Genomic DNA, 144,179 nt, shown 5'->3' with positions numbered 1-144,179 from the left:
GTATTCAAGTGAACGCCTATCGCAGGATTTTGTTTACTGGGCGGATATTATGGTTGTTCTGAATAGATTGCAATTCTTGGCAGGGATAATAGAAAGACCTTCTACTTATGCTGAGTGACGTTGATAAAATTACTAAGGAAGTGTTAATCCAGTATTATTGCTGTGTTAGTTGTTATTGAACACTGCATAATTAATTTTTTTCTATTTTAAATAATCTCAGAATATTGTGAGAGACAAAAGCGTTACAAGATGATAAAGTATGTTTAACCTCGTCCCCACAGCTCTTTTTCCCTTTCTCAGACGGCGAGAAGAAACAGCCCAGGCACTGCATACTGAAAATGCCCACTACATGTATGGGCATTTGAATTTCTCTTGCTTAACCGCAAAATTACTACAGCCATCAAGAGGATATCGAGATCACAGAAAATCAATGCGCAAATTACAACATCTTCTAGTAGACCTTCCATGTGCTATCTAGCTATGGAGAAACAAAACGTAACGATAAGAAGAGCCCTGAGGACGAGGTTGGTAGGTTTTTCACGAGGTTTTTAAAACACGACTTGGACTTTTTAACATCTGAAACTGAAGTTTAGCAGGGTTTTTTAACCGACGCTGGAAAAATTAAGTTATACCTGTTTTGTCATTAAGAAAAACAATATTTCTTAACACAAGGCTGTGTTAACTTGTTGCAAAATGTCGAGGAAGTTGAAAAAGTTAATAAACTAAAAGAAATTTTTAGCTGTAGCTATAAATAATTTTCAACGTTATAAAACAGGGGTCTGCTTAACCTCATCCGAGGGATGAAGTTTCACTAAATTGGAGAGCGCTACACCTATCTGCATTTTATTCATCCTCTTCACTCAGATAAAAAGAAACCATTACATAACAAAAAAGTCTTGTTAAACACCCTCGTTCCCATGAATTTTTGTCTTTTTTAATATAAAACCCTTGGCACGAGGGTGCTAGTTAAGCGCCCAAAGCGAGGTAGTTAAGCAACTTTCCCTTGAATTATGTCTGGACATTATTAAAGGCTACTGCACCTAGGAGCACTACGTTTACATCCTTGGCCCTGGGTCTCTTGGCCCCTGGGTCGTTATTACGGAGCGCGGTTAAATTTCTTTTTGCCTCTATGAGATTATAGTTGTGCAAGCCCAACCTAGATGCCAGGGATTTTTTTCTCTTTTTGATGTAAGGGAACGGCTATTTCGTTTCGTCTTCCAGTTATAATAAAAATGAGACAAAAAGTCCGGGGGTTAGTCCAAGGTTAGGGCAAGGCCTACTAAAAAACATTCTATTACACTAAAAACCTTACTCACAGGGTCTTTTTCGCATTTAAATTCAAAGTTACACTTATTGCATTATATTCCAAATTTGTCCCCAAGACTTTTTAGGTGCTTTACAGCATGGGGGAGGAGAAAATCTAAAAAACCATGGGGCGCGATGTTGACAAAAAATGGCAAGGAATATAATCTGTTTCTTTTGGATGAATAAAAAGCAATTGGCTACATTCTCTCGTAGAACATAATTTTCCTTTAAATTTTTTTTTTTTAATGCTTCTGATGTCCCCTCCTCCTAAGATAATTTAATTTTTCCTTTTTTGCTGCACTGGGGGCATACCAAGCTTATTTTATTCTTTTTTTTATTTTGTATTTTTAGGCCAGAGAATTTTGCTGCTGCGAGGGGGTGACGGAAACACAGGGACAACCTCTCATCACAAAGCCTCTCTGTCACAACGGCTCAGCCAGGGTCCACAAGACCCTGTGTTTTGGAACTAGACCAGCTTACCAAACCTCATTCCCAACCGCATAAAAAATATGGGAGCCTGGACACAAACAATATAACCAGGGTGCAACGCGAACCTAGTCGAAGCCGGCAAAACAAATTTTCTCTTCCATTTTTACATTCACTGTGTTGTGGTGTGGTGCAGAATTTTGTGCCAAATCATTTAATTTAGTATACACAATACCTTTTGGACTTGTCGAATAAAATATGTATGATTCTCTGCCAAACTCTTTTGGAGGAAGATCGCGTGGATACAATGATCGTGACCGACGTGGTGGCGGTGGAAGGTTTGATTATATAAAATTCATTACTTTGTTTATGACGGATCGAGAGTTTCTGTTATATTATTATGTCTTATTATTTAGCTATGGTCGTGGTGGTGGCGGCGGTAGAGGGGGTAGCAGAGGTGGTGGCAGAGGTGGTTTTAAAAAAGAATATAATGGCCCTGGATCTACCCTGCGTAAGCCGAGATGGGATATGAACTCGCTACCAAGATTTGAGAAGAACTTTTACAGAGAACATCCTATGGTGCAAGCACGTTCACAGGTATAATTTCTATAGCAACTTTGAAATGTTGAACAAAATTCTGTGTATAATGTACATGCATGCATGGAAAAAGGAGAAAGGCAGAAAAATTATGACCATACAATTCCCTGTTAAACATCTGTGACTACACACAAATGCAGTGGCTTCATTTTGAAAATGAAGAAATAGTAAACAAAGTAATTGCATTGATCCATAGACCTTTTTCAGTAAGGGATAACCGCAAATTAGGCAATGTTAGCCTAATTAGTCTACGATAGCCTATTTAGGCGATTTATCTCCTAATTAGGCCATCAACATGGTTTTTGCTGCCTATCGCTGTTCTATTGCATAGTCGCAATGATTTTATTAGCTAAAACATTCTATAGAATCTCCTTTTGATGGTCCACATAAATTTTTTTTTTGTTATTTGCGCTGTCATAGTGCTTAGTTTGTTTTAATGAAGAACGCATGCGGTCTGTTACAGCTTCTTTATTTTACGGCCACGGTTGCGTCTGGAAAAAGGCTAAATTTCCTGTGCGCATATTTTCAACATGGTTGCGCATAGCCTAAAGAGACTATTTCTCGTCTGAAGACTTGACGTATAATTTTTAGTCCCGTAAAACAAATTATAAACAATTTTGCTCGAACAAGATGAAACTACGTAAAAAGATGGCGCGAACCAGACTTGGTTGTCCAGATAATCGTAAAAGAAAACACATATCACATAAATAGGAGAGGATCTTCTAACTAGTGTATGGAAAATCTCCTAAGCTACTATCCTAATTTGGTTTGATAGCCTAATTTTTAATTATTCCTGACTGTAAGTCGCTCTGGCTCTAACAACTGCAACAGGCAGAAATGCGGAACCAGGCTGAAAAAAGGTCTTCTTTAGCTCATTTCTTTCTATGGAAACATTTTTGAGGCATCAAACTATTATCAAGTGTAGATGCATAAATTCTGATGATTGACATATTCATATAAAGTCGTAATGATACCTTTATGCATCACTTCACCTAACCTACCTATAAAATTTTAATTTTAGGAAGAAGCAGAAAATTTCCGTCAGGCAAAGGAGATTGCAGTAAGTGGCAGAAATTGTCCAAAACCATGTCAATCATTTGAAGAAGTAAATCTTCCAGGTAGGTTTTTAAGTTCTTCACATTACTTAAATCCTTATCTATATATAAAAGATAGATAGGGACGACGAACTTATGAAAATGGGTTCGTAGAAAATGTATAAATTGTGGTATTTTATAGTTGGTTTGACTTCCCTAAAATTTCCCATTATAAAGGTGGGGTTGAGGCAAGTAGGTGGATTTGCTCTAATTATGAATTTTAGTGATTCCTAGATTACCTACTTCAAGTAACGTCAATTGCTCATTTTTACATATATGCTTACTGATGTCTTTGAATATGAGTTCAAATTAATTAGGATGTTTTATTATACGCTACAGAATAAAGATAATGCCTTGGCCTCTAAAAAAATCTGAGGCTTACTCTAAAAATAAGAATGGTACTGTTCTGACCCCTTCACCATGTGACTATTATTTTGTTGTAAAAGTAACGATCACATGGTTTTATGACTGTATTTTAAATTATTATTCATTGTTCTAATTTAGAATATCTTGCTGGTGTTATTCAACGCATGAACTTTAAAGAACCAACTGCAATTCAGGCACAAGGCTTTTCTGTGGCATTGTCTGGCCGTGATCTTGTTGGGATTGCACGTACTGGTAGTGGAAAAACAATATCAGTAAGTTTATTCAAGCTAGTCACATCAGAGATTGTGCTTGCTTGTGTAAAGGCCATTTGCAATTCGAACAAATTTAGTGTACATAAAAACAAAAGAAAAAAAGTCAATATTTCAGGTTCTTATGCTGTAAGCCTTAAAATCTGACCTTGGTTACATTTGCATTGTGTAATAACTCATATTGCTTTAATAGATTTTCTGGCTAAAAGCATCTTGTCTCAATTTTAGTTCATGCTGCCTGCTTGCCTACACATAAATAATCAACCAGAACTGCACCATGGTGAAGGACCTATTGTAAGTGCATATATGATTCAGCAGATTTTAATACAAAAATCTTTGACACTGAACAAAACTGGATAAGAGACATTATTGTTTTAGGTTCTTGTTTTATGTCCTACCAGAGAACTTGCGATTCAAGTACAGGTTAGTTAAATTTTGTAGATTATCAAATTTTTTAACCCTGTCACTGCAATAAAAAGTGTAATCAGCATTTTTGGTTTCTGCTATTTTTAAATAGAGGAAAGTAAAGCTTCAGGGACATGCAAGCAAATTTTCATGCGATTAAAAATGCGATTTGTTGCAACTGTGTTTCAAATGTTTCTGGATGTCTCCATATTTAATTACTAGAACTTGCAACATTTTTGTTGCTGAAACAAAACAAAAAATCATATCGATTTGATTTTTCTTTGTTTCAGAATCAAAATTATGTTTCACAGTAAAATAAATTCTTTTTTAAAAAAACTTGTCCCTGGACACTGCTGCGTGCAATTTTTACAACATTTTTGTGTTTAACCAATCAATTTCGTTTATACAAATTAAAGCATACCAAAGCCTTATTATTTTTTATAAAGATCTCAAGGAGCTACTGAATCTTTTTTTTGTTAGCTTTTACATATTGTAACTTCCATCCAATTTGTCCTGAAGCTTAAGCATTACCTATAAAAATAGCCTTTATTTATGTTCTTGTCAATCTTTGTATTTTTTTGATTGACTGTTAGTAATGTAAATGGATTATCACATCTTTCAATTTTTGCACATAAAAATCAACATGTACTGGAAAATATCTGGCACACTTCGTATATCAATTTAGAATTTTAAAAATCAAAGGATAGACACGTAGCATAGTCAAAATATATGAATTAAGGATCAGAAATTTCTAAGAATAAAAAAAAAATCTAAACTATAAAATACTCTTCTTCACGCTTTCACCAAAAGCATTCAATTCAAATAAGACAAAAGGTTTAAAACTTTATAATAGTTAATAACTTGCTTTTAATTTCTTTCAAAAGTTAGCTTCTCTTAATAAATAATCTGTGAACACAATCAGCAATATTTAGAAGAAATAAAATGTTTTCCTTGTGTTATCCTGCTCCATGAATTGTATTTTTATTTCAAAAGGTTATACAAAACATTCTACGGAATAACATTGTGATTAATTTTTTGGTAAAAAAATGGATTAAACAGGGTTACCTTATCCTTAAAACAATCTGTTTGTTATGGTGGCTTGGAGGAATTTCTAGTATAATAATAATAAGTTGTGACGTCAATAGGTGAAGCCAAATTTTCAGAAAAAATTTCAGTGTAAAAATAGTAATAGTCACAAAGTTTCATCATAATTATTCAAGTAGTTCAGAAGAAAATTTGAATTTGCAACAAGATTAAAAAGTAATATTTTATGTTTTCCAATGTAGGCTGTGGCTTCACAGTTTGGACAGCCAACCAAACTGAGAAGTACATGTGTATATGGCGGAGCTTCCAAAGGTCCTCAAATACGTGATTTAGAAAGGGGTAAGTAGACTAAGTTTTTAATTGCTAGAGGCTTTAAGCATTGCAAAACATAAAATTAATATTTTTTTATCTGCAGGTTCCGAAATAGTTGTTGCCACTCCTGGTCGTTTAATTGATCTCATTGAATTACGTAAATTAAACTTGAAGCGTGTTACATATTTGGTATTGGATGAAGCAGATAGGATGTTGGATATGGGTTTTGAACCCCAGATTCGTAAAATCATTGAACAAATCCGTCCAGATCGTCAAGTACTCATGTGGTCTGCTACCTGGCCCAAGGAAGTTAGAAAATTAGCAGAAGACTTTTTAACAGACTATATTCAAATTAATATTGGCTCTTCACAAATTCATGCTAACCATAACATATTACAAATTGTTGACGTGTGTCAAGAACATGAAAAAGAAAGGAAACTTATACAGCTGCTTGAAGAAATTATGGGAGAAAAGCAAAACAAAACAATCATATTTTTTGAAACAAAAAGAAAAACTGATGATATCACTAGAAGATTGAGGAAGGATGGGTCAGTATGTTTTTAGTTAAATATATCTTACTTAATAAATGGCAGAGAGCTTATTGCACGATTTGTTTATGTGGAATCTATAAAATAACTAACAAATTATTTATTTTCGCAGTTGTGTTTGTGTAAAATAATTTAATCAATGAATATCATGTACAGGTGGCCAGCAATGTGCATCCATGGTGATAAATCACAACCGGAAAGAGAATGGGTTTTAAAGGAATTCCGCAGTGGAAAAGCTCCAATTCTTATGGCTACCGATGTTGCTTCTCGTGGACTAGGTAATTGTGTGAGAGAGAGTTTTGGCATTAGAACTTCATTTTTGTTACCTATTATTTGTTTTCATTTTTTGTAAAATAATTAACAGAATTTTTTTCTTTTTTGATAGGTTCGATGCGGCTGGAACCAAGTTGCTAGACATTGAAAATATTGTATAATTCGATTTGAGGGAAGAGCTGAAGTCACTCTTGTCGGCCAGGCTAATTTTTCTAAATATCTAAAAAGATCTTCAATAAATAACAAAAAACAAAACAGGTAGGGGCAAGAAAAAGCAAAAGCCTGTTCGCTAATTTGTTATTTCCTATAACCTGGCCGATATGCGCAAAACTGATCCAGTATTGGAGTACCATTTGTTGTGGGTGACAGCACTGCTCCCTCATTGCAAGCAATTATGATGATTCAATGTCTTGATAACTCTTGGTGTAGCCCGTCACAAAATAAATGGATCATGGTATCCTAAATGTATAATAATCATTTGCTAAGCTAAGATGCTTATTCCAGCATGCTGGAACAATATGTAACTTATCTTAGTGCTATCTGTCTGAAGTTCATGTAAAACTTTCAGTATCGGTTGTTTATGTTTAATAGGTTTGGTTGTATAATGATACTTGACATTGGCTGTTTCTTTTTAGATATCCCTGACATCAATTTTGTTGTAAATTTCGACTACCCGAACAGTGGTGAAGACTATATTCATCGTATCGGTCGAACTGCCCGTGCTGAAAACACTGGTACCGCCTACACGTTTTTCACTGAGGCAAACGGTAAAAATGCTGCAGAATTAGTTCAAGTTATGGAAGAGGCTGGTCAAACAGTACCTCCGAAATTGGCACAAATGGCCGGTAGATCATATGGTGGTCGCAGAAGAGGTAAGATAAAGTTACTTCGTAAGTTAAAATTATTTATGTATAATAAAATTTATAAAAATTAAATCTTGTTTTACAGTTCGTTATAGCTCGGAGAGTGACGATAGAAAAGGTGGTTATAGTTCTGGATCCAAGCGACCCGCATCTTCAAGCTATTCTGGTTCATCCGCTAAACGACCCCCTCCCCCTCCTGGTCCCCCGCGTGGAAATCCACAGCCTTTGATGTCTGGTCGTGGTGGAAGCGGTGCCATGGGTGGACACAGTAGTAGTCGTAGTAGTGGTGGTGGCGGAGGCGGATCTAGTGGAAGCCGATACGAAAGTAACTCGAACTACAATAATCATTCGCAAAGTCAGAACGGTAAGTTTTTAAAGATAAAAAATGTTCAGTAATATTAATTGATTAATTACGTGTGACTCTATTGAACAACACACTTAAAATTACATTTTAGTCCCTGTGCTTTCCCTGTTGGGACATTTAATGAATATATATATGACCTAAAATTAAGGTTGGAATCAGCAATCCCAGCAGCAAAGTAATTGGAGTCAACCGCAACAACAATCGAACGGCTGGAATCAAAGCACGAGTCAAAGTAGTAATGCTCAACAATGGGCTCAGTACCAACAGCAAATGGTAGAGTGGCAAACAAAGAACCAACAATGGCAGCAGTGGCAACAAAGCCAACAAGGTGGAGCTGCAGCACAATCCACCCACAATTCATATTAAAAGCGGGCGTTTGTTTTACTAGGTGTATATATAATATGTTCATGACTATGCTCAGCGATATATATGCTCTCTGTTGCTCTACTCGGCATCAGTCACCAAGGATTTTAATTGAAACTTTATATCGACACGTTATGTTATAAATCTTTTTATTAATATAACATTTTACTGATTATAATGTATTGTTTTCGTTTGTTTGGCCCATGTGTTTTATTTGTCTTCTTGGTCACTAAATACTTTGAAGATATTGTACGACACGTACACTAACCTTGCTTGATGTCTAAAAGAGTTTCTATCCATATGCAGAGAAACTTGTAGACTTGAGCTGACACTCATTTTTTGTTGTGCATTTGCAAAGGGTCTCTAATCACTCTAAAATTAATTTTAACATGTTTCCGAATTTTTCCATCACGAAAAATTTTCGAGTTCTCGCAGACAAACTAGAGTGGAACATTTTGTTCCGCACACAAAATTAAGTTAGTGAGCCGTGAATGGAGATGTTTGTTTCTAAATATACACAAGGGAAAAAAAATACAGCGGAGTAAACAGATTTAGACAATCTCATGGACAGTTGTGTTCGCTTGGAAACAATTTAATTCGGCGCCCTAGCGAATATAGATTTTAATTTTTTCCTCGGTGCAAACACAAATGTTTTCCCTAAAGAATAATTTAGGACTATTGCCCGGATTTCCACTAAGCTGATCATGAATGCGCAGATTGTAGCGAGAGTGCTTATATTAAAAAGAGTTTTTAGCGGTAAAAGGAGTAGTTCGTACAGTAAACGTTCCAGACTGCTTAAGCCTTGGGCGGAAAATGAAAAGGAAAATATCAACCCTCCTTCCCCAAGTTAAACGCCATTCTAATATCAAACGGAGAAAAGAGGTTGCATAGACATATAAAGAAGACTCAAGATAAAAACAGTGTTTAATGCAGACTGGAAAGAAGTCCACTACATGTATGAAAAATTTTGAATGAAAGAACAATACCCACTCCGCATGGATTAATCCGCCAAATTGAAAATCGGCTTACGTTTTCACAGTAAAGGTTCCTCTAATTTCAGAGTTAAAAATTTATTGATAAAAATACATTCGCAAAATTGTACTTTCCCGAAGACAATCTCTTCAAACGAAGAACTCTATGTGTTTATGTTGCGCAGTGCATATATAAGTTATACTCTTAAAGGCCTCTTGTAAACTTCGGAAAATATCAGAATACAAAATTAGATTGTATAATGTTTTGCCGCTAAGTAATTTGTAAATATAAGTTTGGAATAATTTCCTACAGCGGCCTCGTCCCCAGGAGGGCTCTTCTACGCCTATGTTTTTTTAAGGAGACGACTATTTCGTGTAGGCGTAATCCTGAGGACGAGTTTGTTCCTCCAAAATTTCTTCCATTAAGGTATTATTTTTATTACATGCTAAAAACATTTTTTCATCACCATGACAGAAAACAAATCACTACATTTATACTGTAATTTTTTGAAAAAAAACTTATCCCTGTAATCACATCATACTATAAAATACCATTAGAAAAGAGCCATGGTACAGAAGATGCTTTTCTTAACTTGTTTTTTTTAGCAATATCTTTAACAACAACACACACGAGGCTTCATACCTTCGAAAAACGAGGCTTGCATATAACAGGAGTTAAAAATAGCAACTATTCTGAAACTGTCTTAAAAGTCAAGTATCTTTCCACACAATATCCAACCGGATTAATTATTAAGACTTATTTTCTTTAAATCGATTCTCACTACCGTTTAACCAACCAAGCAGACACAATTTTTTTTTTAAAAAAGTGACCATGTATTTGCTAGGTGACTTATTTTTTGCCGACCAACAATTTTTGCTATTTTTGTTTCTTTTACTCATTTTAGTTTTGTATACAATAGAAAAACAGGTGGTTCCAGAATCAAAGTGAAAAATGCTCATTTCAACATTCGACAACGCAAAACGCTGCGTCATTTAGCGGCTACCAGATATGGTGAAAACGAGCCGCGACGCATAATTTGTTGTCAGTGTGAATTTAGCATAACGCTAGAAGAGAGCACAGCAGAGGAGAAAGAGAGTCAAGGGTGAAAAGAACGAAAACGAAGTTGAAGACCACAGCAGAGAAAATGTTCAAATGAAAGCAAAAGAAAGAATATTGAAATTGACTGATTTATATAGTTTTCATTGTCCTCTTGTGAAAGGATTAAATATTCAAACTTTTTGGTCATTTTAGATACCGTCATGCTTCGAATAAACGCCCCCTTCTATTAAACGCCCCCTCGAATAGACGCCCCTCCTTTTCAGTCATTTTTTAAATAAACGCCCCCTCGAATAGACGCCCCTCCCTCATAAGGGGAGTTTATGCGAGGCGATAGTAAAAGTAAACTTACTTACTTACTTTTTTCCTAAATCTTAGGTTTAGTGTTGGAAATTTACCTTTTCGCTTTTGAAGTTCATTCTCTAAAACATGTGAATATCTTTTATTTACTGTTGTGAAGATATAATTATAGGTATCCTTAGAAACTGTAAAAGAGACAAAGTGTAAAAAATTTAATAAATGCCCCCTCTTTTAAACGCCCCCCTCGAATAGAAGCCCCCACAAAAATGTCAAAAAAATTAATAAACGCCCCGGGCGTTTATTCGAAGCATTACGGTATGGAAATTAGTCGGCAAGAAGTACCCAGATTGTCAAAAGTTAGGACTTTTTTACCAATAAGGTAGTAAATACGGTCTTATAAGAGCCAGTAGAATCTAGCCTGAGTTTGTCTTATTTTTAATTCTGTTTTGCCGTGATTTTTTTCTTTACACTAACAGTAAGAACACGGCTTCAAAATTTGCAGTTATTGGAATTGTGTTCCAGTGTCTCCAATAGCAATATGAATATTATTTCGCGGCATTGAATTTTTTTTTCAAGTGAAAACAATTATCCGAAGTTTGGGAGAGGATTGTAAGATATCTCATAACATATCATATCTCATAGTTTTTAAGGTAAGCAACAACACCGGCCACAACCCTCAACCATCGCAGTTTTTCAAAGAACATGATGTTTCTGGCCCGCAAGTCCTTTTTAGCGTAAGCTTGACCCGCTCCAGGTGTAGCATTTCAAAATAGAATATGGAGGCGAGAAAGAAGCTGTTGTTACATTTTACAAAAGTTTTTACCAATTTGTTATCAGTCCAAAGCGTGACATTCTTTTATCATTCAATTATATTTCTCTACCCTAAGTCATTCTTGCAAAATTAATAAATGCGTGAGCTCCCCTCCACGCGTCTAGGGATTTAAATTGAAAGATCACACTGATAGTATTTAGATATATATAGCTAAGCATTAAAAAATATATCTGTGGAAAAAAATCGTTTGAAAAAGGCAGGTCTAGAAGGCATTTTCTATGGTAGTTTTCTGGCTTGGTTTTCACTTTCAGTACAGAAGTTCCTTGGTTCGAGATGGAGCTAAATGAATATTTAGCTCATGTTAATTGTGGTGACTTCAGTATACCTTCTAGCTGTCCCGTATAATGATACATACCACTCTGGCTCTGACCTAGTATTGTACCTCAAATAAGGTTAAGAATAAGGCACTTCTGATTCAGTTAATAAGTAGCCATGTTGGATTATATCTGCTTAGAGCATTGTCTCAGTTGCCCCAGGTCAGGTCCGATTTCCATCAACTCCCAGGGTGTGCTGGCGGTTCAATAGAGGCATGTCATGTTCCAATACATGTCCCTTTCCACACAAGTGCCCCCATTGCTCTAAAAACCACCCAGGGCACCGTTGCTCATTTAGGCCCTCTCAACCAAGTACCAAATAATTTTTTTCCAATTTAGTCCTTTGTTTTCACTCCTGTGAATGTCTTATTATTGGGCAAATTATTAGTTTCACATCCCAATCGGGTCTTAGTCAACTTTATCCTTTCTGGCTTTAGCCATGGGTTTAAACTTGGGTACCAACATGGACAACTTTTCCCATCAACTTCCAACAACAAATCCTCTATGGAACATGCAAGCAAAGTCGATGAGGCTATTTTAAAAGAGTTGAATAGAGGGCATACAGTTGGCCCTTTTGATTGCCTTCCTCTTCCTAGTTTTCATTGCTCCTCATTGGGTGCAGCGCCTAAAAAAGATGGTTCCATCCAGGTAATTTTCTCATCACCACAAGGATTCTCGGTTAACAATTGCATTTCTAAGGACTCTTATTCAGTTACATATTCATCATTTGACGATGCCATTGATATGGTACGTAAACTTGGCCGAGACTGCTTTCTAGCCAAACTGGATATCAAACTTCCGGTTATGCCCAGTTCACACGGATGACTGGTACCTCCTTGGTTACAAATGGCAGGGAAGATATTTTTTTGATGTTGTTCTTCCCTTCGGTGGATGGTCGTCACCGTTTACTTTTAATCACTTTGCGGACCTACTTCACTGGATTCTTCAGTACCTTGCTGCCATTCGGCAGCTACTTCATTATCTAGATGACTTTATTACAGGTAATTCTTCAAAAGCCGCCTGCCAAAATATCATCAATTTAATTCAGCAGGTCTTTAACTGCCTGGGAGTTCCTTTAGCCCCGGAAAAAATTATTGGTCCATCCCGCGTCCTGACCTATTTAGGCATTGAAATTGATACCACTGAATTCGTTATGCAATTACCTCAGGACAAATTTGATGCTATTTTGTCCTTGCTAAGAGTGTGGAAAGGAAAGAAAAAATGCACAAAAAAGGAGCTACTATCACTCATAGGATTGTTGTCTTTTGCATGGAAAGTTGTCAAATGTGGTCGCATTTTTTTGCGCAGGTTAATTGACCTTTCTACTACTGTAAGTAGCCTTTACCATCACATCTCCGTTACATCGGAATCCCGCAAGGACCTTGAGTGGTGGCTGAATTTTTTACCCAGTTGGAACAGGATGGCGGTCATCCAAACATCATTCCTCACATCAGAAAGTTAAAACATGTTTACGGATGCTTCCATGAGTGGTTTAGGCGGTTTTTACAATGGGAAATGGTTTTCCATCCCTTTTTACAACACCAACAATTACAGCATTACCCTTCTTGAATGGCTTGCGGTTGTTATAGCGGTACATTCATGGGGTGAAAAGTGGTCTGATACCCAGGTTATCATTTTTTCAGACAACGAGGCCATTGTCCGCATATGGAGTACTGGTTCCTGCAAATGTGAGCACATCATGAAACTTGTTCGCTTGTTGTTTTATTTTACAGCAAATCACAACATAAATTTGCTGATGCGCCACATTTGGGGCACTTCTAATATTTATGCAGACCTACTTTCGCGTTTACAGGTTGAAAAGTTCAAAGAGCAATGCCCATACGCGGAAGAGCTTCCTACTCCTATCCCCTCGTCAATCTCCGAATGCTTAGTGTGACAATGAATTACCTCTTCGATGCTGCTTTATCGCCAAACACATCAGAGTGATCTTTGTTATTTATTGTATTATAATTGCTAGACTAGGTCCTGTGGTTACGTACACAATTCAACATATAAGCCGGTACTCTTAATGACTGACTTTTTCCTCCAATACCTACACTAATTTGGGAAAATTTAGGAATGTCGGGCTTCCTACGTCAGCCATATAACATTTGGACAGATGCGTGTGTGAGGCTTGTGTATCTTATTATTACTTGCTATTATTATCACTTATTATCATTACGGTGAGGCACACCCTTTTATGAATCCTGATATTATTATTATGTGGTAACACACGCTGGGCCAATACTGGACCAGCTTGCGCATTCCACCTTTAGCTCATGATTATTGATAACACATGTTTATTGGGTGCAGAAGACACCATATGTGATTATCGGTTTATAGTGAAGTGCAGTGTACCTTCATGATTGAAGTGGAAGAGAAACAATATCCTTCATGCATAAGAATAAATTATTAAATAAGTATATAATTAATAAACTAAATAATTAATCATTAAAACAAGTGATAGGTAAATGTATAATTAGTTGTGAAATGTACCTCATGAATAGAGGATATAAGTATGGAATTCATGCATGAAGAGATCTGGGTCATGCCTTGGAAACCATTCACAATATTATGATCCATGAGGACATAAACTTGTGAGGGGCAACCGAAATGTGCATACTCTTAGGAAATTACCTTTTTTGCCTTGGGCAAGCATTTTGGTGTGATTGCCTTGTTTAGCAGCATGCGTTATCTGTCCTGCCTTACTTAATTATTTTCTTACCGGGCATCCCGATCCATTCCCCAAATTTACAAATTGCGTTCCATGCGTATGATGTTGTATACCAAAAATGTGCCATAATACAATATTCTTGATTAATAAGTGTGTTTTTACTGAGTAACCAAGACAATCCTTCCTGCTTTGTTCAGGATGATAAACAGGATTAATCTTAGTGGTTGTCTTGTTAAGTGATTGCTATGCTGGTACATCTTTCGACCTTTCGTAGCTTAAAAATTTGACCTAGGTATTTTTAATAATGCAAATGGATTTCCACTAGTTTTCTACTATTTCCTGGTTTTACTGTTGCTTCTGATGTATAGCCAGCTATACCTAGCAGGCTACCTGTGTAACAGAGTAAAAATAACAAAAAAACCCTCGATTTTTAAAGCACTGCAGTTGAACAAATTAACCTTACAAGGCTATCTGGATCAGAGGTATATATATATTTTATGTATACACGTTTCTTACACAGAAATAATTTTCTCGCATGATTTATATGTTGGCACTTGTAGTTGTCAACGCAAATGCTGATGTGTTAACAAAACAAGTAGGAAAACATATATCACGTTGCCATTTTTTTTGTTGCTAAAACATTTTTACCTTACTTCTGCGTTTAGATGCTTAACAATGACTCATAAACCGGTGACAAAAACATTGTCAGTAGCTGCGGAGGAATTTGTTCCTAGTTATAAAATACCCCTCTCAAGTACCTTATCAGCAGATGTACCAGAATTTGTACCCTTGTGGAAGTCCTCTGCTGAATTAAAAAACAGGGGAAGGTTTGCACAAAACAAGAAGAAGAAGAATATATCAGCTCAACCAAGTGGTGAATCAGATGGGATTGTGAAACCTAGCCCAATCAACACAACATTGTCACATCCTGTAAAATCATCTGGTGTTGATTCACAAAAAGTAAAAAAGCAATTAATACATAGTTTCTCTAAAGAATCTGATCAAGCTTGGACTAAGAAGGTAGGATGTAAAATATGCTCCTATTTTCAAGAAGTTTTGTTATATATATGTATTCTTTATTTCAAGCTACAAATATGTATTTGTAGCTTGAAATAAAGAAGCAGGATGAGGTGGATATTATGTGAATATTTTGCAAAAAATTAAGTTTTTATTTCTTTATTCTAAACGCAAATAACCTAAAAAGGGAGCCCCTCTCAAAACCTCTCAAATAACCGATAGACTATCCTCCTAAAATTGCTTAATGCTGGTGTCCATTATTTTTGAGTGTTATGGGTTTTTTTGCATAAGGATATTTAAATAATAGCTCAATTCAAAAACAAAAAGCTTCTTTGACATTGAAATAAGGAAAGGCTTGATATAAGTAACTTCATATCCTCCTAAAATTTTATCAAAATCTCCCAAAATATGACATCACTTTTCTTCAGAGAGACCATGACATCATCTTTTGATAACTTTATATTGTTTTTACTATTTACATAAAGATTGCGATTGAATCTAAAATTGTCTTTTTTTCCCCGTGTGAATAATTTTTACATTTTTAGTGTTTTCTCCTAAATTCTACTAAAATGTCCTTAAATTTTGAAGTTTTTAATCTGCAGCCACCCTGCTTATCTTTTGTTGTATTGGCCTTATTGGGCTTGATTTCTTCAGTTGTTGACTGCAAACTCAACTTCTGCAACATGAAAGTGAAAATTAACATTTTTTTAACAAGAGAGTTTTACTGAAGCAAAACGTGGCAATATTTCTGGCAAAATCCTAAACAGGGTGGTAGACAATGAACAAACTTTTAAATGTTTGAACTAAAATATTTTTTTAGGCTTTCAACACCAGTAGCAATAACCAGAGTATTAGGAATCAAAGTATGTACCTATAAAGTTAATGTATTTTTTTGAAAGTCATTATCTGAATGAGGCAGACAGAATCGTCCCGATGCTGCCTGCCTCATTCAGATTCTTTTTTTGTTTTATTTAGTCAATAGATTATAACTTGGCAAATATATTTGCACTTTTAAATTCCAATATATAATATATATATATATATATATATATATATATATATATATATATATATATATATATATATATATATATATATATATATATATATATATATATATATATATATATATATATATATATATATATATATATATATATATATATATATATATATATATATATATATATATATATATATATATATATATATATATATATATATATATATATATATATATATATATATATATATATATATATATATATATATATATATATATATATATATATATATATATATATATATATATATATATATATATATATATATATATATATATATATATATATATATATATATATATATATATATATATATATATATATATATATATATATATATATATATATATATATATATATATATATATATATATATATATATATATATATATATATATATATATATATATATATATATATATATATATATATATATATATATATATATATATATATATATATATATATATATATATATATATATATATATATACCATAAGAAGATTAATTAATTCTGGATAGATCTATAGTTATTTTTGTCTTTCAATGGAAAAGTACTTTATGTTTTGCAGGATTTATTATTGTGAATCTGGTATCGCACAAATCCCAGTTTTCAGGAATAACTTTTAAAAAGAATAAAGTAATCAATTTTTTTGTGATTATTTTTTTTGCAAAATGGATCTCAAAATTTTTTTTGAAAGACTTACACTTTGTAAATAATGGTCAGTTTTGAAGAATAAGTCCTGCAAAAATGAATCCTGAAGGTTTGATCGAGCATTATTTCATCCTATAAGGTATTAGGCTTAATATTGTCTCAACAACTTCTTTATTACCATATATTCTTGATTTGACAAACCTTTTGATTTGTACTGCCTCCCCTTGCAAGATAATGTTGTATCCTCTGTTATAAGTACCCCAGGAGAGTATTTAAAGGCAAGAAAACCTACTCAACCAGAAAACCAGCTCAATTCTGTTAAAAAAGCAGGTAGATGCGTAAATTATTTTTGTACTCCTCCCCTTTTAGTGAGTAATAAATACTTTTTGTTATTGTTTTTTTCTTTACATTCACTTAATGTTTTCAGTATAATATATTTTTGTTGGTTTTTCATTATGTATAAGTAAGTGTTCTCATTTAATCAAAAGACCTTGCAGATTAAGCCTTTCTTTTAAATTTTATTTCTTCGCTCAGCTGTAAGAATACCTTGTTAGTAAGCTAATTAATAATGTTTTTTTTGTTGCCAGCTCACAAGAAGAAGTCCGAGACTGTCAAAGATAGCAATGTTGATAGTAAGAAGCCAACGCTATCTTGGAGTGCAATTGTGCAACAGCCTGTCATAGGAAGTAATAAAACTCAAAATGTCAGAGGGGTAAATCGTAATCAATGCATGGAAGAGGCAAAAACAAAAATAAATCAAGTCAAAGCAAAATCTACCCATGATTTAGATGAAAAACAAAGTATTGAAAAAGGGAAAAAACAACCTAAAGTGGATTGGTTCAGTGTTAGTGAAAAAAAACAATCCGAGATTAAACAAATTCCCTTGTCATTCAAGAAAGGTATATCTATGGGTAATAAAGAAATCAGTGGGAAGTCTCAAAAAGAAGATTCTGTTTTATTAAAAAGTTTAAGTACTGAAAATTCTAGCGTAGCTGCTGTCAGAAATAATCACAGGGTTAAAACAAAGGAATCAGCAAAAGATGGGGAAAACAAAAAAGAACTGGAAAGTAATATAGAGAAGAAATACGAAAAGAAAAAACTCACTCGTACATTTAAATCATTTTCTACTAGTTCAATTGAAACAGAGAATGAGAAAAAATCAACAAAGGATCTTTTTTATCTGAATCGTTTTAAAAACACTCAAGGAGACTTTCTAACCAAGGAGTTTTTAAATTCATACAAACAAGCTATCCAACAGGATAAAGAACCATATAAAATTATAAAAATTAAAAACAGAGTCCAAAAACATGATGATGCTGATAATGTGGACAATGATGTTTTTGAATCCCCACCAAAGCAAGATATTGATGACTCTGCATTTCCAACATTGATCGGAGGTAGAGTTTCCACGCCCATGTCAAAAATGTCGTACAGTAATGCATTGAAAAAAGCTGCTACACAGGTAGGCTTATTTTAGTTGCTGTCATAAAACATCTATAAAAACAGTGGTTTATTACTTTGTCTTTTGAACAATGAAATCTCATAGAATCTTTGCTTGCTAACTTTTGCCTTTAGTTATATAAAGCAACCTCTACTTCTGGACCCAGCTTTGTCAAGGGAGAGTGTGTTTTTTACTTTGAAGTAGCTGAAATAGTATGTCTCATTTTATGAACTTATGCATTAGATGGACATCAATAGTCTTGTCATTATAGGGTGCAAGAAAGCACTGGAACACCTCCATATACATACCTGAAACAGAATTGGGTGTGCCGTTTTTTAAGAATCACAAATGTAAAAGTCAATATCACTACAAGTTTGTACTTCCCACAATTTCCAGAGAAAATACACTAACTATTAATTAAGAGTTGAAAATACAAAAATATTGATGGCCCTGTAGATTAGTATTTATAGCTCTCGTACTCTGTCCGGGAGACCGAGCTTCAATTCCTCTTGACGGCGATTTAACATGGGCGAGTGAATGTTACCATAGCCCTGGGTTAACCCAAGCCATGTGAGGGAAATTGGGGAGATGGCTGAGTGTGGGCTGTTGGATGTTGCCGGGAGTTGTCTAGCCCTAATTGGGTCTGCATAGCTCAAAATGAGCATTAAGTACTCTAGGACTCTCCATCTAAGCCATGGCCCCTCCTGGAAATAATAGACAGGGTATATTCCTCTATATTTGTGAGGCTAGCCATGTAAAATATGCACATCTATCTATCTGTACACACTTGGATACAGTGGAAACAATTTTGGGCATGTGGTGTGCTGCATGCCTACACCTTTTCTTTGTTGACAAAACTGATCAATAATTAAATAAGATTAGTAGAGTAATGCAATGTCTAATTAAGATTAGACATTGCATTACTCTTATAACTAAGAGATACAATAATTTCGGAACAGGGGCTAAAATTAAAAAGTTTTACAAACCTTAGCCAACCTACTTGTTTCAGAACTGGCGAGTTGATGACATCATTAAAAAAATATTTTATATTTTCTCAATGCTTGAATAACTTTTGGAAATCGTTTCGGTTTATTGCTGATGTCATCAAAATATTTCATGACCATAGCTTTTTAACAAAATAAAATGAAAAAATGTTTTAACACTGTCAATCAGATGCAAAAATAAAAATATAGATATTTTTTCGCTTGAAACTTGTTTCTCTGTTTAGAAACCATACATTTATTGTACAAATTGTGCAAAATATATTTTACATAGAGGACAATTGTAATTAAAAAAAGGGATGATGATGTTATCCAATCAAAATGATGTTATTATGTATTTCCAAACACGAAAACAGACTGGAACAGTAAAAATATTGGCATAGAAGAAACTGTTTCAAAGGATATTTAAAAAAATTTTGGTTGGCCATGATAAAAAGTGACAATACACTAAATATTTTTGACTGTCCCGAAGCTAACTTAAACTAATTTAAACTTAATAATACCAGATCTTGCTAAGTGGATCTTGTAAAAATAAGTATTGTTTTGTCTTTAGTCAAACTCCCAGAAGTTTAATTCCAAGCAGCTGTCTGAGGAAGAGATTAGAGCTATCCGCAAAAAACGAAAGACTGAAAAACGGAAAGAAAAAGTTAAGCTGAAGAAAGAGCAAAAACGAAAAGAGCGCGAAGAGTTGAAATTGACTTCTCCATCTCAGGGGTCATCAGAAAAAAAGTCCGAGCAAGAAATAAAACTTGACATTAGTGACATGTTTGATCAATTACTGTTGAGTGTGAGTGCTTTTCAATTTTTGACCTGCTTAATTATTCTGGTTAATAGGGTTTGCCATATTCTGATGTGAAATTCTTTTCCAAAGGTTAGTAATTTTAGTAAACTTTATTCGGTCTTTGAGTCAACATAGTAAATGCCTAAGATTTTATAAGTGGGTAAAATTAGTAATTTAAAAGTCAATTATTAATAACTTTTAACTTGGGAATGGAAGAAATAACCAACGTCATTTCCCACACGGGTAACAAGAGACCATCTTGAACCAAAATTGGGCGGTTTACCAAGGCTTCGCTAACACAACCGTTTTGAGATTGATAATGTTGATGATGTAACAAAAACTTTAAATCACAATATCTTGTTAACCATTTTTAAAAAGATTTAAGCAATAGAGATGGCTTAACACATGTCTTAAACATTTTTGATAAGACGGTTGAAACATATTGTAACATATTATGATATTAATGGGTCATTAGTGACATATACATTTTGAAGTTGACTAGCCCATGAAAAAATCCACTTGAAGCTTGTCTGATTTTTACAATCTGATCTAAACATTGCTGCCTGCCTTTTGGAGCAAGATTGTGAAAACTTTGTTTAAGTGTATAAATATACTGTGTTTACTCCAATTATCCACATCGCAGGATTAGTGCGCCAACCTTTAAAATAAAGTTGGGTTAACTAGAGAAATGGTAGTATTAGAGAGGCTAGATTATACTTTCAGAGCATCAAAATTGGGTTAAAACTATTTTCAATTAAAAAAATTTAGAATTTTTTTTAAAAACTCATAGAAATATGATCGTAAAAAGCAATCAAAAATAAATATAAGGGGAAATCTTGAGAAAAGTAACTTGCACTACTTTTAGATGAAACTTTCACTTGTATGCATTTAAAATTGTAATTGTTGTAAAACGCTTACTTAAATTGCTGTGCGACAGAAATATATTATGTAGATATGATACAGACCTTATTGATTTTTTTCAACCCGTACCAAAAAGCGGATTTACTAGAGGGACAGGAATAGTAGAGATGTGGAAATAATAGAGAAAATACAGTACTTCAGTTTTAGGTCCTAAGGTGGAGCTTAGGCTTCATCTGCTCTATGGCTTATTTAGGTCATTTTCAACTTACTGTTATCATATGGCCTGGATTATTTTTTGAATTAGTGAGATAGATCATGAATTTGCTTCCCTTTAAAATTACATTATACTGAAGTTGAAGAACATTCCTATACAATTTTAAGGCCTTATTGTTACATGCTTGTTGTTTTAGCCTAACAAATCTAAAAAAGCAAAGAATCAAAAACAGAAAAGAACTATTATTTCTACTGGTGTTATATCTGTTGTGAGCGGGCTGGCAAAGAAAAACACACCTGATGGAAGAAGAAAAAAGGTAGAATTTTTTCTTTTATGCATCTCATGTATTTTTGCTTGAAATGCTTTGAAAAATCACAAAAGCTAAATGGGTTTGAGCATTAAATTTGATAGTATTGCGGAAATAGAGTCAGTAGATGCGGTTTTATTTTTTGCGGTTTCTTTTGTGCCAAAGCCTGTCTTTGTGGTAGCTAACTCATTGGTATTTTTACTTTCTATGGCTCATTTATCCATATATATTTTTATTTTCACCTGTTAACTGACCATTTCCCTTCTTTCAAAATTTGTAATGTTTTTTTATGTATGCAAGTATTGTCGTCTATTTAGACTGCTAGTGTACCTACAATTTTGGATGGTTCAACATTGATACGAAAACGTGGCAAAGAAAGAGAAACACCGAAGAGAAAGAAACCTACGCTTTTAAAGAAGGTGTGTTTTCATTTGTTTTGAAATGAATGCAAGCGTGCTGTAGTTGTTCTGCATTTCCACAAACATGTTGTATCACGATAAAACTTTTAATAAACGCTGAAAACGTTAATTTTCTGTTCCAGTATTTAAGCGGCCGTTTGTTTGTTTGTTTGTTTGTTTGTTTGTTTGTTTGAGGAGTTTTAAGTACTGTGATCGTGAATTAATTCCATTCAGTCAACCACTCACCCTACCCCCACATGTATGTGGAAACTAATTGCGACATTTTCTTCAATTCTTGAAACTTAACATAGCTTCCCAGTAAAGTTCTCAAGTTAGAAGAATATGAGCAATATAAAAGTAAATATTTGAAAAGAAATATACGTATGGTATTTATTACTTTTAATATCCATGTTCTTAAACATTGGCATTCTATCATCTTCGAACACAAACCACTAAGAATACTAAGAATTCTCTTTTTAAAATGCTTGTCATGCACAAAGGCAGTTCTCTCAAAAGACAAACTAAATGAACAAGAAATATACAACATTTTCTCTGTAAAGAAGGTCTGCCTACGTCTGAACGCCCAACCTCCCCTTGTCCTCTTTTGTCTTCCCTTCTGCTACCCCCTATATAGGTATTACTTTACTTGTTTTCATTTTTTTTAAAATCACTTTTTGTGGGCAGGCCAATGTGGGCTAGAAGAAGCGGGATTTTTTTAAAAAAGTCAGAAGGCGAACGTGGTATAATCATTTCGAATTAGGAGTACTGGAAATACTCAATACTTATTGTTTGTGATAAAATGTTGCCGTAATTACTACTTTGACACATATTCATTGATTGAAAACATGGTAATGGCAATGTTCAGTTGTTTAGCGGACCTTTACCATACTTCTTTAACTCCATGAATATCAAAACTACAAAATTCTAAATTTGATAATTTATTATCTTTTACGGCTCCTACGGTTTATGCCAGTTTTATGCAAGATATTTTGTTTAGATAATAAAAGCAGAAAGAGAAAGAAAAAAAAGATTGAATGAAAAAAATAATGTCACAAATGAGGAAAAGCATAGCGATGAAAAAGTAGCAACCGACGCGTGAGTTTTGGATTTTATTTTTATAAAAAAAAAACACGCTTTTTATTTTACAAGAACAAATTAAGAACACCGATCTGTCTCAGGTTTTGTCAACAATAAGAATAAAATGAGAACGGATGAGGCTTAAACATTTGTTTAAAACTAAGAACATTCTCTCTCTCAATAAAGTAATCCTTCATTGGAATTTTCTTACAACTTCTTTTCAAGCTACCAATATTTGTTTTCGCTTGCGATTATTTGTTTTCTCATAAACATTATCTGCGAAATAATATTCATAATTGAGATCAAAGAATAAATATCTAGTTGTCAAGAACACAGTAAGGAAAAAGCAGGGTACAAAAGGCTCAAAAATAAGTCGAGATTACTACATTTTTGTTCAAAATGGCGTGAGATATTGTAGTATAAACCCATGCCACAAGATTTTTATGTTTATTTTATGTTAATCTTTTTGTAGTGTGCCGTTTGAAGAACAACCAACAGTAGATGATAAAACTGAAAACCAGAAGTGCAATGGTATGTTTGTTTTTGTGTTTTGTTGCTTATAATAAAAGTAAAAAATATCGTAAGGATTTTTTCGGAAGGTAGAGTTAAAACATCGAATCAGACATTGGTGTTATGAATATATTCTTGCAACAAAACTTTGAGCTGTACACATACTACCGAACAAGAGACGAGCGACGAAAAAAAAAACAGGTCTGTGACATCGACACTAAAAAATTGACGTGTCACGGTATGTTGACACAACGTGGTGATCTCAAATTTTTTTGAAACTTTTTTTTTATTAGAACCCCAAGTTTTGAAAAATAAAAAAAAACTGTGGCATTATTATTAAACCTGAAACCTTAAAAAATTATACTCTTTTGAAACGGTGATTTTCTTTATGCTGATATAGCCTGTGTATCTAATCCACCTCATTCGTAATAATTATCGCGCAGTAAATAAGTAAGTAAGCGCAGTAAATAACTGTAGTACAGGCTATTTTATAGGATATTCTTCATAAGAATACAGGCTAAGATTTAGATTAAGAACAATAGCTTCATTGTTTGAGAAAATAGAGAAATAGGAATAATGACCAGCCTGATAAAAACTTTGGCACTCTTATAAAAAATATTTTTTGTATATTTGTAGGTATTAATTTACGAGCAAAATATTTTGCGCGTAATTTCTGTACTAAATTTCGCGCACTTACAAGTTCTTGTGCGAATGCGCCAAAATAAGTAAGCACGAATTTTTAATACAAATACGTCATATGTAGATGGTTAACAACTCCTCATAACTTGTAAAAGTCAATAAAAACTTGTCTCATATTTTGTTTCCTTTTCCATCGCTCCTTTAGGTGTTTAGACAGTAGTTCTAGAATTATTATGAACGTGGCCTTTGTTAAGTTTTGATAAAAAAAAATTCATGCATCAAATTTGAGGTGAATGTTTTTTTTGTTTTAGACAGCCATGAAGAAAAACGCATTCCAACATTGAACAACCTGCCAGAACATATTTCGAAAAAATTGCATTCAAGAAAATTTCGAGAGTATGTTTAGTTTTAACATAATGTTGTATGATACACTATCCTTTGAACTGGTAATGCGGTAAGGCTTCATATACTAGAGCCTGCAAATCGATTCTTGAAGAGAGGCGTTGAGAGGCATAACTTCAAAATAAGCCCCACTCCGTCGATCGCTCTTGTCATTGTTTTAAAGAAAAATTTAGATTGCATATCACAAACTAATGAAGTTTAAGGTTGTTGCTTAACGATTGGTTGGATGGGTTAAAATTTCAGCCAATTAAAATTGGTGTTGTTTAGAAAAGTGTTGCTAATAACAAAAGCGTAACGTTTTATAGCTTGAGATATTTTTTGTCTTAGGTAGTGCGATCACATACTTACAAAGGATATGTTTTTATTTTAGGTACTGTAACCACGTACTTTCTAAAGAAATCAATAGAATCACTGGAAATTTATTAATGACGTTGCAAAAGTTTCAAGATCGTGTATATCATGAGACTCCACACAAAGTAAGTGCTTGGTCGAACTAAAATTTGCCGTGTTGAATTTTAGTAAAAAAATTATGGTGAATTTGACAGTGAATTTGTTACAATAGGATCTAGCGACTAAGTTTGTTTTGTTGTAATCATGTAAAATTAATCTAAGTTTTTCCTCTTTTTTAGTTTAAGCAAAAGCGAAGATTCGTGTTGGGTTTGCGCGAAGTCTTAAAACATTTAAAGTTGAAGAGACTAAAAGCTATTGTCATAGCGCCGAATTTGGAAAGAATCGCATCCGAAGGTATTACAGTACCAGAGATTGTGTGTTCATTTGTTTCTATGATGCGCCCTTTGGTGTTATAGGTCCTTCGATATGATTCTCCCTTCGATATGTTACGCCCTTTTTATTCTCGATACGCCCTTTTTATTCTCGATACGCCCTTTTGTTTATTAAACAAGTCCAAAAAGTTTGTAGTATGTGGCGAATAATTGTTAGTGTTTTTTTGACCCAAAGTTTTACTATTGATACGCCTAGAAAGTAATTTAAAGGTGCGAATTCTTACAACTTACCTTCCTTTTTTAAAGTAAACATATCTAAGTATATAAAATATAAAATGCAAAATCAAAAAAAATGGTGAGAGAAAAAGAACATTTTTACAAAGGATTTGAAATAATAAGCAGATTGAAGCCGCATTTACATCAATGTTTTTTTTATACGTAAGAGTTTATGTAATTGATTTTGTTGGCCAAATTTCTGTAATGTTTCAGCAAACCATAGGAGAATAAATAAACTCTCAGTCCACAAATCACACAGGTCTAAATGTGTGGTTATAAAAATTTGGGACATCGAGCCTCAACCTAAATTTCCAAGCACCTGGAAAAAAGAAGCTATATAGCTTATATTTTGTTTACTGACCTTTGGTATGATCCGTTCTTTGTATTCTCGATACGCCCTTTTGTTTGCCAAACATGTAATTTTTTTTCTTTGTGAGACTGGCCAATCATACTGCATTAACCAATTATAACTTAGACTAACCATTTTTTACAGGCGGATTAGATGACTATCTGACGTCAATTCTCTCTCTATGTAATGTTCATGGTATCCCACAGATCTTTGCAATGAACCGTCATACACTAGGGCGGACGGTGAAAAAAAAAGCGCCTGTTAGCGTGATTGGAATATTTAATTATGATGGTGCCCAAGTAAGTATTACGTGTCCATGTAGATATCTTTATGGTACCTTTATTCATCGTAATTTTTTATTTTTTCCCTCAACGTAGGTTTGTAGATCCTACTTTGTGGTTAATAAAAATATTTATGCAATAAAATCGGTAGTGTTTTAAAATTGGCCCAAATTTTCTTTCGACCGTAAGTGGCAAAATTTTAAGGATTTCACAAAACTTTAAGGTAATAATTAAAAATAGTTCTTGATTTCTACCGTATCTTTTAGGATATTTTTAAAGAGTTAATGGAGCATGTTCACACTGCTCAAGAGACATATAATAAGAAAGTTAATGAACTAATGGAGAGTGAGTTTGGCCAGATACCGAACATATCGTTGACAACTGAAAATGATTTGGAAGTTGAAGATATTGAAAATACGCAACCTCGTATTGAAACTGAGACTGAAAGAATAAAGAATCAAATATTAAGAAACTTTAGTGCCGACGAATTCAGGATAGTGACGAACCAACATTGGGCGAACAGTCCTGAGGGATACCAGCGGTAGCAGTGGTAGTGTTTTTATGTAGTAATTTTATATAGATTTCTGTTTAAAGAAAACTTGGTGTAGGGTCTTATATAGTATCTGTAAGTCTTATATCATGTCTATAATTCTTATATAGTATTGAGTCTTCTATAGGATCTATTATTCTTATATAGTATTGAGTCTTCTATAGGATCTATAATTCTTATATAGTATTAAGTCTTCTATAGTATCTGTAAATCTTTTATCGTGTCTATAATTCTTATATAATATTAAGTCTTATATAAGATCTACAAGTCTTATAATCGTGTCTATAATTCTTATATAGTATTGAGTCTTCTATAGTATCTATTCGTTGTGTTACGTATCCACCGATCTGTTGTTGTGTTATTACGTATTTGTTGAACCTTGGGAGGTAAAAATATCCTAGGTTGTACCGTCGTGCTCTTTCACGGATGACAGCTTGTTACAGATGGACTCGCACCTTATACATGTGTTATAAACAGAGTTTGGTGTAGCTTAATATTATTTTTCTTGTAGATATATTTTTTTTAATTAGATTTATTGTAATGAATAATTTAATAGAATATTGGTGGCATTTCATTTGAAGGTTTTTGAATTTTTTTTTCTAACACGTATTCTTAGTAACCCTGTTGCACGAGGGGCGAGAGAGAGAGGGGGCACCGAATTTCGCAAATATACGACAAAAATTAATACTTTGTAAAATGATTCCTATTGAAGAAATAAAGTTGCGTTGTGAGTTTCAAGTTCTATTTCGATTCATAAAACATTTACGGGGATGCTTCGAGCAACAGCCAATATCTTAGGTTATGGGAGGTATGGCTGTAGGTACCATGTGTCCAATAGATGAATATAAAAATTGAACAAGTTTTATAGCCGCATTGTTAACTTCGGGAATGTACGGACCAAAAAATTTGGAACATTAAATTTTCGGACACCATTTCAACGATTTTGGTCAAATGTTAGACAAAATGCTTCAACAAAATGCTTCAACAAAATTAATTTTATGATGGAATCAAAATAACATCGGTTTTTTTCAAGAGTATCATAACTTTAAAATATCTAATAAAATACAAGATTCTTAGCCCAAATCTGAAAATGAGTTTTCTGTTTCAAACTTATGATCAGTTCATTGATTATGAGCTACTGCAATCCATTGAGCATGAATTAGTTTCATCACAGATAAGGTTGATAACAACATTTATTAAAAATATATAAAAACACACTATCAATTTGGGTGATTAGAGCAATAAAAAAGTTCGTACATTAGGAAAATAAAACACAAAATTCGGACAAATAAATTTTCGTACACATTTTGTCCGAAGAAATTTAAAGTTGGCCAAAATTGAAATCCACCCTTCAGGCCCAATAGGGTTGTACCAAAAATGTACTTGTGATGACAATTTACATGTTGTTTGCTCTGGTAAGGTAGTTTATTGATCGAAATCAAACTTCCGTTTTAATTAGATCTTTCGTGTGAAACTTACATTACTTTTTAAAGAATTCAAGTCTAAGTTGCTTATAAAAATCGTGTGTAGATGACTTTCCAATGTTTATAAAAGTTTACGGATTTTCGATAATCATCAACTACAATAACATTTTGTGTTTTATTCTTTTTTGGTGCTACAAACAATTCTCGGATATCCCAATTCCTTAAAACAGTAATGGATGCAGATTTTTGATCACTAATAATTAGAGAAAGAAAAATTGTTGGCATTAGCAAAAGATTTTCCCTTTTAAACGAAGTTTTTGTCGCAAAATTAAGCTATTTTTTTACGTCGCGAAACTTTCTGTCCATAAAGTAGGCAAAAATGCAACACCGTAAAATAGGTATCATTGAAGTTCATATAGATGGAGGCACAAGGTCCAATGTTTTTTAAAAAAGTTTTACGGTTTTTAGGCGACTATTTTAACTTCTTTGGTCTGTTGTTTGCATAACGAACTCAGGTTGTATTGTTTTAAAGGTTTTAATTTCATTCACAAGTTACATCCTTGAAATCATTGTTATCATAAATCCAACTTAGATTTTGAAGTTGTATTTTGCACCTTTTGCACTCTTTATTTCTGCCACTAAACCAGGGAACTCGTCTTCATGGGCCCGAAAAACAAGATTGGAACTGGTATATCATGGTACAGCTATATTTGCAAAAACAATGGCAAAAATTTTTTATATTCAAATGTTTGCTATACCTAACAGTTACAAAAGGCAGTTACTACTTTCAAGCTCGCGCCAGTATATGAAAAACATTTTCTCCTTTTATAATAACCCCCTAAAAACGGAAAGTGTAAGGACATATCGTGGCCAGAATTGTAATGTGCACACCCGTTCTTTGATTAAAACATAACAGGAAATATATAGCCGAGAATATACATAATTGGAAACCTACAATCGTTGCCAAAAGTGTTGAGACACTTTTTAAAATAGCAAAAATACACAGATCCCCACCCCCGCACCCCCAGTACAATGTTGTTTTCCGAGTTTTGTCACACTCGTGGTATCCTACAACATTGTGTAAAGGGGGGAGGGGGCAAAATGTAGTAAGTCTGGTTTTATCATCTTTTCTGTCATTTATTGTCATTTTTAGCATTTGTCTCAACTACTTTTGGCAACGATTGTAGCTAGTGAAATATTAGGGAAAGTCACAGTAAATTTTAAATATAACCCTAACAAAAATATAGAGATGTATGGTATTACATATTTTGAATTTCACGGCATGCTTTTTCTGGGTGTGTCATCCATTAGAAAAAATATATTCTATGTATCAAAATTTTTTTTATTTTTTCATAATTTGTATAACATCTTCATCATCTAACACATGTTGTATCCCAACCCTTTGAGGACTATACTTGGTACTCGTTCCCTAAAATAATAAAAAATGACAATTTATTCGTATTAATTTTAGTTTCTGCAATTAATTTGGCACAATAATTTTGTTCGCGCGAAAATTAGTAAGAATAAATGCTGAGTTACGCAATCGCTTAAAACCTATTCGGGTAAGACTTTTGTGAGGGAGGGTGTGGTCTAAAAACGGCTTCTTACAACGAATAGCCACAAAACTTAGTACAAAAAATTGTTTTAGAGGTTATCATATATTCCAGAATCTGAAAAAAGGCAATGGTGGAAAAAGGGTTGTGATTTAGGGGTGGAAAAAGGGTTGTGATTTAGAGGTGCAAAATTACTTGATAAAACCAAAACAAGGCTAAAATATGAATTGATAAGGACTGTTAATAATGATATTTAAAAAAACATTTTTTTATGTGTTTTTTTTCGATCAACTGTTAACCAAGACGTTACCATAATAACAGACGTGACGTCATACCAAAATCATTTTGACTACTCTAAATCTAACAAAAAAGATGTAAAGCCGCCAACTTTTAGACCTTAAAACGACATGCTTCAGAAGCTATTGCAGAGAAATTGAACAGAAGTCAGATTTGACTTACTTACCCAAACTAAAGCATATTTAAACTGGTCGACCAATGTACGATGGACTCGATGACACTAGGTAAAAAAAAAATTATTTTTAAAACTTCCATGAATTGCCAAATTTCCAATTGCCAATCTTTTCCACAGAGCGTGAATAGATCGACTAGAATGTAAAAAGTTTGTTATGCCATAAAACGTTGATAACAGGATTTTCAAAACTTAACAACAGGATAAAATCAGCAAAATTTTTAACAAGTGTTAAGTGCCTGCCCAATTAGCCTGGAACTATTTTGTCTCCTTTTTGAAGCTTTCTCAGCCAAAGAGGTCTTCTTCAGACTCACCACGTGTTCAACAGAAGCACCTTTTCTCATTATAATAGCTTCGGTAAAATCTGGAGGATCTATAAAATAAAAATTCAAAAGGATCACTTCCATATACACGTGAAATATTCTTGCCTTCCAATTAGACTCAAGAAATGACTTCAAAAAAGTTGGAAAACATGTTATAAGTGATAGAAGCACATCGTAAATGCTCTAATAAACACTTAATCTTCAAGATTCTATAAATCTTGGCGCGCTTTTTGAAGACAGGCGTTTCTTAAAAACTAAAAAAATTCGAATATTCATTTTCAACATATACCTCATTTTCATCATTATCTCTATAATAATAATGGCCGTATTTTGTTCAAAATGGTAGCGGTGTTAAGAATGCACGAAACAACGATGACTAAAATATGCATGGCAGGCGATAATCTGAGGATTGGAAGGAACATGTAGGACGAGTGAAAAATGGATTATTCACAGGACTAAAGACTAGTTCAAATGAAATGAATTGTTTGAAGGAGTGAAACTCTAATAATCTCGCATTTTTGACTCCAGAAGAGGCCTTGAAAGACTAGGTGTTATCAAATTTTTCAACACTTTAGGGTGGCGCTTATTAAAGACGGGCGTTAAATGGATATTGGGCGTTTAATAAAGACGGGCGTTAAATGGATATTGGACGTTTATAAGAGACGGGCTTTAAATGGATATTGGGCGTTAATTAGAGCATTTACGGTAAAAACTGTCAGCTCCAATATTCAGAATGATGACAATAAGGTAGCTAGAAATGAATTTAAAACAAATTCTCAAATTCTCTGTGTGTGGCAGTACAATATAATATCGTGCAAGTGTGAACAGATTACCAACAAGAGCAATGCATCGACGATCGTAGTTGGTCACTAAACTAAAAATCTACCTCCTCTTTTCTTTGTATATATTCTTCGTAATGATAAATGTTCCCACACCATTTCCAGTAAATAATCCAAATTTAATCGGAAGTTACAACTGAAAAATAAATAAGTAAATAAATAAATACACGCTTTTTTGGTTAAATATTTGCGGAATAAAAGATGGCAGAATTGAACAGTGTGGTCAGAAATATTTTATAATTTTCTATAATTTTCTGTAACTAAAACGAGAATTTCCCTAATGTAAAATGACTTATCACAAAAACAGCTATTGAACACTCGAACTGTTGAAGACTAAAAATTGTTACAGCAAAAGACTTTGACTTTTTGACTCAGTTGTGAAATTTCTTGACTTTTTTATGTTTGACAAATTCCTGTTCACACTGTTAAAGTTTGATTAGTGAAAATTGGAGGAATTTTAGGATAAAAGATTGCGTAAGAGATTAAAGAAATTAAAGAACGCAAATCAACCTTTCAGGGAGCCGCTTTTGTACATCTACTACTGCCTACAGTGTAGAATTACGTAGATTTATTTGTAAAGAAAAGATTGCAAATTGTCCGTGGTGGTATTTTTTGAAGCCCTATGTTCTCAAAAAGTTATTTTCTATTTTATAGATATAGTTTCCTCAAAAAATTATTTTCATTCAAGAACGGTAGAGTATCAGAACAGAAAGTGGTTATTTCTGTAATTTCTGTAAAAGTTATAGTTTCGTTCTATTTTGATCTAAGTTAAAATCATTTTAACTTTTTTTGTGGACAGAAACGAAAAAGTTATTTAACAAACAAAAATGATAATAATAATGGACAAAATTCTACGACGACGACAGTGCCAACATCGACGACAACGACAACAACAACAACAACAACAAGCGTGTAAATAGTTAAACTAACTAACTATATTCTTGTTCTGTTCCATTTTGTTTTGGGTGATTATCTAGCCTTAGTTATTAGCTCTTACATCTTAATAATTCATAAGCTAGCATTTTAACTGATCATAAAACAGTTGAGCTCACCTGATAACAACAGTATGATCAATTCTTGCGAGGCGATCAACTTCTTCCAAAGATATACAATCTATTTTATTATATACCTATTAAATGATAGGAAAAAAAATAAACAAACACATACGAAAATATATTTTGGACAATAATTTTAAAAGGCTTAATTCTCAACTGCAATTTCACTAAATCAGTACAATAAATTTCGCGTGAAGGATTTACGTTTTTTTTTAAACTTGGTTAATAAAGCCAACATTATGGGAGTAAACAAGTTTATCTCGTACTTACATATAAACATGGTAGGTAGACTCGATTATCTTGGATGACATCAATAAATTCATCTAAAAACAAACATTGATACTTACATAATAAATCAGCAGTAAAAAAAATATAAGGCAGTGTCTATTTCATACCAAACCTTCTGTAGCATTTGTCTGAGGACGTATAAAGACACATACATTACTGTCTGCTTAGTCAGAAAAACTTTGATGTGTGTGGCAAAAAAACACACTTTCAGGCGTGCTACATTGGTCAACTTCTCATAAAGTTTGGTATTCTACAGATGCTATCAAGAGCACGCATAAGTCTTTACGGGGGCTAGAAACCATATATAGTCGACTCTAGAAAATTAATTTAATTTCAGGTGGCATAGAGTTTATTGACATTGCAATTTTAGTTTTTCCAACCCTGTGAAGGAGAACAACATGTGTGCGAGAATAGTACTTTAAACTATCCGCAACTGCTTTGACAGAGTAAAAGTGTAAAGAATTACCTGCTGTGCAATCCTCTCTAAATAAGACTTCTGCATTAAATATTTCTATAGAGTTGGTCAAGGACTCTAAACTTACAAATGACGTGACTCACAAATCGATCACTTAACACAGATAACTAATGCTAACTTGGTTTCACAGAATTTACCCTGAGTGATGAATCTTTGCGGTAAATAAAATGTCATGGAATACTGTACAACGTTAAAGGATACTGTATTCGTGTAAAATTAACTGCACCATTTTTTCATTCATTTTTGTCAGGGTAAGAGTTGAATTGAAACCTATGCCACCTCCTTTTTTGATCTAGATTAGAAAAACTAGAACTATAATTAACCTAATATTTTAAACAAAAATAACTAAAAAAACAATTTTGGTCTTTTTTATCTCTAGTAACAATTGCATAGTGAGAGTGCCCAAGGTGTTATAGAACTCTAATTGGGGTGTTTTATCAATTGAGCACCTTCAGGGATTTTAATTACACCTATAAAGGTGTTCTGCAGCTTCGTAGAAAACAAGACACCCAGGGGCGCCTTGGAGAGTCCTGAGTATTTAAAACCCTTATGAAAGGTGTTTTGTCACTAGGACACTACGCCGTAGTTCTATCACATTCTTGAGAGTGTTTTGGACCTTTCTTAAAACCGTTAAACTTGAGGGCTTTTTTTGAAAAACTTAAAAAGTGTTTCTGAATGCCACAATATGTGAATGAGGTGTTTCATGGTGTTTATTCAAATGCACATCCTGTATAACGTTTTGGGAAGATTTTTGAATATGAGGTTGTCTTAAAAAATAGAATATCTTAATTGAGAACTCGAAACCTTAATTGAAGTAACAACCTATAAACAAACATAAAATCATTGCGCTACGGAAAGTTTATTACTAAAAACTTTCTGTATCCATATTACAGCTCTGTAAATCACGTCGGCACTAGCATTGGTGACCTGACAGCAGAGCTACATTGATTCAAGGACAAGCTTTGTTAAGAAAACTTCTTTATAACTTATATTTTCGACAAAGGAAAACCATTAAAATCCATTTAATCTGTTACGTAGAATTAAAAACTTTTGTGTCGACTTCCAGTATATCATTTTTTTTGTATTTGAAGACAAGAACACTTAAGTATGATGATAGATAGCCCTCTTGTGCAACTTCGTCACCAGGGTTACTTATTCTATAAAATCAAATATGTGATTTAACTATACTTACTTTAAAATAAATATTCGGTCTTTTACAATTTAATCGTATACCACAGGTTTCTAACTCTTTCGCCAGCAACTCTCTAAACAAAAATAACAATAAAAACATTCAATCACCAAAAATTGGAAAAAAAATGAACAGAAAAAACAGGATTATTTTTTGCAAAATGGTAAAAATAAATCTAAAGATATTTTAAATAATTATTGAACGCGAATAGTCTAGTGGTTACCAATTAAAAGTCAGTTCACAGTATTATTCCAGGTCCCTGCAGAATACTTCATGATACAGATACATGAAACCAAAAATTTTATTCAGTCTTTTCAACTTATTAGATTCCTTTCAGTCAGCTACACAATGTTCACAGAAAAGGAGTATTCAAAAAATCCATTAAATAAATTCTCTCAAAATGTACAAACTTTGCGAAAAGTACAATTTGCAAAAAAAGTTCTGATCATATATCTTTCTGACACTGATGTCATATATCTTTTTAATGAATGTTAACTTTCATTGTTACAAAAAATTAATTATATTTTAATCTCCAGAACGTTTTTTGAAGTAGTTATCTTTAAAAAGTCTGAACAAATGTATTGCAGATTACGCATGATGAAAAGCTGCGTGATAGCCAGAACAAAATCTCCTAACAATTGCTTACTTTTGTATATCACCTTTCCCAGCATCTAACATCATAATAACAAGATCTGACGTTCTTGCAACAGCTATGACTTGCTTACCACGACCCTTGCCTAAACATTGCAAAACATTACCTTTGATTATTTTGTCACAAACTTTTACTGACCATTATAATTTTTATATACCACTTTAATGTCTATATTGATACATTTTGTATTATTTTTATTGTAGAACATTCTTTAACTTAACTTTACACCAATAAATTTATACATTAGAATCAAATAATGCATTGAAGCTGATATTAGGGAAACCTTTCGACCTTGTCCCTCCTGTCACAATATAAAGCCCAGTGAAAAGATATTTCATATTTTAAACAAATCTGTTGAAATTTGGAAAGTGGCTAAAAATCTTTCTTTGCTGAAGTTTTTCAGCTGAAATTTTATAGGTTAAAATAAAGTCAGGCTTATTTCTTACTGGATCACAGAACAGGACAAATCATACCTTGTGCAGCACCCTCAATGATTCCAGGCAAATCTAGAAGTTGAATGTTGGCCCCTTTGTACTAAAATAAATAAACAAGAGTATATTTAGTTGTGAAAAGTTTTGAAGAAATTATATTAAATTTTATAAATAGAGATTCATTTATTTATTTGTAATAAATATGTTTACATAAGCATATTTTTAAAATCAGCATTTTTATAATGAAAAAAATGTTTGCATATGGGAAAATCCACAAAATTTTTGCATTTCGCAAAAAAACTTTTGCAAAAATGTCATATAAAAAGATTTTCCAAACACAAACTTTCACGAATTAATGTTGTTGGATAATTTTGCTAGCATTAAACATTTGCAAATCATCAAAAGTTAACCTTAAAACCAATCCTGCCAGATATTTTCCTATTCCAGTTGAACAAAAGTTGAAAAAACACCACAAAGCAGATAGTGCATGAAATATTTTTTGCATAAACAATGCCAAAAAACTTGCATGAAATATTTTTTGCATAAACAATGCCAAAAAACTTTACGTGGCACTCTATCAAAAGCTTTCTCTAAATCTACAAAGGCAAAATAGAGATTCTCTCTCTTTCCTAAATACTTTTCCTGAAGCTGTCTGAGTAAAAATATTGCATCTGTAGTGCCACGCCCTGGGACAAAACCAAATTGCATCTTATCTATATCAATTCTTTCTCTAAGTAACTTATCAATCACTCTTTCAATAACTTTCATTACTTGATCAACCAACTTCAAACCTCTATAGTTACCCCTTTCTAATGCATCACCCTTGCCCTTGAAACAATTCACTATTACACTCGACTGCCACTCACTCGGAATAGCACCATCCTTTATAATCTGGTTAGCAAGACTTGTAATAAGCTCAACTCCAATATATCCAGATGCTTTTACCATCTCTGCAACAATACCTGATACTCCTGCAGCCTTGCCAATCTTCAATTTCCTAATAGCCTCCACTACCCATTCTGTCTTAATCTGCATAGCTGGCCCTTCTACGACATCATCATCAGACAAATTATTCTCGTCCCAATCAAACTCAGTGTTAAGCAACCTCTGATAATGATTCTTCCAAGCTACCCTTTTCTCCTCCTTTGTGCTAGCCAAAACACCTTCATCATTACGTATACACTTCTCACCTACAACATCCTGATTAGTCTTCTTCATTTGCTTTGCTATCTTGAATACCTCATTGCGCTGGTCTTCCCTTCTTAACACATCTGCAAATCTGTTTCTCTCTGCTTCTGATTTTGCCTTATACACTGCCGTACGAGCGCGACGCTTAGCTTTTAAGTAAATATTTTTACTACCACCTGACTTCCACTCTTTCCAAAGTTTCCTCTTTTCCTTTATACACTGGTCAACCTCATTATTCCACCACCAGGTCTGTCTATGTCTAGCTGGTCCTTTCGTCCACCCACAGGTATCATCAGAAGCTTCTAGAAGACAATTCTTCAAAGTAGTCCAAGTACTTTCAACATTGTCACTATCACATTGACTATTGTAGGCTAACTGCTGAACTTTTGCACTAAATTGTCTTGCTACAATCTCTTCCTTCAGCTTCCAGACTTTTCGACGGGGCCTGTACTTTCCCTTGGCTTCTTTGACACTCTTCAAGATAATATCACAAACCAGCAACCTATGCTGGGAAACACACTCTTCCCCCGATATAACTTTCACGTCCTTCACCACTTTCTTGTCTGACTTTCTAACCAAAAAGTAATCTATCTGTGTCTTACAACCACCTGACTCATATGTTATCAGCCTACTCTGTCTCTTACTGAATGATGTGTTGCAAACCACCATGTCCGTTGCCATTCCAAACTCAAGCAATCTCTCCCCTTCCTTATTTCTGCTCCCAAATCCATAGCCTCCATGCACACCTCTATAACCTTCAGATGACTTCCCAACATGACCATTAAAGTCGCCGCCCACCATGACAAGTTCTGTGTCTCCAAACTTTGATGTGACTGCTATTAACTCATCATAAAACTTATCTTTATCTTCCTCACTGAGTCCACACTGTGGAGCATAAACTGACAGAAAAGTGACAATCCTATTACCTATCAAAAACTTTATCACTATAATACGACTATTAACACGCATAACATCTATTACTTTTTCTACCCACTTCTCTGCAACGAATATGCCAACTCCTCCATATCCATCACTATTACCAATCCAAAAAAGCTTATACCTTGCCCTCCTAGCTTCCACAAATCTCACTGAAGCTCCTCTCCACCTAACTTCCTGAACACAACACATATCAACAGATCTACGTTCTAACATTTCAACTACTTCACCTGCTCTACCTCTCAGAGTACCAACATTTACACTAGCCATCCTCAACCTAGTGTTATCTACCTTGTGATGTGATAGCTGGGTAACGGTCTGGCGATGCTCACATCTGACATCTGTCCTACCGTGCGCGACACCTTCACTCCTTAGAGTTCCAGCCCCGTTTACGCAGTTTGTCTGATTAACTATTCTTACGGCCATTAATAAAGAGTTTTGGCATTGTTTTACAGCTGGATGCCCTTCCTAGCGCCAACCGTTCACAGACTGGACTGGGTGTTTTTTAAAGTGACACCATCACTATGTGGCATTTCATGGGACTTCCACAATCGCCCCTTTAAACTAAGGTATGGTGGAGGACGTTCAACTCCTCTCTTGTCTCTTAAGGAGACCCTTCACCCATTCATTTATTCAGAATTATTCAGGTATATCAGGTATGTCTTGCTCTTATAAAAAAACTGTTACACAGCAATCACTTTTAAGGCGTTATGCGCATCTTCTATGAATTTATATAAAACCTTTCAATGAAAATTGGGACCCAACGTCTCCAATTTAGATTTTTTTACTAAAACATTTCTTCATTACAGTACACCAATCTAGAAGAAAAAGCAAACAAGAAAACATACTGGTATAACGCCGGGTATGCAGGTCAATGTTGTAAATTCATATGATGCTGATTCACTCTTCGTGTCTGTCAAAGTGTTTAGAAGTGTAGACTAAAGAAAAAACATGTTTTAATTGTTTTCAGTGAAACCCACTATAAGTCATTCCATTCCACAGCAAAAATGCACCTGTATATAACTAGCTGTAGTCAAAAGTGTATTTTTATACCTTTCCAACTGAGGGGAAACCAATTAAAGCCACTCTGGCATCACCAGATTTCATAACATCGAAGCCTTCACCCTATCACATTAAACACGTAAGGCATTTTCAGGTTTTTGTGTCAGTTTAATTATTTTTTTAATAAAATTTTTATCCAATGGTTACCTTAGCTCCAGAACCCTTTGGCGGTTCTAAAAGTTCTGATCTGTACTTTGCAAGTTTTGCTTTCAAAAGACCAAGATGATACTCAGTTGCTAAACATAAAACAAAAGCATAGCAAGCAAAAAAATTATATTGTATCATAAAACAATTTGTTGTCAATTTAATTATTAGACAATAGCAACAACACTGTCAGTTCTTCATGATTTTACTCGTAATCCAATTTAAAACAAAGTGCGTACATTCCCTGCAGTTTAAAATCTTTCACTGTAAATTTGATACATACAATAAAACTCAGCTAAAGAACTTCCTGCACTTCTATTACATGGATAGTTCTAGCCAATTTAAGTTGCAAATAAGTTTAACAAAACACCAAATATAGTTTTCAGAAGATGTTATAGACATGTTGTAGAAAATCGTAAACAATTCTCATTTACCTGTCACAGGCAGAGATAAAACTGCCATATTATTATAAGAGACATAAGAAGTAGTGATCAGCATACAAACCTTTGTTTTTCTGAGTCCGAGCAATTTCTTTTTCAATCTCGCTTATCTTTTCCAAGATTCCCATGTTGATATTGCAAAAACTGATAAATTTACACTAAAATTATTGTCTTGTTTTCTTTATAACCTAAGGATACACATTTACAGGAGTGATATTTTACTAAAATGCTTAGATGACACGCAGAGAGGTCAGAACTTTTACCTACGAAATATCAGCAACACCTATAAACCCAGATAAAGTATTCCACTTTAAAATGCATATATACCTACTAAAACTACAATACACCCAAAATAAACTAAAAACACTGAAAATAAGCCAAATCCATGCAATATATATATATAAGGAGCTTTAAGGAAAATTTTTTGACGTAAACTGAGGAATTTTCAGGAAGTGTGGCGCCGTAGATTAGTGGTTATAGCTCTCGTACTCTGTGCGGGAGACCGGGGTTCGATTCCTCTTGACGGCGATTCAACATGGGCGAGTGAATGTTACCATAGCCCCGGGTTAACCCAAGCCATGTGAGGGAAATTAGGAAGATCGCACACTATGTGGGCCGTTGGATGTTGCCAGGAGTTGTCTAGTAGAGCGCGGGCTCTAATTGGGTCTGCGTAGCTCAAAATGAGCATTAAATACTCTAGGACTCTCCATCTACCCATGGCCCCTCCTGGAAATAATAGACAGGGTATATCCCTCGATATTTGTGAGGCTAGCCATGTAAAATATGCACATCTATCTATCTATCTCTACCCTGTATTATCAATATTCTAGTATGAAAAAACTGAGAAAATAGGTCAGCATTGCTGATGAAATTACAGTCAAACCTGTGTTAAAGGCCATCTCTCTATAACAACCACATATATTTACAATGATCACTACAAAGAGCACCCCTCTGATTTTAGTAGTAGTTGAATCTGCCTATAATAACCACCTTTCTAATGTGACCAACGACCACAATCATAATTACCACTAAAATAAGATTGCTCATTGATGAAGTACATTGTTTTTGTTTTCGTGGTAATGTTATTGTTTGGACCTCTATATATTCTGCACAATGTTTAATACTAAAGCCAACTCACTTGCTACTTACATGCTACATGATTACCTTGCCTATGATTTGTTTGGTGCTTCAATAGAGAAGAAGTCACCAATATTTAAAAACAAGGCCAGGCAACTGCTATTATTTAAGATTCATCGAAACCTGGTATTGAACATCATCTCAAAAAATTTAACAGCTCGAGAATGAACTTTTTACAGGAGATCCCACACAAAAAAGTAGGATATACATACAAATAAAATCATAGAATTGGCAAGTCATGCTACAACACGGCAATCTTTACACACGAGGTCAGGAGAGAAAGTCATCATATAGCAAGCTATGTCTATGGAATTAAAGGCACAATGACAAAATAAGTGAAATTTTGTTAGCTAGCTAGCTAACTTTATGGTTAAAAAGATATGTAGCTACAAATCATAAAAAGGTTTCCTAGCCAGCTACTGTTGGCAAATACATATAACACTGATTACGCTGTCCATGACAATGCAAAGAATGGAAAGAAAAAGAAAAGAGTAAATAAAACATGTGGGCCTTTTTTACGCTTCTTTGTCCAGCATCTTGAAATTTAAAATTTGCGAAGCACGCGCATGGATCTGTTGCTGCACAACAACACCCCACAAGTGATGATAAAGCCTATCTAGTCATAGCTTCCTATACAATTGTTAAACTTCAGCTTTGCGCAGTGGCATTACCATAGCCAATGAGGTTTAACCGAGGCGTGGTGATTGCTAATTGAAAACTTTTCCCAATATCCCGCAGGACGGCTTGAAACACAGCCGGCCTTGCAATATTTGGAGGTTCCCACTGGGACCACTTTATTGAATAGAATCGTCTAAGTAAATGTGCTGTTATCGCACATGGGTCTGGCTGTATGCAGCAGATGAACAGTCTCATAATATTTAATGCAGCCACTTGATTTCATTGTCAAGTTCCGAGAATTAAATTGTTTGTCGTTAAATTTTTGTTCAATTTCAGTGTTATATGATTGTAAGAATACTCCATTCTTCCATAAAAATTTTGGAGTAAATTCACCAGTTCCACGATTGCCATGTTGTAATGTGATAGCAGAAGACGATACGAACATTCGATATCAAGAGATATAGTGATTGGCAGATGATCACTAGTATTTATCGAGTCAGGTTCGGCAATATTACAGTTATTTATTTATAAGTCAAAGTCGGTCCGAACTGTGATGTGATCAATATAGGATAAGTGATTTAAACGATTGTGATGATACGAAAAGTTAGGACCATTTCCTGATGCTACATCGATAAGCTGCAAATTACTATATTTAAGAAAGTCCGTAAGAATTGAAGATAATGTGTTTCCGCTATTGTGCGAGCGTATACATGTATCATAAATGTTGGATGGAAATGTTTGAAAATTGCCAATGATTATTACTTCACCGTCGTCACTATACTATCCAGCATTCAGCTAAGTTGCTTATTTAAAACCCAGGGTTCACAGGGTCGCTTCCCAGGCGCGCGACGGAGAGGGATTATGATCACATGTAAACACGACACAAAAAATTTGATGCATTTCCACTGTATATTTCTCTTCAAACCCTATCTTCAACGAATTCGACCCTTTCTGGTAAGAAGTCAGATATGATGTTATGAGCGTTTGCTTTGCCTTTGGGTGTCTTTGTTTTCCCAGTTTCCCAAAAAACAAGGGGCAATCATTCAACTTTATTTATTTGAAATTTTTATAAGTTTCAACATTTTATGGCAGGCAAAAAGATGGTATTGAGGAGAGCATATAGACACTGTATCTTAGTCAGGAGACAGGCTCAATTCCCCTGTAGCGATTAAGTATGGGCGAGAGTAATTGATACACTCTAACCACAGGTTAAACCCAGCCATGATAAAAGGGAAATGCAGGAGGTGGTACACTGTCTGTGTGAGCAGTGCAGTGATGTTGCAAGAAGTTGTCTGGCAGAAAGCGAGGACCCTGATTGTGTCTGTGTAACTCAAGATAAGCATTAAATACCCCAGGGCTCCTCCATCTAAAGCCATATCTCTTCCAGGAAAAAATAAAATTAATCTGCACTAAGAATAGTAAGTAAGTAAATAGAAAAGTTTTTTGGCTATTGTTATTTCGCAACAAAAAAGTTACTTTTCTGTGTACTTGCAATAGAAAAAGCTGCAGCAGATGGGTATAAATTTTATTAAACAATTAAAAATAAAAGAGTGGGAATTAAATGAAGCTATTCTTGTGAAAGATAGATTGCATATATTTCAAGGGATATACCATGTCTATTATCTATATGTTTTTAATGCTTTTATTGTTTGTGCATTGGCATAGGAGGCAACTGAACTGTATTCTAGAAAAACAAATCCTTTTATAAGACTTCATATGTGCGATTTTACCACGGCAAATGTTTGCTGACACAAGGTTACATGTTTTGAAAACAAAAATCTCATAAAAAATGGCCTATGTCTGCACGTTACTATTTTGTTCCATATTTTGTGTGGGAACATAGTAGTCAGCTATTAAGCATGAGTTACCAAAAAAAAAAAAAGTGTTTTCAGAATTTTAAATTTTTTAACAGAAAAAATTTTAATATTTGTTATATACCTGAGAACTAGCACTCACCAATGTTTGTTTAAATAATCACAGGTTAATTTTGTTGTTATTTTACACCAATCAGTTTCTCACAATTCATCTCACATGGAATGATTTCCATGTGAGATGAATTGATATTGTTCTTTTGTTATGTTCTCTTTCTTATTATTTACAGTAAAAAAGAACCAAAATATATAAAAATAAATAAATAAAATAGATAAAAAAATATGCTTTTAAAAAGTTATTCTATTTATTCAGATTGCTCGTCCCAGTTTAAATTATTTTAACCTTGGGGAGCAATTTATTGCTCCGGTGTTATTTTCTTATTGATAGCCCTGCCTATGAGACTAAAGATTATAGGGGAAAGATTTTTTTACAGTGAATGCATCAAGTACCTTGGTGTACTGTTAGACTTTAACCTTAGTTGGAACTCACAAATTAATAAAATTGCAGTTAAACTACTAAAATGCGCAAATGGAACCTTGGCTAAGATTAGACACTTAGTACCATGTGATGTTTTATTCCAATCTACTATATTGTTCTCAAATTTGGGGACAACCTAGCGCTTCTGGTAAAAGAATTTATACACTCTAAAACTTGGCTATTTGTTTAATGTCTTTTGTTAGATACACATACGCAGCCAATACACATTTTTATGCTAATCTTAGTATACTTTTTTTGATATTTTACATACGAATAATATTCCTTTTTCTTCACAAGTTATTATTTTTATGCTATATTATGCTATTGCTATTATTTTTATGCTATACTTTATGCTATTTCCTTTACATATGTTATTGACTTCACTCACCCACTCAATTCACGAGCACAATTTAATGGTCTTCTGAAAGTTACCTACCCATGTACCAATCAATTTTGTACTAAATCAATTCGTCATCAAGCTACTTTGTCATGGAACTCCTTCCAAACACTTACGCCACGCATTGAATTCTTTGATGTCTCATATTGTGTGCTTAAAGAAAGCCTCTAGAAACACATTCTTGCAATCTACTAGGTATAAGATTTGTCACACATCTCGTAGGTTTTAGTTCTGTTTTTTTTGTTTTTCCTTGTAACCTAGTTGTGCCTGTACCAAGGTGACTATCATACCCCTAGCTCTTTAGCTATGATGGTAGATTCCCTCCAAAATTATCTGATACATTATTATATCTTGTATTTATTATGATCCTGTATATTAAGCTAGTGAGGATTGTTGGTAAAAATATATTCTTCTACTGTACTGTCCGTAGACAAAATAGTTTGTGAATCCCTGATCTTGATACTTGAATGTGTTTGTCTTTGGTGCAAAAACGTCAGACGTGCCTGATTTATTTAGGAAAATATAAACTAAACTAACCAATGTGATAAAATAAAAACCAATACCCAAAATCATTTTATTTTTTTAATTTCAAAGTGTTAAAGTCTATATACAATTTTTACTGATGTATTAAAAAAAATATTTGCAACTCTCGAAAGTCTGATTGTGAATCTCTAATTGTACTGCTGATATGTCCTTTTAGGTAACTACAAGTACACATAATCATTACCTATTACCTTGTATGTGTGTTTTCAGAGTATATAATTAAATAGACATGTATCAAGATGAGTATAGAAACAAAAACCTATCCCTTTCGTAGAGGGAGAAGTCCTGCAAGATACAATGCATCTCCAATGACCAGACGTAAACTGAAAGCAAAAGAAGAAGAAGATCAAGCTGAATTCGATTCCATAGAAGTTGCTACATATAACGATAATCCAAAACATTTGTATGGTAAAGAAATGCTTTCTTTTTCTGTTTCATGTATTTTGGACCTGTTTCACCAGTTTTTTAAAGCTTTACACTTAGTGTTTCAGATTAGAATGTTAATTCTAGCTGATGATTGTGTATTTTAGGATTTATTCCTAATTTTAAATTAAGAAGTTAATAGCCTTAAACCACATGGATTGAGTCTTGTATTGTGGTTAGTATGAAAGTCCACTTAAAAACACCTATAGCTCCACATTATTCTTGCTGTTTATACAATAGAGATTTTAATTCTCTTATAGGATTAGACAAAATTGACACAGCTTTAGCTGGTATGTATAGGTTTTATTTCATCTCATTTATTTCATTTCATCGTGTGGTTCTGCAGAGCAGTCTGTCTCATGCTCTTTCTAAAACATGCAGACCCTTTTAATAACAACCTAACTGTCAGGTGTTATAGTCTTTTGCTAGATTTTTGACTGTAAATGTATGTTTTATCTAATCTTAGTGCAAAAATCGTTTAAAGGAGTTTTTTTTAAAAGTACATATTGGGAACACAATCTTTTTAAGTGACTTTTAAAGTGTTTATGCACAAAGACTTTAACCTCTATTATTTTATAAGTTTCTGCATGTAATTTTAACTTATTTCCCCGTTTAATGATAGAAAACCTGAAATATATACCATCTGCAAAGAAAAACTCCTGGAGTTTGGCAAATGGCCATTCGATGAATGACAATGAAGGTATAAAGATAGATCCTTATGCCAGCCCTAAAGAATCATTTTATTGTTGTTTCTAATGAAAGAGAATGCTGCTATATATAATAGTGAAATTTTCAGAGGATAGAAAATCCCAAATCAACATTTTTATCTAATGACGCGCGTTTTGAAAATCAAGGTAGTCTGATCCATTTGTGAGATTGGATATACATTTCTTGCTTATTGACTTTGGCAAGCAAGAACATTTTTTGTTCTGCATTTTTCATTACATTCTGTCTGTGTTTAAAAAAGAAAAAATGCCTGCTAAGGACACAAAAAGACAAAATGAGATATATTTCTATCGCTTGTTTTACAACAGGCTAATTCCCAATTAGTTTTTCTGACAGGCTAACCAGCTGATATATTTTATTGCTTGGTTGGCAATTTTTCATTTTGTTCGTTTTAAAAACTTTCTTCTCAATTCTCTTCAATTTTCAAATGTCTCCTTAAGACATTGCAAATCTTTTCTAAACATTTCTCCAAAACCTTCCCTCATTGCATCACCTTTAAAATCTCCTTAGATATTCTCCATCTTTAAAAATACTAAAATGTACATAGTTTTTTTCGTGAAAATCCTGTCAGTTTTTCATTAAAAGTCCTCCAAAAAATTGGATATCCTGTGGATTAAAATTTCTAAGCCTTTTACATCGTAGCACTCACCCTGATCATTGCTAAATTTATAGGATGGCTTATTTCTTGAATTGTCTTGAATTTTTTTTACTATTAAGATTATGTTTTAAATGCTTTTGATGCTTCTCTGGAATTGTTCTTGAATTCTGAATTTTCGACTGACACTACTTAGGTTACGCAAAAAAAGCTGAAAAATGCTATAACAATTAAATTTGATATGTGCCCATTGGAATCTGTGGAAATATTCTAGAATTTTTGTTCTAAAATAGACAAAATGACATAAAATCACCACTGGTTCTAGTGATTCAGAACAAAATATGAATATTTGATCTTTATGTATAAATAAAAAAACATGCCCATGCAAAAAACAATCAACCATAACATAATATTTTCTTGTTGTTTATTTGTAGATCATGATATTGCTCGTAGAAAAAGGTAAAAATTGCCATTTGATCATGTACTGTTTATTTTTAATTACTGAAATTCATTCATAATGATTGAGATTCATATTTATCTCTTTCTTTGTCAATGGAAGTACTTTTATTATTATTTATTTATTTTAGACATGCTATACAGTTTATTATTTATCTTCTTCTGGTTGCTCTCATCTGTGAGGGTATGTACACTAAAGAAAATTTGCCAGCAAGAAAAAGATATCAACTGTCATTTCACAAGACTGCAATAATAATATTCTTTATCTTTGCATTATAAAACAGAGAATATTTATTGATTGTTTTATTTTTATTTTAGTTGTGATTTGGTTAGATCGAAGTTTTTTAAACGTTGTAAGTCGGTTTTGTGATTATTGTGATTTTTGTTCTACTTTTGATTATTTGAAGTTATCATGGGTTCTGAATTTTTTGTTTTGAATTAGGGTAATTCATCATGCTCGACATGTTCTGAGACTAACACAGACAACATTTTACAAATAAAGAGGTAGACCTTAATTTGTTTTATAAATAATAATAAGGAATTGGTATAGGTTCTCCAGACTTAACTATCACTGCCTTTGCTAATTATATTACAAGGTCTAGCAGCTTTTAATAACTATAATATACGTTCCAAACAACTTGCTCTAGAATTTTTATGTTAACTTTAGTTTACAAAAATCTTTGATGGAACAATCCACACTTATCACTAATCTAAACAAACAAATAAACACTTTGGGAAGAAACTGCTCCTGTAAAGAGCAGCTGAACTTGTTAGAAAAGGAGGATTTAGAACATAAAACATCACTAGAGCAACTACAAAAACAGGTATGTGTTCATAATCAGTAAAATACCATTAATAGTTTGCGTAAAAAAAGTGTCAAAGACCATCTCTTTGTCTGTAGTTCAACTTCCATTCTTTAAGATGTTTTTATGAAGAATTATTCCTGTATTGTTTTCTGGTAGCTCCTATTTTCATTTTGATTCCTTCTTATCCAGTTTATAACATACAAACCTTATTGCTGATGTAATTACTGTCTTGGTTTGTTACTGAAACAGACAAAACTTGGTCTTAAGTAATTTGAATGCATCCTAAATTTTTTTCATGACACACAACCTTTCAAATAACACAATGATGTTTAGCTGTTAACAAATTTTTCTTTTAACGAGTACCTCTATACTATACTTCCTTTTTAGCCCCTAAGGGTTGGCTGATTAAATTTTAGTGGTTTTAGATGTGGGTGGGGGCTTAATAAAAGGGAGAAATAAGTGGACAGTAACCTTTATCCATTTTTTACTGAAGTATTTTCACGTTAGTTGTTATTGATATCTGTTTAAACTTTGAAAATCAACAGACAAGTATGTTGTAAGGACTGTTATTTATGATTCTTTAAATTTACACTTGTCGAATATCACTATACTTTTTAAGGTTTTGGCAACTGTTAATGTCATGCAGTCAATCAACAATAGAATGGATTATATTCAAAATTTAACAGATGAACGTAAGTTTCAATCCACTGTTTTTTTATGTACTTTATTATATTGTTATAATGGTGCTAAGTGCGTTTATAATTTAATGTTAGAACGACTGAATGACAATGAACGTGATAAAAAGGACCAAAGCAGCTTATGCAGAGGGGAGGTAAGCAGTTTAAAGGACAATAAGTTGATACGCTGACACGTTTTTGCAGACTTTTGTGCAATTAAAGAAAATGAGTATTTTACAGACATAATATTTGTGTACATGTAAATGCTCTTAAGAAAGAGCAGTAACCCTTTTAAAATTTAAAGAAAAAATAAATTTACATTAGTCACTGAAGGTACTTTTCAGACTACATATTTTTTCTTTTATAGCATGATACTATTTATCTTTCCCTAAACATAAATAAAACAAAAACTACAAATGTCTATTGTTAAAATAATATGAATACAAAACTCTCTGCACCCTTTCAGCATAATTAAACCAAATTTCATTTTAAAACAGCAGCAATCGGCAACTCATGAGGTAGTAAAAAGTTGGGGCTAGTAAAAGCCGATTTTTTTCTTATTCATGATACATTCGTTACTGGAGATAAACATATGTTTTGCCAACTCACTATAGGCTGCATTTACAAAATATTATATTTATCTTGTACTTGATTTTTTTAGGAATGCAAGTTACTTTCTCATAATATATTTTCAAGCATTCAATCCTCACTTGAAGTTTACCATGCCGACTTTCTTGGAATACCTGATTTTGCACTGGAATCAGCAGGTAAACAGTTAATTATTGTATCAGAAATAATTGAAAACAATTTATTTTTTATTTAATTTTGTGCAGGGTATGCAGTGTTTGGTTCACATTTCAGAAGACAAATAATTTTTATAAAAAGAAATTTTTATTTAATGTGTAAAATCTTCTTGTGAAATATACCACAGTCAGCAATTTTTGAAAAACATCTGATTTGCAAAAATTCTTTTAGCAAAGCCAGAGGTATGAAAGAAATCAAAATTCTGACAAGAATAATTCTGAAACGAGGGTTATTTTTTCATGTGTTTAGGTGGTTCAATACTCTCATCTTACTATTCTGACACATGTGAAGTAGGTGCACCAATAATAAAAGTGTTTGGTATGTCCTTATGGAAAGACCCACGTTCACCACGATCTATTATCAATCCTGAAAACTTACCTGGCAACTGTTGGTCTATGAAAGGGAGTCATGGTTTTATTGTTATTAAGGTTCGTTTTTTTACAACAAAATTTAAAATGTTTTTGATATATATTTTGTGGCATGAGTGTCTCAATTAAACAGTTTTTTTTTTGTTTTTTTAGCTTGCTACGTCTATCACCCCAACCTTGGTTACTCTTGAACATTTGGATAAAAGATTAGATCAGTACTCAAAAGAATCTTTTGAAAGTGCCCCTAAAGAATTCGAAGTTTATGTATGATATTGCATTTTAAACTATTACTTGTTTTTTATTAAGATCATATGTGGTTTAATATTTGTAATTAAGTAAGATTTTTGTGGTTTGAAATGAATAGTGAAAGTGCGAAGAAGGGTCAAGGCATTTTTAAACATTGCAGCTTATAGCGTCATATTATTTATAGTCTTGCATATTTAAATTTTTTATTTCAGGCATGGCTAGATGCTAAAGGGCACAAAAAACTTAAACTTGGTTCTTACACATATTTAAGAGAACGTAATGCAGTACAGACTTTTAAAGTTCAGGTGAACTATGTGATTCCAAATTCCAATATTCTCAACCACACAATTCCATTAAAGTTCTGATATACATAATATTCTTGCTTTTAGAATGTATCTACCAAACCAGTTGATTTTATTGAGTTACGAATTCTCAGTAACCATGGCAACAAAGATTGTACATGCATCTATCGTTTTCGTGTGCATGGTCAATCACATTTATGGCAAAAATATGAAAGTGCTGAGGAAGAAGTGGAAGAAAAAGAAGAAGAAGATAGAAAATAAAGAATTTTCAATTTCGTTTCAAAGGAAAAACCTTTTAATTAAATAAATAAATTAATAGGAGTGTAAATAAAAACTGAAATTTGTTACTTATTTTCTTATTTATTGTTGACAGTTGTTGGCATGGCAACACCATGTTTTTACCATGAGTTATATTTTGTTACTGTTTTCTTAGTGTTTAATTAATCAAAAAATATATTTTTAAGTAATTATTTTCATATATTTAATAGTTGAAACGGAACATGTTGATTATTTAAAAACAAGAGGAAAAAAAATATTTAATTTTTTGCATAGGTAGGGGTTATATATCTTATTTATTATACAATGTTTATCATGCTTCAAAGTTTACTCAGTTTAAATACTATGTGCGCTTCATTGGCCTAATACTTTTCAACAATTTTTTTCTGACTGAAAAAACCTTAAAAATAACTTAGGTGTACCAACAAAAGGTTTCTGCAATTTTACAAAAATACAAGATTTTTACAAGCTTCATTATTTATAACACCTTTTTGTGCATTACCATTTGTAAAATTTTACACACATGAAAATTTCGCATAGGCGGTTTCCTATTATCGTATTATTGCCCACAGCTTCTAGTGGTAAGAATCTGATCATATTTTTCTTCAGGCTGCAAACCTACAGCTTTCGAATCTGAGACAAATTTAGAAATTTTCTTTAATGTAATAATCTGAACGCTGGAAGCTACGGTTGTTAATCAATGCTTTAATGCTAAGTAGCCTTGGTGATTTTTACATTTTTTTTCTTTCGTATCTGGGTGATTTTTTATGCGCATTATATCCTTACAAATTTTGATGTTGGGTAAAAGACTGAATCTGTGAATGTTTTTAAACAATTTATAAATATTTAAAAATACTTGTTATTGTAGTATTTAATGTTTCAATAGTTTATATTTATAGGATATTTAAAAATAAAAAAAGTTGGATTTTGGAATGAAATGTAGTTGTATTTTTAAATTGTTTTTGTATTTTTTTTGTTTTAAAAGTTTTCAATGTTATTTTTGTTATTTTTTTAATATTGTCATTTCCCATCAATCTATTTGTTTTATTGCACTATAAACGATTAATATTTCTTTTAAACATTTGTTAACTCAAGGTCCATTGTCACAGATTTTTCATTTTACTGTAAAAGAAAAGAAATACAGCGTTGGAAAGGATACCTGGTTTTCAGATTTTAATAAATCAATGACAATTTTCGAGTGCCTCCACTTGTTTAATACGCAAAAAATGAAAATTATGTGTAAAGATATGAATACTTAAAAATAATGTGTTTTTATTGACTTTAATTTGCATAGACTAAAAGCATGTCTAGAAAAGTTCTTGAAACATTTCGTGAAGTGAATTTTTTTAATATGCTTTAAACTTTAGGTATTAGAAATGAAAGAAGAACAAATATATTAAATAGATTAGCAATGGAAGATATTTCTCTCAGGAAAAGAGAAATTGAAGCTAAGTTGGAGGAGGTACTAGAATATGTTTTTTGTTTATATATGAAAAGAATTTAACTATACACGAGGAGTAAACCTTATACTAGCCTATCAAAATACTTTGAATAAGCACCTGGAAGCATTCTAAAAGCCTTTTAAGCTTGCATTTACTTTGTGTTTATCTAAGTCGTACTAAAATTATTTAAATGACCTTTTTACAGGAGAAGGCTAGCATACAATGGCTGAAGGATAGTCTTTCAAAAAGTAATAATCTGGCAAATAATATGGTAATATACTTTTATTTTTTTTGTTTTGTTTCCAAGGAAATAATATTTTTCAACAGCAAGCATAAGCTATATCATGTTATCTGGACTATAACAATTGTAAATTTTGTTTTTTTTAATTAATTTTTCAGTTGATGTTTGTAACTTTCTTATAGCTTAATATTCTAACATCATTTGAAGATCGGTTATGCAAGCTAGAAGACACCATATTACCTGTTCACAAAGAAACAACAGATCTTCAGAGACGTCAAGACAGTATCTTTTTCAGAAACTTTAGTCAATCGCAACCACGAGTTAAAGGGTTTGTTTAACACAGCTGTGTAAGAAGTAGGTTTCAGTTTTCTTAAACTGTTGGAAAAAAAGAGGATGTTTTAGCATAGTGACATTTTCACTGGTTTTTATCTTCCTCTTATTTCCCATTGCTGGTGTTATTTTAGTTGTGTTTGTCTTGACATATGCCTTAACACAACATTCAGATGTTGACAAAACATTGCATTTATTGGATGATGTGTTGAGTTATCACAGTGTATCATCAAATCTAAAACCACTTATTGAGGAAGGGTAATGCACTTTAGTTTATTAGATTTTTTTTCAAAGGTTTTTACTCCCTTTTGATCTTGTTAACAACCTTGCCTAAGAGGTGCATGTTAACTGAAAGATGATCACTATTAGATACCTCCTTGTATACTCTTCCGTATTGGGATGTAATAGTTTGAAATAAACATGGGAAACTTGGGAAAATATAAAATGAGACTTGGGAAAATATAAAATCTACTGTAAAAACAAAATTCTAAAGTTGTTTATTATGAATGTTGCGAAGCACTTAGAATCAGGATTGTCTATTAAAAGTTTTGTAGTGATGATGATGATGAGTACAACCAGGATATATATAACACCTACTTTTTTTGGTTAGACCAAGTGGAAAACTGAAAGAGTATTTAGAAAGCATGGAAAAGATAGACCAAGCTATTCGATTCTTCAAAAAGAACAGTCCTGACAGTATCGAACTTTCCGTATTAGTATGTATTTTTATATCCCTTTAATAATGGCCATGTTTTGCCTGCCTGTTGAATATGGTTATGCACTAAGTGATTCAATTACTTAATGATAGCAGCCGAACTAGGATGCATGAAATAGCAATGTAGGAACGGTTGCATTCCTGGGGATATTTCCATAGCTAATGACTAGTCTCATATAACAATGGCAATGTTTATAAGTTTAGTTGTTAAATTTTTTTTGACATTACAGCACAGTGCCAGTGCATTAAACGGATGGATATACATTATTAGTGAAGTCATTGTATTGTATTGCACTTTTTAATTTAAGGCATTATAACTTTGAAACAGATAAGAATAACTGATATCAACTCTTACCTGGATAACTAGGGTTCACCTACTGCCAAAATTTAGTCAATTCCTGAAAGGTGGTCCAACCCACCTGTTTCAGAATCAACAGGTTCGTGACATCATCAAAAATCCTTTAAATCCTACTCCTTATTTTTTTATCAAAGCATGGGATCCTATACATTTTAGTCAGCGTTTCAAGCTCCAAGCTCTGAAAAATTGCTATTTCATAAATCTCCTGTGGATTATTCATAGAGTAGCTTAACCCTGAGTTTGTCACAAATCTGTTTACAAAGTTGACCATAAAAAAATTAAAATTCTAAGTTCAACATTTAGATAATTCCTTGGATGACATAAACGTTTAACTATTTTGAAAAATTTAAACAAAGTTCAAATCCATTTTCCAATTATAATGTCCAAAACGAACTTACTTTTCCCTATGGAAATAAGGAACTCTAAGGATTATGCATGAACGTAAACATTGTAGTGAAACTCACTTTGTTTTGTCGTTATCTCAACTGCAAAGTGCACTAAGAAAAATGTGATTATTTATATCTGATGTGAAACGCAGTTATCTTAATAATTTTAGGAATCTTTATATGAAACCGCAAGAGATTCACTTGAAAAAGAATTTTTGATGCTGTTAAAGAGAAATAGCAAGCCTGTACCTGTTGTAACAATTCAAGATATACTAAATGCCATGGTTGAAAACTCAGGTTTGAATCTCTATTACTATTTTTCATTTATTTAAAATATGCTTTACGTTTGTGCCAAATTTAGGAAACCCAAATTTAGGACCAGGCAGGTCTGCTTCGAACCCCTGTAGAGTAAATTCATTACGATGCTGACAACATATAAAATCCTAGTAGGCAATTTTTTGTGGATTTTCCACGAAGATAGGTCTAATCTGTATAATAATAGCTAAAATATGTCTGTCAAAAAACGTCTTGCCATTGACAAAACAGCAAATGCAAACCATTTTTATTTTGAATAAAAACACAACTGTCAGGTGGTTTTTCAATGAGAAGACCTAGCTTTATATCCTTCTTTTTATCTCTTTTTTAATTATTTGTGTTTTTTAAATCAATTGATTTCAATTTAGTGGTTTAAAATCATCCAGTTAAATTTCTGTTTTTTTATTTTCAGATAATAATGGTGAATTAGAAGCTGAAGAGGACCCAATACAACATTTTTCAGGTAAAAGCAGGTTTTAATCATTGGAAAACTTTTCTTATCAAACTTTGCAACAATAATAAATTGCCTACACAATTTCAAATTATAGCTGCTTATTCCTGGAATTTTTAATAGTTACAACAGACTAAGGCAAGACAGAAGCATTGTTACCTTACATTAATTAACTTTCCCTAAGATTAATTTATCTGGGAGAAAATTCCAAAAAAAGTCAATTCAGGAAAATACATTATTAGAAATGATGCAACGAATCCCTAAAATTAAATTTGCAAAACTTTTCGAAAAACGAATTTGTCCTTTTATAGTTTTTCTCTGAATTTAGCAATTGATAAAAATAATCAACAGCCTTTGTGTTATGAGCAATTTCTAAGCGTGATTTGTCTTGATAATTAGGCCTGAAATAAGTTTGAATTGCAAAAAAAATACTATATTAGTTAAAGTAATTTTTCACGAAAACACCCCTAGGGGGGGAGGGGGCTACAAAGGTTCCAACTGAGCGAACATTCCAATAAGAGATGCAGAACACCTTCCATGAATGGGCTGCTGAAGTTAGTGTTTACAAACAATTTTAATTTTAGTAAAAGTAATGGATGAGTTGGCAACTATTGCAACCTGGTTAACAGAGCATAAAAAGGGTGTGGGTAAGTAAGATTGTACAGGCACAAAATCAGACAATAAAAATAAAAAATGAATTTTATAAAAATAGCACTATGCGCTTGATGTTAATTTTTCTTTCAAGTTTTAAAGCAAAATTTTCAATATTTTTGTGTTTACAAAAAACATAAAAAATATGCATTTTATTTTGTTCGCACAAAGATTACACACATATTTATTTTCTAGATTTTATGAGCATGTATTCGCAGTATCGTTCCACAATGTTGTTACAATCACTGCAAGGGTGTGCATATTTTTTTAGAGTACCCAAATATTAATATTGATCATATGAATATGAATATGTGGATGTGTTAACATGTTTTTTTAATTTTTAATTTTTTTGTAATTTTTTAGTATTAAACGTGAAGGATTTAAATTTAATTTTGAGGTAAGTATTCTCCTGAATTCAGATTTGTAATATAAAGTTTGAAAAATTCTGAAAATATGCCACTGTGTTATACATATTTTTTTAAGTGCCTAATGCACTCTGTGAAAATAATGTTAGATTAAAACAATGTGCCTTAAGGGACGTAATATTAATGGATAAACTTTTTTTTACTTTTTGTAGTAATTTATTCTTTACAATACAAAGTATACATATAAGGGATTTCTTTATGCATTAAGCACAATTAAGAACAGAAAGTGTCCATTATACCAACAATGTAATTGATACGCTTTGTTAAATCGTGTTTTGTATTTTATGTACAGTAAAAAGCATGTTTAAAAGACCATAAAAAATAATTTTCATGAATCAGCAAAACAGGAATTAATTTTGTAAAATGGATATTTCACTAAATTTAATTTCACAAATTGGATTGAAATCTATGATATTTAAAAATTTTTGACAAAAATTAATTCCCTCAAGGTATGGTGGGCTGTGATTTGATTTTTTTGGAAGAAATGTATCTATAGGTGGATTAAAAATTCCTCCATTAATTACTTTATGACGCATGTGTAGATGAAAGGGAACCAGACAGAAACGATAGTCTTATTACTGAAACAAATTTTTTATGTAAAATTAAAGTGTAAGTTTGAAAAATTTAGAGTCTATTTTACTGCTTTTGCTGTTGTTGTGTGTTTTATGGGTTTTTTTGCTTAATTTTTTTTTAAATTTGTTTTTTAGGGAATCGTTGGAAAAAAGAAAGGTACTTCATCTTTCATTTTATCAGTATTAAACTTACTGAAAATTATTCTAAGTAGATCTTTATGATGAATCAGTATGATTCTATGTTGATTTTATAGCTCCTATGAAGCGACAGGTTACAGACATGTACATGAAGAAAAAACTGTAAGAAATCGTGTTTTTATTGATTCATGTGAAGTTTATGTGGAAAATTGATAAATACATAATAAATAATAAATTAACTTTGAAATTGAAGAAAATTAAAAATTAAATGATTTCTTGTAATTTTAGCTAAAAATGATAAAAAAAACTCATAAAAATAAGATCAAGAATTAAATGCGTTAAATTAGTTGCCTTATGGATAGTTTTAAAGTCTTTGAAATTTGTTTATTGATACTGAAATGCTCGAAAGTTGATTCTCTTCTACCTGTAATAAAGTACATACAAAAATAAATATGCTTGAAATAATTTTTCGCCAGATATAATTCAGCTGCATTTACACCCTTTAGGCATTATATGTTATGTTTGGAAAGTGTCTATGGTGTTGAAATAAATAGAGTTGACCTCTTTAACATGCTGTAATCCTATATAAGCTCATAGCAGTTATACCAAACTATTTGTTTACAGGGGACCAAGGAAGTCAACAAAGCCGGTTATTGAAAGTATGCTCTTGAATTTTTTTTTAAACAAATTTTCTGTTAATTAATTTTTAGGAGGATTTTTTATTAGTGACCAATGATTTTATTTTTAGCTTATTATGGACATAAAAGACAACCATCATCGTATGAACAAGTTTTAGATGAAGACGAGTAAGTAAAAAATTTAAAATTGTTATTGAAATAATTAATGAAGCCTCTTAGCTGTGAGGCTATATAACTTTGGGATAGGTAGAATTATTGGACACCTTCTCCCACACAGGTAACTAGGGGCCACCTAAGACCAAAATTGGGCCAATTCGGTAAAGCTGAGTGAACCTACCTGCTTCTGAACTGGTCTGTTGGTGGCTTCATCAATAAAGTTTTAGAAGGAAAATCTGGAATAAATTTAAAAATTTAATTCTGCATTTTTTAAGCAAGATGGGCCTTGACAATATTCTGAATCATATTTTACTTTAAATTTACTTGACAGGTTCTAAGCAAACCAATAGTTTTTCAAGTTACTAGTTTGTGATCTTTTGTTCAACATTTTGCACAATTCTCAGATTCTATTTACAAATTAAAATTATGTAATCTTTTTGTCTGCAAACAATTTCTTTAAAAAATATTTTTAAGGTCACTGTTGACGTCTTGAAAATTTCTAATATCTGCTATCTTCTACGTAAGTGCCTTTTGCACAGAATTGAGGCAAATTTCAAATACTAAATTGAACAGGATGGGATATAAACAAACAGTTATTGGGGAAGAGGGACTTAAAATCCAAAGGATTTTGTGACAAAAGTATTATCAGAATAAAGTTTTAACACCACAATTATGGACAAAACATAGGAAACTGAATGGCTAATTTCAAATTTAGCCACCACAAGTGATTACATTGGTTGTTGCAATATTAGGTTTGCGCATTATGAATTTTCAATCTTCACGACTTAGGACTTTAGGGTTTTTGGGTTATTTGATTAAATCAATACTTTTTAAACATGGTGGTTGTTAGCCAACCATTTTTCCCCTATATCAGGACCTTCATGGGCTCTGACCTGGGTTATTTCGTTAAAAAGGTGTGCTGGCCAATGTCACTAGCAAATTTCTTAAACGCTCTCTAAATGACCTGTGTGAACAAAAGTAAAGACTAACGGCTAAGAATTCTGCAATTTGACCCCTTTTGGTCGTGTTCGGAAGATGACTGAGAAATTGCCTTTGTTTTATTAATTTTGTCTATAGTTTTAGTTACTAGTTTCGTATGTGACTGTCCATGTTTATGGCAGGAAGTGACAATTTCTGTAATTAAAATAAGTAAAGTAAACTTGAAAATATATGGTTCGATTTGTTTTAGAAATTCCGAAGCATCGACGTTTATAACTTGTACTGGTGCTTTGCTTAAGCTCATGCAGGTACCGAAATAATAATTGTCGTTTTTAATTTTGACCATCCATTTCTTTATAAAGGTTTTTAAACAGATATTTATGTTTTTTCATGTTGCCTTAATATTATGATAAATAAACACGAAAAAGACTTCTATACTCTTTACTGTTTTTTACTATAAGAAACATTTTTTTATGAGTTCAATTTGATGCTTCTTCAAAAGCAATTTTTCTCAAAATATGTAAAGCCTGATTTTAGACCTCTAAATTTCCTTGTAAATTTATGCATCATACCAGCACTATTATTTTAAAAAAAATTATGAACTGAAGAAGTAGTGTGTTGTAGAAGTATTTTTTTTTTATTTTAGAGTGAGAATCAATTAATGCAGTTAATTATACCAGAAGAACGTCAAATCCCAATATTTAGTCAGTTAGTGGCAGAAACTCTTTCAGCGTATTTTACAGATGCTGAGGTAAGCATATTATTTCACAACTGTGTTAAACTTAGAGAATCTTAAGAATTTATATGTAAAGTTTTTTTTGTATGTATTTTGAAATGCTTTGTGATAAATGTCCAATATTCTCTTTTTAAAAGCTATTAAGACAATTGCGTGTATACAGATACCAAAAGCTTTATTTTTTATTAACAAGTCTGAGACTTTAATAGCCTGTGTATTCTTATACGCTTCTTTTTGCTTGACTATTTTTTTCAACTTTAGCAAAATTTTGTTTTTGTTTTTGTTTTTCTTAAACAGGTATAAAACTTTTGTATTTTTGTGGCATGTGAATGCTAAAATAGATAAATGTAATAAAAATAATCAGGCATTGTGTATAACCAAGCAAAAACTAAAAATCAAAAGTTTACAATCTTCAACGTAGTAAAAGTCCTCTGTATTCCATATATTAATTATTATGTTGTTATAAAAAACGTTTATTTACAACAACGTGTAATGGTTCCATTTATGTTTATGCTTGTTTTAAAACACAGTAGCTACAAATGTTTTATTTCGTCGATAACGATCTTATCAAAAACCCGCTTGGCGTAAGATGAAAACAGGATCATAGATAGCGAAAATATTGCCATAGATAGTTTAAAAATCATGAAAATGGGATCGTTATAATTAAAAAGATCACCGCAGATCGTTAAAAATCATGAAAACAGAATCGTAGAACGCGAAAAGATTGCCGTAGATCGTTTAAATACAGTCAAAACGGTATCGTAAAAAGCGAAAAGATCGACGCAGATCGTTTAAAAATCATGAAAATGGAATCGTAGAAATCAAATGATCGCCCTAGATCATGTAAAAATCATGAAAACGGGATCGTAGAAATCAAATGATCGCCGTAGATCTTATAGTGTGAAATAATGGTGGAGACAGTCCCTTATAACGCGTTATAACGGTTACAATAAGCTTTTAAGTGTATGGCGTTATAACCCCTGTATAACGCTTCAGTGATCGACGATCACTGTAAAGAAGCCTTTTAACACGTTATAACGGTTAGAAGTCACAGTTTTTGAACGTCTGTCTGAGCAATGTTCGAAAGTTCTCCATGTTCGAAATTTTGTGAAATCTGTAACGCTAAATGAAGAGCCAATCAGTTTGAAGTAAGCAAGATAAACTTTAACGCTGGTATACTTTTTACAGTCAGCGTTATAACGTGTTATTAACGCCGTTAAAATATTAAATAAAGTTAAAAACCAAACGGTTGATAATCGCAAACAATGTCACATATATTTAAAATTTCATTTACAGGCTTTATGTGCAAGTGCAAAAAGGGTGCAAAATAAATTGGACCATTCTTCTATTCAAATGATACTTCCAGTGCTAAAGTATCTGTATGTTGTAAAACCTGATTTTAACACGCTACTAAAGGTATGGATAAATTAATTTGATAATATTGATTTTTAAATTTATTTAATTTTAAACTCGATTGGTTTTTTTAAAATCTTTTATGTTTGAGATTATGTTTCTATAAAAATAGGTGACAGATTAAATTCCAGGCAAAAATTTTGTTGTCATTCCCCAAATTAAATAGAAAAAAACAGGATGGTTTTAGGCAATTTTTTTTATTTTTTTTATTTGCATATTGACGATGGACAGCTGTTGTTGTTGCTTCAAATGTTTTTTTAGAAAAAGTTCCAATTTTATCTTTTTCACTATTTGCTAAAATTAAATTCTTGCAATTTTTTTTTCTAATCTTAATTCAAATTCAACTAATCTCCCCACATTTTCTTTCTGCTGTAACAGTTTTAATTTTTTTAAGGTGATGAATGTTGATACTAGAAAGATATTTTTAAACGTTATATCATTGTTTGAAGAAACTGTAAGTTTTTATATTGTGTTTTAAAATTAATGTTTGGTTTTCACTGTGCAATATCTTGGATGAATTAGAAAAGAGATTTTTCAATTACCACCTAATATTTTTAATTACTCTAGCACATTTTTGGCTCTCTAGGTGTCTGCCAAAACTAGAACTAATCCACTTGAAGTATTGCGCACTTTTTTCACCCATGTTAAGCTTGGTTTCCATTACAAAGTTTATTTGTTATGCACAGTTCTTGTGCTCTCCTCTTTAAAACATTCAATGTGCAATATATCTTGTGTAGTTTGTTGTACAACGTGTGTTTTTAATAAAGTTTGTTATACAACAGTTACTCGACATGATAATAAAAAAATAAGCTTTAAAGTTGAAGAAATAGTTTCTTTTTTACGTATTTGTGAATAAAAAATGTGACTGTTCTATACAAGTTCACATGATTTCATAAGAAATGCTCTCACTAATAGAATTTCACCCCATAACCTTGTAGAGTTTTTGGTATACGCAAAATTATATGCAAAAAAAAGTTTGTAAACTTTTAACCTTAATTTTAATCCACTTGAAACCTGCCATAGTGTGTTGATATTGAATATTAATGATCCAGGTTGAGCCTACAACAAGTGTATTGATAGCAACTATTTGAATTTCAGGGCCGAAACATTCTTCATGACTTCCAGGAAAAGTTACAGGTAAATATCGTGGGAATTGTTTATGTTCAACATTACGGTTAAGAATCGCTGAAATAATGCAAACGTTTGGGAAATAATCCTGAAGCAATATAAATTTACAGTATAAATAACAAATTTTAATTTGACATAGTGTATTTTTCAAGAGGATGGCTGATACTTGGAATGAGAATTGAGTGTATGTTTTGTACATGGTGTGTGCCAGGTCAAAGTAAATAGGGGAAAAGAAGAGACCTCAAAAACAAGGAAACTTCACAGAAATTCGTTGAAATGTCTAGAAAAACAGGAAAATAAGGTTCTATGTGTCTACTTTAGGCCGGGAATAATTAGACGAATTTGATTTCAGGAATATTGGTTTTTCAAGTTGAGTTAGTTGTGAAGCAAAAAGGGCACTTAGAGGAAAAGGGTATAAAACCAGGGAAATCGAACGAAAATTCAAGCAAATACTAGATTGAAATCCATTTAAGATTCCAGAATTTTGGATATTGATCGAAATTCCATGATTACGTAAGCACTCTTGTTCTTTCTAGGAATCTGATAAACATGTAAACATGCCAAAAGATGGTACCGTTCATCAAATTACAAGCAATGTACGTATGTATAACATAATAGAGAGTCTTCAAAATATCTGTGATCAACATCAGTGATCTTGTTCAGTATTTGTTCTTGTTCTTGAATTTAAGGTTGCTTTAATAAACAGTTTAGAGTTTTTTTATGGGAGAATTTTTTTCCTTAGGTTCATAATTTCACAACGATACCCTGTATTTATTTTGTGTTATGTTTACATGAAAACATTAATTATTTTGCTTGAAATTATTTCGGATGGAACAGGCTGCAGAACAGAAGGATGAACTGTATTTATTACATCTTTGTTATGTACAGGTAACTATATTTCTTGAAGAGCTGATTCAATACTTGGATACAACTGCAGCAATTCTGTCAAGTTCTGGTAAGTAAACCACTTTCTCAATTTCTTTACAACAAAATTGGTAACTTAAAACATGAAAACTTGAATCTGTGTTTAATGGAAAAGTAATGTTTTATACTTATTGGTCAAATTTTCTTGTGATAAAATCTCTTTCCGTTACTTTCTTTAAGGTCATATTTTAAAAATTTGTAATATATATTTGTTCAATATTATAATCTATTTTAATGTCACAAACCTGGTCGCGCCTCCTAAATGCAAAATATAAATATAAATCTAATCTCTCAATTTACTATTTTTTCCATTACTTTTACCATGAAAATAGAAAACCTTTGTAAACACAAAAATCGATTCTCACAAATTAATTTCACCTGGTGAATATTTGGAATTTGTCTTTTTGAAATGCAAAATTTGCAATGTTTATATAATAAAATTCTGCTTCAACAAATTTGTATAACAGTAGCTTATATAATTTAACCCTGTTAACAACCATTGATTTATGTTTTCATGGTGTGAGCTGTGATCTTAAAATAGTTTAAAATAGAAAATTTGGTGGTTTTTTTCCTAATTTCCTAATTCATTACACAATTTTTTTTAAAAAGGAACTGGTTTATCAGCACCTGAACTGAAATTGGAAAATTATTTAGCAAATTCAGTTCGATACAAAGATAAGCACAAGTAACACAAAAAAATTATGACTTATTCTTTGCGTTGCGAGACACACAAAAGAAAACTACAACTACTTCTTTTTTTAAGCCCAAAATGCTCAGTTGGTTATAAAAAGTTTTGGCATTCTACACATTAGGCTGGAATACGCTTAGCACATGTTTATCTTGTAAGCTGAAATCACAAGTGTGTAAGATAAATTTTGTTTTTGGTCCTTTAGATTCAAAATCACCAACAGAAGATATAAACTCGAAAGAAATAGTATCAACTTATATATGTAAGTGATCTTGAAACTTCTACGACTGTATTTTACAAGTATGAGTTGGTTGTTTTTTTGAACATTTTCCACATATCTCAGCAACAAGTAATAATTTCTTCGTCTTTGCCTGTATTGTGGATGTGTTTTTTGTCTTTAATTAAGCTAAGCGAAAAAAAATACTTAAATTTAATTGGATATCTTTTGGTTTAGTTACGTCTCGACAATAAGAGGTCATGATTTATTTTATATAAAAATTCATTAAAATCCTGTAGTATAGTTTATTGGACAAATCTGGTACAGTTGAGGTCCTGGGAAAAAACACCCTAATATGGTTTTGATGACATTCCTCAGGATTGGATCATTATTTTTTTTCTAATTTTTTGCACATTGACAGGGGAAAATGGACCCTTGAATGTAAGAAAGGAAGTTTTCTGAGAAAAAATCTTTAAACGACTCAATAATTCCAGGTTTATGGGCAAAACGAGCAAAACAATCCAAAAATATGTTTTTAGGACATTTCTCAGGATTGGATCATTAGCTTAATCTGATTTTTGCACAATGTTTTTATTCTAGCCATAAAAAGTGAGTCCGTGCTCACAATAAGTCAAAACGATTTAAAAATACGAATGTTCGAACTTTCCTGATGATTGGATTATAAGTTATTTCTGATGTTTTAAGTCCAGTCAGGTCCATTGAAGTTCGCATGTTTAAGTAGGGTGCCCAATCTATCGGGATTATCAGGAATTTGGAAAATATAGAAAACAATGTCAGGAAAACTTGTTTTTTTTTTTTGAAATGTCAGGAAGGTCTCCTATAGTTGCACCACTTTTTACTTTTAGCAACAATCTTATCAGAGTTGAGTAGCAATTTGAACATCAAGGCGAAACTTTATGACACATCCGCACTTCGATATATATTCCTACTCAACAATTTTAACTATATTGTTAAAAGCTTGCACAAGTGAGTATAAACTGGATTATAACACGCATTACTAGTTGTTAACTGGGGAAAATTTTAACCGGTGATCGTCCTTCGTACATATTTCGTGCATTCTAGCTCGCTTAACATGAAGTATCGAAATTTACTAAGGATTATCACTGATTATATCCACCCTCCGGCTTTTAAATTGACTTACGGACGGGCGGGCGGGCGAGTGTGCGGGCGGGCGGACAGCGAGTTTTTAATTTTCTATCCTATTTTGTGTTTCCGTAACACGGCCTAACGTTGCGTTATAAACAGACAGACGGGCTGCGGATATTATTAATATGGATATACAGTTTGTTACATAACACGTAGTTTGGCATGGCGTAACTCGGCAAGCTCGGGAAATACTTCTGGCTTTAGCCAATCTTTTCTAGTAATGTGCTCATAAACATTTTGGGTGTCCTAAGGGAAGAAATTCTTTGCGTGAACATTGTTCTGGAAGTTCTGAGAAGAAAGACAGAAAAAAACTAAAAGATTGAAAATATAAAAAATGTTGAGTGGGACACTTGAAACTTGTCTTCATCTGTCCCTGGGAAATATTTAAAATGTAAAGTTTATGGAGGTTATGTTTACAATGGCCAAAATTACTCGCCAAAATTTGTTCCGCCAAAAAAATTCATCTTAGACGCAAAAAAATCTCCGCAAAAGTTTCTTTACCTAAATTTTTATCGGTTGGGTTAAGGTTAATATGTAATCGGTTTCTAGGAAATAACTTAAAGACTGGGGTGATGAGGCAAGCAAAGATAAGATGAGGGGTTAGAGTACAATAAAGTTGTGTATAAATGAGGAATGTTGCACTGAAATCCGACAGTTATGTACAATGGAATGTACAATGGGAAAGGGTGTTGAAAAAAGGGAGCGTATGTACTCAAATAAAAAATGGTCCCGTATGGAAGCGTAAATATTTTCATGGGAATGTCCTGTTAATTTTTTACTAATATTTTCTGTTTGTAAACTTTTCTGTAGGATTGATATTATGACCATGCTGCAAGAACACGGTCATCCCAATCTTGAAAACGATTATGACGATGAAATCAAGGATGCATTGAAGAAGTATGAGAAAAGGTAGGCTCGCATTCCTTCTGTCAACAAATCTACATATAGTTACTTGAATTGACTTGGTTGCACACACCTGAGAATTTCTCCACACACTTACAGGCATATATGCGCCATTTTCCAAATCTGATATCATTTTTGAGCTGCTTGCAATGGAACGACCAGTGTCTTTCAGTATTTCATTAAATTCATTTTTTTTATGCTCTCTTCAGAAAGCCATCGGAGAGGCGGTTAAGGTGTCCTAGTGATTTCCATAGTTATCTGGAAAGTAATTTCCACGTTAGGGAAATCAAACAGAATAAATACCTGCAGAATTAAAATAACTTTAAACCTCAATACCTCTTTAACTGTTTCTCAAGACTAAATGATTCTAAGTTGGTGGCCCGTGGAAAAATCCACAGATTCGCCCGTCCGTCCGTTTTATGCCATTTTGCGTGGCAGACAGACAGATGTATACGGGTTTTAGAATATAAATATCTGGATCAGCCTTTCAAGCTCTACACAATAAAAGCAACGGCCAAATAAATTTCAGGAAAAATTTTTTTGTGTATTGACAGGTCATTACTTACGTCATCAAAATTCGAATGACGGATCTTCTTCAATGTTCTTCTGCCTAGGTGGATTTTTCCACGGACCTTTCCGACTAGTGTATATATTGAAGATATTATTTCGGTTTGTCTGTTCAGTATTCATATTACTATGAAAAGTTTATCATTTCGTAACATGATAGTTTAGTAGGCCTACTAAACTATCATGTTCAAGAAATGATAAAATTTCCACAGTAATAGTGTATATATATTTGTATATTGTATTTTAGTTGGACACGTGTCAGTCAACATTTAGAAATGGATCCAGGTGATAAGGTGCTGGAAGCAGCAGGAAAGGGACATGTGAGTGATTTTTGGTTTGTCCCTCGCGAACATTGTTTTTTAAACGTTAGTGTAACGACTGCTAATTTGTGAAATATTGCAAAACTTATAAAACTAAAATTATTAAATTGACAGGGCTCTTGCATTTTGAGGGTATAAAGCATGGAAAATACATATGGCGTCAATATCCCAAGTATATAGCTGGATTAAAATGTGTTTAAACTTTATTTGCCAATTATTCTATCCTGTTCATTGTGTTAAAATTGTCGAAGAACATTGTTTTGGGAAGTAGTTTTTGAGTTTAATTACATCTTTGTTTTCATACGATATCAGTCGCTATGGAGTTGTATTTCCTGTTCACCATTTTGTTAACAACTTGTATTCATTCAAAATCAACGAATTCTAATATACCAATTTTCAATTGCGGTAGCCATTACATATTTTTTTACGCAAGTGAAGCGAGTGGAACCTTAGTCTCCGTGTTTTTAGTAGCTTTTTTGGTGGCTGCCGCAATTAAAAACAGTCTGCGCTATGTCTTATACAGAATCATTGCACAATATGTGCTCCTGGCCCATATTAGTTGTTTCTTAACCCTATTCCTGCTGTGCTACTTTTCAGGCTCTTCCAAATGGAATCAAACTTTGCATACTTATGTCATAAAAGAAACAAAATGGCAGCAATAGATTTTTGTTTCCGTCAGCACCTCTTCTTTGACGTCGACGGAAGCTTAAAATCCGTCCAAAATACCACTATCTGCGTAAAAATAAATTAATTTAGTTCTAGAACGAATTTTAACATTCTGTTTAAAGTTTCCGGTAGCTAAATAAAATAATTGTTTGTATTTAGCCACACTAATGTGACAAACAGAACTTATCGTCTCATCAATAAGAATCTAAATCGTCCTGATATAAAGAATACTTAAATGTTCTTGTTAAATATAGCCTTGTGGTAGAGCGTTTGCTTCCAGTGCGGGAGGTCTTGGGTTCAAACCCCGGCTGAGTCATGCCAGAGGCTATAAAAGTGCGAATCTTTCCTTTCTGCTTAGCGCTCAGCATGAGAATAGGATTGATATCATAGGCGGTTGTCTAGTTGAACGATTGCTTTGTTTGCACGACTTTCGTATCTTAAATGGGAGAACTAGGACCCCCTTCGCAGGATCCTCGTTAATAGCAGTACCAATAGGAAGTGAAGAGGGTATCCTGGGTAAATAATTTCGATAATTATATCAATAAACTGTATCCTTTTTGCTGTTTTAGTTAAAAGACAAACACAAGCAAGCAATAAAAGATAAATTTAAGGTATGTCCACGCATACCTGAACTTAATTATGACCAGTTTATATTTAATTTCTTTCCTTCCTTTTTTATTAAACAACTGATCAAATAGATTGCATGTCGCATCCTTCAAAGTGTTGCTTCAACAGTTGTTATTTGTTGCTTTAACAGTTGTTGTTGTTCTTGTCTTAGCGATTTTCCATTATTAGTATTCGACGTAGTTAGCTAGCCCAATTTTGAGGTCCTAGCGTTTGTCCTTCCCTGGATTCTATGTGGATTTGAAAAAACTTCGCCAGTTGTTGTTCTTCACAAAAATTTCTTTTTCATGTTTTCTACGAATAAAGTGTTTTTGTGCTTCTAAAAGATATAGAAAAACTTGGTATGTGCATATTTAAGCTGAAGGTGGAACCTTACTTTGGTAGATTTCTGTGTAACGATGTTTAAATTGATGTTTCGATTCGATTTGTTTTTTTATATGTTTTTTACATAGGGTTTTAACACGGAACTTGAAGATATCCAACAACTTCATCGCCAGTTTACTGTTCCTGACATGATGTTAAAGAAGAGAATATTCGATAGGATTTGCGATCTCATCGTTCCGAAATATTCAGACTTTCTAGCAAGGTAAATTTAGCCTCAAAATTTGTACTACGGTTTTGTTACTACAGTGTGGTGTTATGGAATGCAGCGTGGAACAGCATTTTATAATGTGTGATAACCTAAGTGGAAAAAGAGAGGAATCTGAAATTTGGTTTTTTTTCTTTATTTTAGATATCGTGATGTGCACTTTACGAAAAATGTGGAAAAATATGTAAAATATGATCTGGATAAAGTTCGTTCCTTGATTGCCAGCGTGTATGATGTTGATGAAAAACAACTTGTAAATAGCTAAACGTATAATGGTTGATACGTCGGATAAAAAAGAGCTCCTGACGTGCGTTAGCGTCGCTTTATATTAGGTTAGTTAGCTTCGCAAGAATGCTGAAGAAAGCGACTTTAGTTGAAGAAAGTTTGGCAGTTTGACAATAATTTTTTTTTATTTCTTATTGAAACAAAATATCGGTAACAAGAAAATGCTGAAAAGTGATCAAATTTCGGCTGAATGACTGATATTTTGTACCATGGAAAAAAGAATGTTTTTTCTTCCTCCCTGGAAAATATTTTACCGATTTTTGAAAGTGACTTTTTTTTAAAAAATTTAGTTGGTAATAACGAGTCGGTGGCCCGTGGATAAATCCATAGATCCACCCGTCCTTTATTTGCTGTGTTTCGTGTGTCTCGCTTCTGCGGTTACCATTTTGCGTGACAGACAGACAGACGTATTATAATATAGGGATGACTAAATTTTAAGCAAGTGATATAGTGAAAGTATTCAACGCATTTTGATTTCTTTTCTGCGAGTCTCCCTAACAGTAAAAACTCAATTGTTAGATCCAATTTTCATGTTAGGGAATTGGAATTTGCAATTTTAGGTTACCTGACTAATCGATTCGATACAGGGGGTTGATATTTTGTGCTCACGTATCAATTGGAAATATGAAATAACGATTAAAATTTATATCATAGAATTTATTTTCACATATTTTCTTTTATACATACTTGTTGTTTTTTTTGAAAATTTTGTAAATATAAAACATTTCAACAATGATCAGTTGAGGTTGTATCACTTTCAAATATAAATAAACTATAAAGAAGGAAATTAGTTGCTAACCAACGGATGTAAAATGATCCCTAAAAATAATATTTAGTAAATTGACTTTTGATTAGCTTTCCCTTTGTTTATCAGAATTTACTAATGCCATCACCATCACATTCATTAGATGTCGTTAACCAGTTAAATTATATTCTAGTGAGGAAATTCCAAACATAAACTTTCTCTGGGAATCTTTTACATGTACTGCAACTTATAAAAATATCGACTCTTCGTTGCAATTAAAAAATGCGGTGAACGATTCTGACGAACTGCCGTCTCCTCGAACTAAGCTGCGACTAGAAAGAAAGAAAACAACAAATTTAAAAAGCTCGTTATTGTTTAATTGCAAGTTACATGGATGGATGGGTAAATTTGCTGAATGTTTAAAATTAAGAGGGTATAATAAAGTGTTGCTTTATTGCAAGTTATTAGGTGGCTGAAATCTCGCGTAATAGGAACGATAAATAAGATCAAGTTAGTGAAAGACCTTCTTGTTTTTACGTTTTAATTTTGTAGTTAATGTTGAAATGGAGAAGTCTTGATAGCGTAGGTGCTTTTTTATGTCCTAAAATAAGAGAGGTCTCACAAGATTGTTTTTATAAGTAACCTAGTTGCTAAGGGTCTAGAGTCGAATAGAGCCCCAAATAAGCAATCTTGGGTCTCACACCTCTCCTTTGGAGTGCTTTACGCTCACTCAGCAACCTTTCCAGTCGGACTGCCTAGCTCAAAATGAGGGTTGCTTATAAAAAACATTCAGGAAGATTGTTTCGCTTTTTATGTCCATTTCGCGAAATTTGATGTCTGCAAAATATTTTAGGTCCGTCGATTCCCGAAAATAAATTTCAAATAATTTTTTTTCTGACGGGCACAATTCGCGAAAATTTAAATACAAAAGCTAAAATCCTGAAAGAGGTTTTGTTTTTAAGGATAATTCCCACAGAATCGCGAAAATTAGTTAATTCCCTAGGTATGAAAAAGCTTTGAGTAAGCTGAAACGCACCCTAAAGCATCGCCTTCTTTTGATGATGTGGTCTGAGTATTAAACATATTGGTTAAAAATCCACTGTCCCCATCTCTCGTAGATACTTTTCCTGTTTCAACAATCTTACTTGACTCGCATGGAGGAATGATTTCTCTGTCTTTAGAGCTCTGTGTAAAAAATTAACACAATTAGAAAAAATCTGCTGAACGAATTGATTTTGCACGCCGGCAGGTTACATTTAACCACGGCTACAGGAACTTCTTTGAAGAAACAGATTAAGCAGGGTGAGAGTTTCTCGCTAAACATTAAGAATATCTAAATATCAAATTGTTAGGCAGATGTTCGTAAGATTCATACAGATACACAGGGGGGGGGAGGGAGAGGGAGGGGGGAGTATAAAAGACCAGGACACACCACATGGACAAGCTAAGATTACGAAAGTGCGATTTTATTACTATATATAGCATCTGTACTTACCTTAGGAGTTTCGTTTGCAGCACAGAGGTGACTTTTTGTCTCCGTGTTTTGATCTAATTTACTGTCTTGTTTCCGAATCGCGAGAGCTAAAGTTAGGAAGTTAAAAATAAGTTAGTGTATACTTTAAATGGAAAATACAATTTAAATGAAAGTTATGATCAAACGGAATAACTTGTTGACACATGGGTGAAAATATATATTTACTGTTTTTTAGCTAGTTTAGCTAATTCAGTCGAACACTTTTTTCGAGCTATTTTCTTTAGTTTAAAAATAGAAGTTGAACTCCTTGTTTTTTCTGAGACTCTAGAAAGCGTTGGAGAAGTAGGGATTTATCTCACGCCACTCATGTTCTGAAACACATTCGAAAATCAACTACAAATGCAAATATTACATCGTGGTGCGTAAATATCAAAATAATACACTGTACGCATACCGGTCAGATCAGTTTTCTTTTTTTCATGCAAACTAACCCACAACTGTTTAACTTTGGCTTTTACTTGCGTCTTAGACAAAAAGGGATACTTAACGCATAACCGATTCATATTTCGGTTATGGAATGAGGAATACTTATCTCTCTCTGAAATTTTACTAAAATGTAAGTTGGATGATGTTTTCCCCATATCAGGTAGTTCCTCGTGCCCGCACAGGTATTGTTTCATATCAACAATATAGTTTTCCCGCGATATTAAAACTTTGGGGGTTAGCATTCACCAAACTATAGAAAAACAACCAAAAAATATTACTCATTAACTTAGGTAACGCCAATTTAACGTAGTACCATTATGCAGTTGTAGTCGAAGCTAGTTTATAAATGTCATTTGTACTAAAATTATATTCTTTTTTAATTGTATGCTAGGGAAAAATACACAAATATTCCCCCGTATTACACAGCAGCTTAACGTGTTTTTAGATGACCTGCAGCACGTGGCCAGCTTTTCATTCAATTCATTGGCTATCCTATCATTTTTTCACCGGCCAAACCAATCACAATCACTGTTTTTTTACTACGAAGCTCTTGTGTGCTTCATGTTGATCTAGTTTACAATTCAAGGCAGGCTTTCATTGACGGAGATAATAGTTCTCCGTAATATAACTACTGAATGATCTACGCTATTTTTAAAAAAGTGCAAAACCAGCAATTTGCTCGCCTTAATTCAAAGCCACAACTTTTAATGTTTTTATTTGTTCGAAATTCGCTGGATACGTTAACACAGCCTTGTCGTACTACCATTGAATAACTTTCACTATCACCTATGAAATATAAAATGGATGGCTTGAGAGAGCAAGTTATGATTAATCAGTTTGTTATGGTTGCTGGATGTGCAAGGGAACAGGCAAAACAATTGCTCCAGGCTACTCAATGGCAATTCGAAGTAGGGAAATTATTGTTAGCTGACTACACTCAAAGCTCAGTGCACGTGTCTTTATAAAAATTTTCATATTTTTTGTTTACCCATTGTTAATAGCTATAAAATTAAAGTTGGTTCTTTACTATTTTTGTAGGCTGCTCTTAGTGTATATTTTCAAGAAGTGGCTGTTCCACATAATAATCAACATTCAGTAAGTAAAAATTGTTTTTTTTTCTTGAGTTTGCACGTTGATATCGTTGCAGTGGCGCAAAGCCATGCTGCAGTGTTTACATCACGTGACTGTTATTATCACGTGACTTTTCCGCTTAACCAAACGAACTTATCCACGTGATTCGTAGCTGGGAAGTCTAAAACTCTGGAAATAAAAAAAAATAAATGCACCCTTATTGAAAACTGCTTTAAACGATTCGTAAGCAAATTTTCACAAATATTGCTATTTTCTATAACTTGTAAACATTTATTATTAGATGGCTGCTCCTACAAATACCCCTGCTACACCACCGAACTTTCCAGATGCATTATTAGCTTTTTCGAAGCTGCAAACCTCTGAAACGAACTCAGCCAAAAGGGTAAACACAAATAATAACACACAACCCAGTGAAACTACTATTCGTAGCTGATTTTAAATTACTAAAAAAATGTTGCGGATCCATACCTACGTTAAGGTTATGTGTTGTGTTAATTATTGGCCCTGTTATGCTGCAACAGAGGTGTGATTCTGGTGTTAAATGATTCGAGAAAATAGAAAATGCTAGCTAGCTAGCTAGTTAGCCATATATAAATAAAAAGAAACCAGTTGAGTTCTGGTATATATTTGATCTTTTTTTAAATAGACATTATAAATGTAAAAGAATATACAGATGTATGTTTGTATATAGCTACATAATTTTTCTGTGGCAGCTAGAGCAGTGGTTGTCACTCATATCACATGTAAATATCTGTCTTTGATGATCCAAAATGAAGGGTACTTTAAATTGTAAGGGATGAGTTGAACCTTAAATAAATATTTTTAGTATAGCTAGCTACTAGAAGTTTTTTTAAAGTGACCAGTTAATTTAAAGTATGTCATGCGTTTGAAAACCTTGTCTTTGCCTGTAGCCTATTTCAAAAGTAATATAGCTACCTTATCGATGAATGTTAACAAAGTGACTGGTTTATTTTTAAACACACCCCTCAGTTTACACATTGTTTTTTTTTACAACAAACAAGCATCCTGCTAGCTAACTAGTGAAAGTTTCTTAATTTTTGGAAGGCAAATAGTTTCTTATAAAGTGGTTTCGAATTAAAAAAACTTGTAATTTAAGGGACTAAAAGCTGTCCTAGGACTCAAAAGGTTAATAAGGTAATCCTTTTATTTTGAGTTGTCAATGACCATGTACATGTTTAAACTAAAGTAAGGCAACACGAAAGAGAGTAGCTTCTTAGAGTATGCCATTTTTGATTGATTTGTATTTTCATATGCACTTCATGTGGTACATGTTGATAATTAGGTTTTTTTAATTGTAGTTGTTGTTTAAATTTTTAATATTATCTATTCTACGTTTTAGTATATATTTTATGAATGTTCTGAGCTTGGGCCATAATTATATCATTTTCTAGGTTTTCGTTTATATAAATTGGGCAAGAATTCACAAAGGTGTGCCTGTATGCATCGTTTTTTATCAAGTCACTACAAATAATCTTTAGTTTTATGCCCAACCAGTGGTGTTCCACTCAGAAGTTTAGATATATATGCTCAAAAACATTTTTTTTTATCATAAAACAACACAAACAAACAATTTTATGTTCTAAGTTGATATTGGTGAACATCAAAATGAGACTGTGTTGTGTTAGGGAGCTTATATGTTAGATACCATGCTTATATACACAGAGAAACATTTTATACTTCCCTAGTGCCCTGCCACTATCCACAAAACTTTTTAGTATACAACTGTTGAGCTAAGGTAGAATAAAACATTCTAATTTTTGAAATCATCAAGTTTTACATTGTTCTATCATTTGTTTTAATATGTGCTTTTTTTTTATTTTGATGCTAACTTTACAATTGCCTTTAATGTGCTACATTTTTCAGCATTCTGTTTTTTTTCAAGATCTTGTGAGAAGAAAGTATCTCCTTCACCGTTGTTTCTTTTTATTCTTGTATGGTGCTTTATGCAACCTCCATGCAGATTTTTTAATCATTATCATGCTCTTACAATTTGCTTGTGTATTTGGCCCAAGCTACTTTATATATTAAATATTTTCATAATTTCTTTCATGCCATTTCTCTTTGTATGAGAAAGTCATTTACTTTTATTCAATCGCTTGTGTTTCCATATAAACATTATTTTATATATGGTTACATGTTATCTTGTAATTTGCTTGATAAGTCGTTGTGGTTATTCAAATCATTGGTTAGTAATTTATTTAGTAAAATTTTTTCTTTCCTATGCTTTCAACGATTTCTGTACTGCTTCTTGTCCTTTAGTAAAATTTTCTAATAAAACATGATTTATGATCACTTGCAGTTTTTCTTTACTCATAGTTTTGTACCAGTTTTTCCCAAAACCGCATTTCGTGTTAAATATGGCACCAAGTTCCACATACTTTCCCTTTTTTGGACCAATTTTGGCCGAAAAAATTAGCATGTGTCAAATTTGTGGTTTTAACGGCACCAACATGTCTTTTTCTACGTTGTGTTAATATTTGTGAAAAACAAGAGGTTTAGCATGTCAAACAAATGTCTAAATCCCATTATCAGGCGCGAACAAATCAGGTTTCATATGTATTCACACTTTCAACAGTTTTTTACGCTACTGCAAATGTCCCGTACATTTGACATTTTCTAACAAAATTTAAAGCTAAGAGGACAATTTTTGGTCAACAACCTTTTAGCCACAGGCTGCATACTGGCTATTTGACTTATAAATGTATAGAAATAGCTTATATAACTACTTGTTGGGACAAACTTTGTAACCTTGTCTCAGTATGTTTTGTGAGGGATTGTTGGCGCACAAGTTTTAAAAGTATCCAAATAGTCAACCTCAATTGCGTTACACCGGTTCACCATCCCATGGATAACCATCATGACAATCCTTGCGCTGTCAAGGATTATGTTGTCACGTTGCAGGCATTGTTATAGCCTTTGTTTTAAAAGATTCTGACTTTTGTCTAGAGTTTTGTTCTATTTTTATTCGGTAAATTAAACATCAGATACCTGACGGGCCACGCGAACTCTGATAAATCCGAATTACTTAAAACACAGGGCTAACATAAAGAACGTATATATTTCGTGATTCATTACGATCTAGTAAAGTTATGAATGGAAAGAGGAATGTTTCCGCTTGTTATGCTAGTTTTTAGACGATAATGGAAGCATTTGAGGCATCTGCTCGTCAGCTGGTGTGTGTGCTGCTAAAAAACGCAACCTCTGAACATCGATAAACAAAGAGTGCATATAAGAACATACACAAATGTACAATAAAAACACACAAAGCTTTTCGTAAGTATAAACTGTTACATCGTCAGGTATTTAGTTACCTGACGATGTAAGAAAACAATGCTGTGTATATGTTTTAATTGATTGAAGGAGGTGGATTAATGGCCTTGTGGAAGGTTAAAAACTTTATAACCGATTAATATTTATAGCAACTTAGTACTACTTTCATATGCTATTTACAATGCGCTTCAGACTTTCTTGTACTGTTTTACCGCCATAATAAATTCATAGTTACTGGTCCGAATCTTGAATGTTTCTTAGATCAAGTTTAACGGCCTTACTAGGTATCATGTACTACACGCTCTGTCTTTTATAAGAACATGCTTTATAAGAATATCAGGCTGGCGTATTCAGTCTTTATGTTCTAGGCATATTAAACTCGGCCAAGGCCTCGTCGAATATTACAAGCTCGACTGAATAATTTTAAAGCAACGATGTGGAGCAGAAGTATCCGTCGAGAAAACCATTATACAACTTTCTTATCTTATAGTTTCGCTTCTGCTGATAGAAATTCTCTGTTTTTTATTTTCTTTTACATTGGAAGGTAACCTTGAAAAGATACTATGTAAAATAAAAAAAAACGTGAAAACCCCTGGGGACAAGGTTGTGATTTTAAGGTTTTCATGACACTTGGGCACATGTTGGTGTTTTAGGCATGTTAAACTAATGTCAAAATTTATTTGCTATTTTTCCTCACAAATAGCTACTTGTGCGTTACTTAGAGCGTTTGCTTTACAAGGCTCAGTCATTTCAGAGGCTACAAAAAATGTTCAGCATGAAAGTAGGATGATATTAGGCGGTTGTCAAGTCCAAAGATTGCTATGCTTGTACGGCTTCTGTAGCTGAAATAGGAGTTTTAGTAGTTATTTGTACCATAGACATAAGATGATTGCACTAGGACCCACCTCGTAGGAACCTCATTAATAATGGAATTTTTAATAAAAGATAATATTATTATTAGTACCCTGTCCCATTTTAAAGACCCAGGGAATCTACCAACCCTTTTTAGAACATACACTCCCCTCCGTAATTACCAGCTTAGGGTCACAATGGAACACAAGACAGTCACAATAGAAACACAAGTATCCGTGACAAAACCTTGTGGACGAAGATTTTGACAACACAGTTTGAATAAAAAATTGAAAACTTATAATAAACTAATCAACCGCCTGAAGGTGGTCCCACCAGCGGTGAAGGGACTGAAATCTCGACTCGCTGCAAACGTCTACACCATTTTTTAAATGAGTGGCGAAGAATGACGGAGTTAAATAGCTCCATAAAAGGAAGCATTATCTCCATCAACTCACGCGTATTCTCTCAGGTAGACAACTCTTACGCAGTTTTGTGAAAATAACTTTCGCGAATTTCGGGGATTTGAATATTTCGCACTTGAAAAATCTCGCATATGATAAATGCATACATTCAGAAATTCGTGTACAACCCGCTGGTGGTCGCCTACCCACGTTTTTTACACTGCACTAGTAATAATAAAACGGCGTGTATAGCCGATATGCAAAAAGTCATATTCTTCTTCCCACTCATCACACAAAGTTTTTTCAAAAGGTTTGAACAAAAATGCTAAGATCAAAAGTGATGTAAGCTGACAGAGCTTGAAAAGTCGTTTGAAAAGTGTCGAGATAAAACAGGCGCATAAAAAGTTATTTAAAGGTCTCGCTATACCTGAAACCCCTAAAACGCAAATACCGCGAAATTTAATTCCGTTAAATTTAGATTAAAGAAGATCATGGGACTTTAATCAAGTTATCGGATGTATATGTTTTGCAGCTTGTTCAGCCTAAAATAAAAACAGGTACTTTATTGGAAAAAATGTTCGAGGGAGATTAAATTTCAGGGATTTTGTGGATTTTGACCTAATCTGCAAAATTAAGTTGAACAAGTTCTGTCGGAGTTACCATGCCATGAGCCGTTCAGCGACATCGATCCGATGGTGGAAAATGTAGACCGATATGTAGACCAAAAATGCACGTGTGATTTCAGGAGCCTCAAAATATGCAAGCAGATGTGAATGTGACCAGGGAATTGAAAATGATTCTGACTGCGAGAGAGTGGCTTGATGAAAACAAGCAAGGTGACCAGAGGAATGCATGTGACTTTTTGATGAGGATGCATATTTGTAAACTTATATGTTACAGTGATGTGATAGTAACTAAATTTATTGAAAATCCATAGAAAAATCATCTCTTGGCATTTTTTTTTCTTCACAACGCTTTTTCTAAAAATATCACGTGCCCCAATTGTGTAACGCAATTTGTTTCAGGGAGAGCGAAACGAAGACACTGCATTGTATGGTTTACAAATTTCATCTTTTTGCTAAGGCTGCTTTTGTTTCCTTTTATAAAAATCAAATTTTACGCGAAAATTATTCTTCAGATGTACGTACCTGTGTTGGTAGAACTACAATTGCAGCAAAAAATGCCGAAACGATCGCTCTACGAAGTTTCATCCGCGATTTAAATTCCCTAAGGGATTTTCTTTGGGCTTCAATAAAACCCTTTACAGCAACGAAAATGAAGCGTGCAAATTGATTAAAGTTTTGAAGCCATAAAGTCAACAAAGTGATGAAAAACTGTCAATCGATTAAAAAGAAACCTGGAACCCAGGGCCTGTAGCGTTTTTTGATATGAAGATGAAACCATCAAAAAACGCTACAGGCCCTGGGTTCGAGGTTGGATCAAAAGGCCATGTTTATAACGGATGTATTTACAGGGCAGAGATAATATCGCAGGTTTTGGATCTTTATGAAGCAAAACATTGAAATTACTTGCGTTTCTTCTAATATGACCCTCTTACTTCAACCTCTGAATTTAAACCATCAATAGAAATGCAAAAAAATATATTTGTAGACAGTTTAATGATTGGTATACAACTGAAATCATGCTGCAGTTAGATGAAGGCCTATTATTTATGCTCAATGGATGGTGCATCTTTATGTGATGTATAAAGAAGTGGCCAGAATTTTATCAAAAAAAGATTGGAGTTGTATCGCTGTTTGTCATAAAAATCAACCGAGCGCGGAGATGCACATCGACTAACATCGACCAAGGTTACTTTAAGAGAAGGAACTTTCGCGGTAATTTAACTTCATTTTATGCCAATATTTCATAGAAAAAAAACACAAAAAAAACACGCCATTTTGCTCAACTCAAAAGTTTTTTCCCACCTAATCCCAATACTGTTTTGGTAAAAAAAGTGGCTGAAAAAAAAATAAAAATTAGTCAATTTTGACATAATTTAGTCACTTTTCGCCGATTAATTTCGTTTTAAATTTTAAATGTTATTGTCAAAGTCAAAAACCATGAAAATTTACTTCTGCCAGGGAGTTTCTTCCCTAAAGCAATAAAGAAAAACAACATGTTTTGTTAAAATAATTCTACGAAACTATAATATACAAAAATTCATTGGCATTAATAAAAAAAAACTATATATATTATATAAAATAAAATGGTATAAAAGAAAATAAGTAAAATTTTTAGAGAAATCCTTGCGCTGGCTCATGACCTTAAGCGTTTGATATTTTGCGTAAATTAAATTTTGCTAATTTGTGCCAGATTCGCGAAATTAAACTCATGCAAAAGTTAAGAAAAGTTTTCTTATTAAAAAATTAATTCTTATTACGAAAAATACAAACCGCTCGCATTTTGCTTGAAAATATCTTTGAGAAAAATAAATTCAAGAAAAATGCTCTAAAATTGGCCTTGTAAAAGTTTATCTCCCTAAGGCTTATTTCCACTTGACCGCATCTCCGCTATTGTGCAAATAGCTCGCGAGGTTTTGTTGCTCGTGCGCACTTTGAAGAAATAATAACTTTTGTCCAGATTTGCATATAGCAGAAAATGCAGTCAAATAAAAACAAGCCTTAGGGAGGTGCTGTAACTAAGCAACCGAAAAACAACAGGCTCACACCCTTGTGAACAATATAAAATACATTACTACGAAAAATATCAAAATTTCTATCAAAAGTATATTCAAATGTAAAATAAAATTAAAACAAAATGAAACAGATTATTTATATACACGAAATAGTATTAGCAAAAATTATCCAGGGAGTTAAATATCTAGGAGAAGAAACCGGGTGAAAATCGGAGTTGGTGTGGTAACACACAATTCCGAATAGCTTTTAAAAGCAGACCAAAAAAGGGATAAAGAAACGGGTGCTAGTTTTCAAGATGTGTTGAACTTCAAATTTAAAATGTTAAGTGGTGGTATAAATAAAACAATTTCGAGATCTAAAGAAGAGATCTAAACTAGTAGTTTCTCGTATGTTTAATGTGAAATTCATCCTGATTTTTCACCGCGTGGAACTTGATATATCCCCCCTGATTCATCATCAAGCGAATCGCTTGGTACACGAACATACCCGTCTGCGTCTGTCGAACGATGGTACTCTCCAGGGATTATATCCCCGACTTTATTATATCCCTCGATTTCTTGTTCGGCGTCAACTTGACGTGAAGGTGAATCGTATACCGGTTGACTGTCAGCAATGCTATTATTTCGAGTTAATTTCAAGATAACGTTACCTCCCGGTGTAACAGGCGAGTAACCTTTCCGACTGTCTTTAAAATTCGTATGTGATGGCGCCATCGGGGCGGATCGTGCCGGTTTTACCGGTGTCTTTTTTGGTGAAGGCTGAATGGCAGGTATGGCGGATTTGGGTGAATCATAAAAATTATCATCTGTCACCGGAGAAGCTGCTGGTTGCCTGAAATCGGATGAAACATTAGTACAACTACTTCCCGTATTTCGACTTAAATGACTATAATCAGATTGATCGGAAACAACGTGCTTTTGATTGAACAGATGATCGTATTCAGTTTTCGCCATTACTTTCGTGCTCTGACTTCGGTTGGGAGATAACGGCGTATCGTATGTGTTTTCGTCGCTGGGTGTGGATTTGGTTTTTGAAAGCGGAATTTTCGTTAGAGGCTTGGCCAACGGGCTACCGAAATCATTTGGTCTGACACGGGGAGGAGGGTTTGGACGCGGCTTTGGACTGGGCGCTGCTTGCGTTTCACCACGTTGAAGCTCCTCATTAGAAGCAGACATATCCATATACAATTCATCGCTCTCCTCCACAGGGGAAATAGAACTATTTACTTGCTTTGACTTGTCAACACGTGTGGATATCGTAGGTTCCGAATTTCTATGTTTTACCAACCTGTCATGGGCAAATAATTTATGATAATCGCCGTTATCAGTAGGCTGATTGGTCGGCGATTTCTGACTTGTTGAGTGAATGTGGCTGTATTCGTTCTTATCAGGCGGAGGAGGTGGCGGAACTGTTGGAGCTTTATCTGAAGGTCTACGTACGATGGAAGCAGACGGTTGCATAGGAGGAGCAAGAGGCTTCCTGCTCTCAAGAGCCGATGGCAGTGCCTTGAGTGGGGTTGTATCACTGACACCTTTCGCTTTACTACGATCTTTGACAGCTTTGTCGAGCACATCAAATAACTCTGCTGGGTTGACAGTATCAAACTTAAATTCTCCTTCCCCCGTTTGAGCTTTTCTGCCGACTTCTAACACAAAAGCACCATTGTGTGACTTATATCTGCGTATGGTGGAGAATTTCCATGTAAGACTCTGTGCTCCAGTCGATATCAAAGAAACGGAAGACTCGCTTATCTGTAGTTGAGACGAACCATGAATATCGCGAATAAAGGAATAAGCGTTTGGTGGACTTTGTATCAAAACAACGTTAAAGGTTTTTACTATCAAGCCATCGTGGAGGAGATCGACCCACTTCTGTCGCTCACCTTCAGACGAGGCATAAAGTTCATAAGTCTTCTCCACAGTAGTGAGCTCGAAGCGAAATTTCTTTTTTGAACCATCAACGATCTGCACGTTGTAACCGGCGAATAAATTGATCACGCCTTTCGGTTCTTGCCGCTTCCAGTTACTGTCTTTGAAAAACTCCAATGTTTTGCTACCAGCCCTCGTATGTTTTTTATAAACAAAGTAAGCTTTCTTCCAATCTTTTTTTGTATCGGAGACATGAATACATCTTTCAAGATGACCTTCGTGAAGAACTTCCATTGTTAATAACAACCAATCAATATGACCGTGATAATTTATCCTACCAATTACAAGCGAGCTGATTTAATCTACCAATCAATGCAATTGAGAAGGCTCAACCTACCAATAGAAATGTATTGTATTAGAACGAATAAGAAAACAAATACATCTAGTTTTTCTTACAGCAAAACTATAAACGAGGCAAGAAAAAAGATAAATCGCGAAATTAAAGTTGCAAAACCTTGTTAAAAAAATGCAGATTTAAGTTTGCGAACACGAGGCGAATTTGCAAACATTAAATCTGCATTCTTTTTTTCCCACAATCTTTTCTTCCACATTCATTAAGGTAAGTGGTATTCTTATATCGAGCTATTTTCAGATCGGTGGCCATAAGAGCAAAACATATAAAAAATGTGCATTGTAAGGTAACGGTTGCATCGAATTAAGAACTACTCTATTTACAAGAGATCAACAAAAAACAACACTTACCTGTTTGTGCTACCATCATGCTCTATGTTACCATGGTTGCATGGTTTATATATTATTTCTCTAAATTATAAAATTAAACAAAAGTTAACTGAGCGCCACAAAAATAAAAAGGTTTTGTTTGCAGGTTCAAGAAATTTTAAAGGGTGTCACCGGCATTGGTAACATTCACATTATGGCGCCCAACCAGAAATAATACGAAGCGAAAAGTGTTAATTTTCTTGTATAAATATTTTGAAGATATCTGAGAAATACGTTAAAAAATTACTGTAATCAATATTTTAAAAAATACCATTGCATTCATGCTCTTGTTCACGAGAAAAAACTTGTGTTCTTGAAAGAAACAATAACTATGATTTCTTAAAGTAAGTTCTTCCAGAAGCACCAAGTAGGAGATCCAAAAACCTGAAAGCTATGAGGGAGTACCGTGTTTTTAATATTACAGGTCGAAATTGAAGAAAATAACAAAAAAAATAGAGAATATTGAAGGAGAAGATTTAAAAACAAAATGTCGCACTTTAATTCTATTCATAAAAATTTCCTGACCTTCTAACATGTCACATTAGAAAATGAAAATCACAGCAGATTAGGTACTTCTGTCAAATTTTTATAACCTTTTCCCTAAATTTTTCGGGTTCTGTGGCTGCTCTGATATTTAGCACGCATGTAGAACATTATACTAAAAATTTACTTAAAAGGGCGGTTATTACTTCAATAAAAGGCGGTGTTTACTTCGCGACAGGGCGTTAAGTTATAGGGCGCTAAATTAATCACATATTGTATAACAAAAAGGTTTGTGTTTACAATTTGGTTTATGAATGCAACTGGAGGCATAAAAATTAAACTTAACAAAATACACAATCAAGCATGTATATAGTTAAATAACACTGTGTTGATTACATTTTAAACTAGAAAACGACTATGCAAATTAAAAGCTATCATTCTAATCCACGTCGTCTGAAATAATATCCATAGCAATGTCGGGAGCGTCACTTGTGTTGCCTCCCCCTAATAACGAATCCATAAGATCACCTGAAAAAAAAATTAACACATGGTGAACAAAAATATACATTGCAGTAAGTACTACGAACATTGGCAACCTTAAGCCAATTTGCGTGTAAGAGGTTTTAATAAGAATTTCATGTCTGTGAGCACGAAGGCGCCAGGTAAAGATATGATCTAGATATACTTCTCAAGCAATCAAGGTTCCAGTAAAAAGGTTAATAATTGTGGGTTTAAAATGCATTTTAATGTTCCATTCAGACACTGGGTCCAGAATGCTCCAATTTCAAAACAAAAAATATCACGTATAGAATAATTAAAGGAAAACGAATAATGTCTGTAATTTTCTTCAAGCAAAACTTTGATTGAATGAACTTATTTGGAAAAAACAACATTTTATAGAAAACAGCATATTTAATACCTATCATTCCTTGTATACCAGATTTGTCTTTTTTCGGTGGTGGCAAGCCAAAAAATAGCTGTCCAATTTTGTCCAAATACTACAAATGAGTAAAAACACAATAAAGAGTAAAAAAAACAAAGCATGCTATAGAATGCTTAATTTCGATCTGTTTTAAGTAGAGTATCTACTTTTGTTATTATCATTTTACCATATTTTAGATAAAAAAAAAAAAATCCCAAACCATATTTAGAAAGTTGTTAAAGGAAAAAATCCAATTTGCAGGCCATTATTTGGAATTCTTTCTTAACCATTCTCTTCTGCAGTGTTCAAAAAAGATCAGCTGATACACTCACCAGTGGATATGTTGGATCTCGGTTAATTGACAGTTGGTATTGTTCACATAGTATTGTATATTGTTCTAGGTTACCCCTTAAAGAGAAAGTATAATTTTCTTTAATCGTCAGCAGAAATCAATGGTAAACTTCGAGTAACACGTTCAATAACAAGGCTGCCATAGTGCCATAGTTTTAGGGCTATCAGATAACTTTTAAGGCAAATGGACCAGCACTAAAAACTTTTAATATGTTTCAGTCACACAAAAAAAATTACATACAAATGAAAAAGCATCATATAGAACTAAACCTTTATAATTCATAGTCAATCGTTGCCTTACAAACAACCTAAAGGTATAGATACAATCTTTCTATATCTGATAGTGTAAAAGTGGTATTAGTATCAGACGAAGCGTCAGCACAATCCATACTGATCAGTTTGACAGAATACTGAAGTTTAGATTGGCATATTAGTTTCATACACGACTAAACAAACATAGCTGCACATTTAAAAAAATTTAATTCTTACTTCTCAACAATCAACAAAAGGAATGCGATGAAGTTCAGTAGTGGCTGTTTATATGGTCGTGTTTTTCGTTGTATTCCAGGATGCTTCAAAGTGTAGCCAGTAAATATTGTATTCGCTGTCAGGATATTTTGAAGACATAGGTATCTAAAAAGAAAAGTGATGCTCATAACTAATGGGTGGAATCTTGTATTGATAGTACCTTAACAATATAAGCCAATTTAATTTAAGTTCAAAAGTGAAACCATGCATAAAGACAAGTGAGTATATAACAAACTTTCACTATCAAAATATTGACAAAGTGAATTAAATGTATTATAAAATTAAAAGTCATATTCTTTGGAGCATAAGTTATTATTAAATAGAATTATAATGATGATAAATGGATATAATTGTGTAGTTCTAAGAAATCAAAACAAAAAAATTTTTTTTCCCTTTTTGAGAAAAAAAAAACGACAAAGCATCCAATTTAAAATGATAAATTGGATGAACATATAACTGAAACTTCTGACAGTAAACAAACAAATATAAAAATCTTTTGTGTAAACAAAAAGTAAGCTGTCCACATACATTACAACACGGTATGAAATAGATCAAATCAGCACACAATTTTTGGATGGGTATCCATAATTTAGATTACCACAAATCAACTTACTGAAGAACAGCTTGTGTGACAAACAAATCGATTTCACCAGGGAAGCCTGCCACAACATGATATTCGATTAGAAATGCTGCGCACTGTGAGCCTTCAGAAGTGTATATAAAATGTTGCCGTGCACATTGGTAGTTTTTCTCTAAATGTAAATAAGATTCTAGAATTTTCTGAAATCTTCCTTTCATAATTCAGTGTCACTAAAACCACCATTGCTTATAAATTTTAAAGAAATGCATGCATCCTTTGAGTGAGTGCTCACTAAACTTGTTTCAGGTCAGATGAAGAGGATTATAATTCCAGGGAAAGGGTAGGATGATTGGAGTGGCAGAGTCGAGGTGATTAGTATAGTGGAGGTGAAGGTGACTAAAGGGTGCTTACATGGCAAAAAAACTTCACCTAAAACGAAATTTCAGTGAAAGTTTCTGCAAATATTACCTTTCAAGTTAAATAACGTTGATTATTTTAACCAATGAAGTCTTTTTCTAAGGGGGGCACTTATTAAAAGGATCAAGATACTGTGGTATTTTGAAAACACACAAAAAATCTTGCATGCAAAAATATAACAAGGCTTTAACTTCAACCTCATAACATACCTTCCCAATACTTATTTGCAACTATAAGATGAATACTTGGATGTCCATGTTTATGTAGTGGCACAGTCCAGCTATGGTAAAAATATACATCTATTGGTTTTGATGAATAAGTAACAAATGTATTGAATTAGAAACTATTGATAGGGGGACAGGGGAGGCTTTGTTAAACAAAAAAACAATACAAACAGTGGAGACAATAAAATTTGTGTTTTGTGTGCCTCCTCTTAAAGGAAAAAAGTTTCTAATCATTTTTTAATGTTTCTTCAGCAGCAGTATACAGATGAACTGGCTTCTGACTGAAAGCCATGTGGTAGAGCATTTGGATTTTTTTATTGTTAACTTACATATACAAAAAAAGATGTAATAAAGAAATTTAATCCTATAAGCAGATATTTGCCAAATCATTTTTCACGACAAAAATATTCATTTATATGCAGTGTGCATAATTCACCTTACTATTTTGTGCAACATCAGAATACTTACATGTTGACAAATACAAATTATACTGTAATACTGTACAAAACAATCACAATGATAACTTTTATTGACATCATAATAAAGTAGAAAGTCAAGACATGTCACTTAACTTCCTATGTCTATTATAATTTATCTGTTTACTTTTGAAATGTCTATTCATTTGAATAATCACAAGAATGAAGTAGAAAACGAAACTGTCAAAGAGGAAACACAATAATTCAATATTTTTTAAACACTACAGTGTAAAATTTTATAACTATAGAACATAACCAACTTGATTTTGTACAAGACTTTTAAATACATGTTTGGATTTAAGAATTAAATATATCTTTAATCAGTTTACTGTGCCAACATTAGGTAGGAAAAAAACAAACAAAGCAAGAGAAATTTTTTAGCAAAGCCTACACATTGAAAGAAAATCTTTGTGTGAAATAAGGTAAACCCACTCAAAAAATAATAAATCATAATGTACTGAACTGAAAATATAAATACTGACTACATAGATATCCAAGTTTTATCTAGTGATGCTAAATAATTCCACTGATGATGATATTATTGTTGTATAGAAAAAAAAATACTTGATAAATTGGAATAAAAGTTATTTCAAAATCACATAAAATTAATGGTACCACATAACGTCAATCTTGTTAAGACCTGCAATACTTCCTACTTATAATTGTCAATATTAAGCGTGAACCTACTTCACACAGAGATTTTCAAAAACAAACACAAACAAATATTATATCTAGTGAAGAAATACCCACATACTTCAACGATTCTTGTATAAAGTCTTTTCTTGTTTGTGAGGGTTTCGAACACGATATAATTTTTATTAATTTATCTAAAAATAATATTTTTCAAATGTAAACAGGTACAACTAGCATTTTTCACATTTTTAAAAGAAAAAATTTCAAGAATAACAAGCCACTCTACAAGTTGAGTAAACTCGAAAAAGTCCAAATGTTACACTTTAACCTCTTCCAACTTGACACTTGTCTTGTTCCTTTTTCTATCGTGTTATAACTTCAAATGAAAAGACAGGCACAACTGTCATGGTCTGAACTTTTTAATGCAGAATAAGTGTATATGTGCCCAGCTAACAATACGATTTAAAAATTGAAGATATTTCAATAATTAACTCACCAACAGGTTCAGACGTAATCTCTTGTTTTGATTCCCTATATAATGACACCAACAATCGTGCAAGCTCAAAAGCACTCTCAATCTAGAAGATATAAAATTTTAGGTTTGCTGTACAACTCTTAGATGGAAACTACATGCAAAAGTTATTTTTCGATATATTGTTACCACTACCATAAGAAAACAAATTTAAGTAGTTTTACTGTTTCATATGGCTTCCAATTGCCAAGAATACAGACCTTATCATCCAAAAATACGGCTAGAAATCCCGACCCCCAATTCCATAAAAAAAGACTGGGACGAAAATGATGTGTGACGTTGCAGAGTGCAGAAAGTGCAATTCTTTGCACCAGCTGGTTTATTACAGCAAAAAAAAATTAAATTGTTTATAGTTTTGATGAAATATATCTTATATAGCTACTAGCAATTCCTTCTTATTTTATACTAAATATGCCAAATTGCTCAGCTTTCGGTTGTAAAAGTCGCTCCATGTTTTACAAAGAGCTATGTTTTAAGATACCTTCAAAAAATCTAACAACAAACTTCGTAAAAAATGGTTGCAAGCGATTAAAAGCAAAGGGTCCTCACCAAACGATTCTGTTTTTTACATCTATTCAAAACACTTCACTGGCGATTGTTTCCAGAGGGATATGATGGTAGGACAAAGTTCATCTGGATTTCTTGGATGCAAAAAATAAGGTTTTCGTTGTATTAGCATATATTTACCGGTCATGAAATCCATGTCATTGTATAATTTACGTTCACTTTTATTTACCAATATTTTTTCACTAGCTTGTTTCCCTTTTCCATTTTTAAATTTATCATTTTAAAGTTAAATTTTCGTCCTGATCGCCACTTATGATTATCTTTCCTTACAACTTATAAGCAGAGTCTTGCATTTTAGTTTGTGTGAATAAAAATCTAATTTCTGACAGGTGGTAAACATATTACTTTGCCAGAGTGAGCTAATGGATAAACCGATGTCATCAACACCTCGAACATCAAACAAAAGTAAATCACGATCCCGAAAGAGAAAAGTATAGATACAGTTTTGAATTCCACATTTTTTGTGATACTCTTCTTTCCTAGCGAGAAAAATTTGTTCCTTTTACCCCCTGAATTGTTTCTCATTTAATATGCAAACTTTCCAAGACAAGGTCCATCACAGAAAAGAATTAAAAAAAGGATGGGCTAATGTTCTTCTTCGTCCATACAATTTCATTTTCTTAACCTTTTTCCAAATTATAACTTGTTACAACGAGAGAGGGACAATGCATCAAGTGTTTGAAAACGTCAAGCTTTTTTTATAAAGGCTGTTTGTTCATTCATAGTTAAAGAAAAATGAACCATAGTCTTATGGCTATGGTTCATTTGAGAAATAATGTGGGTTGTTGTTGTTTTTGGACGAATATGAAAAATTAATTTTTGGTATATACTTTTAGGATTTTGGTTTTATTAATGTGCTTATAAATTTACTTTCAAATATTTGTTCTCTGTCTTTAGGGTTAGGGTCGGTTAGAAAAGTGTAGAAAACTCTGGCAAATATTCGCTATCGCTTAAATGGACAATATGAATCGTAGTTATTTTGGTTCATGTTTATAAAAAATATTTACAACAATATATATAACAATAATGTCTTCTCTTCTTTTCAATGTCTTCTCTTGAAGGCCTCTTGCTGCAGCTTGCTACTTGTTGCACTTTGCAACGTCATTTTTGTTACTATTCCCAGTCTTCTTGTTTTTACGCGTCCCGTTGAAAAAAGGCATATTGCTGGCAAAGAAATTGCTCTTATCAAGGTAAAAACAGACATAATTAAGTTGCACTTTGTTATTTCTTGAAATATATCACCCATTTTTGACAATATATCAAAAAATAATTTTTGCATGTTGTTCCCTTTTAAGTTTGTTCTTTCAAATTTTGTTATTTGTATTGAACATACTCACCTAATTAAAAATGGAGCAGTTTTTTAAATCATTCCAAAATGAAAGAATTTGTGGCACCTTTTCTTTACCATAGAAAAATACATTATGTAGGATTAATTTATGAGGTATTTATTTTTGCAATATTGGCAAAAATAAGTCTCTGAAAAAACGTTTTGGGACCCAATTGACAAAAATAAATCTTGTAAGATAAAAAAAACAAAATTTTCTCTAAGCCCAATTCCCTATCAAGAACATCTCATACAACAAAGGAGAAAATGGTGTTGTAAGATATACACAGAGTTCTATAGATGTTTATGATGCTACCAACAAATGCAAAATTGAATTATGTGTCAACATCTTGTGATGCAAGAGCATGATCGAAGTGTAAACTTGAGATAACTTAACTTTCTTTTGAAGCTGGAAATAATTTATTTTGGCCGAGTAAAGACAAAATAACAACAGGCAAAAGTTATTTAAGGATGTTTCAATTTGGAAGAAGGCATAATGCAAAAATCAAACAACTTGAAAGGCTACCTTGACTTGCACCTCAAAAGAAATAAAAACATTTAAAAGAAATGGAAAACAGCTCTCAATGCAATTCACAGACTAATACTTGTACTAACCTGTTCATGTTGGAGTAATGTAAGAATACTTTCATAAAGTATTGTTTCTGCTACATCATACTGCTTTAACGATTTATATCTGAAACAAAAAATCTTGAAAATACAGATAATGCAATGGATTGTTCACATAAAACTTTCCAAATCCAGGTTTAAAAATGTATAGAACTTTTGTACATGAAGTGAATTTAGCCTTTGCAAGAGTAAGAATATTAGATAGGATTAGTCCATCAGCCTGTGGGAAAATCCACCTAGCACCCATTTTGCCTGTTACAGACAGACACTTTTTTGTAACAAATTCACACAGCTTTTAAAAACCCTATGCTGCATATATATTAAGCAACTTATTGTTGATGCCCTTCATTTGTAAATAATTCAATACAATGGGTTATGCAATATGTACATGTGTTAATTAGTTAAAGTCTAAATACAAGACAAGAATGGTATTTTTATTTATGCCATTTTATTCCATTATATAGAAAATCATATCAGCTTTCTAAAAATATATATTAAAATAAAGTTTGGTAAATTAAAAGCATTTTAAAATATCACACCTTTTTGTATACTCAAGCTTAACATAAATTAAGAATTAACATTACAATGCATTTATAACGTTGAGGCCAAATAAATTGGAAATAGGTTAGTGACATCAGTTATTTTTTATCGTTCTTCAAATACACACAATTCTATAAATTTTCTTGATCTGCAATTAAAGCTCTACAAAGTAAAGGCAATGAGTAAACAAATTTCTTCAAAACAATATTTTAGTTATCAAAATACATTGCTGACATCATCAAAATTCAAATTATAGGATCCTTTTAATTATTCTTCTGCCTAAGTGCATTTTTCCACAGGCTTATCGACTACTTTATAAATGTAAGTCTATGCATAGTTGACAGTGTTCAAAACACCTTATTTTTAAAACAATCCGTCTATTATTAGGAAACCGAACCCTTTTTCTCTTCTGAAGTATATGGTGGCACAGCTTAGTGCTTATAACTCTTGCACCTTGTGCCAAAGACCAGGATTTAATTCCCCTTAACGATGATTCAATATAGGCGAGTGAATGTTACCATAGCCCTGCGTTAACCCAAGTTATTTGAGGAAAATTAGGGAGATGTTGCAGGCAGTTGTCTGGCAGAGTGTGGAACTGGGGTCTGCGTAGCTGGACAGGAGCACTAAATACTCCAGGACTCCACATCGAAGCAACGATCCTGCGGAAAATAATAGACAGGGTATATTCCTCAATATTTCCTATTATTTTGAGGTGAAGCTATTATCTTCATCTTGTAATGGATATGTAATGCAAACAAACTATGTTTGAAATCATATTCAACACCAGAAAGCAGTTTTTTTAATATAATTTTTTGGAATATAGAGTAACCCTACCCTTTTTACAACAACCCTCCAATTTTGCTCATTGCCATTGGATTTACTGGGAAATTTTCGCCCTCTGCCCTCCCAATTCTTACAAAACGTCCCTAAAACAAAACTTCTTCCTTCCAACAATGCCATGTATATGCTAACTTGATCAAGATTTAGCTTTAGTTATGTAATGGCAAAAGAAGATTTGCCCATGTTAGTGGAATTTTATGTGTGCAATAGATATTAAATTTGGGGACAAATTTTCAGCAGAATTATTTATTTATTCAGCAGTATATGGACTGGTAGATCAAATTTTAATTTCAACATTTCAACATCCATGTTTAGAATGTAACAAAGAGGGTGTTGGCTTTGGAGGCCCTTGGAATATTATTTGTAGTAAAAAAGGGGTTTACAACCACCATAAGAAAATATTGTTTTATACTTATACCACCAATAGTAGTACAACACATACTCCTGGACCCGGGATTTTTCTTTAGGACCACCATTTTTGATTTTTTTGTCCCTGGTTAAAACGTTTATTTTCAGCTTTTTAGTCAATTCTAGAATTCAACTAAGAGCAGAAAAATGCAGCTGTATGAAATCTACTTTAATTCTGCATTACCTTTGTGGTTACATTTTTATTTTGCTTGATGGAGCTATGATATTTTTTTAATATTAACTACAAGTGAGAAAACATTTAACTCGTGAACCCCAAAAACGAGAACTAAGAGTCTGAACTAGCAACTACAGTACCGCCTGAATGTAAATTTACATGTACGCAAGTTTTACGACCTCATGTAACGATCTCATGTCTACATAAAGAACCCTCACATATCTTTTGTTTACACACGAACTTAATTGCTTTCTATTGTTATTGTCGTGCGCGAGTCATAACAATAAGATTTGATGAATCCTTTTGTTGTCACATGTAACATACATGTTATTGTTTAAAAATGTTAAAGATCACGAAGGCTATTGAAATATATTATTTTAGAAAAATGAACGAACATAACACGTTAAAATTAAATCATTAAATTGATTTTGTGTTTTTGAAATCCAATGGTCTTAATATTTAAAAAAAACTAATGCTGCTACATTTTCAAACTTTTTATCATTGAATCTTATTTTTTAACATGCGAAGCTTTTAAAAGTTCTTCTTATAAAAACCAACGTTTAACAATGCAAATGGCAAAACCCTACGTTGAAGACTTTTCCCTTCATGATAAGATTTCAAAAACAAATTAAATTTCGTTCTTAAACTTTTAAAATGCAATCCAAAAAAGTAGTTCTATCGGCGTTCTTCTTAAACTTTTAAAACACGATGCTTTTCTATCACTGTTTTTCATTCTTAAACTTTTAAAAAAGTAGTTCTATCGCCGTTCCTTGTTCTTAAATTTTTTAAATGCAATCTAACAAAGCATTTGCGTTGCCGTTTTTGTTCTTAAACTTTAAAAATGCGAACTAAAAAAGTTTTTTATCGCGTTCTTTGTTCTTAAATTTTAAAACGCGTTCTAAAAAAGCATTTCCATTCTGGCTTTTCTTTTTTAAACTTTTAAAATACGATCTAAAAAAGCTTTTCTATCGCCGCCCTTTGTTCTTAAATTTTAAAACGCAATGTAAAAAAAGCATTTCTATCACGTTTTAAAAATTTATAAATGAATGGTTTACCATTGACGTTCGTGAGTAAAAACAGATACTTAAATCTTGGTTAAATTATATTTTCTTTCGTGATCTCTTGACGACTATAGCAATTAAATATAAGAATTGGACACACGCAGTTCACATGAGCTAATTAAATTTTGCGAACAAGACATGAACTCTATTGTTTTTAAAATGCAAAAATAGCTCATGTATTAAACAATAGGTAAACAATAACAACGAAAGTTCTGACGCTACCAAAAGCTCCTGCGAAGGTGATAACTATCACATACATGTAAAGTTACATGCAGGCGGTACTGTATATCAGTTAACCAACCACAGGCCAGTATACAGATTAGAGTATACAGCTGTATACTCAAGATGAATTTGCGGAAATTAAAGATGTTTAGAGCTAGCTAGCTAATCTTGGCTTTATCACAAGATTGGGTGCTATTTTATATAATTTATAAAGAAACACAAAATGATTGCTTTGTATATATTTAATGTATATAATAAATAAACTATTTATGCACAACTTGAGGTATTTTCTACCAACTGAAATTTGTTGAAACTGTTGACTCTGAATGACGTTTTATTTAATATATAGATGTCACATTTTCATCTACATGGTCTTTAATGGTCTTAGAATCCAAAGTAATGTTTTTTATTTAGTTAATAAACAAACTTTAAGCACATATTGAGGCTCTGAAGGCCACTTTTCACATACTTCTCTTAACATGTTTTCTTAATTTTATTCCAAAGATATCGTGGAAGACATTCATCTTAATGTTAATTTTTAAGACATTTTTAGACATTGTGGCCTAAATTTACTAATTTCAGACAGGTGTCTAATTTTTTTTTTCAATAATTTGGACAATTTGTCTGAGATTACTATTCTTTTTACAGAATATAAAAATCTCATTTCTTTCTAGAGATATCCTGTTTTAACTGAGGAGAGGGTAAATCGAATAATTTTTTGTAACATTTTTGTCTGCTACGAAACAGCTGTAGTGACAGCTCCTGCTGAGGGTTTGCTCTTTATATTTTTTGCCTGTGTATATGCGTGCGAATGTTCATTGTTCTTGATGGAAAATCAAAACAATTACAAGCCACACTCTTGCATGCAACTCATAGTTAAGTAATACAGGTGCTCAAACACATAGAGCTAGAGGGAAGTAGACAAGAAACTGAATGTAAGTTCTCTCGGTTAGCTGGCTGGTTAGCTAAGGACAAAACAGAAACTTGATGCCATCAAAACGAATTGACAGAAGCAAATAATGTTACATAAATACTTCTCACCTGACACAACTAAAGATGTGTTAAATCTTTCTACGAAAGAATATACTATTTTACTGATTTACGACTGTGTTTTGTTTCAAAAGCCCACTACAACAATAAGACACTTACCTATAAAATAAAGTTTTAGACATTTGACTAGCCTCATAGAATTTTCCATTTTCAACAGAATTCTTAAATTTTTGTTGAATTTTTTCTAATTTTGCTTTGCTCGTCGTCCTCGTCGGTGCCGGGGTCGCCATTTTGATTACATAATTTTTAGCATCCACTGGCAATTTGTGTTAACCTGGTCAAGTTCAATATTTATTACTTTTAACTTTTAATTAAACTTTGCGATGTAAGTTTAGTCATAATTTTCTGGATATGTAGGTGTTTATACTTTTGGAGTTAATTACTATTCTGACATTAATTACCAAAATAATACATTATAATTCTTTTATCAAATAAATCCCAATTTCTTCCCCAGGCTTTATTGCTTTTTAGCGTATGACCTTTAAGCAATCAGAACTCTGAACATGCATTGCGAAACTCCTTAATCTTCAGATTGTAGAAAATCGTTCTTTCGCAGAGAAACATCATCTGAATACACGTAAGTTGTAACACTGCATTTTAATCATTATTTATCTTCGCAGTCATTGCAAAGGCCTTTTAAAAAAGTAGAAGACGTTCCTCATTTTAGGCGTTAATATTTTTTTTATTTTATATGACGTGCTGTTTTTGAATAAAACGTAGCATCAAATTATGTGTTTCACGAGTTTGTATCTAACAGGCTTGCTTCAGAGCTTCTTACAACCGACGGAAAAACGTAATGATTTGATAGCTTTGTTTTTACCATAGGGTGTAGGGAGCTCTGAACATTCTTGTAAAATGTCTGATGATGCATTTAACACTGCTGCCGAGGAAGTGAAAAAATTAACTCAAAGACCAACAGACGAGGAAATGCTGAAAACATACTCCTTATACAAGCAAGCTACAATAGGCGACTGTAATACAGCTCGTCCAGGAATGCTCGATTTTACTGGCAAAGCAAAATGGGATGCGTGGGATGCCAGAAAAGGCACTTCTCAAGAATCTGCAAAAGCAGATTACATAACACATGTTGAGGAACTTAAATCTAAATATAGTTAATCTGGACGATTTATCTGATAGATGCACATTTTAACCCTTATTTGATTACTACACCAACTAATCATAATATATCAGCTATATTTTTATATATGGTCTACATAGACTTATATTCAAGTTCACCAATTTTGTATTATTGTTTTCAAATATCACGTTATGTTTCTTTAAATCTTATTAATTTTGCTCAAAAGTATTATTCTTACAAGGGTATTGATCAGCTGCAAACATATAAAAAGTCTGGGTGTATTGGCGATTGTTTGGCTTTTTTTAAAAAATTACTCTCAAGTCTGCAGTGTTTTGTTGAAGGGAGTTTTGAATTCTTAGAAAAAAAAGATTTTTCTTGACTTGTTTCTGTAGTCTTTATAATTTCACAAACATGGATCTTGTAGTATGGGCAGTACAAATCCCTGTTTTAAGTACCTGGAAAATAAGTCAAATTATAAATTTATCAAATCTCAAGTATTTTTAGGGATTCCACATAAAAGTAGGGCTGGTTCTAATTTTATATTAAAATAAACATTCAACACTTAGAAAACGGCTAAAAGGCTAATTTTCTAGCTTAAGAGCAGTATGTGACCGTTTCTCTTGTACAAAAATCAACAATATTTTCCTTTGTTGCCCTGTAAAAGCTTAAAACTCCACAATGAATTTCTCAAATTTCAAATAAAACACATTGAAATATAACATGCTTTAATCCAGCCATAAAGATGCTTCCAGTTCGTCATTTAATCAAACGTTATATGAAAACACTTCTGTGACAGTATTTGTCTACAAGCTTCTTGTTTAATTCATTTAGCACTTTAGCACTCTATGAACTGGCATTTTGCCAATTAGTTGACACTGAATTGCAACTTGTTCTTCCTATGTGCCAGATAGTATTTGAAAGTCGTTATTCAGTATAAAACATCTTTTTGTGCTGTTTTGAAACTTTCAAACAATTCTGTAGGTGTAAACTACTGCGTGACAATTACAAAAATTTGCTTATAAATACTTCATAATTAAAAAGGTAAAAGTGTTTTCATAATATTATTTCCAAACGTTCCAAATCTTTTTATTATATATATGCAAACTTGTGTAATGAAAAAATATTTCATGTGGTTTAGCAATGGCAGACGCAGGATCAGCCGGTGAACGTGGTAGAGGTCGTGGTGGTTTTGGTAGAGGCAGGGGTGGCCGAGGAAGAGGACGTGGTCGTGGCCGAGGAAGAGGTAAAGCAGAAGAAAAAGTATGGACACCAGTCACCAAACTTGGTCGTCTTGTCAAGGATGGCAAAATCAAGACATTGGAGCAGATATACTTGTATTCATTACCAATCAAAGAGTTTGAAATAATTGATTATTTCCTTCCCCCAAGTGTATTGAAGGACGAGGTCTTAAAAATCATGCCTGTCCAAAAACAAACCAGAGCTGGTCAACGTACTCGTTTCAAGGCTTTTGTTGCAATTGGTGACCAAAATGGACATGTTGGACTTGGTGTTAAGTGCTCTAAAGAAGTTGCCACTGCAATTAGAGGTGCCATAATCCAAGCTAAGCTGTCAATTATCCCTGTCAGAAGAGGATATTGGGGTAACAAAATTGGTGATGTGCACACAGTGCCATGCAAGGTGAGTCTTGTTTTATTTGTCTTAATAATTGTATTGGCATTACACATGGACAGGTTTCATGATGATGTTTCCCTTTTCAGGAAACGTTATACTGTAAGGCCTATAATACCCGAACGCTTCTTCAAATCCTGAAAAACAGTATTTGTAGTTTTTACAGGCTCCACGGAAGCTCACATTCATTATTAAAACTAATTTTTTAGTTCTTTGTGACATGATTTTTTGTGCACAATAGTACATAAGTAAAAATAAGAACTTCAGGTGGAATATGCAGGAACTAACAACTCAGCTGAAACAAAAATTTTCTGTTAATTAGCTAAAATCTGCTGGACAGCAGCCATCATCTAATCAATCTAAAGTGTTGTTTTTTAAGAATTTTAAAGTGTGATCTCGCATGCTTAAAAGTGATTTTTCTTGCATAGAAGAGCAGATGAAATCGTACCATAGAAAAGAAAGTGTTTTCAGTCATCATCATCATCATCAAATAAATTAAAACACTTTAGAATCACTAGTGGTTAAATTATTGTGCAACTAATTTCCTAATTTTAACAGAAAAATAATATATTGTACATTAAAATCAAAATACAAATGAGTTCCAGACTTCTGAATATTTGTAACAACTCTAAAAGTAACACCAGTTTTGGCAAAATTGAAACTGCACAAGCACTTGTTGTGTCACAAGAATTTTTTATTGCCATTATCGGGTTGCTACATTTCAAATTCTTTTGTACTACGTTTTGTCTTAGTTTGTTCATCACCCGTAGGATTGCCTTTAAATCCCTCAAATATTCTACATTTCATTGGGAAAATGTTCTTAAATCCCGTTTTTCTCATAAAAATTTACTGTCTTTCAATAGGTTAAATTCTCACCCATAGGGCTGGCCAAATTTAAGAAAATTTGACTGTGAAACCGTGGCAGCCCTTACTCTTATCAATGCCCAGTCACCCAAACGTTTTGAGCTACTGGCATTGATAAGTTTTGCATTGTAAATTCTATATTTTATTACTCTTGTGAATTCAGGTGACTGGGAAATGTGGATCCGTTACAGTGCGTCTTATTCCAGCTCCTCGTGGAACTGGCATTGTTGCTGCTGGTGTATCCAAAAAATTACTCCAGATGGCTGGTATTCAGGATTGTTACACTTGCTCGTGTGGTACCACAGCTACTGTTGGTAACTTTGGTAAGTTAGGCACCACGCTTTTTATCCCTCACAAAAATTAAAATTAGTGTATTTGAACTTTATTATTTTTTTTAGCTATGGCAACATATCTTGCTATTGCTCGTACATATTCTTACTTGACTCCAGACATGTGGGCCGAAACTCAATTCTCCAAGACACCATATCAAGAATATACTGATTACTTGGCTAAGAACCATGCTCCAGGTGGCAAACCAGCACCGGCAGCTGTCACGGCTTAACTTTTAAGCTTATGTGAATATGATTTCAGAATATCAACTTTTATGATAAACATTGTGTTGTCTTTTTTCTTGTTTAAGCAACATTTATATTACTATTCTTCGCTCAGTGTAATTCTAATCATTTAGGGACCTCAAACTATATGCGGATTAAATTTTACAATTTTAAGAGTCCAGTTGGTCAAATTATGCTAAATAAAAAAAAATATTCTTTCAAACGTGTAACAAGCTGTAAGGGTACTAGGTATGTTTTGTAAGAATCATCTGTTTTTAACAATAGCACAGAATTCTATTTCAGGTTAAACTCTTAATAAAAATCTTTTATTTCTTCGCGACTTCCAACAGCACGAAGCTAATCTGTTTCAGCCAATTGCCCCATCTTTATTTTGCGACAGTAATTATGCTATTTGTAGGAGTTCGAATTGAAATGAGTTCAACTTGACCTTTATATAAAAAAGTCAGTAAAATTTATAACTATCTGTTTGATTTTTGAGTTCGGTTTGGAAAAAAAACTTTAATCAGTCGGCAAAAAGTGACTGCCAAAATTTATATGTTAAATAGTGATTAATTTTGTATTTGATATGTGCTACCGTTTATAATACAGTGGAATCTCTCTATCTCCATTTCGCAAGGGACTACAAAATTTGTTTTAAAGTGAGATTTTGGGCTAACAAAGCTTAGAGGTATAAGTCATCAAAAAGCATATCCAGCTTTCATGCTTCTTTATCTTTAAAACTGTCAAACAAAAAATAAGAAATACATTGATTGAAAGATTCCCTTATGTCTTGTTGCTAAGAGATTCTAATCTCCCATTTTCGCACAGACTTTCAAAGTTAGGATGCACTTGTTTATCTCATCTCATCTTGGCGTTGCTTTCTAGAACACGTAGCCAAAAAATTATTCTGACGCCTAAATTGTGTAAGAAGTACCGCCGTTTTTGAATGCCGCTTTCTAAAAACAGGGCTCGCGATTTTCGACCACTATTTTTAGAAAGCGCCGTCGCAATAGTCTTGGACCACAATTTACAGAAATGGTGGTTGCGCAAGAAATTGAAACAAAATTGGACTACGCATTGTTGACCCGCCTCTCGCTTTATAGATAGCCGTAGGATGTACTGACTAAAAAATTTTGCCGGCTATATTTTATACCATTATTTTTTGTCGTTCGTTCGGTGAATGCAATAATGTTTCGGAAGTTTGGAATGTCTTAATTATTTCAAGTTTCTCTAACAGCATCTTCTAAGCGCACACTAATTCGCCCCTTGTGTGTGATAAAATATACACTATGGTGGTGCTGGTGATTGTCGTACCCGCCGCGCACGTGGTAAATTTATTTCGGACTGGCTTGGAAACGGTTGCTTTTAAATTCTGATTGAACAATACACGTTGCTAAAAATATGCTAGATACCAGTCCGCTTCGCAAAGATTTTCAAAATGGCGCTAAGGTTTGGAATAACGCAGACTATATTGTCAATAGCACTGCTCATTGTTTTAGTGCAGATACTTACAATGTATCATTTTTCGACAAGATACCAGTATCAAATAGATGATAGAGCTCGTAGGAAAATATATGATGATAGCGATTATTCTAAATTTGAAGATAATGAAATCCTTCCTGTTTCAGTCTTGCAGAAAGAAAGTTTTACAGTAAGTATAGCTAGCTATATACGTATTATGCTACTGCACTGGATTGGATATTGCTATCCAACTACTATTATCTACTAAAGAATTTGTATAAAATTATGTCAGTCAGGAACTAAATTCAAATACACTAGCATACTGTCTATATTATCTTGGTTACTCATTGGACAAACACCTGTCATGGGATAAAAATACAAATATACTGCTAAGTGAATTGAATAGAGCCTCAGGCATTCTTGCAAACGTGAGACACTATGTACAATACCCAACTCTCATAAGTATCTACTATACCCTATATAATTCACATATAACTTATGGATACCAGATCTGGGACCAAATTAACACCATGCTAAAATAATTGCTCTGCAGAATAAGGTCCTGCGTATCTTGCATTATAAAACTAACAGAGATAAATACAACCCTCTTTATAAGCAAGCTGGTGTACGAAAGTTGAATGATTATATTTCTCTGGTTAATTGTCTCCTGGCTTTTGACCAACGTCGCAACTCTCTACCTAACATATTTCATGACTTCTTCACACAAGGGTAACAATCATTCACATAAGCTATTTTCCTGCCAGAACTGCATCAGTTGTTGTGGATTCTATCTTGTTTTTGTTAAACAAGTTTTCTGACTCTTGACATATAATAAAACTTAATTCTTTTTCAGATTGTCCTTTGAGAATGCCTAGCTACATTCGCCATAAAACAGCAAATATGGCCGTCATCAAAAATATGTTGTGTTCGCGTCCTCTGACCGACTCCCTTTTGGTAATAAAAACCCGAGTTGGTAAGTCGGAAAAAAACCGGGAAAAAATTTCGCGAGATATTGTTCAAAAATATTTTTTTTTTTTGCCAGAACTAATTTATGCACAATTGACAAAAACTTGCAAAAATTAATTTCGGTAAAAATTAATTCCTTTGGGCACTCCTGTGGCTACTGACAGTGCACAGGGCCGCGAAAAATGGTCTACAAACGATGTCGAGTGGCGCTATACTGTCTTGGCCCTGGGAATGAATTTGCTTGCTCCGATCTGAAAATCCCAGGAAATATAATATTTTTGCGGGGTCTTCAGGACGCGAACACAACGTATTTTTGTTGGTGGCCTATGCTCAGGTGGGCTTTTGGCCCAGTTCGACGTTCAAAAAAAAACAATTTCGCCAAAAAAAGGCCACTTCCATTTTAAAGATTATAAAATAAACATAAAAGTACATATTAGCAGGTACCAAAAAAATAAGTATGGTGTTATTCTGCCGCAGTATAAATATGTTCATTTGTTCATTTATTGTTAGACCTTTTTGAATGTTAACAATTTTTCTGTTAAGCCCTTTTGGCTTTAGCAATTACGAGACAGGCAAAATATCGTTACAAATTTAAATGAATAATGTTAATCAGAAGTTATATATCTTTTTAAAAATATAACCACTTATCTGTTCAGTCATCGTCATTGAATAATATAAATATTATCATGTCATGAACAAGCAAGTTTATTCTAGACTACGTTTCGACAGCTACAGCTGTCATCGATGGGCAATGATCGTAATCATCTTTGGCTATTTATTATTTGAAGAGATAATTAGAGGATCGAAATTAACCAATCAGATAACAGCAATTAAAGTAATTAACTTTTTCACGGAACCAGATAGAAGCAATAAATTGATTAAAAACTTTCCTTTTTCTAAAAGTTCGCTTTATGTTACGTTTCTTTTTCTAAAAATTCGCTTTTCGTTACATTTGTCCGGAACCATTTTTTGCACGTTTTTTCCTCAATGTTCACTTTAGAAGCGAACTTTTAGAAAAAAGAAAGATTTTAATCAATTTATTGCTTCTATCTGGGTCCGTGAAAAATTTAATTACTTTAATTGCTGTGATCTGATTGGTTAATTTCGATCCTCTAATTATCTCTTCAAATAATAAATAGCCAAAGATGATTACGATCATTGCCCATCGATGACAGCTGTAGCTGTCGAAACGTAGTCTAGAATAAACTCGCCTGTTCATGACATGATAATATTTATATTATTCAAAGAAGTTATCCTCTTCATTAGATAATAGTTTAAATGATGTTGGACTTATATTATAGACCTTAAAAAGTTAGCCAACAAGTCTTTCTAAATTTTTTAAAAAGCTCTTTTCGTTCTCAAGATATTCACATTTAAATAATTTCAAATTTAATTATGCTGCATGAATTATAATGTCACATTTCAGTAATAGCAAATTTGGATATTTTCTTTCATCAGTAAATTTAGAACTGTTAAGAAGTGTGCATTCAAACTTTATCAATGCACAGATATTATAAAGGTTAATTGATTAACATAAATTTTTTTGCCATCGTGACACTTGCTTGCTCGTCCCATGCCTCTTATTTTTTTGCTGACAACTCAATAACACAGGATCTGCAACTCGGGATCGATTTAATAATTTTTCCATAGAAAGAAATGGGCTGTATAAAACAATCTTAAAACTAAACTATTATTTTTATATTTGTCAATTTATTCTATAGACGTTAAAATTTTAGCAAAAAAATTTTCTGAATAAAATTTGTGGTCTTTTAGATATATACACAGTCCCAGAGATTTGTCAAAAATATCAATATATATGGTAGATATAATACATGTGTTAAAAATATTTTTGATTAATGGATAGGTTCAGACTCTTTTTGTTTGCTAACATTGAATAATATTATTTTTAGAACTACGAGCTAGAATCGTTTATCTGAAATATACTTGATATTTTTAGTTTTTCTGCTATGCGATGAATGCACCCTTAAAATAATTTACGGATGTTTTTGGTGTGTGAATTATAGCACAGCAAAACAAATTATGGCATATGCATCCATAGTGAGGCCTGGATTATGTGAAAAACTTCTTTTTACTGCCAGTTTAAGAGAAATAAAGGAATAGAAATAAGGTTAAAAAAATTCCTTTACAAACACCAATCAATCGATTCCACAAACTGAACGCACTTTCTTTTGGTTTTTTAGCATAAAGTTTATTAAAGTTCATTGCTGAAAAGTACATATTTGTTTTAAAATTCCTTAACAACATAGAATAAACAAGTGTGTATTTGTGATTCAAGGGTCAGCATGTTATATTCTCCTTTTTCTCTGGGGTTTAAATTAAACATTTACCTCGACTAATATCTTATGCAGACATGTTATTCTTCCTATTCATTGCAACTTTGACTTTGTTTTTCTTAGAACAGCAAAGTTAATTTTTAGGGTCTGAAATAACTTAATATGTGGATAATATACGATTCTACGTAACAGATTAAAATGGATTAAAGTGGTTTTTCTTTGTATAAACAAACATTATAAAGAAGTTCTCTCAACGTACAGAAATTATAGGATGGCATAAAAAAGTTGTCCATGAATTAATAGTTGCAGGGCTGTAAAATTAGTGTAGTCAAACAAAACAGACTAATAACTTCGTCAACCTTAAGCTTAATAACGTTTCTTAAACTTGTACTTATAGATGAGGTACATGGATGCAACAAGGAAACCATTGTATACAGCAGCTGTTAAATGTGACATAAAACATAAAGATGCAAAGTCAGCATTAAAAAGAGCAAAAACACAACAATGTAAAGATGAGATTTATAAGACTTCTTGTTTGGGAGAAGCAAACACTCTTTACTGGACAAATATTACAAGATTTTGCCCTGTTGATCGGAGTAAAGGCAGACCGTCACATAGCATAGAAACTAAGGCTGGATATGGACCACCAATTAGGATATTGTATGCCATGGTTGTACATGGTAGAGCATTTCGTCAAGTCAAGAGATTGTTTAAAGCATTGTTTCATACAAATCATTATTTTTATTTCCATGTTGATTCAGTAAGTAAACAATAATTTTCTTTCATTTTTGGTACCAAAAATCAGGTATATTTTATATTTATTGATTTCTTCTTTAGGTACTGCTTTCCTCCTCTATAGGGTGGTTTCTACTGCTAAAAGATATTGTACTAGTGTACAATTATATTTATTAGCAGTGGAAACTAACCCTTAATTACATCATTAAAGATGTTTAAGGGGACCAAAAATTTTCGAATATGATATATATCAAATATATTGATAACAAACATGAGAATACTGGCTATAATTCTTAAACTGTGAAATAAAATTGTGTAAAATTATGTGTTTTCTCAAAAATAGATATATTTACTATCAAATAGTGCTATTTTTGTCTTTCTGAGTTTTTGCACAAAGTTACTTATCAATAAATGATAGGAAATAAATATTTTTGATGTCAATCTACAATTATACTAAACAAGGTGAATCAATAACGTTACTTTAGGACCACCATTGGTAAGGCCTCTGGAAGTTGATTCTTTGTTTGTAAAGTAGTTACCTGGTTAAACAGAAGTTTAAATTTTTATGTGTTTCATAACAAAAATTAGCTACTTTCGCTAAAATGGTTATAATACAAGTAAAAAACAAGACAGATTATTGTTGTAACACCCTCCTGCGTTATATATATGTTTAAAATTACACTAGCTAAACTGTAATACAGCAAGACTTTAGTCGATAATATTTAGAAAAAATAATTAAAACAAAATGAATATGCTTGTCGTTACACCCTCCTCTGTTATGAATTTAAAAAAAAATGATTTATCACTGCTAAAGACCTTAAAATTGTCAACTAAACCATAGTCCGTAAAAAGAATTTGCACTTAAATTTAGACTACATATAAAAATGTGCAAAAACGTTAAATTTTTTTTTTTATTATTATAAGTAGGAGAAGAATAACTTTGTATAAATTTTGAAACAGTGCAGGTATAACTTGCTGTATAACTTTCAAATTAATACAAGTATACTCTGTACAACTTTCAAATCAACACCAGAAAATTTCTTGTTGCATAACTTTTAAAAACAAGTTTTTTAGCATGCAATTATTTTTATCTTTTGACCTGGAGAACTAGTTACATATTATTAAGTGAGACAAATTATTATTATTATTATTCCTTCACGACTAAAAAGTATACACTGCGTGCGTTATGTTGTTGTAACAACCTCCTCCGTTGTTTTTTTATTATTTTTTTATTGCTCCGACCATATACATTCTCAATAAAATTATTTTTATCTCGCTAACCGACCGACCGTAAGCTACTATCGACTTCCCCTGTAGAACAACTAATTAAGTTGGAGTCGCCTAAGACAATTTGCACAAAATCAAAGATGCATTTTTGAATTCAGATTTTTTTTCTCCTTTTTATTTAAATGAATACATCCTCCTGTAGGGAGTTTGATTATTTTTTCAGACACACATTTTTTAAAAATAATTGACTTTTTACACTCGATTCAAAAAAAAAAAACAGACACTGAGAGCTCAGGATGTCCAGAACCTTACCATTTTAGTTTTGTCTTCATAAATACTTGTACCTTTGCCTAAAACATAGAAGTTTATCGTGCAAAAATTATTTTTAAGATATCAGGATTAATCTTCCTAAACAAATTAAATTTAAAAAAAGAATATCCTTCCCCTAATATTATGTGACTGGTTCACTTCACTTATTGTTTGCACATTTTATCATAGCGTTCTGACTACTTGTATCAGGAAGTTACACAGTTTGCTGCACAATTTGAAAACTGTGCAGTTGCTCCATGGAGAATGGCAACTATATGGGGTGGTGCGAGTTTGTTGAAAATGTTACTTCGAATGATGAAAGATGTGTTAGAAATAAAACAGTGGAAATGGGATTTTTTTATTAACTTGAGTGCATCTGATTATCCTGTTCAGTAAGTACTTTATACTTTACTTGAAGAATGTATGTTGGAAATTGTGCAGTATCCTCAAATTTAAGAATTTAGTGTTTAACACTAATTTTTTTATCTTTATCTATTATAGATGTTTTTTTCTTGTGAAATCTCATATTTTGAGTGAAGATAATAAAATTTCTTTCTAGATATGTAACAATGTTTTTATGTGTTTAGAACAAATGAAAAATTATCCTCATTTTTGAGAGCACACCGTGAAGAAAATTTTTTAAAACCTCATGGTGGAAGTGTTGAGAGGTATTTTGTTTCTTTTCATTTTTTCATTTTTTACAAACATGAAACTTCAAAAGAACTTTCTACAGCAGTTATTAGAATTGCTTGGTATATTCTATAGAAATTTGGGCATACATATAAAGGGGATTCACTACACTAAACGTAACTAGTATAGTTAGGCTGAAATATAATGACTTATAAAGATCTAGGGAAAAAACAGTTTAAAGGTGATTGTGAATTTTAGGCTCTGTTGTTAAAAAAAATTTGCCCTTCATTATTTAAGTTAGGGATAGTCTCAAAATGTTCGTACATAGTTTGTATAATTCGTATCAGAAACTTCGTATCATTTTAATACAAAGTTTTTCGTATCATCAAAATTACAACTTTGTATCATTTAAAATAAAGTTTGTATGTAGTTCGTATCATTTGAAAGAAGTTCATATCAAAATTTGCTTATACGAAGTTCATTTATTAGCTATAATTGGACTATTATCTATGGACTTTATATTGAAATTTTTTCAACAATTATAAACTTTGTTTCGTTGTACGAACTTTTATTTTAATTGGACTTATTATCTAAGGTCTTTAGGGATCGTTTCCATGGCATTGTAGAAAGCGATAAGATCGCTGTGGAACGTAAAATCATGAAATCTTTGTTTTGAAAAATTCATTTTGTATATAGAAAACCAAAAGATCACCGTATATGGTTTCAAAATCATAAAAACGGGATCGTAGAAAGCAAAAAGTTCGCCGTAGATTGTTTAAAAATCATGAAAACAGGATCGTAGAAAGCATATTTGTGTAGATTGAACCTATGAATACGCAATTTTGCTAGTTTTTTCAAAGAAGTCAACCCTGTATATTTTACTTCTTTTGTTTCTGGTTTCGTACTGAAACAATTATATTGAAATAATTACTCTGGTACTTTTGAAGTTCGTTTCAAGATCGTATAGCAATTTGCTTTGTTCAAAGTTTGTATCCTTTCTTTTCTTATGATAAAAAAACTTCGTTTAAATTCGTATCATGTATTAAAAAGTTTGTATAAACTTTGTTTATATTTTTTATTCTAAACGAAACACTTCATGTGACATTCATTTAACGTATCGAAGTACTTCGTAGCGTTTGTTTAATTATATGAAAAAACATACAAGCATTTTGAGACGATCCCTTACCAAATTTTCTAAACCCTCATTTTTGTGATTTTTGTTGTTGTTCAATACAAAAAATTAAGATTAGTTTTTTAAGAAAGGTGAAGAAAAGAATATGAATCAAATAACTAAGCATAATTGGTACTCTGAAGTCCTGTTTAATTGTCTGTCAGAATAAGTCAGGCTATTAGTTATCATTTTGTTATCCCTACTGCCCTATATTATATACTATTATCATATACTAACTTCAGGTCTTGGACATTTTGCAAACATAGTAAAAAATGAAGAATTACTCATGACTATATCAATCACTCCTTTTTGACAATTAGAGCCAAGTGCCATCATTAATTTTAGGGACTAGGTGATGATCGAATTTACCAAAATTTGAAACAATATCATTTAGGTTTGTTTGATAAAAAGCATTGGACTCAGAAAGTAAACAAAAAATGTTAATAATAATAATTGAAATAAAAAAGAATAACAAATACTAAACACAAATTAGGACAACATTTCCAAGAATTGTGTTCTTAACAACTATATACATGTCTTTAATGATCACAGTTGGTCTATTTCAACCATATATTTCTTTCATAGGTTTGTCAAGAAACAAGGCATAGCTAGAACATTTTATGAATGTGACGAACACATGTGGCGGCTTGGTGATCGTACCTTACCAGATACAATTGATTTTGATGGAGGGAGTGATTGGATTGGTCTAAACAGGAAGTTTGTCACATATGTTACATATAGTACTGATACCTTAGTCCTTGGATTGAAGCATTTGTATGGATATGCTCTTTTACCCGCAGAGGTAAGCTGTTTTGTGAACGTGATTATAGGTCATGATTAAGAGCTATTTTTTGTAAGATTTAGGGAATGCTTAATAAGAGAAGGAGGTATTTCAAAATTACTAGATTTTTTCTTACTTAAAGGAGAACTAATGAAAAAAACTTAATATATGTTCTAAATATATGTTCTTACATATCACGATAACAAATGGCATAAATTTTTAAGTATTTAAATTTTATTAAGTTCAAATTTCGTCTGCAAAAGGCCATGATTACATTACCAGTCGCCACCATTCGTTCGTACATATTTTGTTGATTTGTGAAGTCAGACGGGGCGCATAGCTCAACCAGGACTTGTGAGAATGCACTCACTTCTTGGTGTTCCAAGAGAGATAATTTATCGCGAGGTATGAGCAATAAGACAAGTTAAATTCCAGTAGAACAACATTGTAGAAAAAATGATTTTCAACAATTTAATAACATGCGAAAGTAGGTAAATAAAGAAAAACTTTGAGACTATTTGTGTTTCGTTTTGCCATTACTTCCAATACACTTCGTTGCGCAAAATTATTTGAAGTTTCTTTTTCAAGTTGAGCATGTTAAATGAAGCAACTGTTGTTTTTCAAGATATTTTGATACAGAAATAACACAAAAAAAAATTCATAATAAAGTTGAGTACACGTAATATTTATTTTTTCTAAGTGATAATTTATGTCTAAAACTCCAAAAACTATATATAACGCAGCGCTTAAAATAAATATTTGATCACTGCCGGTCATACTGACCGTCGGAGATCCAAAATGGCCAGTCAAATTGAATTTTTCGGCGGTCAAAAATAGATGTGATTCCTTGCGAAACGGTTTTAATCACGAAATTTGATATTTATTACACTTTGATGTTTTAAATTGTTCTTATGCCTCCCTGATGAAATACAAGTTCCATTGATCTACCTTCACGTTGTTGTACTTCGTCAGTGAATACACAATGAACGATAATTAGTCAACTTTGCTTCCCTCGCGCTCATAAAAGCAAGCTGCCTGGGAACTAGGTTGCACATGTTAGTGTTGCATTCGGCACTGTCAACGTAAAACACGAGGATACCGCAGTTGCGTCGGCAAAAAAATTGCTGGCGTTATTTTGTTGTGAAATTTGAATGAGTGCCATGATGAAAAACGGTCGGTGTTTTTATGAAGAACGTAAGGTATAGAGAACATTAAAGTCGGCCCCTTTCCTTAATGCTGACACTCCTATGCTCGGCTGGTGCATTACACTGAGACTCGAACGAAATACGGAAGACCATTTGGAACCATGCCACAAGTCAGTCTGACCTTCATCGTCATCGTCACAGAGAATACTGCGAGAAGAGTAAGCACCCCTGCAAGTTAAATATAACCAGAACATGGGAGAGGTTGGGTGTCCTGTACCTTAATACAGCTTTCGGACGAATGTTCTCGTAATGTAATACCAAAGAAAAACATGTTGAATAAAGTTTAAAAAATCTTTTTAAAAGGGGAAAGAGAAATCAAATATGTTTAGTAGTAATAATCGAAAAAAAAAATGTATATCGTATTAGAAAGAAGTCCAGAAATTCTGTCTTCCACACGACACAGCAGGCAATAAGTCAGCCCTGCCCTCGGTTTTGTGAAAAGAGATGTTCTGCGAAGACTCTAACAATTGAATCTTCTGTACAGTTTTGCTTCATGCTAAGCTGTGCCCGTGACAAGCATTTTCAAACCATGCCACCGGCAACTTCTGCGATATACAACCTAATGAATTCATCTCGAAACATAAAAAGCCAGTAACATTCGAAAAGAACAACAGTTGTTATTCCGCAATGTAACGTATTTAATTTCTAAAAATAATTCATTTTTAAAAGCGCTTGTTTTTCATTCAAATTCAGAACTTTAAGTCATTTTTTTCTTTGATTTTTAGTATAGTAAATAATTACTTTATACAAACATTACAGACATTCCAGGTGCGCATTATTGAAGTGACTAAAGTGTTTTTGGTGCGTGATTGAAAACGCTGCTCCATTGTCTATATGAAAAAATGTGTATGAATTGATGGTAAATAAATGTGAAGCGAGATATTTAGATTATTATCTATTCTTAATAGTAGATAAATAATTTTTTTTGCGAAGCAAGGAATCGATCGCCGGTCAGTCTGACCGCTCATAACGTGATCCTGACGGTCAATTAACAAAATTCGGCGGTCAGTGACTGTTGACCGGCCGTTATTTTAAGCGCTGTAAGGATGAAACATTATTTTATTCTGATAAAGACATTTATTTCAAAATATGATAAATAAAATTACTCTTAGATAATCACAGGGGGCACTTTTTCATATGGATTCTAATGTAGATCATGAAATTTATTCTTACTTTAAGGCCTAAATTTAATTTTCCCATATTCAAGAATGAAGGAATTTGAATAGCATTGGGTAAAATGCTTTTGTATAAAAAAACAAACAAGCTTTGCGTTCTTTGGCATTTTTAATTGTTCGAACATCCATAAAATCTTAAGCGCTAATCATTATGACAAAACAAAATTTCCAGAAAATTGCTTGTTGTTACAGAAAATGGCTTGTAACAATATAATGTATAAAAAAGTATTATTTATAGAATCTATTTTATATATTACAGTTACATAAGATTCCTGTCTTGAAAAAAACCTCTTTTAACTACGTTGTGTCACTGTTAAATTTTTATTCCAATCAATTAGTTTGTGTTGTTGTATGTAGGATGTATTCATATGCGCTTTTTCTGTTAGAATATTTTGTTTTGAAATCTGTGGCAAAGCTAGATTAAACGTCTTATGCATACTTTTGGTTGATACAACTATTCTTACCACATGCATGATGCTAGTGTGTCATCGATAGCACATATAAAATGCTCAAATTATGGAAAATGTAATGTGGATTTTGGTACTGCACAAATATAAATTCGGAAATGTCCTTATGTTTTCCACTTTTACATGGTGGTCCAGTGATTATAAATGTTCCACACTATTTTATGAAACAAAGTGAATATATTCTGCAAATATGAGGACCAACAAATCTTTTTTTCACACTGAGACTCTGTTGTAGACTTAGCATGTACGATGTTTTCATGTCCATAATGTGTCCAAAAATACTTTGTGTTCCCTTTAAATTTAATATTTTGTTTATTTTTTTCTAAGGTGCAAAAAAATAGAAATAGTTATCCGTAGCCATCCATAGCCTTATAAAAATGACTACTTTTTTGCTGCCATGGTCACTATTTTGTAGCGGTCCTGTGATTATAAATAGTTCACACCATTTTATGAAACAATGTGAAAATATTCTGCAAATATGAGGACCAAGGAAGCATATCAAAATTCTGCTAGTACTAATCTGAACAAATCTTGCTTTTGTACTGTGTGTTAAGTATTTTAGGCTGTATGACCTTATACAAACTTATTTTAAATTCGTTGTTTGTTTGTGAAAGTTATTTTGTTAATTAAAATTTTGCAATATAATTAGTCCTTTCCAGTTGGTTAAGTTACAGAATTTGTTACGATAAACAATATTTTTGTCATTTATGTATTTTATTAAACCCTACTATTATAGTTTTTTTTACTTATACTCTTTAAAAGGCTACTTTTTGATATTAAAACTTACATTTCTAATAAGTGAAAAGTTTGTTTTGTTGCCTAATATTTTGGTCTTTGGCCAGCTTTATTTTACCAGCATGTTTATATGTGGCCAGTATTTTATAATCTAGAATGCAAAATAGAAAAAACATAGCAACCTGTCTTCAATGCATTGTCTATACAATTGTTACTTCCATTTTTGGGAAGCAAAAAGCACATCCTTCACACTGAGGAAATTAGAAAAATTGATCAAATTTGAATTCGGGAAAGACTTTGGCCTCACATATCAATTCTTATGAAATTAAAAACAAGTTGAAAGTCAATCAAGTTAAAAAAAAAACCAAAAAGTTGTTTTTCCTTTTCGTAGAGGACATCTTTTATCTCTGTCTATTTAATCTTTGAAACCACGTTTGAATTTTTTTTTTTTTTTTTTTTTTTTTTTTTTTGATATCCAAAATATCAGTGTTTCACCCTTGTTTCTTTTTACACGTTTTTTAAGCAACACTGGTCAGGCTAAAAATTTGGAAAGTTAAAGCTGCCTGTAAAATAGAGTCTAGTAAAAGAAGTTTGAGTATGATGCTTAGGAACTTCTAGCAAATGAGGCTGATATAAAAGAATGGTGTTGCTTATAAATTTTTTTGTAATGAAATGTAATCATAATACTACTATTATTGTGGTCATTAATTTGCTGTAGTCCAGTGATTATAAATATTTCACACCATTTTATGAAAGAAAGTGAATATATTCTGCAAATATGAGGACCAACAAATTTTTTAAGCTACTTTGGTATTTTCCAGAGAGGTGAAGCTTAATAAAAATTTCAGGAACCCTTTCCAAACTGCCTAATGTTTAAAAGTAATAATATTTGAAGTACTTTTTCACTTATGATTATATAGTTCATGCACCACTCTTATGTGTTTTACATTAACGCAATGGTGATAAAAGAACCAAATTATGAAGTATTGTTTTTATGCATTTCTTTTCATGTAAATTTGTTTGATAAGTGTATGTGATACACAAGTTCTTACTGATGATTATATAGTTCATGCACCACTCTTATGTGTTTTACATTAAACACAATGGTGATAAATGAACCGAAATTATGAAGTATTGTTTCATACATTTCTTTTCATGTAAAGTCTTTAAATAATGAGTGTATGTGGTATTGTAAAATTGTTTGATACACAAGTTGTTACTGATGATTAAATAGTTCATCCACCACTCTTACATATTTTACATTAAACACAATGGTGATAAATGAATCAAAATTATGAAGTATTGTTTTCATGTATTTCTTTTCATGTAAAATGTTTTGATAAGTGTATGTGATATTGTTAAATTGTTTGATTCACAAATTGTTACTGATATACTCTCTTTCCATATAGAATCTTTCGATAAGTGTATGTATATTGTTAAAGTATTTAATACAAAAGTTGAAAACGATGATTGTATAGTTCATGCACCACAGTTACATATTTTGCATTAAATAAAATAGTGATAAATAAACCAAAATTGTAAAGTTAGTTATTACACAAAAAACCGTTAAGAACCTCATAGTTTCAGGCTGAAATAAAAATTTTGCCTTAAGCGACTGGAGGCTTGAAAAAAATGGTGAGGCTATACAACCATTATTGTTGTCACTATTTGGATGTGGTCCTATGATTATATACGTTTCACACCATTTTATGAAACAAAGTGAATATATTCTGCAAATATGAGGACTGACAAATCTTTTAAACTTCTTATCATAGTAATTTTGTGGTATTTCTCAAGGGAAGTGAAGTAATTAGTGAAGTAAAGTATATAGTCATTCTAGTTTTGTGTTATACTAACTTTTGGAAAAGTTTTAGAACGCCTAAGAAATTCTGACACTGATAAAATATTTAAACTGGGAAATTAGTTGACTGGTTTTTATCTACACAAGATCGAGTCTTTCAATGAGTGTGTGTGGTATTGTTAAAGTGTTTGATACACAAGTTGTTACTGATGATTATAAAGTTCATGCACCACTCTTACATGTTTTACATTAAATACAATGGTGATAAATGAACCGAATTATGAAGTATTGTTTTTATACATTTCTTTTCATGTAAAGTCTTTAAATGAGTGTATGTGGTTTTGTTAAATTGTTTGATACACAAGTTATTACTGATGATTATATAGTTCATGCACCACTCTTACATGTTTTACATTAAACAAAATGGTGATAAATGAACCAAAATTATGAAGTATTGTTTTCATGTATTTCTTTTCATGTAAAGTCGTTTGATGAGTTATGTGATATTGTTAAATTATTTGATTCACAAGTTGTTACTGATGATTATAAAGTTCATGCACCACTCTTACATGTTTTAAACTAAACAAAATGGTGATAAATGAACCAAAATTATGAAGTATTGTTTTCATGCATTTCTTTCCATGTAATATCTTTTGATTAGTATATGTGGTATTGTTAAATTATTTGATACACAAGTTGTTACTGATGATTATAAAGTTCATGCACCACTCTTACATGTTTTACATTGAACATAATGGTGATATATGAACCAAAATTATGAAGTATTGTTTTCATGTAAAGTCTTTAAATGAGTGTATGTGGTATTGTTAAATTGTTTGATACACAAGTTGTTACTGATGATTATATAGTTCATGCACCACTCTTACATGTTTTACATTAAACAAATTGGTGATAAATGAACCGAAATTATGAAGTATTGTTTTCATGTAAAGTCTTTAAATGAGTGTATGTGGTATTGTTAAATTGTTTGATACACAAGTTGTTACTGATGATTATATAGTTCATGCACCACTCTTACATGTTTTACATTAAACAAATTGGTGATAAATGAACCGAAATTATGAAGTATTGTTTTCATGCATTTCTTTTCATCTAAAGTCTTTAATTGAGTGTATGTGATATTGTTCAAGTGTTTGATACACAAGTTGTTACTGATGATTATATAGTTCATGCACCACTCTTACATGTTTTAAACTAAACAAATTGGTGATAAATGAACCGAAATTATGAAGTATTGTGTTTATACACTCTTTCCATATAGAATCTTTCGATAAGTGTATGTATATTGTTAAAATATTTAATACAAAAGTTGAAAACGATGATTGTATAGTTCATGCACCACAGTTACATATTTTGCATTAAATAAAATAGTGATAAATAAACCAAAATTGTAAAGTTAGTTATTACACAAAAAACCGTTAAGAACCTCATAGTTTCAGGCTGAAGTAAAAATTTTGCCTTAAGCGACTGGAGGCTTGAAAAAAATGGTGAGGCTATGCAACCATTATTGTTGTCACTATTTGGATGTGGTCCTATGATTATATACGTTTCACACCATTTTATGAAACAAAGTGAATATATTCTGCAAATATGAGGACTGACAAATCTTTTAAACTTCTTATCATAGTAATTTTGTGGTATTTCTCAAGGGAAGTGAAGTAATTAGTGAAGTAAAGTATATAGTCATTCTAGTTTTGTGTTATACTAACTTTTGGAAAAGTTTTAGAACGCCTAAGAAATTCTGACACTGATAAAATATTTAAACTGGGAAATTAGTTGACTGGTTTTTATCTACACAAGATCGAGTCTTTCAATGAGTGTGTGTGGTATTGTTAAAGTGTTTGATACACAAGTTGTTACTGATGATTATAAAGTTCATGCACCACTCTTACATGTTTTACATTAAATACAATGGTGATAAATGAACCGAATTATGAAGTATTGTTTTTATACATTTCTTTTCATGTAAAGTCTTTAAATGAGTGTATGTGGTATTGTTAAATTGTTTGATAAACAAGTTATTACTGATGATTATATAGTTCATGCACCACTCTTACATGTTTTACATTAAACAAAATGGTGATAAATGAACCAAAATTATGAAGTATTGTTTTCATGTATTTCTTTTCATGTAAAGTCGTTTGATGAGTTATGTGATATTGTTAAATTATTTGATTCACAAGTTGTTACTGATGATTATAAAGTTCATGCACCACTCTTACATGTTTTAAACTAAACAAAATGGTGATAAATGAACCAAAATTATGAAGTATTGTTTTCATGCATTTCTTTCCATGTAATATCTTTTGATTAGTATATGTGGTATTGTTAAATTATTTGATACACAAGTTGTTACTGATGATTATAAAGTTCATGCACCACTCTTACATGTTTTACATTGAACATAATGGTGATATATGAACCAAAATTATGAAGTATTGTTTTCAGGTAAAGTCTTTAAATGAGTGTATGTGGTATTGTTAAATTGTTTGATACACAAGTTGTTACTGATGATTATATAGTTCATGCACCACTCTTACATGTTTTAAACTAAACAAATTGGTGATAAATGAACCGAAATTATGAAGTATTGTGTTTATACACTCTTTCCATATAGAATCTTTCGATAAGTGTATGTATATTGTTAAAATATTTAATACAAAAGTTGAAAACGATGATTGTATAGTTCATGCACCACAGTTACATATTTTGCATTAAATAAAATAGTGATAAATAAACCAAAATTGTAAAGTTAGTTATTACACAAAAAACCGTTAAGAACCTCATAGTTTCAGGCTGAAGTAAAAATTTTGCCTTAAGCGACTGGACGCTTGAAAAAAATGGTGAGGCTATACAACCATTATTGTTGTCACTATTTGGATGTGGTCCTATGATTATATACGTTTCACACCATTTTATGAAACAAAGTGAATATATTCTGCAAATATGAGGACTGACAAATCTTTTAAACTTCTTATCATAGTAATTTTGTGGTATTTCTCAAGGGAAGTGAAGTAATTAGTGAAGTAAAGTATATAGTCATTCTAGTTTTGTGTTATACTAACTTTTGGAAAAGTTTTAGAACGCCTAAGAAATTCTGACACTGATAAAATATTTAAACTGGGAAATTAGTTGACTGGTTTTTATCTACACAAGATCGAGTCTTTCAATGAATGTGTGTGATATTGTTAAATTGTTTGATACACAAGTTGTTACTGATGATTATATAGTTCATGCACCACTCTTACATGTTTTACATTAAACAAAATGGTGGTAAATAAACCGGAATTATAACGGAAATACTATACAAAGAAACTCTTTGGACACCTGGTAGCAAATTTCAAACTGAAATCAAAATTTTGCCTTGAACTGTAGGGTAAATAAAATATGGTGTTGCTTAATATGTAATCACTATACAACCATTATTGTTGTCACTATTTGGCTATGGTCCAGTGATTATAAATATTTCACACCATTTTATGAAACAAAGTGAATATATTCTGCAAATATGAGGGCCGACAAATCTTTCAAACTTCTTATCATAGTTGTAGTTTAATAAAAATTTCACTTTGGTATTGTTAAATTGTTTGATACACAAGTTATTACTGATGATTATAAAGTTCATGCACCACTCTTACATGTTTTACATTAAACAAAATGGTGATAAATGAACCAAAATTATGAAGTATATATAATCTAACTTGCCGCAGATTATGGGAATGGTTTTCGGCCCATGTTTGTTATTTAGATCTGGTTGGTTATAGCATTTTAATTATGTTTTGTTGAATGAGCTTGATTTTATTATTTTTTTCGAATTCTTTTTTTAGTCGTTTTTCCACTCTGTGTTGAGGAACAGCGCCTTGTGTGAAACATACGCTAAGGGTAACTTACGTTTGACAAACTGGAAACGCAAGCTGGGATGCCGATGTCAATACAAACATATAGTAGATTGGTGTGGTTGCTCACCGAATGACTTCAAACCCGAAGACCTGGTCAGGTTACAGGTACCCGAATTATTACTTTATATATTACGAACTGTATTGCTTTGGAAAAGTGTGGGTAAAATTGCAGTTGCAAAATGTTCACTTATTGTAATTATGATTTTTCTATGATTCGGTATTCCGAACTCAAATTATCCCTCAATTTACCTAGGTTTCTTTCTTAAATATATTAATTTTTAATCTTGAAAGGTTGTCTTGCTTTCTTAGAGTCAAACTATAAACCATTTCGCTCGGAAATTTGAACCCATCGTCAACAACGAGATCATCAACCTACTCGACCATTGGCTATATGGAAAACCTAAAAACAACGCGGGTTTACATCAGTACTGGGAAAATTTTTATCACCATAAAAGTGACAAGATTGAAAAGTTTGATATTTTTATGACGTTCTTTCAATCATTCGGACGGATAGCTTCTAAAGCGCTCTCCATCTTCGGTGGCTGTCGTTACACTCCCATATGGAAAGCCAAGGAAGCTACATATTACACGAAGGAGGATCACCTTGAAGGCGTCCTTACATTATTCGAAGCTAAAGTAGCTACTGATGAAATTAAGAGAGAATTTCTTACGTTAGAAACACATTTTAAACCGAAGAATATGTCCAAGTTGTTTAACGCTAATATGCCAGCTCCTAAAAATCGACTGAAAGGACTCGAGGTAAATCATTCATTTATTTATTCACCCATCCATTCGCTCGTTCGTTCATTCATTCATTCAATCTTTCATTTATTCATTAATTCATTCATTCATTTTATAAACGCGTTTTTTCTCTGTTCTTATTTCTTATCGCCCATTTTGTCTTTTTGCTCAGATTGGCACCTCGTGGGATCAGAAGGAAAGAATATTTCGTAACATCGCTGGCTTGATTGGTCCAAATGATAATCCAACCTTAGTGCATAGGTGGGTACATGGCGAAGAATTTCATGTGAGAATTGTTTGGCAAGATCCGCTAAATGTGATAGCAGGTTGGTTATTAATGTCTTACTTGATTAATCCATTTGCTTAACTCATTTGTTAAATTATTTTCTTCCTATAGGAAATTAATTCTCGCTAATTTCGCGAGTTTTTGTCAATTTTTGCTAAAATTATTGGGAAACTTGCTATTCGCGAAATTCGCGAAAATAAGTTGCTGCGAAATTTATGTTTTTCCTCAAAAATGGGAAAATTCTCACAAAGGACTACTTTCAGGAGATTAAATTTCGCGAATTTTACTTTCAATCTATTAAAACATCCGAGAAGTTATATCAAGTCAGAGATTTATGTGGTGGTCATACGCTAACTCCTATAGAAGTTTTTTGATAATTGCCCCAGTAGAGTATCTTATTGTAGCGCCTTTATACTTCACAAGCTAGTATTTCAAAATTTCTGCGAAATACCTAAATTCCATAGCTGGTCCATTCTTCTCTAGATTTACATCTCTAGATCCCACTTATCCACCGCTGAAATTTAATTATCTTAAATTACTCATACAACAGTTCACCTATATTTTGAAGTTCGCTATATTTGTATTTATATTTACTGTCAGGTATGTACCAGATGAAAGTTGAGAAAAACTGGGTTATATCCTTCCACAAGCCAACATTCAATAAGCCGTTGCGACCTGGAACCTGGGTTGTCAAACTTGTTTACAACGATGATGTCGTCTTAGGCGAAGTTAAATTTTTGGTCATACCCGAAGCTTACTTTGGCGGGAAATCAGCAACGCTTGAGTATGTGGTTGCAAATAACAACGGCCCTCCCGCAGGACTTTATTCCAGTGACTTTGTGATTGAGTTCGACCGGGAGGCAAATGACACTAAAGAACGTGTGAAGGAGTTTAGTGAAAACTCCTCCACATTGGGCTCGCATTTAGATGATTGGGTAGATAAACATGTTCTCCGTCACTGGAATTTAAAAGCGACATGTGCGACAGTTGAAGGTCAGTTTAGAAAATGCGGTGGAGTAACATCTTGTCGCGATACTGACTGGAGTTCCAGATCACCGGATCCGAAATCGGAGGTAGGAAATATAAACAAAGATGGTAGACTTAGGTGATGCTTACAGTAAATCTAAATACGATGATTTTTAGCGATGAGATTTGGATGGGTAGAATTTTTTTTTCCTTTCAAAGTGTTAAAAACGAAATTTTATATAGAAAGCTGTTCCTTAGCAAAAATTAAAAGTAATATTAAGTGAGACTACTACAGAGATTTTTCGCGGCGCTTATTTTTGTGGTGTTTTTATAATTCACGAAATGTGTTGAATTTGACTCAACTACGCAATTCAGTTTTACAGCAGTAGTGATGTCTAAGATATCAAAGAAAAAAACTTTTTCTAATTTTATTTAACTGTTCTATGTTTGAAACATAGTTGGTCCCGCATTGAGTAAACCACAGGTTTGCCCTTTCTTAAAAATAGTTTCGTGTTTCTGTAGCACGACGTTTTTCTTACATTTGGATTATACACACGATGCACAAATTCGGAAAAAAAATAGGAGAATATTTCAAGTTACGTTTTCTTATTTATATTTGCATTTACATATATGTACCCCTACGTCCGACGTCGGACTTTTCAGTTAGTTTTTTCGCAACACTCTATCCCATGTTTGATACTTATGTGTAATGTGAAGATTTTAACCACTTCAATTTTTAGGCGGATTTTATGATTAGATGTATTTTATAAATATAATTTATTTATATGTTATAGTGATAATACTATATTTTAAATATTAATATGCAGTAAATAATATAGAGAAATTTATACATATTTTATTATATCTATTTAAGAAAAAAAAATTATGCTATTGTACTCTGTGTTTCTTTTTTTTATTATTTGTTTCTCAGTTTTTAATTTTGTACTCTTGGGTCTCCAATAACAAAGGGGGTGAAAAAAGGAGTGAAATATTATGTTATGTTTGATCTATTTAAGAAACCTCGTCTTGAATGGTTTAATCATAACATAATATTCTTAAAGCAATGATAAGCGGTCCTTGAATCAATTTGCTGCTTTTTATATCAAAAAAGAATAAAAAATTCGTTCTGGCTGGAAATAAATCCTAAAATTAATAGTGCGGAAAGAAACACTAATGGAGACTCGAGCGTAGGTGTTAACGCAAATATTAACTGTGGACCACGTCTTATTAATAGGGATGTGTGATGCAAATGTACGCGAAAGGAAATATAATAAATGAATTTCTGATTCTGTTAGCATTGTTATGACCTTTTATTTTAAAATTAGATCTTGAATTAATATTCACAACGTGACGTTGACGTTGACGTGGATGAACATACGCAAGAAATTTTCATATAACTTCTTCATGTACGGGCGTATGGTCCAAGTTTCAGCTGTGCGAGAAACGTTTATAACAGACTTTTAAAGACGGTGACCAGGATGTATTCACAACGTGACGTTGACGTGGATGAACATACGCAAGAAATTTTCATATAACTTCTTCATGTACGGGCGTATGGTCCAAGTTTCAGCTGTTACAGACTGTTATTACAGACTTTTAAAGACGGTGAACAGGATGTCAAGACCTTCTAAAACATTAGCAAAGTATCCAGTAAAAGTCAAAATCTCGGTAATTTCTTCTGTTGTCAGGAATTTTCAAAGTATTGGTAAAATATCCGAAAAAAATAATGGAGAATATTACATTCTATAATTTTTCGCAAATAATTTCTGTGATTTTCTTCGCGGCTCCTTTTATCAATACGAATGTAAGTACCTAAATTTTAAATTTTCAGTGTCACCCAAGGTTCCAGTAGATGTAAAATTTGGGTTGAAAATAGCTGTCAAATCAGGGAAATGCCGGGAATACTAGTCAAAGAATTTTAAGTGAATGTCAAGGAAGACAAGAAAGTAAGGAGTTACGGTTTCATTCTCAGGCGTTTTTGTTCGCTTGTTAGCACGAAGTAATATATAATATTTCTTCGTGTATCTTAAGAAAAGTTGCGGTGCAACCATTTGAAACACAACAAAACACGGTTATTATTTTAGACACTCATCCCTCTCTAAGTTCAAAACTTACTGCGCCACGGTTTACCTATGCATGCTCCGTATACACTGGCGTTCGGAAAAAATGTTGCTAAATATTTGGCAAAGTTGGAAACTATATATTTATTAAGGTGTAGTGAAAAGGACAACTAATTTTGAATTTCGCCGCCACAAGTTAATACGTAGATTGTTTGCATTTTACACTTGTCAAATTTCACAGGACTTAGATTACTTGGTTAAACAATACTCTTGAAAGATTTTAATTGTTGATGTCAACGACATTGCTTTTCCTAAATTTCGCGACGTTCGTGCTGCACGACATTGATTATTGGTACCGTGTCGGCGCGTCAGAGTATGCTACTGGGAAATTTTAAACGCCTTTCCACCTGGCGTACAAGCGCACTGTGTTGGCCAGAGTATTGACCATTTAACCCTTTTGCCAGTGTTTAAAAAATGACAGAAAAACTGCCTTTATTTCATTAATTTTAGCCACAATCTGCGAAAGGACGTAAACTCCTCAAACAAGAAATCATTAGACTGTACTCTTAAATTTTATGACATGTATATCACAAAGTACATTAGTTAGCCAAGCTTCGATTGGCAATTTATTTTTGGTCCAGGAAAGCAGAATTTTTGACATCCAGAATGATCACTCAGACAAATTTCCTGACATATTGTTTTTCTCTCACAAATGCTTTCATGAAGGTCAACTGCTGGAATACCTGTCGCTGTAACTGCGCCATTTTCTTGTATTGTTTCTTGTGTTGTTGCTATGTCACCGTTTTCATCCAATGAAAGCGATGATGTTACAAATATTACCAGGATCAGACACAAAAACTGAACGGCAGCCATTTTGATTGGTATGGCACTAAAATCAAGAGAGAAACATGGTGTTCAATAAAGTTTCATTTCCTCTCAAGTGGAATAAAATCGCTTCGATCTCTGTTGACAGGCTTTACATTAATTCTAAGAACTTTGACTGGGGCAAAGTTTCGGTCAAAAAGTTGACCAAGATGCCCCTATTTTTATATATTTGCTTGTTTTCCCCTCTTTTTGTATATTGTGTTTTTGTCTTTTCTGCTTTTTTCTTTTTCTTTATTTTTGACGGAGACTTGACCGAAGTTTCGCAAATCCTTTTCCGCAAAAAACAATTTGGGATTTTTGTATACTGTTTACACGATATCCTTAAAGTGAAACTCACTCCGATCTCAATTCCACTTCTTTTTCAAAGACAGAGGTGAATTTTCGCGGCTAGTGTAAGGACTTCATAAACACACAGTTGTAAAACTTTGGCGAAGTGAATGGTTTTGCGCATGTGCTGTTATTATACGGTCGGTGTAAAAGATGGCTGCTACCTGAAATTTTACTTAGTTTCGCGTGAAATGAAACTTCGTGTAAGGGCTGCCTGCAGCTGATACATGTAAAGTCACATACTTACGATCCTAGCTCTTAATACGAACTTTTTTTCTCATTTTACTGTTTTTGTGTGTATTATTTGCCAAAAGTATTTTAAAATCTATTTTTACTGAACATTTACCTCCTAATCAAAAGTAAACATGAAATTACTAGTGTAAATACATGATTTTTGTTTGTTTATATTATACTTCATATATTTCTTTTTCTGTTTTTGATGTTACTTGTTTTTATAAGAACACTGCTCTGGAAGCATTTTTTTAAAAAATTTTTCTTATAAAGTCTGAAAATACATTGTTTTTTTTTTGGGAGATAAGCCATTGAAAAAAGCCGTGTGAAATCTTTTGAACTCGTTTCGAATTTTTCTTTTGTATAGTTGGTTTTTATAAAATACACTAATACTAAAAATCCACTTCAATGTAGGCGCATCTCATCCTCATCCCCAGAGTTTTTTTTCTTTTTGATATAAGAGAAGACGTAATCTCTCATATCAAAAAAGGCAAAAAACCCTCGGGACGAGGGGGAGCGCATCTGAGAATTGTGGAAAAAGTTTCAACATTGAACTTTTTATTATCTTTTCATCATTCTACTCACTGTAATTCTCTTGGGTGCCAAAAAAATCACTGCCTTGCCTAACGCCCCCCGTCAACCACCCCTCTTTCTGAATTCGCAATTTTTAAATTTTCTTTCAACTTTTTTCCACGTTTATTCTTAACCCCCATGTATTGATTTATTGAGACGAGCAAAGTATTTATTCGTTTGAAAGACAATCAAAAAATAGAATCAAGAAATGTTCTACTGCAATAAATATATCTATATAACTATAAATATATTTCCTTCAAAATATCCATGGTTTTTTATTTCCCAATTATTCAAATCACCGCAACCCTCAAATTGTTAATTTTCAATACGTCTTTCAACCAACAATCCGCCTTATCCCAACCACCCCCAACATGATGAAGAACGATGTTGCTGTGACACATCATTCAATTTCAAACACCCTCCCAACTCTTTCACCCCTCCCCAAGTTAATAATTTTCAATAAATTTTTCCCCCTCTTCTCCTCTCTTCATCGCACTTTATTTGTTACTTCAAAGGAAAGGTTTTTTTTCACTCTGAATCAAGTTAGCTACAGAACAATTCCATTTCGTACAAAGTATCCTCTGCAGCCGATCACAACACAATAAATATACCTACAAACCTTTTTTATTTTCTGAACTGGAAGTTTGGATTGTTCTTCAGGTTCCTTCTGTATGTTAAGTTTAAACTTTTTCGGAACAAAAACGTTATATATTGACTCTTTTAATTATTGTACCAACTTCGGTTTCATACTTCATTATAATTCGTGTTCATTGGGAAAGGCAATTAATGTAAAGGAAACACGATGTAGATGGATATCCTTTTGAAGTTGCTGTGTCATCGGAGTGGAACATAGACAAACCCTGCCGGGGTATATGCTTCTTCTTACATTACGTTATGTTATAAACATTCTTGTCGCATTCTAAGAAATTTTAATAGGAGAAATTCATACATCAAATCTTGCATACACTGAAGCTTACATAAACTAAACCTTGAATACACTGAACCTTGGATACACTGAACCTTACAAACATTGAATCTTGCATACACTGAAGCTTGCTACACTAAAGCTTGCATAAACCCAGCCTTGCATTCACTGAAACTTGCATACACTGATACCATTATGCGGCCATAATACCATCACATCATTATATGCGGTCGTTACATCATTATATGCTATCCTTATATTATTATATATTTTTTTTCGCTTGCATTCATCAAATCTAGCATACACTGAACATCTGCTCCAAATTCACCCATATTTGACTTAAATTTCTTTTATCAACAAAAACAGAGTATTTGTTGGTTGTCAATCACTAAAGGTTTTTCAGGATTTCACTTCCACCCCCCTTCCCCCTTCCCCCGATAAAAACACAATGCAGGTGCGGGTGGAGTTTCTCGTTTACTGAGTAAATTCTGCAAAACAATGTGATTGTGCTAGAGTTACCAATCAATTTTCTTTTAAAGTAATCACGCTTTAAAAAGAGTGATGTTGTCTAAAAAACGGTCTAAATTGAGTAATTTTTCATCCTTGTCCCCACAGTCTCTTGACCCATAAGCCCACCCTCGTTCCCAAGGATTTTTGCCTTTTTGACATAAGAGAACACGGCAAGAAATTGATCTTTAATTTAGCGAAATAACTCAAGCTTCTGTTGCCGCCTAATCACAAAAACTTGAGAGTGATCACACTCAGAAATAAAACGCATCGGTCTAAAATACTTGTTAAAGTATTTTATGGGTGCGTGACCATAGCATGGTCTTTATAAATGCCTAGAGAAACTATTATTTAAAGAAGTCAGAAAAAAAGACTTCGGAAAAAACAAAAAAAAGTCAGAAAAAGCATCATAGAAAAAGTTGAGAAAAAAGAAATCAGAAAAACGGATTCAGAAAAAAACAAGGGTGGTCAAACTCGTCAAAACTCCGTGCTGCTTTTGGGCATTTGAGGTTGCTTCTATGGAAATTATATGACATGAGAAAAGTTTCAGCACGATTTAATTTTTATTTCCGGTGAAACAGGCAAGAAATCTTTCCAAGGATTTGCAGAATGGACAAAATTTATCCGATCTACCAACAAAATGTCTGTCAGATAAGTCAGTGCATTTCCCATATACAGTGATAGCAAACCAGAGATCTTGGTTGGCAGGAAATGTTTAGTCACATTTGAATGAAATTACGACTTTGCAGGTACGTTCACTAACCTAGATCTCTAAAGTGTAGAACTTTAGAGATCTAGGTTTGAGCGGCTGTTACTCGAGCTTGCACGGTTGTTAACAGGTTTAGTTTAGGTTCAATTGCAAGGTCTTTTAAGATCACTTAATTCAGTGTACAGGTGGTGTGTGTCATATATATATATGGCCTGGTTTTACGAATTCGACATATTAATATCTCTGTTTGGCAGCGTTAATAATAATCCCATAAAAGATAAGGACTGGTTATCGCACGGTGCCAAGTACAATTTGGCGCATATTTTTCTGTGTTCTTTAACGTGTTCGAGCCTTCGGGAGAGTACAATAACTGCAAAAGTTATACAACAAGATAATTATACAGCATATTGGACGAGGTATGTGCGGTAGCTGGTGTATCATTAGCACGAATAATATTATTTGAGAGAAACGCTTTTAAACGTAGCTGCATAACATTCGAAAGCGCTGTTGGAAAACTCATAAGAAATAAGAACAGTATGTGTAGAGCGAAGCGCATTTCAAGAAGCGTTTATAATTTAAATTTAACGTTGGTAGCGAGGTTGATTCCGCTTATCTTTAGAAAGAAAAAACATGGTAGCTCAAACGCATATCTTCTATTAGTACCATGACAACAAACATATCATAAGATGATGTAATATAGGATATTTTGACGTCAAATGAAAAAAAAACATATATATACGGTGACAATATTTCATGGCATCATTATTCGTGAGTGGCAGTTTTACATAGTCAAGATGAGACTTCCACGACCAAAACTGTTTAAGAGACGTAAAATAAAGAAAGAGAGACCAGGATTGTTCTCATTATGGCAAAGTTTTTTTGCACTTTTAACGTGTTGTACCAGCAGTAATGCAAATAAACAACAGAAAAGACGAAGACGCAACAAAGTTGATGTTGTCGTGTGTCCTTCAGAATCATCAATGAAAAAAGTTAAAGTAGCTGCAGATCAAACAAGTGAATTGGCAGAAGAAACCAAGCAAGCAGCTGTACCTTTGAAGAAAAAGAAGAAAAGTCGCAGAGATAAGAGGAGTAGCAAGTCTGAAGAAAAGGTTGAAGTTGAACCAGGTGCGTATGTAGTGGAATTTAATAAGGTTGTTAGTCAAAAGGAAGTATCAGCTGATAAACTTGCGGTAGAAGATCGAGGATCTGAAAGTGAGGATGGAGGATTTAAAAGTGAAGTAAGGATTGACAATAACAACTTAGTTGAGAGCTCTACCAGTAGTAATGTATTGCAAGGTCAAGAGAAAGCCAATGATTCAAAAATGAAGATTGAAATACACGAAGGTGGTGACAAGACAGCATCAGGAAACAATTGCGTTGAGACGGAAGGTAATCAAATGCAAGCCGTCGTTGAGAGAAAGATCAATGTCATAGCGGAAGACCTAAAGGATAATACATGCTCCATTAACGACAATGATAAAGATATTGATAATGCGGATGGAATCAAAGAAAACTCTAATAACAATGGCAATGAAAGGGCGAAAATCAAAGCAAAAGAAATCAACAGTGAGATTGTAATGGAATCAAGCTGTGGCGGAGTATCTGACAACAAAGTGTTGGACACTGATCAGAAGATGCTAACAAAGAAGAACGATGAACAAAAAAAGATGACGACTGCATTTAACAAGGAAAACGGTAATGGTGATTCTGTTCTAATTGAGGAATGTTCGATCAATCCGCAATCGGTTGAGGTTTTGAACGACACTGTCTTAGTGAAGGAGGACAATCTTGTTACAGATTTTGTGCAAGATGTTTTGTCCCAAGCAATAGTTGCTGTGCAAATGGAAGATGGTCAAGATAAGTACGTAGTTTGTAAACAAAAATCAACTGAAAGCTTTGATGGAGGACTCCTACATGTTGCCGAATCGATAAAGCTGAACACGGATGCTGTTATTAAAACCGAGAAAAGTTCTGTCATTCCGCATTCGATAAAAGTTTTGAACGAGAATGACTCGAATGAAGAAAACAATCTGATCACAGGTTTTGTACAAGGTGTCTTATCCAAAGCAGTTGTTCAGTTGCAGATGGAGTATGCGCTTGGTCAGGATACTGTGTGCAAGATCAAGTCTGTCGAAAGTTTCGAGAAAGGAATACCACAAGCCTTAGGATCGATGAATCTGAATATGGATGATGATGTTGCTAAAAACAAAAACAATCCGTCAACTAAGAAGGATGACATAAACCTTGCGTCGAAACCTTCATGCATAAATAAAGTGGATGAAGTGGCAGATATTATGCCGGCAACGAAAAATCCATTGCGTAAAGTAGATGTAAGTATATAGCTTTTTATCGTCAAAAAAAATCTTCTAAAAATAATGACCAAACATTTTTTGAATAAAATGCTTGTTAATTCATAGATGTGTAAAGATGAAAAACGTTCAGGTATCCGACAAAAATCACCGATTCGTCGTCAACCAAAGCTGCCACATCGCTATTTTCGTTTAAACGACACATACGAATCTTTCAGTATGTCAGTGAAAACAGAAGAGGGTTTTAAAGCGGATAAAGTGCTTTACACTATCCACGAGGATGAAGAGCTTGAATGTGATGAAACAACTTCAATATCGTCCTGCGATAAACCAGAAGCAGACGACAGTGGTGTCATTATTAATCGTGAAGGGAGTTTGACAGGATGCAGAAGTGATGTTTTGTGTGCAATTCCCGAGATAAACGAAGAGGAAATTGAAGAAGAAACGACAGTCGTGAATTTCATTTTGGATGAGGTAACTGATGAAAACCTTCTCAACGTGTTTAGAATGCAAAGGCAAAAATATATTGAAGCAAGATTTCCGAATGTTGTTATTATGGATGTGATTGTAGAAGAAGAAGAAATAGAAGATGATGATGATGCTGATGCTGAAAATGACAATCATGAGAATGGGGAGATAGATGGTGAAGATGAAGAGGAGGGGCGAGAGTGTATGGAAGTGATGGATGGCAGTGATAAGGAGATGGGTGATGTGGAGGGGGTTAGAGAGGATGAAGAAACGAATGTTGGTAAAGAGCAAGTAAAGGTGGTGCAAGCTGTCGTGTTTTCACACGATGAGATGATGATGGAAAGTGTGATGGAGGAGTACTTGATAGAGAAGAGCGTGACTGAGGAGAATTTGATTGAGGAGAGCGTGATTAAGAAAGCCGTGATGAAGGAGGATGCGATTGAGGGGAGCGTCATTGACACGCTCTCTCAGTCTTTTTAAACACAACTGCAACCGTATCCGTATGTATATGCGCAAAAGTCTGTCATTACTTCAAGACAAGCAAACAGTAAGGCTGATGCAAGCTTCAGTAAATTGAAAGTTTACCAAGAAATGATAGAGACTGCTTTTAGAAAGAAATGTGTAATGTACAGAAACACGTATACGAAGAGCTGACCCGGTTAATGCAATATAACATTAGCAAAATGAAAGTTTACCAGGAAATGATAGAGACTGCTTTTAGAAAGAAATGTGTAATGTACAGAAACACTCATACGAAGAGCTGACCCGGCTAATGCAATATAACATTAGCAAAATGAAAGTTTACCAAGAAAAGATAGAGATTGCTTTTAGAAAGTAAAACATCACAATTATATTATGTAACTTGAAACAACGGATGCGATTTGCGGTTTATTCATGTTTTGTTGTCTATTGCCTACACCTAACCTCAAAGCTTCCCTCTTGCGAAAAAACAAGTCGAGCTCGCATGAAAGACCTTTAAAAATTGTCTGAAAATATTTTATTTTTTTAAAAATCTTTATTGCTTCCGAAGATATAGGTCCTAAAAGGTTCACTAATTATGAGAAATTATAACATTATCAACTAGCACTGAAACATGTAATTGTTTTTATCAAGTATAATTATCGTAACTAAATATTAAAATTGATGTACAATTTTTAAAACGCCCTATATGCTATGACAAAACCAACATCGCACTAAGAAGAGCTATGTTATGATGTCATGCATACTTAGTGGAGCTTGTAAGTCCGAAATGTTGAAAACCAATCAAGTTTTTTAAAACATATACGAATTCCTAGAAAAATTTTAAAGCTCTTTAATATGAATATATTAACTTTGTTTTTTTCGGAGAAGGTAGAAGTAATAGCTAACACGAGAAACGGTACATACAAAGAAATATATTTCAAGCAAATTCGATAGAAACTCATTTATGTCAGCGTCGATTTTGAAAATAGCAGAACTCACAAAATTCAAATAAGAAATACAAATTTCTTTTGTAAGCAGTAGGCTTATTGATTCTTAAAATGATTCTAATTTGTCTTGTTTGCCTAAACACTTGACCCAATTTAAGCAACCTCCCTAAGACAGACATCCTTGACATTGGCCACATCTTTATAGGACGGATGGTACCTCCCTAGGACTGATATCCTTGACATTGGACAAATCTCTATAAGACGGATGGAACCTCCCTAAGACAGATATCCTTAACATCAGACACATCTTTATCAGACGGATAGAAGCACCCAAAGACGGATATTCTCGATATCGCATATATTTCCATAAGACGAATGGAACAACCCTAAAACAAATATTCTCAAAAAATTGCGTAAGTTGGCCTTAAACGGGGTAAACATGTTGGTCAACATTGCCAACAACATGTTGCCACACAATTTTGGTTCCGTTTGCGATAGCCACAAACATGTTTGACTTTTCTTTAGACCAATTTTTTCAATTTCGAATGTCGATCGAACGTGTATTTCACTCAAAAATGTTTATTTGTATACGCTGGTGCATGTCTGACAAATAAATACAGCTACTTCTTGACATAAACCCAAAAGAATGTTTTTTTTAAAGTTACCGAAGGGGTCGCAAACAACGCCAACAAATTTGGTCAATATGTTTCGACAACATACTTGCCCCGTTTGCAGCTAGCTGTACAGTGCAAGGTTTCTTTCTCTTTACAGCACACAAATATCTCAAACAAACAACAAACAGTTTTGGTTTTAATGAAATTATTTCATGGCTGTAATCTATGGATTGGGCGCAAATCCACCAAGGTACTTCCGTCGAGATCCAAAATACTATGTGAATAAAGTTGTACATACCAAAAATATTAGTAGGCGTTGTTGTGCCATGTTCTGTAATAAAACGGCTTATTTTGTAATACCTGTCGTGTTTTGTAATAAAAACGGTTTATTTTGTAACAAAGCTACTTTTTGGTGAATGTTCTGGGGTTCTGGTGTTGGAACTGACGTTTCTGGTGATATTACTGGTAAAATCTAGTTTTCTTGTGGTACTGACGATGAAGTTAATGTGTCAATTATAACGGCCTGATGAGATAAAGTGATGTGGTAATTATGGCGTTTGAATTGATGATTCTAGTGCATACTCTTGTGATAGTATTACGTACTATACTATAACTGTTTTGCTGGTGCAAGAACGGTATGTACTCAGGAAATGCCACCTAGTACAGACCACCTAAGTAGTTTCTAAATTATTCATGAGAGAATTTAACATATTTTTACTTTCACTGGCTGAGGGTTTAAAAAATGGCGCCTCACAACTCTGAGCCCGCACATGCAATAACACGGAAGCATTTTACTAAGGCTAATGATAACATCATTTTTGCGTGACTCCAAATTGCGATGGAAGAGATCGGCTAAAGTAAGCGTATTAATGCATTATATGTATTAATTTTGTCAAATGTCAGCTTTTTTATTTCAAAATGAGCCGTATTGAAAAACGCGACACAACAACCGTCATGTTAAAATACAGATCTCGACTCAGGAGCTCCAGTGTTGTATATGCCCTGTTACAAAATCTACAAAACGGGTTACTAGGTTCACATGCTAATCTGCCAGGAATTTTATATCAGAACCGGTTGTTGAGATACATCTAACGACCACAAAGTATTTCGTTGTTCACACACGGCCTTTGTCGAGACTTGGATAGAGGCTCTTAAAGCCGCATAAGGCGAAGAAACTATGCAAAAGACAAAGGCGGCACAACACGAGGAAAATATCTGTGCGTGAAAGTGAGGAGGTTAAATAATACAAAGACTGCGTGTGATTAAAATAAACCGAAAAAGACCGTCCGATGAAATACTACTGTCGAAACTGAGATCTACATCGACATATATGATTTAGATTCCCACGGCCAAACTGTAATTTCATACTGAAGGGTGTATTATGAATACCTTATGTCTCCTGAAGCAATAAAGGCAACCACCGTGGAGGCCAGGCAAAACTTTACCTTTACGAATGATAAGTTGCCTACCGCAAAAGGCATACAGATATTATTATAAAGGGTGTGAAGAATATACCTATGACCAAGGCTGATATTAGAATGGAATTCGAAAACACTCCTATATATTTTCTTGATCAGCCTTTGATGACCTACGCAATAGCAGCAACGGGTTAAAAAAATTTCTAAAAAAAATTGTTTATTTCTTGACTTCAGCACAATATTTTGAAACCCTAATATCTGTTAACCGTTCGTTGAAGACACATGATCCTTTACATTATTTTGATCAACGTTTCAAGTTCTACCTAATAGAGATAACGGGCACGCTAATTATCTTAAGACTTTATTATGTGAATTACCGGGTCATTGCTGACGTCTTCAGTGGATTTTCAAACAGGATTGTGGACTAGTAATAGAATATATTCGAATATTCGAGTACTCGAGTATTCGAATATTGTTTAGACTCCATGTGGAGTACCATATCCATCCATCTATCAATTTTAGCAAGTTGCGGTAGTCTAAATGTTTTCTTCGATATATTTCAATCCTATGCGTTAATTTACGAGCATGAATTTGTTTGGATACCCTAGCTTAAGTATAAAGTGTGCCCTTATCTGGTATAGTATTATTAAGCATTAAGATTGTCTCCTTTACGAACCGGTAAAGGTGGTCTGTTGGGACGCTTTGTTGAAATTTACTTACGATTATTTATTCAGAATAGTTTCTTAGTTCCCATAGGATCTAGCCCAATCAATCCTATTCTCCTAATAAACACTAAACAGAAAGGATCTTTTACACTTTTATAGTCTCTGGTATGATTCAGCCGAGGTTTGAATTGAAAGCAAACGCTGTAGCACAAAGCTGCCAGTCGTCTAAAAATCAAGGTCGTCAATTTTTTAAGGTGTGTTAAAACCAAATCATGTGTAGTAGGCTCCCAGGACAAACTCGGAACAAAATCTAATCGTAAGTCCGTTTTTCTGCATAACCAAAAGAGTTTAATAAGGGTGATCAAGAGAATAAAAAAAAATTTTGTTAGTAATATTTGCATAGAGGTGATGGTATTGGCAAATTATACATTCTATACAAACATATGATTTATGTATAGGTTAACCACCTGTACAACAGAATCACCTTTATATTCGGATAAACAATCTGCGTGCACAACTAACATATTGCTGCACGTAGTTCGTCTGCAGCTCCCAGCTAGGGACCGCGAATTAAATCGCGCTTCCTTCCAGGAAGTATGTTAGTAATGCGCAAACTAACTCTTCTTCAATTTAATGGGTTTTATGCTCTTGTGATGATCGGAAATTTTGTACATTTTTAATACCTGAAAGATGTTAGGTAGCGTCATTTAGCCTTGAAAATTTCAAACCAGATAAAAGCATTTCTGATAAGCAAAGGCCATATTAAGTGTCCTTTAGTAGTTTTGAGGAGATTTCTAGCAATAGCAGGGCAGGACACAAGAGTTAAAATGCATTAAAGTTAGGGCATTTCGCGAAGAAACTTGAAGATTAAATATTATCGATTAAATTATCGATTAAATATTATTAACTTACAAAATCGTTGGGTGTGCCGACAAACATGGGTTAGTATACCGACTTAAGTCGTTATTTTAGTGAGGTTGGAAGGACGATGTCGCTCTGAAAGTAATGGCAAGAAGAATCTTGTGGTTTTGACACTTGTCCCAAGTGGAGTGTAAATATCTTATAATGGTAAATGTAAGAAAAGGCATCTTTTCTAGAATTTCTGAGACACCATGAAAAATCTTTCAAAGATTCAGGTCCTGACGATCTGTAGGAAATGCCTTGATCAGCGGATAGCCAGGACCTACCTGGCCAGGGCTTTGTCCAAGTTTCGCAGCGATACAAATACTTCACAAGTACTGGGGACGAGGTGGAAGAACACAGTGAGCTGCAAATCTCACGATTGTCACTAGCGTTTTATGACAGATTTACTATTTTATATAGATTGAAAGAGTCTGTAATAAAATGTAAGAGCCATTTTAGCTCTATAAAATTGTTAAATGTTCTCAAGTTTTTCAGACTCAAAATCACTTTAATAATTTCTTATCCGCACGGTGAGCAGGCATAATTGTCAGGAAAGTACATAAAAAGTACGTAATAAAATGTGTTTATGCTTAATTTGTCGAATACTGTAGTGTCGGAGACTGCATATATACAGACTGTTATATATTTGTATATGTAAGGCACGGAGTGAAGTGTACATAGCCTCTTTGTATTTAACTATATTACGAGACACACGTGTTATTTCTTGTCCTGCTGGTATCTCTCATTTGGCGACGAGGATTGGATTTTATACAAAGAAAATTTACCACAACATTTCAGAAACATTGTCAGATAAGTACAAATACGTTTTCAACCTTGTACTGAATTCTTGTACCGTTTGGAAGAAAACTGTTACGCTCAAGCTGCGTCGCTCGCCAGGAGCCACCTCCGCCATTTTTTTTTGTACTACGGCTACGACTTTACGTAGGACATCACCACGCTCAACCAAATTAGGCTTCAAGTGTTGTGTGCGTAAAACATAAACAAATATGGCGCATGCCTTAGCGAATCTTCGCTCGTGTGTGCAAGAATTTCAACTACAGGATCACGAAGAAACTACTTCAAACATACACAAGCGTTGGTGTATGTGGGTAGAAAATTTGGAATATTGTTTTACTTTTGAAGGACTAGATACAGTACCGACAGAAGATGGGGCTGTCTCACCAGAAGTTAAGAAAAAAGCAGCGCTCCTAGCCTTAGGCGGCCATCAGTTGCGGGAGCTCTACAACACCCTCGAAGATACAGGGACGACATACACTGAGGCAAAGAGGAAGATCGAAGAGCATTTCAAAGGTTCAAAGAATCTCACTGCAGAAAGATACAAATTTTTCTGCATGAGACCACTCTCAACTCAAGAAACTCATGATCAATGGGTTACTCGTTTAAAGACTAAAGCAAGAGACTGTGAATTTGATCAAATGAACATGAAGGAAGCAATTAAGTTGGTGGTTACTCTACACACACCGATTCCTAAATTGCAAACAGCTGTCATAAGAGATGATATGACTTTCGAGCAAATGATGAAACTGGCACAATCTATGGAGCTGGCTCACCGAGAAGTTAGCTACATGAAGGCAAACACGATGGAACCTCATAATACTCATTCGGCGGAGAATATCGACCTTAACAAATTGGCACATTATGCTGATCAGCAAGGTATGCGGCTGGCACCAAAGAAGCCTGCCAACAAATCAACAAAAATGGTTGAGTTGTGTCGTTATTGTGGAGAAACGACACCACACAAAGGAAGTTGCAAAGCAAGAGGTGCCACATGTAATAACTGTGGCAAGAAAAATCATTTTTCACGAGTTTGTGAAAGCAAGAAAGTCAACTTGCTTATTGCACAGCCAGGACCACAAGGAGGGTCATTTTACGAATATGGGGCAACAGAAATTAAACTTGATGCAGTGAAGGAGAAGCTACGAACCACCTGTGAAAACTATCCATCCACTGTAATCGAGGTAAACATCGACAACACCAGGATCACTATGCAAGTAGATTCGGGGGCAGATGCAAATGTAATTCCATGGAATGTTTATGAAGAACACTTAAAACACATTCCTCTTCGATCAACCAAGGCAAAACTGCAACCATACAACTCAGTTACATTACCAATCAAGGGGGCGTTTGAGGCACAAATCACTGCCAACAACAACAACAATGTCCAGGCTACCTTTTATGTAACAGAGGGAGCTGCTGCACAAAGTTTAATGGGCAAATACACAGCTTTCGATTTAGATGTATTGGCTATCAATGTAAATCACCTTGACAACCAACAAACTGTAAAACAGGTACACACCAAAGTACAACATCTAGATTATAGAGAAATGGCCAAACATCTAACTCCCATAGAGACATCGGTTGAACTTGAAAAGCAGCTTGAAGTCACAACACACAATCAAGAACAGAAGGTTGATGCAATTATGCACCACTTTGATGTAGTATTCAATGGCATGGGGAAGCATAAATATCGTCAGGTTCACCTTCATATTGATGAAACAGTTTGCCCAGTTGTGCAAGCGCAACGTCGTATTCCGTTTGCACACCGTGAAAAGTTGGAGACTCTGTTACAGGAGCTGGAAAAGGAAGATGTCATTGAACGGGTAGAGGGACCAACTGACTGGGTCTCCAACATTGTCATAACACCAAAAGCCGATCCATCACAAATTAGAATGAGTATTGACATGACTACCGCCAATAAAGCAATTCAACGCACGCGTCATGTCATACCAACGATTGAGGAACTTAGATACAGAATGAATGGGGCATGCCATTTTTCTAAGCTGGACATGAACCATGGTTATAATCAATTTGAAATTGATGACTCATCTCGATACGTCACAGTGTTTTACACTCATAAAGGCCTACGTCAATTCAAGCGACTCAACTTTGGAACCAATTCAGCTGCAGAAGTATTCCATGACGAAATGACTAACACTTTAGCTGACATCCAACAGGCTGCTAACATCTATGATGACATCATTGTATTTGGTCGTACTCAACGAGAACATGATTTAACATTAATCCAGGTTCTACAACGACTAGCAGACTGTGGATTAACATTAGGACGATCCAAATGTCAACTTAATGTGACATCTGTTAAATTTTTTGGTTTAATATTCTCGGCTAGTGGTATATCACCGGATCCTGCCAAGGTGACTGCGCTTGATGCCATGACAGCACCTTCAAATGCAACGGAAGTGAGATCCTTTCTAGGCATGACCAATTTCAGCTGTACCTTTATTCCTGGTTATGCCAACATTACTGCACCTTTACGACAACTAACATGTAAAGGCCAAGTTTTTGAGTGGACAGATGAGTGCAACACTGCATACAACAAGCTCAAGGAAGTTTTGAAGCAACACACAACAATGGCTTATTTTGATCCCTGTAAGGACACCAAGCTTATTGTAGACGGATCGAAGAAGGATGGTCTTGCTTCCATCCTTGCCCAGAGAGATCCTCAAGACAACATCTTTAAGCCTATTCGTTATGACAGTAGAGCTACTACACCTACCGAAAGGAATTACTCACAACTAGAGATTGAAAGCCTTGCTCTCGTTTTTGGAACAATGAAGAACCACATATATCTGTATGGGCTTCCCCAATATACTGCCAGTACAGATCATCAACCTTTACTAGCCTTGTATAAGCAAACGAAGCAGGACATGCCAGCACGTATTCTGAGGCATAAACTAAAACTACAAGGCTACAATTTCCAGCTAATACACGAACCTGGTTCAGTCAACCCATCTGATTATCTTTCTCGCCATCCACAGCAAAAGCAGGCTCCATCCCAACAAGAAAGTGAATTTCCTTTATACTTAGTCACCAATGCTGTCATGAGAAGTGATTCAGCTATTACCACTGATATGATTGTGCAAGCAACGTTGGAAGATCCCACGCTTCAATCTCTTGCCATTGCTGTACGACAAGGATACATTGACAAGAGGCAGAAAGAGCTACAACCCTACAAAGCCATCTTCAAAGAAATCAGTGTGGACGATTCAGGTATTATATTGCGAGGAGACAGGATCATTATACCGTCACAGCTACAACAGAAAACTGTACAGCTAGCGCACGAAGGCCATCAAGGCATAGTGAAATGCAAACAACTCATCAGAAGCACTATGTGGTTTCCAGGAATAGATGCTATGGTGGAGGCATCTGTAGCATTTTGCAACCCGTGTCAAGCTGCAACGGATACGAAACAACAAGAACCAATGAAAGCTTCTTCACTACCAGAACAACCCTGGATTAAACTTAACACTGACCTATTTGGGCCAATCGAGGGTGGTAATGAGTACCTACTAGTTGTACAAGACATGTATTCTCGTTACCCTGCTGTAGAGGTCGTTCACGCCACATCTGCACAATCAGTACTGCCAGCCATGGATCGCATTTTTGCACTTTTTGGAATTCCGGAATATCTAGGGTCAGATAACGGCCCGCCTTACAGTAGCACAACATTTGCAAGCTATGCCAAATACATGGGATTCAAGCATGGTCCGAAAATACCCCTAGCACCATGGACGAATGGCATGGTAGAGAACTTTATGCACAATCTCAAGAAGCTCTTGCAAACGTCTTTGCAGGAACACCTGAACTGGAGACATGAATTACAGCGCTTACTGCGGGCATACCGGGGCACTCCACATACAGTGACGGGTCGCAGTCCAGCAGAGGTTCTATTCAATGGCAGACAATACAGAACCCGGTTGCCTGCTGTACGCCGCGCTGAAAGGCCAAAGTTCCACACCGAAATATCAGCCAAGCAGGAGGCAAGACAAACCTCGATGAAAAAATATGCTGACCGAAAAGCATATGTTGCAGAGAGCGAGCTACAAGTGGGTGATTGGGTTATGTATCGCCAAAAGCAACAAAAGAAGAGTGATACGCCCTACTGTGGAACCCCACATCGCATTATCAAAAAGGTTGGTGGCAGAGTCACTGCAGAGTGGGATAGACATGTCATCACACGGCATAGCACCTTTTTCAAGAAAATTCCCAATCACCCAGGGAAAGAAAGGAGTCAGAAACTATTCACGAAATCAACATCTGTAGCAGACTGCGATATACCACCGTTAACTTGTGAAAGAGACGCGGACAAAGACGCAGTAACCAGTGAAGATGAAAGTATGCAAACCGTGGAGTATGAAGTAGAGGAAGATTGGAATAATCTCGATCAAGAAATTGCGATGGAACAAGTTAGAAGATCTACACGTGAACGAATGAAGCCGTCAAAGCTAACAGAATACGAAGTAGATCTCCCAGAGTCTTTGAAATAAAAAGGGGAGTAATGTAGTGTCGGAGACTGCATATATACAGACTGTTATATATTTGTATATGTAAGGCACGGAGTGAAGTGTACATAGCCTCTTTGTATTTAACTATATTACGAGACACACGTGTTATTTCTTGTCCTGCTGGTATCTCTCAAATACTGCATCACATTCTTTGTTACAATCTTTGATTACTTGCTCTAGATGTTGAATCTGCTGCAGATGCTTTTTACTCATGTCTTCGTTCTCCTTTCCACGTTTATTTTCTCCTTCGAGAGCTTGAGTTAAAGATGTTAACTTGTCTTCATAAACTTCGTTCATTTCCTGAAAAATAAAGTAAATTCGCGTTAACAAATTGTATCGAGATGCAAAAAATTCTTTTGTGAGTCGTTTTGCCACTCCATTTGTTTATAATTTATCATGTATTGCACAAAATGACGAATAAGTTAGGGTCTAAGACGATGTTATAAGAAATGAATTTGCTCTTTTTCAAACTTTGTCACCTTTTTTACAGGTTTCATGTCATCAACATTATTATAGCTGATAGTTTCCATTCTTGAAGATAGTATCACTTCCATCTGTCAGTGAGTATTTGCGCAAGGTACGAGACGTTATTTGACGTCAAATTTTTTTGTATTAACGTGACGTAATAGTTCGAAATGGTTACCAGATACTTAGAAATGGCGAGTTAAATGAGCTTAAAGCATGATTTTGTAAATAGAAGCGATGACGAAATACACCCTATACGTAAAAAATAACAAAGCTTCCCATTTGTTAAATGAAAAGCGCGTGAGTGATTCAAAAAAAAATATATCGCAGAGAGAACATGCTCCATTTTTTGTTTGTTCGTTTTGACGCAGCATTTGTTTATATTTTACCATGTAATGCGCAAAAGGATGAAAAGATAAGGGCCTACAATATTGTGGAAAAATAGAAAAATAAGCGTTATAAAATTTCTTTACCTTTTGTTACAGGTTCTATGTCATCATTATTATTATTGTGATCTTCTATTCTTCCAAGTAGTATCACTTCTGTCACTGAGTGCGAGACGATATTTGACGTCAAATTTCTTTGTATTATTGACGTAAAATGGCTGCCAGGTAAAGGTGAATACACCCTAGCATCCTAAGTAACAGGAGCAGTATCACAAGGCAAAAAATAGTGTCAACATATATAATAAATCGTTTTTCCGTTATTGGTTCTGCCATCAGCAAGGGCTACACATGACTGTTTTTTTGCTTCAACATGAATATTTGTATTTTTAGGAAAAAATATCCTATTCTTCGTATATTCTTTGCACAGTTATGATTGAAAGATCTGATATGCAAACTGGTGTAACAATCACACCTAAGGTCCTCTTATTTTAGCAGGTTAATTCAACTTACAACTAGAATTTGTGGAAAGAATTATCTAAATGAAACCTGGAAAAAACATTTTACGGGTACATGATTTAAATAATAATCAAAACTTGGCTTATATTCCAGCATATCTTTAATCTATTCTTACCTTTTCGTCTATTTTTATCTTTAAGATCTTTGGAGTATACTCTTATAAGATTAAAAGCGTATATAGGGAAAAAAAGTGTTTAAATTTTGTAAGCGGTGTAAGAAGGCAACCGCTCAAATGAACAAACTTTCTGCTGAACGCTGTGTAGAAAGGATAGATTCAAACCACGATCTTTTTTGAGCTAGAAGCAAAAGTTGTCATTCCGAGCGGATTACAACAACTATCCAGGTAGTTGGTTCCACGCACTTGCAGAATATGAGAAAAAAACATACATAATATAGAATGCGTCGTTGCTTTGATTGTAATGATTGGTTCACATCAGCATCACGTGCATCAAACAGTTTAGGCCAAGGATTACCATTGTCAATAAAATTTCTTTCAAAATTTAGGAAGGAATGCAAACATTATATATTGATAAAATCCTGTTTTTCAGTAGCAGCATATCGTGTAAAACGTGAAAAAGCTCGCTAAAAAAGTCGAGGATGACATAACAATTATTTTCATATCTATTCGAGCATCGTAATGCTTGTTTTTGTTTTTTTTGTTGACATCGGTCACACACACTCACGGTACTTTTAATTCATATGAAGCTGCCTAATTCTGGCGAACTCGCCCATGGCTGCGTTATTATTTACATTACTTACGGTCGTAGTTGTAGACAATACCTTTCGAAAGGAATAATTTTCGTCACTTGTACAATATTTCGTTACTTTTCCCGGTGGAAATTTTCTTCGATAAGCTATTTTTTAAGATCGAACTAAAAAACCAAAAATCTGAAGTCCTAAGTCCGCTGTAAACATTGTTGTAAATATAGCGTAAAAGTCTCACAAGTTTTTTTGCTAGCGCATGCGCACTTTGAAAGACTATAAGTGCGTTGTGCTATTGTGGAAAATGCAGCCACATAAAAAAACCTATTTTTAGCGAAAAATGCTGTCAATAAGCTTTCAATTACGTAGGAGCAGCTTTCTCAATTAGTTACTGTTGCGAGCTTTAAATCATTCCTCCTTTACAATGGTTTATGTCGGCACCTTGTAGCACCTTCAAGTGTTAAAGTGTCGAAAAAAGTTTTAAAATTATTCTTAGCTCGATTAAAAATTCTAATAATCTTGAAATTGGAGGGGCTGGTGTACTGCCACTACTTTTGTGGTCATTATAACACTTTTCAGGTCAATTTTGTATAATACTTAGTAGCCCAAATTACCCATGTAGACAGTTGTAGCGTGCAAAGATATCCTTAAATTGATAAAATATACCTCTATAAAATGTTGTCCCTAAAGTTAACATTGTTGTAGTGGCTTCTTTTCGACTTTTTTTACCCTTGTTTACCCTTCATTAAACGAACCTAGTTTATGAAAACATTTTTGCCAAACATTAAGAACACATTGAGAACGTACCCAGCCTTGAATTTCTTCCTGGTTTCTGAGAAAAATTATAACAAAAAACCTCCAGATGTATACGAAAAGGATACAAGATGCTCTAGGGTCGAAATTGAGATTTAACAGGGAGTTCTGATCAGCACAATAGCTCGTATATGGGAATAGATGGATACCAAATAAGGGGAGAAAACACACGAATAAGCTGAACTTCTGTCATAGAAACTTTTAAAGTCATTATCTTTCGTAAGAATATATAAGTTGATCCCAAAAATCTTGCCTTTAAGATGGGATTTTTTCAGCCTATGTAAACGTTTCCAAAACAAACCTTTTACAAATTTCATACAAGATTATACATTTCGATAAATGGAACTGTTAATATATTTTGTCCACCAACGAAAAACATCAAAACAGGTGTGAAACAAACCAATATTTATGACAATCCTTGTTAAAACAAATGTTTTATAAAAAAGTTTCTTCTCTGACGTTGTAAAACTTTACTAACCATCAGCTTCCGATATAGTGTTCGTCCAGCAGTTAACGGTTTTCCGATTTTGTACAATCCAAGAAGAGAGGTCATGGAATGTGAGATGAGAAGTGACAACACAAGAATGGAAATAAACATTTTGGAACCATGTTGTGTTTTGCAAAAAATTTCCCTAAAACAATAAGTCAGCAGTTTATACAATTATAAAATGCAATCCAGAGACCATGCTGTTGAATTTACAAAAGCGTTAAACAATAACATACGTACCAGTTCACTCCCCAAACTATTTTTTGCTCGAAATTTAAAGTATGGACAAACTAACGCATGCTTATATACCTGTCAAAGTGAAAAAATAAACAAATCCGCTAACTATCACCCTCCATCGTTACAAACAAATGCACAAACATAAATAGCTTCGAAAGTGTTTTTACTTATTTGGAACACAGGTACGTCATTAGGGATATACATGTTTGTTGATTACCATAAGGAAGCTGTTGTCATAAGTTTTTTCGTAAATTCCACATTTACCTAATACTTTCGTTACTGAGTTATGATTGTCAAAATACTTCCTGTCAGTTAATATCCGTCATATTTGTTCTTGTTTGTATTGGCTCTTGTGTGATATGAATAAAATTGATATGCTACATAAAATCATTATGGTAGAGTGAACAGATCTCCCTTAAAGGTAAAATGTTTGGTCAATTTAAATATGTCTTGTTATTATGTTATTTGATTTCAAGGATATTTCCAACAGAAGTTAAAGTTCTATTGTGATTCCTTTCTCTAATAACAATGACCATTTCTTTTTCCCAATTTAACTCTGAATTGATTTTTAAACTATTGTTTACTTTAACATTTTCTTTACATTATTTTATGCGTGGGCGTTAGATTTATTCTCGTATTTCCACAAAATGTCTCGTGTCAGGATAACAGATTTCCTAAAGAAACAAAACCAGACGTAAAACCAAAACTTGTTGAACATATCCCAATCAAATGTTTGTCCTTATTGGTCTTTTTTCTAGAAGCAAATAGTTCAAACAAAATGACTGTAACTGTGGAAGGAATAAGAAAGGACGAGATCGGGTTGGTTGTTCCAGGAAAGTTCATCTGTTCTACCAAATAACTACGTGATGCTAACATTCTACATCATGAACTGATAAAGAAGGAAACTAAATATAGTCATTTTGAAATTGATTATCAAAACCTAGTTTTGTAACAATATGGCTATCAATTAATAAATACAATATAAACTGTTGTATCTATCACTTCCGAGGAATATTACCCTCGGTCAGCGTATCATTGATCAATGATCGGCCTAATCAAAGGAATAACCAAACAGTTTTCCCAAACAAAGATCCTTAGTTACTTCAGTGTGATTGGCAGAATGAAAAATGTTACATGTATCACCGACATAATTTGATATGAGTAGCAAATATGGAAATGTCGCCTTGTTTCATGATAATCGTGGGAAGTAAATAGAAGTAAATAATATGAATTACTAACTAGAAAGGCATTTTCCGCCATAGGGTTTTATTCTGATATTTCCATAGTGTATAGATATAACTAATTATATTTACATATTGGTAATACATATATTATTATTTTGAATACACGAGTAAAGGAAACAATGGTTTGTATTTTCTAAATTAATAGTTTCATGCCGCCACACGGACGACAATCTTCAGTATTAATAAAACCTAACCGTAAATTTTTGAATACATATATTTCAACCTTTTCTAAGAAAAGATAATATTACAGCCTTTTTTATATTAAAGAGTAGCCAGCTTTCCTGATCAAATGGAACTTTTTAATAGGATTTTTTAATGGATTTTTTGATATTAAACCTACAAGTCCCATACATTTTTATTGCACTTGTGTGTGACGTGGTGTGATGCATTACCAGACATATGAGAAATAATTTTGTTGTACTCTACCATTAAAGTGCAAAAATTTTAACGGTGAAAAATTTTAGCGAAAAATTTATGTCGTGAGTTTTGATTCGTGAAAGTTTGTGTTCGCAAAATGTTATGACTCATTTGGTAAAATTTTAAAACTTCTGTCCGCGAACGTTCCTGTACAATGCAGTAACACTTCGCTCCATCTACAAATAATTACAGTCACTAACCTACTACTCAAAGAATAAATGGTTGTGCGAACATCTCATGTTACACAGCTGTTGTCAGTCTCCTAGCAAAAATACCACTTTTATAACGAATGTATAAATAGATATCTAACGGAGACAATCTCTAAAAACTTCTCAAACTGTGTTTTTATTTTTAATGGTACTTTTTTCTTGAAAACAAGTTCCAAGAGGAGATACTTAAGTGGGAAAATAAATACACGCATTTTCTTATATGCCACTTCTTATAACCATCACGAAGCCTAATTTCTTCAAAAAACAAAGATAGTAGGCACCAGCCAGCCTGCAATTTGGTATTCTCAAGTAAATATCAAGTATCAAGCAACAAATATGAAAAATCAGCACGCATTTTAGAAAGAGAAAAAAATCTAAGTTGGCTGATTCAAAGATTCCCGGGGAAAAGAAAAGCACAACCTGGGGAGTAAACTAATTTCCCAAACGATTATAAAATTATTTTTCACCACTAAAGCCCATGAGACTTGTAGTTTTTAAAAATGTTTTCACTTTTTATGAGACGCTGAATGAATGGAGTTTAATCACCTGGAAACTAAATCACGCAATTTCCCGTAAATCCCGAACTCGGCCCGTATAGTCAAATTTATACAAAGGAAGTACCCAGGGAGTAAACTCATTTCCCGAACGATTTTTAAAATTATTTTTTCACCACTAAAGCACATGAGACTCGTAGTT

The 144,179-nt window shown here is 33.3% G+C and overlaps 10 protein-coding genes, 1 long non-coding RNA gene and 1 other non-coding gene across 13 annotated transcripts; 8 read left to right on the top strand and 4 right to left on the bottom strand.

Moving 5' to 3' along the window:
* Positions 1–1,885: 1,885 nt before the first annotated feature.
* On the top strand, positions 1,886–8,407 carry LOC130648814 (uncharacterized). The gene is made up of 12 exons (XM_057454914.1): positions 1,886–2,069; positions 2,148–2,328; positions 3,350–3,446; positions 3,927–4,060; positions 4,286–4,351; positions 4,436–4,480; positions 5,749–5,845; positions 5,922–6,366; positions 6,523–6,644; positions 7,275–7,511; positions 7,588–7,866; positions 8,015–8,407. The coding sequence occupies exons 1-12, from the start codon at positions 1,990–1,992 to the stop codon at positions 8,230–8,232; spliced, it is 2,001 nt and encodes a 666-aa protein (XP_057310897.1). The 5' UTR covers positions 1,886–1,989; the 3' UTR covers positions 8,233–8,407.
* A 6,435-nt stretch (positions 8,408–14,842) lies between these two features.
* LOC130648412 (calponin homology domain-containing protein DDB_G0272472-like) lies at positions 14,843–27,502 on the top strand. The gene is made up of 13 exons (XM_057454462.1): positions 14,843–15,397; positions 16,215–16,257; positions 17,701–18,575; positions 20,109–20,342; positions 21,608–21,727; positions 22,036–22,137; positions 23,114–23,211; positions 23,666–23,724; positions 24,654–24,738; positions 25,115–25,220; positions 25,374–25,488; positions 26,236–26,390; positions 26,639–27,502. Exons 1-13 carry the CDS (start codon positions 15,053–15,055, stop codon positions 26,915–26,917), a joined length of 2,616 nt encoding a protein of 871 aa, XP_057310445.1. The 5' UTR covers positions 14,843–15,052; the 3' UTR covers positions 26,918–27,502.
* Positions 27,503–29,667: 2,165 nt separating this feature from the next.
* Positions 29,668–40,085, bottom strand: LOC130648413 (developmentally-regulated GTP-binding protein 2-like). The gene is made up of 15 exons (XM_057454463.1): positions 39,455–40,085; positions 38,954–39,042; positions 38,798–38,869; positions 38,593–38,682; positions 35,663–35,723; positions 35,184–35,274; positions 34,541–34,613; positions 33,550–33,640; positions 33,340–33,384; positions 32,856–32,908; positions 32,583–32,659; positions 31,578–31,666; positions 30,683–30,741; positions 30,363–30,416; positions 29,668–29,775 (listed from the first exon to the last, which is right to left on the bottom strand). Exons 1-15 carry the CDS (start codon positions 39,516–39,518, stop codon positions 29,689–29,691), a joined length of 1,095 nt encoding a protein of 364 aa, XP_057310446.1. The 5' UTR covers positions 39,519–40,085; the 3' UTR covers positions 29,668–29,688.
* A 1,092-nt stretch (positions 40,086–41,177) lies between these two features.
* LOC130649719 (U4 spliceosomal RNA) lies at positions 41,178–41,316 on the top strand. The gene has a single exon (XR_008983141.1). It is a non-coding gene; the product is annotated as a U4 spliceosomal RNA (small nuclear RNA).
* Positions 41,317–44,631: 3,315 nt separating this feature from the next.
* LOC130648797 (SUN domain-containing protein 1-like) lies at positions 44,632–51,291 on the top strand. Its single transcript, XM_057454894.1, has 15 exons — positions 44,632–44,842; positions 45,118–45,147; positions 45,480–45,557; positions 46,613–46,637; positions 46,766–46,818; positions 46,953–46,987; positions 47,077–47,138; positions 47,302–47,458; positions 48,060–48,132; positions 48,214–48,272; positions 48,779–48,884; positions 49,171–49,349; positions 49,443–49,553; positions 49,748–49,840; positions 49,925–51,291. The coding sequence occupies exons 1-15, from the start codon at positions 44,674–44,676 to the stop codon at positions 50,096–50,098; spliced, it is 1,404 nt and encodes a 467-aa protein (XP_057310877.1). The 5' UTR covers positions 44,632–44,673; the 3' UTR covers positions 50,099–51,291.
* A 142-nt stretch (positions 51,292–51,433) lies between these two features.
* On the top strand, positions 51,434–68,938 carry LOC130648796 (exocyst complex component 7-like). Of its 2 annotated transcripts, XM_057454892.1 has the most exons (28): positions 51,435–51,575; positions 51,761–51,826; positions 51,979–52,078; positions 52,300–52,384; positions 52,737–52,842; positions 53,756–53,882; positions 54,313–54,363; positions 54,936–54,998; positions 55,198–55,255; positions 55,366–55,399; positions 56,135–56,156; positions 56,254–56,299; positions 56,762–56,796; positions 56,886–56,943; positions 58,121–58,178; positions 58,517–58,621; positions 59,903–60,022; positions 60,414–60,473; positions 61,118–61,156; positions 61,684–61,743; positions 62,036–62,102; positions 62,965–63,021; positions 63,843–63,963; positions 64,954–65,052; positions 65,861–65,933; positions 67,169–67,210; positions 67,676–67,809; positions 67,957–68,938. In XM_057454892.1, exons 1-28 carry the CDS (start codon positions 51,525–51,527, stop codon positions 68,075–68,077), a joined length of 2,058 nt encoding a protein of 685 aa, XP_057310875.1. In that variant the 5' UTR covers positions 51,435–51,524; the 3' UTR covers positions 68,078–68,938. The 2 variants fall into 2 exon arrangements, with proteins under 2 accessions (XP_057310876.1, XP_057310875.1); XM_057454893.1 differs by lacking the exons at positions 67,169–67,210; positions 67,676–67,809; positions 67,957–68,938 and adding an exon at positions 66,048–66,241 and having other exon boundaries at positions 51,434–51,575.
* Positions 68,939–71,493: 2,555 nt separating this feature from the next.
* LOC130649157 (UBA-like domain-containing protein 2-B) lies at positions 71,494–74,207 on the top strand. The gene is made up of 3 exons (XM_057455385.1): positions 71,494–71,710; positions 71,841–71,897; positions 72,175–74,207. Exons 1-3 carry the CDS (start codon positions 71,591–71,593, stop codon positions 72,325–72,327), a joined length of 330 nt encoding a protein of 109 aa, XP_057311368.1. The 5' UTR covers positions 71,494–71,590; the 3' UTR covers positions 72,328–74,207.
* A 4,528-nt stretch (positions 74,208–78,735) lies between these two features.
* On the bottom strand, positions 78,736–81,723 carry LOC130648475 (insulin receptor substrate 1-B-like). The gene is made up of 3 exons (XM_057454527.1): positions 81,708–81,723; positions 81,402–81,459; positions 78,736–81,303 (listed from the first exon to the last, which is right to left on the bottom strand). Exons 1-3 carry the CDS (start codon positions 81,721–81,723, stop codon positions 79,482–79,484), a joined length of 1,896 nt encoding a protein of 631 aa, XP_057310510.1. The 3' UTR covers positions 78,736–79,481.
* Positions 81,724–82,497: 774 nt separating this feature from the next.
* On the bottom strand, positions 82,498–94,099 carry LOC130649146 (Golgi to ER traffic protein 4 homolog). The gene is made up of 10 exons (XM_057455372.1): positions 93,785–94,099; positions 89,378–89,456; positions 86,836–86,917; positions 86,461–86,533; positions 85,216–85,286; positions 84,623–84,761; positions 83,971–84,114; positions 83,463–83,538; positions 83,128–83,206; positions 82,498–82,736 (listed from the first exon to the last, which is right to left on the bottom strand). The coding sequence occupies exons 1-10, from the start codon at positions 93,913–93,915 to the stop codon at positions 82,648–82,650; spliced, it is 963 nt and encodes a 320-aa protein (XP_057311355.1). The 5' UTR covers positions 93,916–94,099; the 3' UTR covers positions 82,498–82,647.
* A 39-nt stretch (positions 94,100–94,138) lies between these two features.
* Positions 94,139–97,868, top strand: LOC130649147 (40S ribosomal protein S2-like). The gene is made up of 4 exons (XM_057455373.1): positions 94,139–94,262; positions 95,902–96,401; positions 97,420–97,579; positions 97,655–97,868. Exons 2-4 carry the CDS (start codon positions 95,904–95,906, stop codon positions 97,816–97,818), a joined length of 822 nt encoding a protein of 273 aa, XP_057311356.1. The 5' UTR covers positions 94,139–94,262; positions 95,902–95,903; the 3' UTR covers positions 97,819–97,868.
* Positions 97,869–99,129: 1,261 nt separating this feature from the next.
* LOC130649145 (xylosyltransferase 1-like) lies at positions 99,130–119,576 on the top strand. Its single transcript, XM_057455371.1, has 9 exons — positions 99,130–99,461; positions 102,929–103,291; positions 104,992–105,194; positions 105,390–105,470; positions 107,189–107,405; positions 116,616–116,792; positions 116,997–117,446; positions 117,601–117,754; positions 118,315–119,576. The coding sequence occupies exons 1-9, from the start codon at positions 99,249–99,251 to the stop codon at positions 118,821–118,823; spliced, it is 2,367 nt and encodes a 788-aa protein (XP_057311354.1). The 5' UTR covers positions 99,130–99,248; the 3' UTR covers positions 118,824–119,576.
* A 1,717-nt stretch (positions 119,577–121,293) lies between these two features.
* Positions 121,294–123,567, bottom strand: LOC130649148 (uncharacterized). The gene is made up of 2 exons (XR_008983008.1): positions 123,376–123,567; positions 121,294–121,629 (listed from the first exon to the last, which is right to left on the bottom strand). It is a non-coding gene; the product is annotated as an uncharacterized LOC130649148 (long non-coding RNA).
* Between the last annotated feature and the right edge of the window lie 20,612 nt (positions 123,568–144,179).

This window comes from Hydractinia symbiolongicarpus, chromosome 7 (assembly GCF_029227915.1).
Source record: "Hydractinia symbiolongicarpus strain clone_291-10 chromosome 7, HSymV2.1, whole genome shotgun sequence".
Taxonomy (NCBI): domain Eukaryota; kingdom Metazoa; phylum Cnidaria; class Hydrozoa; order Anthoathecata; family Hydractiniidae; genus Hydractinia; species Hydractinia symbiolongicarpus.
This window is presented reverse-complemented; position numbering and strand designations above follow the sequence as displayed.

Excerpts from the sequence above, each read along its gene's own strand:
- LOC130648814 (XM_057454914.1), top strand. The coding sequence starts at position 1,990 with ATGTATGATTCTCTGCCAAACTCTTTTGGAGGAAGATCGCGTGGATAC. Across the intron at positions 4,481-5,748 it reads AACTTGCGATTCAAGTACAG|GCTGTGGCTTCACAGTTTGG; the intron begins GTTAGTTAAATT and ends TTTCCAATGTAG. Across the intron at positions 6,645-7,274 it reads TGTTGCTTCTCGTGGACTAG|ATATCCCTGACATCAATTTT; the intron begins GTAATTGTGTGA and ends GTTTCTTTTTAG.
- LOC130648412 (XM_057454462.1), top strand. The coding sequence starts at position 15,053 with ATGACTCATAAACCGGTGACAAAAACATTGTCAGTAGCTGCGGAGGAA. Across the intron at positions 20,343-21,607 it reads TTGATCAATTACTGTTGAGT|CCTAACAAATCTAAAAAAGC; the intron begins GTGAGTGCTTTT and ends TTGTTGTTTTAG. Across the intron at positions 25,221-25,373 it reads ATCATGAGACTCCACACAAA|TTTAAGCAAAAGCGAAGATT; the intron begins GTAAGTGCTTGG and ends CCTCTTTTTTAG.
- LOC130648413 (XM_057454463.1), bottom strand. The coding sequence starts at position 39,518 with ATGGGAATCTTGGAAAAGATAAGCGAGATTGAAAAAGAAATTGCTCGG. Across the intron at positions 35,724-38,592 it reads GCATACCCGGCGTTATACCA|TACAAAGGGGCCAACATTCA; the intron begins GTATGTTTTCTT and ends TATTTATTTTAG. Across the intron at positions 33,641-34,540 it reads GACCGAATATTTATTTTAAA|ATCAAAAAAGGAGGTGGCAT; the intron begins GTAAGTATAGTT and ends TTTCTAATCTAG.
- LOC130648797 (XM_057454894.1), top strand. The coding sequence starts at position 44,674 with ATGAGTATAGAAACAAAAACCTATCCCTTTCGTAGAGGGAGAAGTCCT. Across the intron at positions 46,988-47,076 it reads ATCGAAGTTTTTTAAACGTT|GGTAATTCATCATGCTCGAC; the intron begins GTAAGTCGGTTT and ends GTTTTGAATTAG. Across the intron at positions 49,350-49,442 it reads ATGGTTTTATTGTTATTAAG|CTTGCTACGTCTATCACCCC; the intron begins GTTCGTTTTTTT and ends TTGTTTTTTTAG.
- LOC130648796 (XM_057454892.1), top strand. The coding sequence starts at position 51,525 with ATGGAAGATATTTCTCTCAGGAAAAGAGAAATTGAAGCTAAGTTGGAG. Across the intron at positions 52,843-53,755 it reads GTATCGAACTTTCCGTATTA|GAATCTTTATATGAAACCGC; the intron begins GTATGTATTTTT and ends TAATAATTTTAG. Across the intron at positions 65,934-67,168 it reads AAGCAGCAGGAAAGGGACAT|TTAAAAGACAAACACAAGCA; the intron begins GTGAGTGATTTT and ends TTGCTGTTTTAG.
- LOC130649157 (XM_057455385.1), top strand. The coding sequence starts at position 71,591 with ATGAAATATAAAATGGATGGCTTGAGAGAGCAAGTTATGATTAATCAG. Across the intron at positions 71,711-71,840 it reads CTACTCAATGGCAATTCGAA|GCTGCTCTTAGTGTATATTT; the intron begins GTAGGGAAATTA and ends CTATTTTTGTAG. Across the intron at positions 71,898-72,174 it reads CACATAATAATCAACATTCA|ATGGCTGCTCCTACAAATAC; the intron begins GTAAGTAAAAAT and ends ATTTATTATTAG.
- LOC130648475 (XM_057454527.1), bottom strand. Across the intron at positions 81,304-81,401 it reads GCCTCGTTTATAGTTTTGCT|AATCAGCTCGCTTGTAATTG; the intron begins GTAAGAAAAACT and ends ATTGGTAGATTA.
- LOC130649146 (XM_057455372.1), bottom strand. The coding sequence starts at position 93,915 with ATGGCGACCCCGGCACCGACGAGGACGACGAGCAAAGCAAAATTAGAA. Across the intron at positions 89,457-93,784 it reads TCTAAAACTTTATTTTATAG|ATATAAATCGTTAAAGCAGT; the intron begins GTAAGTGTCTTA and ends TTTTTGTTTCAG. Across the intron at positions 86,534-86,835 it reads GATTACGTCTGAACCTGTTG|ATAAATTAATAAAAATTATA; the intron begins GTGAGTTAATTA and ends TATTATTTTTAG.
- LOC130649147 (XM_057455373.1), top strand. The coding sequence starts at position 95,904 with ATGGCAGACGCAGGATCAGCCGGTGAACGTGGTAGAGGTCGTGGTGGT. Across the intron at positions 96,402-97,419 it reads TGCACACAGTGCCATGCAAG|GTGACTGGGAAATGTGGATC; the intron begins GTGAGTCTTGTT and ends TTGTGAATTCAG. Across the intron at positions 97,580-97,654 it reads AGCTACTGTTGGTAACTTTG|CTATGGCAACATATCTTGCT; the intron begins GTAAGTTAGGCA and ends TATTTTTTTTAG.
- LOC130649145 (XM_057455371.1), top strand. The coding sequence starts at position 99,249 with ATGGCGCTAAGGTTTGGAATAACGCAGACTATATTGTCAATAGCACTG. Across the intron at positions 103,292-104,991 it reads TTTATTTCCATGTTGATTCA|CGTTCTGACTACTTGTATCA; the intron begins GTAAGTAAACAA and ends ATTTTATCATAG. Across the intron at positions 105,471-107,188 it reads CATGGTGGAAGTGTTGAGAG|GTTTGTCAAGAAACAAGGCA; the intron begins GTATTTTGTTTC and ends TTTCTTTCATAG.